The sequence below is a fragment of the Channa argus genome, chromosome 11, assembly GCF_033026475.1.
Source record: "Channa argus isolate prfri chromosome 11, Channa argus male v1.0, whole genome shotgun sequence".
NCBI classification, from domain to species: domain Eukaryota; kingdom Metazoa; phylum Chordata; class Actinopteri; order Anabantiformes; family Channidae; genus Channa; species Channa argus.
In genome coordinates this window covers 26,051,592-26,170,042 of record NC_090207.1, presented here as the reverse complement: position 1 = coordinate 26,170,042, position 118,451 = coordinate 26,051,592, and the positions used below count along the sequence as shown (strand labels likewise).

Genomic DNA, 118,451 nt, shown 5'->3' with positions numbered 1-118,451 from the left:
AGTTTTTTCGTTACTTGCCAACTGCCACTCTAACTCTTATCATAGTCAGTACAGCTGCTAGATGTCACCAATTTCACAAACCAACCACAGCCTTGCTGATAACAGCAATGCTGGCAGGTAGTGAGCAGCCTACTGAACTAGAATTATGGGCTGATAAGGACTTAAAGAGATTGTCTTTCCAAAATAGTGCAGCACATCATGTCTTATTTGTTTTTATGTAGCATCTTTGAAAAACAAATCAAATGTCCTTTTTTTTCCATTAGTGCTGTCCATTTCTTATCTGCATACCACAAATAACTTTCATGGGGACACCAGCCCCACAAAAAGTACTAGCCTGGACCTAGCTACAGAATCTACTTCAATGCTACAGCTGTAGAAACTAATTGGCTTCATTGGAAAATGGGTTGATATTTGAACCCACTTCCCAATCAGTGCCACAGAGACCAAGTGTATACGTTAGAATTACCTGTGGTCTTTAATAAAGTATTGTAATGCAACAGCCAGCTGTGGAGTACTTTCCTTGTGTACTAATTAGGGCTGTCGATCAATTAAAAATTGCAATTACTGTTAATTGCATTGTTTTTGAGGGACGATACAACACTTTGTCCATAGTGCTATGGACAATTATAAATTAATTGCGTCTTTAATCTACTCACAATTTACTGTTAAGTGACATTCTTTTAATTTCAATATGAACTTAAGAGTGGACATATGGTACACATGACAGAGCTTCCTTGATTGAAATGTAAAATCTGCACAAAATAAATAAAAGTGAAATCCACTGTTTCCTGTTTGACAGTTTTTTTTTTATATAAATTACTGTACTTTTATTGTATTGTTTTTCATACTGGGTTTTTTGTGTTTTCTTACGGCAACAAACATATGTTGTCCACCTGAGTGTCTCACCTCACCAGGCTACAGAGACAGAGAGCAGACAGTGGAAAAACTTTTTTGTAAACACTACATCAGTACATCTTCTGCCAGTTTCACTGATTGCACTCGTCAAGTGCAAGTAAAATGCTGACAATTGGCTGGCAAGACGTGTACTGTTAACAGCATCCAAAACAAAACAAAAAAAGTGGCATTAAACAGCCCAAGTTTTGCTCAAAGGTGATATTGCACAACATATTTTAAACTTATGCTGGATACATTGCTGTACACAGTCTAGTATGACGATAGGCAAAATTAATGAGGCCCAGTGGGAGGCTAAACCTGCCCAATACAGGAAATATTGTGCTAAAACATTTCAACACTATCCTCCTTTAAAATATGACAGAAAGAAATTACCATGAGGCAACTTAGTATTTAGACCGAAACATTTTTCAAGAGAAGATTGAAATGGAAGGATGTGTCAGCAAAACACAGGACGGTACGTCAGGTTTTTTGAGTGCAGCATAAAACAACTTACTGTTGCTTGTATGTTGTGTTGATAATCACACATGATTTGCGATGAAGGTTAAGCTTCGTCTCATGACTTCTTAACTGTACTTAACCATGTTGATTTAGTGCCTTAACCTAACCCTGATCTCTTTTGTGCGTAAATCTAAACTAAAATTAACATTTACATTTAGTCATTTAGCAGACGCTTTTATCCAAAGCGACTTACAGGTCAGCTACAAGGCAGCAAAAATCTAAGTCAAGGAGAAAACCTCAAAGCAAAGTCCTATCAGAAAAAAGTTTACATTTCATGAGATGAATGTGAGGTGAGAAATTAGGACCCAAAAGACTCATAACACAAAGATGGATTAAAAAGATTGTTACAAAAGCAAGATGTAGTGAGACAAGTAGAGGGGTCCAGGGGCAGCCAGGGAATGAACCATCCAGGTGAATATTTCCTTGAGGGCAGGGAGGGTGACACATTAAACAGACATTAGGCCGAGAGAGAGGTGAATATTGATCCGGACAGGGAATAGAAGACTTACCGACACTAGCACTAACCCCAGCAGTTAAGAGGAGGCTTAACTGGACCAGGGACGGGGAGACAAGGACTCAGGTAAGGTTGTTCAGGAGGTGGTTCAGGAATGGCAGGTGAGTAATGTGCAGAGGATTTACAACACAAAGGGTAACAAGTCTACAGCCACTTCAAAAAACAATCCGATTAAATCCACAACTAGACTTGTACCATTCAATCCAAATAATCCAAAACAGTCCAAATAATTATCCAATACAGACGTCTAAATTTCACAATATCTCACTTAAATACATTCTCCATTGGGACTTACGATACAGATGAATAGACTAGGCGCAGGTTAAAGTTGGAGCTAGAGGTCCTGTTGGCGTGGAGGAGAGGCTGATGGAACATCAGGCAGACCGGTAGACAGGCTGGGATAACACTAAGGGTTAACAAGGAAATGACAAAGAAACAATCCGGCAGGGTTTTTCTGGGCTGATCATGGGCTCGTTGGTGTGATGGTTACATCCCTTACAATAAATGACAGCTTTCCATGTCTTATTAAATATGTGGATCTGACCAAATTGTCAGCTTTTTTGAAAGTTCATCACCAGGTAATGTTTGATGGTTGGAATGGCTTACAGTGTAATTAGTGCTGTAAGAAATCACATTTGGTAATGTGATGCTTGTAAGATTTGCATCCTCTGATAAAAAGGTGGACTACATGGTGGGCAGCTCTGCCACCTCACAGTTAGAAGATCCCTGGTTCAATTCCACTGGCCACTCGTGGCTTTTCAGTGTGGAGTTTGCATGTTCTCCCAGTGGATGTGTGGGTTTCCTCCCACAGTCCAAACACATGGGTGTTAGGTTAATTGGTGACTCTAAATTTCCCAAAGGTGTGAATGTGAGTGCAAATAGTTTACTAGTTTTTTCCCCTGTGTTGGTCCTGAGATAGAAGCGTCCTCTTGCCCATGGACAGCTAGGACAGGCTCCAGCCCCCCATGAGCATAAACGGGATGAGTTGGAAATTTTCTATAATTTTCTTTGTAAAAAGAAAAAAAAATCACTAAACTATTTAAAAAAACATACATAAAGCACAGTATGTAGAAGGAAAGTAAGGTATGTGTGGGACTAATGAGAAAGGAAGTATAAAGTAAAAAAGGAAGGAAGCCATTTCTTCCAAAGTTAACAGGCAATGCATTCCACTGTTAATTGTCAGCTTGGCCATGTACAGTGAGAGAATTCTATCTGATAAGAGGTTTTTGACGTCACTCAAGTCAACAGACCCAGATGGATAATGTCCAAATCAACATCACTTTGATAGAGTTATAGGGAAATGACCAAATAAGCTTTCTATGTTGAGGCTAACGCTGAGTGGCTCCTTTTGTGATGTTTACAACATCGATAGCAATCAAACGTTAGGCATCACTCCAAACATCCCGCCTGGACGCCACTGTTTTCCTGCCTCACATGCAACTGCATAATGTCAACACGAAGTTTTTATCTTTCCCCTGAAAAAGCTGAACGCCATCTGCTCTCAGCAAGTGAATAACTGCAGCTGAACTATCTTTAATTACCTTGAACTCATTTTGATGGAGAGTTAGTGCTGTGTCGATTTGTCATTTTCTAATCAATTAATAGTATATAATAGGGATGTACTTACCAAAGGTTTTTGACCCAATCCCAACCTGGACAGTTGAATATTTGGTATCTGGCAGTTATGAGTCCAATCTGGTACATTTACACACAATAAAGGTTAATTAACGATACTGTATAGCTGACATAATAAACTCACAGCAAAGTTAATAAGCTTAAATAATTAGTATGATATGACACAAATAGAACTATTCAGATTATTTGTTTCATTCATTTTTATTCACCAAAAATGCAACCAAAAGTCACAAAACCAGTTGAATTGGAATGTTGGAGAAGATGTGGGGAAAAGAATGTGAATCATTCACATGTTTTCTTTTACTACCCAGTGCTTAAAACCTTCTGCCAACTCATTAAAATCTTCATGAAAATATTTAAAAGCTAACAAGGGCTTGAACCAAAATGTATTATTTTAGAAATGCATCCATCTGAGCTCGATTTTGAAACACAAATATACCTTCTTAAAGTTGCAGCTATAAAACTAATAAAAAAACAAATTTAAAAGATGGTTAAGGAAAAGAAAGAGATAACTTAAACAATCCAAAAACAAGAGAGACAATAAATAAGATTAAATATTTCAATTATTAAGTACTGTATGTTTGAGGCCAATAAGGAATACAGTTGAAAGGAGGATTTAATGTGGGGATAGTTCAAAGGGTGTAACATGTACATTATACTATATTCTTTATATTTCTATGTGTAAAAATCGTAGACGTGTGTGTGCATGTACACACATGCACACACACGTCTACGAGTCTGTACACTGCAAATGTTGTGCGCACATATAGTATAAGTCTAAAAGTATTTAATTGCTTCTTTTAGCCTGTTATATTTAATTAAAGGGTAACTGGAAAAATATGGTGGGAGGCACGGTCATGGCCACGTCCCAGGCCTGCTGCAGCCGTTCTGTGTGGAGTTTGCATGTTCTGGGTTTCCTCTAGGTTTCCTCCCACAGTCCAAAGACATGCATGCTATGTCAATTGGTGACTCTAATATGCCCCTAGGTTGTGAAAGTGTAATTGGGTGTCTGTCTGTATATGTCTCTCTGTGTTGGCCCTCAGATAGACTGGAGACCTGTACCTAAGCAGGTACAAATAATGGATGGATGGATGGAAAAATATGGCTTAAGGAAAGTGGTTTGAAGGGATCCACTGAAGTTAAGATTTAACTGTTGTACTTCTAAGGAGGTGCAACGAAGTTTGGTATCTTCCCTCAAAAACAATCTTGGATTGAGTACAGACACTGGCTACAGTGAGTAATTAATCCAACAAGATTCTCACTGAAGTGCGTTTACATACCCTTAAGAAACCTGGTTACTGGAAAATCACGTATACATGCAGTAGCAGAGTAACCTGATTTCTCCCCCACCTCTGACTTATTTTAGAAGCCTGGCTCACAGATTATAACTCTATAGTTTCACAAAAACGGTGCTTTCTGAATTTTCTTTTCGTGAGTGTGTTTGTGTGTCAGCAGAGTGACAGTGGAGGGGAAGAGAAAGAACAAAAAAAAAAAGGGAGAAAAATGCAGCTGATTCACAACACGAACTGTCTATATTAAAAAAGTCTTCAGGAAAAAGTGACTCATTTAGACTTCTGTGAGACCTTTGTGTTAGTCAAACTTTCTGTCTAACTTTAGGCCGACTTGGTTTTTAAAAATGAGGCGGCATCACCTTGTCAATGATTTCTCCTTTAATTCGTCCATTCACTCGGCTGCGTGTTCCTGTCTGCAGCCTTGTATTGAACACTTGACTAATTAGAAACCTGGTTATCCGTATACATGGCAAAGAAATCTGTCCTCTCCGACAGAAATCTGCCTTAGGAAAACAGATTTCCTTAATCTCCTACCCTGATTTCAGAACCCAGCTTTCCTCTTTACATGACTTACACGTTTACATGGGTTAGGGTCAAAGAAAAGTTGACTGTAATCTGGTTACTTACAGTAAGTCCATGTAAACACACTCAGTGAAAGCTGAAACATATCATTTTGTCCAATAAATGCTATGAGCTGTTTGACACAATCATGTGCTAATGATGAGTTGAATCCATAAATTTAGCTAACATGAGAGCCGATCGCTGTTGTGCCCAAATCATTTTTTTTTACAGTGACACATGTTCACTCTCTAATGCAGTTGGAATGCTGCATTCTAGAGTCGAGCTGTGAAGTAAAGGCCGCAGTGTCACAACAGCAGCAGAAGGAGATGGAGAAAACAGTTCAATTAAAAGTAGAAAACATGGGTTTATACAGTCCTCAGCATAAGCCTGAAGGTTCAGCACATCTCTAGTACAATAGGTCATTTCTATTTCAGACCATGACTCCCCCGAAGATGTCGTGAATATAGTTCAGTTACAGAATCAATAATGTGACAAGGATTTAAATTGATATGTTTGCAGATGTTTTGAAGATTGCTACAGTGGGAGCAGGCTGCTCTCCCTCATTATCACATAACTAAGAAGTATATCTCTGCATGAAGCACACAGCTGTGGATTGCTAGAGGGTGGGTATAAATAAACAAGCACATTGTGGGATACACTGACTGCTCTCAGGAAACATCCATCACCACGGATACTGATAGACGCCTAGCTCTTGTTCCTGTCAGCTTCTGAGCCCAACGGTTGCGTAATATGTTGTTTTGCTGTTCCCCTGGAAATATATCCAGAGAGTATATCTAAAACACTGTGTTTGCTACAAAATTGTAAACCACGTGTGTGCACAATAACGTTGACCTTTGTTACAAGGCTACATAGAGTAAATATTGGTCGAAAAAAATGCAGAGAAGTTAGGGAGACAACCAGTGCAGAAATAGTTTCTAGTGGATTGAAGGTCGGAGGTGAATGAATGCATACCACACAGAGGCAAGAATGTAGAAGAAGGTTTAAAGGAAGATACTCTAAATGTATTTTCTTTTTTCTGTAGCTCTGTCAAAGACAAGAAAGCTGAGCAGGCATGGGAGTGAATTCAAATCTGCTCCAGGGATCAGCACTGATCTAGCAGACCAGGAAATCTGAGCAAAATAGTTAATCAACGATTAGTAGACAGCAGATAGAAAAAGAACTATTAAAAACAGGAAGCTCAAAATAGAACAAAGACATTAAAGGAGGGAAGATGAAATGTAGTCTCGCACCTGCCTGAACTCCTGAACTCCTTCATCCAGGTCTACAATCCGTTCAACACACTGTGCTCTAGTCTTATCCCATGGTCTAGTCTTTTCCCCAGATGGCAAAAGGTCCCAAGCCCTTCAGCTCAGTGGTCCCACGATGGTGCAACAAGCTACCAAATTTCATGCTTAGCAGCCTCACTCCCAATATTAACTAATAACTAACTAATGAAAGACGGAACTCTTCTGCAACTTCCATGCACTTAAACTATCTAATTTAAAAAACATGTCCCTTAGATGATTTGTTTTCTATGTACCTTACTTGGTTGGTAAGTTGCTTTGGATATAGCCTTCTTCCACCTACGGAACATTGCCAAAATTAGGAGCATCCTGTCTCAAAGTGATGCTGAAAAACTGGTGCATGCATTTGTTTCCTCTAGGTTGGACTACTGTAATTCCCTACTTTTTGGATGCCCCACTAACTCCCTAAAGAGCCTGCAATTAATCCAAAATGCTGCAGCAAGAGTGCTGACTGGAATTAGCAAGAGAGATCATATTTCACCTTCACTAGCTTCTCTCCATTGGCTTCCCATTAAATTTAGAATAGAATTTAAAACCCTGCTTCTTATATATAAAGCTCTGAATGGTCAGTTTCCATCATATATAGAAGACCTCATAGCACCATATCATCCCAGTAGACCACTTTGATCTCAGAATGCAGGTCTACTTGTGGTTCCCAGAATTTCCAAAAGTAGAATGGGAGGTAGAGCCTTTAGCTATCAAGCTTCTCTCCTGTGGAACCAGCTCCCAGTTCAGATTCGGGAAGCAGACACCCTCTCTACTTTTAAGTCTAGGCCTAAAACCTTCATCTTTGATAAAGCTTATAGTTAGTTATAGTTATGCTGCCATAGGCTTAGACTGCTGGGGGACCCAACCCCCAATGCACTGAGCTCCTTTCCTTTTCTTGTCCCTCTGTCCCCCTCTCTCTGTCCCTTTCTGCAGGTGTCCCCCGGCTTTGAAGCTGTGTGTTTTCCAGCGTGCAGCTACTGGTCCTACCAATCTGCTCGATGTTTTGTTGTTGCTTTTTGTTGCTCTTTTTCATTTCTCTCTTCACTTTCCACTCACCCCAACCGGTCGAGGCAGATGGTCGTCCACCCGTTAGCCTGGTTCTGCTCGAGGTTCTTCCGTTAAAGGGAGTTTTTCCTCTCCACTGTTGCCTATGGCTTGCTCCAGGGGGAATTGTTGAGTTCTCTCTATACATCTTTATAATCTTGACTTTATTCTGTAAAGTGGCCTGAGATGACTTTGTTGTGAATTGGCGCTATATAAATAAAGTTGAATTGAATCTGCCAAATGGCTAAATGTTAATGTAATCGTGTAAAATGTTTTCATTGGATGTTGTGAGAGATTTGGCTATTGATTTATTTCCCATATTTAGAGCTGCGGTTCGATCCCCGGTCCCGGCTATATGTCGAAGTGTCTCTGGGCAAAACACTGAACACCCAACAGCCCTTTCTCATCCCCACCTGTGCAGTGAAGGTCCAAGCATGGTAGAATCGGGGAGGGTTGTTGAGTTTAAGTTGTCATTTGATAAAGAAAGAGAGAGATAAATAGATAGATACATAGATAAATGCATTTCATTGTGAATTTGGAGGTAATTCTCCTTCCTCATTACTCAACAACTTTACACAGTCACAGAGCATGATGCTACCGCTACTACTGCGTAAATGTGGGTACAGGGCTCTTGGGGTTTATTGCCTCACATTTACTTGTCCAATTGTTACCTCTGGTCATTGTGGCCAAACAGTGTTTGGGTCAAATGACCATAAAACATTCCTCCAGACATCAAGCTTTTTAAGGTGTCTCCTTTGGAGCAGAGGCTTCTTTCTTGGACGGGAGCCTTTCCGTGGTGACGTAAAACTCAATTGTCTGTAGACAGTGACACTGCTGTTCCAGCAGTAAGCATTTCATGGCAAACTTGTGTCATGATGGTTCTTCAGTTGTTCCAGACTATATGAACCAATGTTCTCTGAGCTGAGTGAGACAGTTTAGTTCTTCATATGATCTTAAAATCTGCAGTTGTAGAAATGCCTCTAAGAGACATTCCTGAATTGTGTGAATTTACCATCTCTTGTCGGCAATGACAGCCTTGGACTTGACAATTTTACTGCCTGTTGGTAAATGGTCTGCACTTATATAGCGGTTTTCTACCTATAGGCACTCAAAGCACTGGGGAGCTGCTATGCAGCTGGCCAACACTCATCAGGAGCAAATAAGTTGGGGTTCCGTGTCTTGTCAAGGACACTTCGATATGTGACCAGAGGAGCCGGGGACTGAACGAACAACTGTGAGATTGCTGAAATTGTGAGAACCGTTCTACCTTCCTGCACCACAATCCCCCACAATCCAGTGAGAGCTATCAACAAATTCGATTTATGTTGGCAATACTAGCTGTAGTAAATCAGAATTACAACTAACAGGAAGTTAGAATGCCTTGGGTTTGGCAAATTAAACTCTTGGCAAAGGCATTTCAGAATTTTCAGAAATCATGTGCGATATGGGGATGACAGTTATGGCCATGATGAATGTACATATATAAACTGTCATTTGCAATTGTTTGTATAGTGGTATGTTGTCTGCATAGTAGTGTAAACTGAGACATTACCTACATGAAGTAAGAACAGGTTGATTTGAAGGGGGGCAAGCAGAGAATGGAGGATGTTTTTGATAAACCCTTAGTAAATGCCAAACCATTTCTTAGGTATTGCATTACTTTACTTTTAGAGGTGTAAGAGGTAACATGTATTTTTACTAAAGCAAATGATAAAACTGCATGAGGCAGCTGAATAGTGTGAAAGATCCTTTTTATTGTCATTATACATTACAGGATTGCATGTTGCAACCTTCTCCATGTTACACATGAAAAGAGTTATTGAATTGAAATTCCACCCATTACCAGAAGCATTTATCATTTCGGGTTGATAGCTTATATACAGTGTTTTAAAGAGGATGTGGTGAAGTCCAGGAGTCTCACAGCCTGAGATAAGAAGCTGCTCTGTAGTCTGCTAACACGCACTGATACCTCTGTATCTCTGGCCAGGTGGGAGTGGGGTCCACTGACTGGGACTCGGGTGGGTAAGGTAGTATCCTTTGAGACCTGTGCAGCCTCTTATCTTAGTGATATCAATGATGCTTTGTAGCTGTTCTGGGCCATTTTAGTCATCTGCTGCTGAAGCCTTGCAGTCCTAGGCTCAGCACATCCTCCATGTCCATGACAGATCCCACATGATGCTGATTCCCAGAATCCCAAAACACCTGCTACACCACCGATACACAGATACACATGTACATTTGTCCATTGATAGAAAGGTGTTCCTTGCTTTTGCTGACCCTGAGCTATAAGTTGTTTTCTGTGCTTCCGAATATGATTTGTAATCCGAATTATGTATCATCTGCACCGACTTAAAATTGGTATGCGTGATAAATAAATCATTGTCATCCTTGAGAGAAGCATACAGTCTAATAAAAACACAAAAATTAAAATGTTATTTTATTAAATGAAATTTGTTAAATTGAAAAAAATTATAATTGACATAATGTAAGAAAAATACCATGAAATCATCATTGTGTACAACAGGTGTAAGAACTAATGGAGAAATTATAATGAAAAGAAGAAAAATCATGAAGTTTAATAAATTCAATACTGAGAGAATGTTATAAATAACAAAATAATTTAAATACATTACGTTCACTGTTAAAACCACTATGTCCTACCAGATACTGAAAGCCATTATTATACAAAGCTTTAAATAAAAGAAGTAAATATGGTGCTTCAAAGTAACGCTTACTGAAATCGTACACAATAAATATGTTTATGCCACACAAACTGAACCAGCAGGCTAAGCAGGTTATTCACCAAGCTCATTTGTGTTTATTTTTTTGTTTCTGGAAAAACCTCGTCTTCAAATTCTGGATAAATAATGCAACCAAAATGATAAAATTATATATAAAAAAGATCAATAATGCAAAATGAAATACTTCTGATTTTAAAGCCATGAATGTTAATTATGAGTTCAGTTCCACTTTCTGATAAGGAATATTTAGAAAGGATTTCTAATTTAAATGCATTGTTTGGTATTTTTTAAAATTAATATTACAATAATATTATAATTAGGTGGTTAATAAAATCAGCTTAGTTTATGACTTTGTTTATCTCTAATTAATATAAAAGATAAATCAAAAGAGTTTTTTTTTTTCAGATGTCTGAGAAACAAAATGTCAGAGCCTTATTAAAACGTCTTCTATCCCCTTCAACGGTTAACTTCATGACTTTAGTTAGAAATTAAATTATATACTGTGGATTTTTAACCATTATACATATGTTTATATATAAGTTAAGTAATATAAGGGATGGTTAGCCCCAATAATCAGGTGTGGTACTTTGGTGCGATTTGTCTTCCTTCACCATTGCTGAATGTAATTCACTTTTACACAAATGTCGTAAATACCAGTCATGCATTGGGTCCTTCGAGGTTAATGTGCATTTGTTTAAAAGCTGAAGTCATTAGTGAACGGACAAAGAAAGTGCCAGAAACCAAAAATTGATGCTGACTGATGTTATAGTAATATTAAAGGATTTAACACTGATAAAAAATAAAAAATTGTTTTTTTTTAATTGCCATATTAAGTAACACTAACAGCATTATGACTGTGACACTAATGTATCCAAGGTATCCAACGACCTTGTCAGATGTTATGTGCCTGCTCACCGCAAACAAAACAACAAAGTTTTCAAATGTCAGATGGTCTGAACTTGTAAAAAATACTTTCTAAGTTGGCTTCACACACCAATAATGGTGGAGCTGCCATGCAAAGTGCTGGTGTCTTACATATATGAACTTCAGGAGGAGCTTAGAATCACACCGCTGACCCGGTGATTAGAGGATGAATAACCTACCTCCTGAGCCACAGCCATATTGTGAAGTTATTACGTTTTTTTTTTTTTTGGTGTGTCACTCAAAACTTGCACGAATAGAAAAACAAAAGATATCCAACTAAAATACTGTTATTACCTCGAAAAATGTAAAACTTGGGTGGCAAATTAACAACACCGCAAATGTTATACGGCAATCAACACAAGAACACTACTTCAAATGTCCTATTAGTGTGTTTTTGTTTTAGACATTTTGCTACATTTGCTAAACCTCTGTCGACATGTGTGGATGATCCAAAACTAAAACTTCACTTACACAACAAAACATCCACAAACACAACACATAGTAAGTCACTACTTACTGGTACAACAGTGGAGTCGCCAGCATCACATCTGTCTTTCATCCAATTATAATTCAAGATTCAAACAACTTTTGAATCCCTTGCTTTGTCGCATGCTTTATCAAACTTTCTTTATCCCCCACTTGCTTCATTGTCATATTACCAAATGTGCCATTAAGCCATGCTTAGAAACCATAAGGATGTACTACGAGAATACTGTGCAAGCATCTTACTACGTGGTGCCTAAAAGTGCTGAGCAGTTGTTGCAAGAGGTCTGGGCCAGCTGTTGCGTTAGCAGAGATGCCATTTGCCTGTACCATCAAAATGATTTTGAAGCAGTAGCTAAATTGAAAAGGTTACATATTGGGGTTTTAAACCACGACAAGACCCATGACCCATGGTGTTTTGGTTACCTACTGCTGACCTGTGAGTTGAATGCTGAGAATGCCTTATCAGAAAGTAGTACCATTATGTCTTATGCAAGTAGCACCTGAATTTATTTAATATACAAATTTAAAAAAGGAATTTACAAAAGATCCACATTCAAGATGATGCGTTGGGAGTTATGGAGGATTGGAGGAATGTATGCAATGGCTGGTTCGCAACAAAGTTATGGTGAACTGGAAACTTTACAATATCAGTAGCTTAATATCAGTAGCTTATAGCCTATACATGTAGATATAGTCAAGCCTATATCCCTTTTTAGTCAGTTAGCTCCAACTGTATCATTTCCTCAATGTTTTTCTCTGGAAATTGTTGATTACTACCCTCTAACATGAGGCAAAGTAGGACCTCATCCATCCTACTAGTGCCTGCCAATGTGGTGATACATAATCATTCACAGTCATGGTGACAACCACCTGAATACATGTAGAAAAAACAAATTATAAAAAAAATACTTACAGAATATTATGGCCAAAGCTTCAGTACACCAATACAATCATATATCTTTGTATGGAGGAACATCCAAGTAAGTGGTGCTTTGTGACGGTTACAACTGTCCTGAGTTACAATAGTTCGAAACACTGAAGGATACAAACAAGAAATCTCTCAGTCTTTGGTCACATTCAGATGTGTGATTCTCGGTGAAGGGACTGCGACCGCTGCAAATTATGCTGCTGAGAAGTTCGATCGAATGGAGTCCTCTCGTAACTGACGGTGCTTCCTAGTGTTGCCCTCTTCACTATGTGTGCGTCGTTCAATGGTAATCCTGTAGTTTTTTCTGCGGAGGAATAATTCACATGAAAGCAGTTCACACTGTGCAGCTTAAATGATCTTAAAGAGATCTTGAAATATAGGCAATATAGGTTAGTGCCACAAAACAAGTCCTGAAAAGCAGCTTATATATTTAAAAAGCCATGAGATGTCAATATATTGATTTGTTTGTGGCCCTTTAAATACTTTTCAGAACAAATAGAAAAAATGTTGCAAACCCTCATAGGGGTTCATCCACCATTTAATAACATGTTTTTATCATTTGCTTTTTTTAATAATAATTGTGGCGACGAAGGTAGAGCAATTGTCCACCAATCCCACAGTTGTTGGTTTGATCCCTGGCTCCCCTGGTCACATGTCAAAGTGTCCATGAGCAAGACACTGAACCCCAACCTGGTGAGTGTTGGCCAGCTGCATAGCAGCTCCCTCATCGATGTGTGAGTGTGTGTGTGTGTGTGTGTGTGTGATTGTGAGTGTGAATCGGTCAATAGGTAGAAAAGTGCTATATAAGTTCACACCATTTAATTGTAACATAGTATAATGCCCAAAGGGATAGTGAGAAATATAGTACTTAATATAACACAAATGTGATTAATTAAAATTAATTAACTAATTTAACTATAGCAAAATAACAATAAATAAATGTGCAATTTTCACATGTGCTAAGATAAATGTAAAAGTGGGCATGGTGTTTTTTTCATGCAATAAGCAATATTTCTTAATACAATTGGAAAATTTGCTGTGTAAAATGTAAATAAAAACAGAATTTAACATTTTTAAAAACCTATTTCAAATCCATGTTTGATTGAAAACAAAACAAATCAAATATTCAATCATTTTAACAACTGTGGGATTGGTGGATAACTGCTCTACATCCCGCCCCACAAACACCCCAGTGAGGGTTTGGAGACCAATTCATGCCCAGTCTGCACAGACTACACTGCTTGTCATCTTTGTCTCTAACTGAATCCAGCCATCATCATGTGACACTATACGCAATTATTTGCAACCCGAAGTACATTTTTATGCTTCAAGTCATCCACAGTGGCTATGTGTTAAAGCCTAAGAGCCTCTAAAACATAGGTGACCTACTAACACTTTATACTCAACCTGACTTCTTCCTATGTCCTTCCTGCACAGATGCAGCACTGGAGCTGATGATCTGCAACTCATGCTATGCCTTTGGTAAAAACATTATTTAAAGCACTTCTTTTTTCATACCCTTGCTTGACTTTGGCTCTTGCAACCTGTGGAATTGGTAACTAAGTTGTTCAGAGAATACTTCTATATGACAGTATTAGTTTACATACGAAGATAAATATCAATTATTGTTACCTGAAAAAGTAGAATGCTATAAGCATAGCAGTTCCCAGAATAGCTCCTACTATGACTCCAGTCAAAGCTGATACTCCTAGACCACCTGTGTGGAACAGCGAGTGTTAGTTTCAAACATGTAGTCCATCATTCATAATGTAGGTAACAAACAAATTCTGAGTCAAATGTGTAGTAGACTTTTACATGATTTTTCTGATATCTCTGTGGGTGTTTTACGTCTTCCTCTCAGAGTGAAATGGTCCATGTTAAAGGCAGGCAGCAACTGGAACGTTTCATTCACACCAAAGTAGTTGGCCACCACCTGGAAGTTAGTAGAGCATAGTATCATTTTGTTGGATTTCTAAGTAGAGCATCTTCTGACTGAGAGGAAAGATGTTTGCACTATGCGCAGGGTTCCACACCAGGAAGTTAGCTTCTTACTTCATAGGTTCCTGCTGCAACATCAGTCATGGCCATCAAAGAGAAATCCCCATTTCTGTCACCATTGGCATCCGTGGATACTTGGCCAGCGATACCTGTCCACCATCAAGAAAATAATTTTCACATTTTATTTTGGAGAATTTTTCATTGCCGATGTTAAAAAAAGATTTTGAAAGACTTATATTTATAGTTATATAGATTCGTGGCGGGACATTGTTTTTCCATGAGATTCATGTTGACACTGTAACTCTGACAGAAGTAAATTTTACAGCACTCACCCCAAATGGTTTATACTTACTTCTAATCCAGTGTGAACCAAAGTTACAAATTATACTGGTGTTGTTAATACCCTGGTCTCTTCTCGTGCACTGATTCTCTAAGCTTATCAACCAATCACAATGGGCCTAACACAGGTTCAACATGGTGAATGAGCTGAAAAATTGCAGATGATGCTCAGAGTTGTGCCAAAACTGTGGCACCACTCTAAATTCAATTTAGTCAATTTAGACGATGGCCCAACGTTGGCCGTTGTCTGTTGCTATACACAACTCATGTAATTCTTCCATCATTTCCACTTTGCCATTCTTTTTAAAACAACTCCATCACCGCTCCATGAACTTTCTACCTGTGTTTCGTAAACCCAACACTCACTGAGGTGCCATTCTTTAAAATTCTTAGCAATTCTTTAGACTTGCTAATGTGCAACCTCCCTCCTCTACACTTCATTTGACTGTTCTTGTAAAACGAATACTCGTGTTGTTTTTTTTCTTTGTGTTTCTCAGTCAAATACAAAAAAGTTCTACTTTATGTTACTGTTGCTACTGTCCAGATTTGCCATTATGTGTTGTGGTGGGGATGTTTGATCTGTATGTTCAAAAGTTTAAATCACTTTATTTTGGGATTATTTATAACAAATGTTCTTTCATTATAAGAATTTATGACAATGCTAATGGTAGGAGTGTATACAAAAATGTATAGTAAAATAAGCAAACGATTGCATTGGTGTAAACGTTTGCAGCCCCTTTAATAAATTAAATAAGATGATCTTTCATTTCTGATGAAAGAACAATTGTTTTAGTTGAATTTACATTACAGTACTTTTTCTCATACTTCACAAATAAGGAAATAAAAACTTTGCACTCAACTTTATGTGTGTTTATCCATCTTCAGTAGTTAAATTAAAAGAGCCTAAGAGCACGCGGAAAGCAGGAATTAGCCTTTAATCGTCCTGAAACTCTATATCTTAGTGTGTTTTTCAGTGTGTGCAACTGAATGCTACCTGAAAACAGTTTAAATCATTTGATAGTTACGTAATTGTGTTTTTTTGTCTATGGTCATTTATTGGTTGAGGGTCAACTGGAAAAAAGGCAAGTTGAGCACAATAACTAATAATAATTGTTCTTTTCAATTAATCTGCTGACCACTTTATGGATTAATCTATTATTCATTGGTCTCTTTTATAAATTTGTTACAACTGGACAATTAGCTGGTATCCCTGCAAAAACATGTTGAAGGAAAGCAAAAAATTGTAAGGTCTAGATTTTTGCATTTTTGCACAAAGAAATTACAAGACTGATCCTAGTGTTTTGGAAGTCATCACTGATTCACTTTGAGCAGTGTGTTTTACCTTCAAAAGTTATGTTCCACATCTGCTTAGTGATCTGTGTTCCATTCTTCTTATTGTTTCCATTTTTCATGGCTTTATGCAAGGCGATGGCGTACAGCAACATGGCATCGTGGAATCCCTCAACAAAGATGTTGACCTGCAATGGAACATAGTTAAAGAGGACGTTTAAACATTAGTAACAGATTTAATTTAAATGTCCTTACATTTTAACATAGATCACCAGCTTTCTCATTGTTCATCTTTGTTAAAATCATGTCCTATAGTTTTGTTGGAAAATCTCGTTTTCTGATTGCTTCATGTTTCTGTTACAGTCATTACATTTAATACTTGTAAAATGTCTAAATTGAATTTACATTTAATTGGACAGAAATAATGTGCCCGTAGTGTGAATTAACTAATGATGGTGAAATCTGTGGCATTGTGTGTACTGCAACTGTGGCGCAGGTAGGTAGAGTGGTTGTCCACCAATCTCACAGTTGTTGGTTCAATCCCCGGCTCCTCCGGTCACATGTCGAAGTGTCCTTGAGCAAGACACTGAACCCCAACTTAGTTGCTCCTGGTGAGTGTTGGCCAGCTGTATAGCAGCTCCCCCACTGGTGTATGATTGTGAGTGTGACTGTGACACTAATTTAATCCAAGGTATCCAACGACCTTGTCAGATGTTATGTGCCTGCTCACCGCAAACAAAACATGGGTGAATAAGCAGCAGTGTAAAGTGCTTTGAGTGCCAATAGGTAGAAAAGCACTATATAAGTGCAGACCATTTACCATTTGCAGTTTTTATTGTTCGTTATGTCTCCAGCCAAATGTTGCCAAAGTTCCAAGTTCATCTTTCTGGATGCAGTTTTTGTCCTGCTAAGCCTTTGGTTTTACACCATATATGTTGTAATTTTGCGTCTGATTCATCAGCGTTGAGGCTGCTGTGGCTCGGGATCTAGCGCAGCTATTTACTAGTCCCAGGGTTGTTGGTTCAATCCCGGGCACCTTTCCCATCAATGTGTCATTGTGAATGAGAAGCAGTGTAAACGTTGTTACCATTTTTTGATCCATCAGAGATGGTTCAAAGCACTTATCAAACCACATGGCTGTTTAGGACCACGTAGCTCATTATGGGGACCCAGGACCCAGGTAATATTTATTTGTATTTTTTTGGCTCTGTATTTGCTAGGTAATTGTTTAAATACATCTTTTTACGTTCACTATAACCTGTCTATGACTACAATGATTACTCTTTTTCAAAGTTAATTACATTTATATACTGTGCAGATATAAGTCAATGTTTTAAACCCTCTTGAAGCTATAGAACCCACCTAGCAAACTACTGAGTAAGAGCAGCCTGTTTAAATAATCAGAAGACAAGCAACTCTCTACTTTTTGGAAAATGTGGCCTGTGTTAATTTCATGTGTTAACGTGTTCACATTAATCCTAAAAATTTACACAATAACATCTGACATATTCACGGAGTGCAGGCAAAAGGAAAAGGACATGATGGGGAGAACTGTCAAAGTAAAGGTTTGTATTTAATGTGATATGTTACAGCCTTTCTTCTGAAGAAACAGTCCCAATACAAAGGACTCACAGTTTGGTCTATTAAAACAATCCCTCACTGCACTGGATGATAACAATGGTACAATACTACAGTATTTATTTATACCACATTTACCAACCCATACCAGTTGGATGGGGGGATTCGGCAAAATACTTGCCAAGGGCCCTAGAAAGGCCAGACCTGGGTCAAACTCTTTTTGGTCCTAAATCTACCTTTGGACATTTTCTAAATGACAATATTGTCTACAATCACTATACAGACACTAAAACCCGCACTGTATCTTCTTAGCCTATGTTGTTATGTTGTTGTTATTCATCTGTGCCATAAATCGTAAATAGTCTCCACTAACGCTTATTTACCTACTGGTACTCAAAGAACTTTACACTGCTTCTCATTCACCCATTCACACTCATAATCACACACACTCTCACACTGATGGGGGAGCCATCACTCCAACACTCGGCAGTTGGGGTTCAGTTTCTTGCCCAAAGACAATTCAACAGGTTATAGGAGGATCCGGGGATTGAACCAGCAACTGGGGGGATGGATGGAAGACTAGCTCTACCTCCTGCACCAGAGTCCCCCCATACACCTTCACTGTTGTTCCAACACTTTTAAAAACACATTAGCTAGACACACCACTCCACTAGGGGACATATTTCTTTATTCCCAAAAAAAGAAAAAAGAAACAAAAGAAAATATACTGTCCAATCCGACGTAAACCTCCACCAGCAATCTTTTGGTATGTGCAGTTGATTTGGCTGCAGCAAAGGAAATGCAACAGTTTTAATATGTTGGCCATGTATTTTGGAACAGTCTGTCCGCTGTGTCTGGTTAATGTGTGTTTAACAATTGAGGTCTATGGTGCAGACAAATAAGATAATCCAGGCTGCTGGCTGACAACTAACCTGGTGTGAGTGGAGAAGATGGGGTTTCTCTATACACAGTCTTGACTTTATTCTGTAAAGTGCCTTGAGATGACTTTGTTGTGAATTGCCGCTATATAAATAATGTTGAATTTAATTGAAATTAAACTATTTTTCACATTTGTTTAAAGATGTGTAAATACAGTATTTGTGTTCCTTGTGGTATAATGTTCATTTGGTTTTGGAGGACACTGGATTCCCTCCAATGACTGCGTTTTTGATTAGATTACATTTGATTAAACTTTATTGTCATTACACATGTACAAGTGCGAACAATGAAGTTTACAAGCAAGTTACTTATAATCCATATATATGCAGCTGCAGAGTAACCTGATTTCTCAGGTTCTAACTAGTGACAGAAAACGCTGCTTTCTGACTTTTCTTGGTGTGTGTATGATTGTTATGATTCAAGGATTCGACAGTGGGCCAGTGGGCTAGTCTGCTTCAGCAGAAGAGAAAGGAAGAGTTTCTTAATGTAGCCTGATTAGGCTACAAGGGAAAAAAAACCTTTCTAAGGCAATTTATGTATACTGCTACTGTTCCATAACTTATTTTTAAAGTAATGTGAAGTAATGCTGAGGGCAGAGTTGATAAGTAGCAACACTCCAGCCAGTCAGTGGTGTTTTCAGAGAATAAAAGTCCACCTGTAGTAGTGGATACTGGTCACATTATAATGCTGCTTGCAGGATGCAGCATCCATGTGAGGGTTAGACTACTGTCAGCTTATTTCACTTATTTGTGCTGCTTGCTTGATAATTGGTGGCGCATTTGGACCAGTATCAGGAAGAATGGGGAAAACAAAGCAAATATATGAAACTGGATTTTTTTTCCACCCAAACACATTAGATCATTCTTGGTGGGGTCATGGCCCTATCTACTCCCACCCTGACAGTGCCCATGTCTGCTGTGAATATCTGTATACAGAAGTGAGTGTTTTGTAGATTTTGGCCATGAAACTGATTTACCAGTAACTGGAACTTCCAGACAAATGTGTATTTTTACTGTCTGTAATATTTCAGATATTCCAAGGAATGTGTTAAAGGCTGAGAAAATGATGTGTTTCATTGGAAGCAAGACATACATACATTTGCACAGTCTTTGCAGTCGTGGAGTCCAGCTTTTTCAATGGACTTTTTTATTTCCATGGAGAACTTTTCAAACTCCGGCTTGATCGTCCTGAGCAGCGTCACAGTGTTCAGAGAGGCATAGGCCTGTCTTGCTTCATTGTCATATTTATCCCCTCTCTTCCATGAACCATTTCCTAGAATTGAATTGTAAGCGACATAGACAAGGGCGTAAAGGTTAACTTTTACTTTTACTTACAACCTTTTTTGTATCAACAAAATCTATTTTACAAATACAGCCAGATTCATGTGGACAGTGAGATGTACAGGTTGTCCTCTCCTCAGACAAAGGAAAAACTTAGTCATATAAATAAAACTTTGTACATCAAATATACATAATACATCAGTCTGTCAAAAGACGAATTTTTAAGTAATTTGATGGTAACTTTACCATAAGAAGAGGCATTGAAGAGTTCAACGTTAAAGAAGAGATAATTGCCGTTGGTCAGGAGTCGTCTGTGCGCAGCCAGCATGATCTCTCGGATTTTGTCGGCTCCCATGCACATGATTACCGCTGCAGGAGAATGACAAATACACCTATAGTTATTATACAGTACACGATCAGCAAGTTTGAATACGATGACATACAAGTATCATCAGCCCATTATTGACATTTACAGAAGTTAAGACGTATTTGAGAAAATCTCAAAAATAAGTTTTAGATAAAGAAAATTTGTCAGACAGTGCATGAGCAACTTCTTACAGATGATTAGTCAGATTATGGCTACGATTCTTTAGCCATAATCTGAAGAATTAATAAATGTATTACATTAATTTCATATAAACAGATGATAATTAACAGAGTATAAGACAATAATTAATAGAGTAAACACCTTCAAACCTAATTTCCAGGAACGATTATATGTTGTGTAAAATGTACAGTACAGTACACCTTTTTTGAGAGATGTTGGTTTACTACTTTGGACATGCAAAAATAATTTTAATAAAAAGTTTAATATTTATATGTCATTAAAAATGCTTTGAAAATCTTTCATTTATTATTTCATTTATTTTCATTATTTTTGTTCTGGTAGCTTTAGTAGAAATTATATCGCTCTGTGTGAACTGTTGGGGGATGTGGGCACCATCTTGTCACCTGTGCAGTCTGCTTAACTGTGCCTACTACATTGATTAGAATGGGCTACCTGTATGGAGACCCTGCCTGGAAAAAAGGATACCCCCATCTCTTAATATACAACTTCACATTACATAAAAGGGAAGTAGCTATTAGCAGTGCGTGTAGTGTACCAGCATGCTCTTATACCAAAGGGGAACATAACGATAATTTGAGAGGCATCAAATTGTGCCACTTTTTTTACTCTTTGATGTCTTATATTGACACCATAGGTACATTTTATCATCACTACTGAAATTTCCAGGAGCACCACCATTTGACACCACGGGAACATGTACACACAGACAAACCATAACACTGTCTTAATACTCTCATGGAGGACACACTGAGTAGTCTGCAGCTACACAGCCCCATACACAACACAGTGTAATACAATGTGTGCAGAAGTGGTAGAAGTACACCAACTCAATAGCTAATTGAACTCAGTATTGTATTTTCTTAAAATAGATTTCCACAATAAGTACCACTTCAGATATTTGACTCAGTTTGAAGTACTAAACAGATTATCTACATTTTACTTGATGATGGACGTAGGCAAAGCTTCCTTTGGCTAAAGAGAATATGGATGAACAACGCAGATATTGTGCACAACATTAAGCATAATCTGCCATGGAGAATGAAACACCTTATTATCTGTATAACCAAGGAGGAGAAACTTGTCTGGACTTTTTAAAGGCTTCATCAAGGAATGGAACTCCGACGTATCCGCCCATTTCCAATTTCCAGCACCTGTCAGTTAGTGCTTTGCTTATTGTTTAAGTACAAAATGAAAAATCAGCGATAGTAAGGTTCACAACTCCTATTATGTGTTTTTTGGTCAGGTTTTAAACATTCTTAATGTACGTATCCTTGTCCTCTTACATACTGCACATAGATTTTTTTTTTTTCAATGATTGAGGGTAATCAAATAAAAGCCACAATGGTTCACTTGTAAATGTTCAGTATTTGAAAAGGTTGGTATAAATGTCAAGATCACGATCAGAAATACAAAAAAAAAAAAAAAAAAACCCTTTCTGTTTTTACCTCTTCACAAATACCTGCTGTTCTATTGAAACTTACACACATTTTTCTCAAAATTGATAATAAGAACAAATACATTTTTTTGTCTACGCATCCTTAAATGCAACTTATATCTAGCATTAAACATTTCAACCTACCCTCCTTCCCTTTGAAATTGAGATTTCTAAACTGCAGTTAGCCTAAAAAAAGACAGGTGAGGTGATGTGATGGTAACCCACTCTAAGTCAAGGTAAACTGATGTCTTTCAGTCTATATTCAGAGCAAAGTTTGAGTTGGAGTATGTGGGGTCTACTATATTGTCTGTGTATATCCACCAGCTTCATGTGCCCACATGCTACACAAAATAACATTAGTCTTCCAATGACTTGCCACTTAGGATATGGATTGGCCGACTTCATCGTGTCACAGAAGAGCATTCATGGGCACTGGGTAGCTGCCACAGTCTAGTCCATCCGGAACAAGGAGTGGATTGAGCTAATTTCAGTGGCTCAAGAGAAACTCGGTGAAATAATTCTAGATGCATGATGGCTCAAGGACATCCTATTTCAGGCATATAGGCATAAGCTTAGAATTTTGCACAGTATCATACCGCTGTGCCCACACACACACACACACACACATAAATGTAATGTATGCCAGCAAACAGTACAACTCCATCACTCATATTCCATCATTTACATGTTCACAAAGAAGAAAACTGGCTAATTTCAGTAACATATATTCTAAACCACTGAATGTACAGCATTGATGCAGGAAGAATAAATATCACAGACCAAATGTGTACACAAAACCTGGTTCTGGGTACATAATAGCTGATTAGACAAAAGATTAAATATAACTGGTGGCTTTAATGTAGTGATGGACAGAGGTCTGCAGCTACACAGCCTCATACACAGCAAGCTGTGTTGCACTGTGTTCAGACACATGTCCATCATGACCTGCGTTACTTTATTAAAGTGTTGACCCCAACCATGATTAACACTAAGAGTTGGTCACCAACTGGTTTTAATGTTACGGCTAATCAGTGTGCTTCAGCATTGTATTTAGTGTGTATCGCATCTTTTTGTATCTTTACCATCATTTTGGGCAGACATAGTCTTTGTGACATTGTCAGTGTAGAAATGTGTATGTATGTAGTATGCTGATGCCTTTTCCTTATGGAATATATATGTGTCAATGTAAAAAATGTAAATGAATGAAAAACAAAAGGAAAATTATATCAAAATTGGGCTTGCACTTAAATTAACATTTAAATTACATTTTTGATGAAGTAACATTTTTACTAGATTAATGGGAATTAAATAATATTATGCTTTGCTGTTGTTTGACAATCTGCACACCGCAGTAAATTGATCTGTAATGAAATCTATCACGTCATTGTCACAAACTACTTGTTTTGTGAATATACAATGTAAATAAACAATAAATTCAGCACACTCAGCCAACAATTTGCCTGTGGTTTCCGCTTTTATATGTGCTTAACTTTTTACTTTTATTGGTTTATATGATAGGGTCAGTGCAAATTGTTAAGCATTTTAGCCAGTCTACCAGAATTAGCCAAAATTAATTAATTAGCGTTAATTTTTCTGTGTCAACTTGTGTCATTTAGTTACCATGTGTGCATATAACCGTATCATCTGCATACATCTGAATATAATTATTTAGACATACTAATTGCAGATCATTTATGTACAGAGAAAAGAAGGAATGGTCGCAGAATGGATCATTGCAGGACACCTGTGGACAGATGGAGGGGAGGTGAGGGGTATTATTGATTCTGACTGTGATCAATTTGTAACCTGATGAAAAAGTGTCAAAAGTCTTTTTAAGGTCAAGAAACACAGCACCAACCAAACCACCTTTATTCAGTAAATATAATAATTATAATAATAATATAACATAATAAATACATTTTCTATAAAGATGAAGTTAGCAGTCTCTGAGTATTTACCTCTGAAACCTAATGCAATTTGGTTTACAGAATACCTTGGGAATACATAATGATGACATTTGTGGGACAAAATAATATTTAAGCTAAGCTATTCCAACTCATGGTCATGCAGCCATTGGATTTAATGGCACTGAATAGTGTTTTTATACATATCCTGACGCCACCAGCCTTTGCACCGTCTCTATCTCTCCTGCACAAATTATACCCCGTAACATTAAGTGCTGCACAAGGGGCATTTTTATAATGCCAGGTCTCAGATATGGAGAGATAGTACAGGTTTGAGTTAATGAACAGAAGGTGAATTTATTTCGTTTTAGAGATGATACTTCTTATATTCAGATCTCTATCTAAAAGACCCTTGTCTTAGCTTTAGGGTCCCAAATTATTCTTGAGTGATTAACAGTCCGAAAAAATGTATGCTTCCGGTTCTTCACTATCTCTGGATTGATCAGTTTCCTGTTTATTCTCTGTACTGCCCTGGTAACTATGGGTCACTCGAGCTGGCCGTTAACAAAGTTTGCTTTTGTTGTATGGCCAGTCCACCATGCATCTCGCTCCCATGTGAAGCCAAGGGGCTTGATTCCACATTCCTTCCCCCAGAGCTCCTTCCCATCGCACCAACACTCAGTCTTGGGTCCGATGTTGTCCCACTTGACACGCTGACAAGCAGCCCTTCCACCGTGACCCCTATGCAGCCACCAACATTCCGAGCTAAGAGCTTGGCAGCAGTGTCCGATAGGCACAGAAAAATGCAGAAGATTTAACCAGCTCTAAGTGCATTTTGTGTTTTCTCTGCAGCTCGCAAAGTGTAGTCAGTGAAAGAGAATTCGAAGGACCATATGGTCCTGATGCAGTTATTAGAAGAGGAACATGTTTAAATTGGCTTTTGATTTGCCATTATTAATCCCAACCAACAAGTTTGGTGTGCAGATGCAGTAGGCACGGATGTTTCTGTGGTTAATTTGCAACAGAATGGTCCTGATTGCACTAAATTCATCCAGTGGATCTGTAGTGTGTGAACTTAATTTGCCAATGTATGTCACTCTGATTAGAGCCTGCAGAAGGAACCTATGCCGGACTGCCTCCAGATAGCTGTAGGACAAGTTAATCAGCTGAAGGACACCATACAAAACTATGCTTTTGTGAAAAACAGATGATTATTCTATTTATTCTGTCTTGCTGGCATAAACTAAAGTAAAACTCTGTATTTTCTATGTGATCCCATGTGATCTGGTTTGAGTTTGGGAGAGTATAGAAAGGTTTGTGTGGGAGTGCTTTCACTAAATGAAGTGAACAAAATGTAAAAAAAAAATGGAGTGGTGGTGTACACACACACACACCACTCTGTTTCTCTGAGGTGGATGGTGTGTCGAGCAAAATGTAGTCACGTTTTGTCAGTCATTTGTCTCACGTGTGTCACAGACCTGCTTTTAACTTACTGAATACAGTCATCTACACACACTGTCTAACAACTCGTGATTCACTTCTAAAATTGATGGTGATTATTATGGGCTCCATGCTGAGTGTGAAGCAGTTGGGATGAGAGTCACCACCTCCAAGCCCAAGGCTATAGTACAGGGTTGTGCTTGAAAATGGTGGATTACTTGCTTCAGGTTTGAAATGAATCGTTGCCCAAAGTGAAGGAATATAGGGGTATTTTTAACTAAACATTGTAGTCTCGGTTAGGCTTTAGTTCTTGGAATGGTTATTTAACATAGTTCTGAACAAAGCAAACACACTCAGGGACAGTCCTTAACCTCAGCTCCTTTACTGGATTTGGTCTCAGTCTGTAGTGGTTTGGTTTTGGTGCAAGCCAATTGATCTGATCTGTGTTGTATTTTCTAGATGCTTTGTCCATGTGTATTCAGTATTATGCTGCAGGGTTTTGCTTGGTACATTCAGATGTTCTTCAACCTCAATTCAAAAAGTTGGGAGGATGTGTAAATGTTTTCAATAAATGCAATCATTTGCAAATCTCAGCAAAGCAAATTTTATTCACAATAGAACATAAACTTCATATGTCAAAAGTGACACATTTTACCATTTCACGGAAAAAGGGCCACAAAAGTAATTGCCGCAAATCAAAACCAAAAGGAGGAGCATTCAACAACTAATTATATTGGCAGGTCAGTAACATGAATAGGTATAAAAGGAGCATTACAGAAAGGCAGAGATTCTTGAATGTAAAGATGGGGAGAGGTTCACAAATCTGGGATGGATCGCACCAAAAAATTGTGAAACCATTTCAGAAAAACGTTTCGTCGGAGGCCAAATGGAAAACTTCTCTGTGGTCAGATAATTCAAAATTTGAAATTCGTTTTGAAAACCATGGATGCCATGTCCTGCAGACTTAAGAGGAGAGCGACCATCCCGCTTTTATCAGTAGATAGTTCAAAAGCCTGCATCTCTGATGGTATGGAGGTGCATTAGTGCCTATGCTGTGGACTCCATCAATACTGAAAAGTACATAGAGATTTTAGAGCAACATACGCTCCCATCCAGACAATGTCTCTTTCAGGAAAGGCCTTGAATATTTCAGCAAGATTATGCTAAACCACATGCTGCATCCATCACAACAGCATGGCTTCGCAGGAGAAGTGTCTGGGCGTTTAACTGGGCTGCCTGCAGTCCAGACTTTTCACCAATAGAAAACATTTGCCATATCATAAAACAGATCAACTGGCAACAAAGGCCCAGGACTGTTGAGCATTTAGAATCCTGCATCACACTAGAATGGGACAAAATTCCTCTCCTAAAAAATCCAGCAAATGGTCTCCTCACCTCCCAGACGTTTACACACAGTTGTTAAAAGAAGACGGGATGCTACACAATGTTAAACCTTGCCTGTCCAACATTTAAAAATGAGCTGATATTTTCCATAAAATGGTAAACGTTCTCAGTTTCAACATCTGATGTGGTTTAATCCTCACTAGCCTATACTCAACTCATCTCAGCTCAACACTTACATTCATATAAAACTGATAACATTAATGTAAAAACAGCCACACATTATAACACACTGTAAATCATTACTTTTATTTATTTTTTTGTCCTTTTGGTAAGTTTAGGGTTGATAACGCAAGATGCCCTTCCTGACGCAACCCTCCTTAATTTCTACCAGGCTTGGGACTGGCACTGCACGGCTGGGGATGGGGATGGGCTGATGGGGATTCAATATCTTGCCCAAGGACACTTCGACATGTGGTCGAAAAGATCAGGTCACGAACCTCAGACCCTATGGTTGGTTGGCAGCCACTGGATCAACTGAGCCACTGCTGCCCCTCACTTTAAAAATTTACAGTAGGACATAATGGACATCATCTTCAAAAACGGTTAAATTCTTATTCCATGCATTTTGTGGGAGTTCTCTATAGAAAGCATAGGAAGAACAAGATAGCATATTAGATTTGTCAAATCATCCTGTTTAATGTCCAAAACTTACTGGCCACTTTAATTATAAGGTGCAACTTGCTCTTATTTCCCATGGAGAGATTGTCAAACTAGGAACTTATGAAAAAAACTAAAGCAGACTTAATCTTCGAGCTGTAAAACAATGTCATTAATTTAGTGCACACCCCAAACCATTTCAACCTCTCAAAAAAGTGTATTATTTTAAATTTTTTGCTGTGAAAGCCTCAGTGAAAGTAGCTGGAAGTCAACAATACACGGGCCAAAATGATTTTTCTCTGTAGTATGGCCGAGCTCATTCTTAGAGACAAGGTAGCTCCTGCTCCTTTGTGTGGAAAGGAGCCAGTTGAGGTGGTTCAGGTACAGTATCTGGGCAGGATGCCTCCTGGCTGGTATTGGAGGTTTTCTGGGCACATGCAACTGTTAGGAGACCCCAGGGTAGACCCAGAACACGTTAGGGGGATTAAATATGTCATCTGGCCTGGGAAATTTGGCTGAAAAGCCTTTTTTGCTGCCAACAATAACCGACTTATGGTCTGATAAGCAAAAGACGAATTTATCAAAATAAATTCAGTCTCACAAAACACAAGTCCCTATGCAGAGTGACTCAGTGAAAGCTAGACAATAGAGTGGATCAGTGTGTATAAATATTACACACTTTCTTTTCATTATGATGCAATCTGTCTGCAAGACGGTCAGTGATTCAGTCGGAGTGTGTTGTTTTGCTCACACTCACGATGAGGAGAAGGAGTTCCAGCCCTAATACCCTTCATATTTAGAATTCTACCTTTATTTAGCCATGTGCTTCCAGGAGTGAGCAGTACAGTCATACACTGCCAACTGTGTTACCAGTGATGGAAATCCAGGGAGTGCAGGAGCTACGTGTATTCTCATGTGGAGATTTATTGGTTTTATACATTTAATCACTGAAAGAAAAGTTCTGAGGAAAAATATCCAATGTAAAAAAATCTTTGGTGTCTTGGTGATTAAAATAAATAAACCAACAGACACTTGGCTGCACAAACAAGGGTTGCAGTTGAAAACACAGTAACTCCAGCGTCCCTGTTAATAAGGAAGATTCAGAGTCTTGCTGGAACATTCCTCACAACTCTGTCACTTAAACACACCTCCTGAAATATCCCTTGAGTCAGTGGGACAAACTTCACCTCAGTCCTGCCAGCAGCACTATAGCACCCTTTAATTACACTGGGCTCTACACACACTACTGGCCCTGTGTGTGCTCTGCAAGCGATTCCGTGAGGCAGCGCTCGCAGCCGGCAACATTTCAAAACTTGTTGGATTTTCCTTTTTTGCTAGGGCACTGCTGGTTGTTACAAATTACCTGAGGAATGGGGCAGCACATGGTGCACTCACTGAGTGCCCACACTGTATTCCAAGTGAACTATGTTGGTTGAAAAACTAGAGCATATGCAAATAGGGAGCTGTTGTGCAAATTTGTAATGCAATTACTCCATAAACAAGTTTATATGTTGTTGGAGCTGTCTGTCAGAAGGAAGGGATAAAGTAAAGCGTGAAGTCCCAGCCGGATGGAGACAGATGTTGATGTACTAAAGAGACACTGTCCATTACCAAACTGATGCTTTTTCTGTTGTTATAAACTGTATTGTCCTTGGTGTCTTTTCCCCTTCAGTCTGGACTTTACAGTCAAACCGAGTCACTGCTTTACAACTATGCAGGAGCCCAAGGGGAGTTCTCAGCAAACACAAAGGCCTCATACAGACTCAGGATGGGAGTGCATGTCTCAGGGGGATTAACATAAGAAATGGACCAATCCTGAGAGAGGTGCTTCGTTTTCCCTCCTAAGTGGCTGTTACATGTTGTAATATTGTGTGGTTAATAGATTTTAATAAGAAAAGCATGAGGTGGTGGCAAAATGATTTGAAGAGAAGAGAATACAAGAATTGCGTGCAGAGTGTGCTGGAAAGGTTTAGTTTGCAGACAATTATGTTTGCCTCATGAGGGTTGTATGGCACAAATCCTGACCGAGACAAGCCATATCTGGAATTCCAAGACAGTTAACTCCAAATGAAGTGCGTAAGCTTGTGACTCTGGCATCTGCTGCCACTTTTGGTCATTTTATCAACAAGAGCAAACTAAGTGTGTAGCAATGACAGAATAATGAAACATGCAATAAACCATTTTGACTAATCCTCCACAGCCATCGGATGGGTTTCAATTATCTCAAATCAAAACCAGTCGCTGAAAGCAGGAATGTCAGTAAATCTGTATCTACCCATTTATCTAGAAATTACTGTGAGTGAATCGTAGTATACAGCTGCTTTAAAGTGTAACAATGCCATTTCCACAAAAGTTGGGAGACTGTGCAAAATGTAGTCTGAAACCTGTTTTTCATATAGGAAGTCAGCTGCTCAAGAGTTTAGAGTATCTTTTGTTGTGTTTTTCACTTCATAATGCTGCATTTATTAAGTGGGTCACAGGTCTTGTCTGCATGCAGGTCTGTTTAGTACCTGAACTCTTTTACTACTGAGCCATGCTGAAATATATGCAGAATGTGGTTTGACAATGTGTTGCTAACTTTATTTATCATTCAACATTATGTTGCCATCATAGATGTGCATCTTATCCATGCTGTGGGCATTAATGGCCTCCCCATACCATCACATGAACTGTGCTCTGACAACAAATCAGAGGATTCGTCGATCCACGATTTCCAAACTGCTAAACTGCTTTTCATTAACCCATTCGCACTTACAATTACATAAATTCACACACCGATGGGGGAGCTGCTATGCAGCGGGCCAACACTCGCCGGGAGCAACTAAGTTGGGGTTCAGTGTCTTGATCAAGGACACTTCAACATGTGACCATCCAACCAACCAACAATCCTGGGATTGGTGGGTAACTGCTTGACCGTGTAACTGCTGATTCACAGTTGATAGATTTTCACGTCAACTCAGCCCATTTAAATGAGCTCAGGCTCAGAGTGGTGGTCAAGGAGGTCAACTACAGAATAAAGTCTAGTTTTAATGCAGTGCTGCCTGAGGGCATTTTATTCAAGGTTATGTCGATGACTGATTAACCACCTGATGAAAGGTATGAAAATGTTAGGGAAAAAGAATCACATAGAAATGACACCTGGTTTCAAAAATGGCCCAAACCGGTTAGAATTTTAAAATAACTCATAAGGTAAAATAAAACCCAACACCACGTGCCTGCGACTGCAGATTTACGGTGCTTTGTCCTAAGAGTCTTTTCATTTTTTTGAGCCTCTGTTGCCGCTGTCTTAGTGTGAGGATTAATACACTAGTGTCACTGGTGTTATGTGAAACAACAATTTTATTTATAATCAACCAGCTCTTTTTTGCACTTTGCGCCTCTGTACTTACATAAATCATGTATGTGCACTCACTAGCTATCGTGTTGCGCTTGTCATTCTGGCTGTCGAATTAAAGGATGACTCTTTGTACATTGCTGCTTACATAAAAGTGGACATACTGTAGATGATTGTTGGGGACTGGAATAAACTAAATGGTAAATCCCATCAGTATAGCTGTATGCTTCCTGCTGTCACACACTGTGGTCATATAGATGCAAAGTAAAGCAGCCCTGGTGTGAATATAAGGCTCCCTGATTCTTCACATACAAGAACTTTGTAATGATGCACCTTAGTTTTATTTTCTGCACAGTGGACAATTGCATTAGAAAATGTAAGAAATGGAAATAGCTTTGGCTTCTCAATAGACACAATATTGTTTCCTACAGCATCCCTGCCCAGTTTAACTGGAACCCATTGGCTCTGATCACATTATGTTGTTAATCTCAGCCACACATCTACTTGTAGTAGATGCTGATGCACAGCCTATATTGCAGCTTAACATAAATGAAACACTTGTCTACGACAAAACACACCTGGAGAATCATTGCAATTTCCAGGAAATTTAGGCCACAACCTTCTTAACAAAAACAAAAACAAAAAACTGGCAGGGGGGGAGTAAAGTGGCCGTTAACCGACCATAGTGTTGGAGGTTCACACCCCGCTCTTAACGACCACATGTCAGAGTGTCCTTGAGCAAGACACCGAACCCCAAAAAGCCCATCCCCATCCCCAGCTGTGCAGTCCCAACCCCAGTAAGATTGGGGAGGTTTGCCTCAGAAAGGGCATCTGGCATAAAAACTGTCGCGAATCCACATGCAGACAAATGATCTGCTGTGACCACCCTGAATTTACCCGATAAGCCGAAAGGACAGACAAAATAAATTAAAACATTTAATAAAAATTCTTAACAGATGTTTGAGGAATCTAGATGGAACTGATTACCTTACAGGATGGTGGACGGAGACTTTGACTAAAACCGTTGGCCATCCTGATAATGGGAACAGGAAGTCATGGTGCATTAACACACAAACAGAAAGTGGATGTCAATAGCTGGGCTCTGGGCAATTTGTATTTGTGATGGCTTGTTGGTGTTGAGTGAGCATTTTACACGTTCTGCTCTGATTAGGTAGCTATTGTCAGACACACCAGTGATGCTGGGAGATTTGTTCTTTCTTCTGACCTTGTGACTTCCGTAAGATGTTAATGACAATGTTAATAAACGGAAAACCACAGGGTCATAGCCATCAGATCTTCTATGCTTTGTTCATCATTCCTTCATGTTGGGTGGTAAACGAACTCACGGAATCACAAAGCTCCTGATTTGCTCTCATCTGGATTGAGTTGAACCGTACCAGAGGGTGTTTGCATTCCCCTGTCGTGTAGCTGAGCTCCTGTTGTGGTGCTCTGTGGGAAGCCAATTATTTATTAACGATGAATGGTTACTGTCATTGGCTCTTGTGTCCTCTTATGAAGTTCGATTCATTCTGAAAGCTCATACACAGCGTTGGCAATGGAATCCGCTCCTACCTATTAGTCACATAAAATAGTTATTTTCGGAGTTGATTCTGCTACAGCTGTTACGCACACGTACATCATCCAGTGTGTCACCTGACAGCTGCATCACAGAGCATTCTGTCAAAGTTCTGCCCACAAAAACCATTCAAGAGAGTCACTTTCCCGTTTGTTCTGGGTGCTTCAGAACAGATGGACTAACGTGACTTAAACAAAACCCAGTTATAAAAACATGAACGAGTTCAGGCTTTAAAGCCTTAGGACAAAGATAATATATGGTGAATGGTCTGCACTTATATAATGCTTTTCTACCAATTGGCACTCAGAGCGCTTTACACTGGGTCCTGCACCACAGTCGCCCCTATATACCAATGAGTCACCAGGTCCAAAGACAAAGATAATATAATATTTATAATGTTCACTACAGTATCCCAACAGAAATCAGAGAACAATAGCTATTTATTTATTTAGTCTGTCCTTTTGCCGTATCCAGTAAGGTCAGGGTCACCACAGCGGATCATTAGTCCAGCGGGGGTGCAAGCCTTCAACCCTATGGTTGGTGGTTGGTAGAGTGGGTGGCCACTCTACTCGCTGAGCCACTGCCACCCCCAGAAGAAACACCAGTTACATCATCGAGTCCACCTTCCTATTTTGGTGCATGCATGTGCTGCAGCCCAAGAATGATTAATGATTATCGATTGTTATTAATAATAACAATAAATCATAAAATAATAACATAATAAAAGTAAATAATAATAATAATAATTCACTCTGAGTCATTTGTAGCAGTCTGGTTTAATTTGAATGTAATTTAATTAAGGTCCACACAGTGACCGATAGTACGTAATAGCACAGCCCTCTGGTGGAACGCTGCTCCCATCAGAAGCTGCAGACTTATCAACACATCTGTCCTGCTGGCTTCAGAAGCTGCAGAGCTTTAATCAACTGTTTATACAAGTTTATTTTCATCACAGGTACTAGGTAACCATGTTTTCACAAGTGTGTGTGAATGCATCACAAGTCACTCATGTCTGCTCATGTCTACATGTTTGATAAGAACATCAAACAGAAACCCAGTCACCTGCTATTTGAACTAATCAGGGTTTGTCATCCTGTTACTGCCCTCAAAATGTGACGAAGCACATAGAGCTCAGGCCAGGAAGGAAACCAGTGTAAAGTAGGTGTGGACTTTGAGCCCTCAAGTGGCATTGCACAAGAAACCAGCAGGATACTGGGATGAATTTAGTCCCACTGGCTAAGGAGCACTTTGGAAAATCACAGTCACTTAACAGTCCACCACTGCGTCTAAAATGTAACCTGAAATTCTTATTTGCTAAAGAGGAAGCAATCTATCGACCTCTGGGGCCCAAGTTCACGTCAAAAGGACTGAAAATGTTTGGAGCATCATAGAAAAGGAGAATCTAGCAACAGTGTCAAACACTTGAAGTCATTTGTCCAGCAATAATAGTCAAATACTATTATAGTAATACTGCATGGATTAAAGGACATGTTATGTAATTTTTTGAGCATATTGACTCGACTCTACAATCTTTAGACTCTATGTTTACAATTTTTTCAAAAACACATAGAGGTTTTTTCAGTGGAACACTGTACTTTTGTCAGAAAAATAAAGGTTCAAGAGACTTAACAAATCACAGATTATGATTTATAGTATTTTCTTTTTAAAAGTCCCGGCTTTTCTTGAAATTGAGTTTGTATATCCCTACACATGTATATTTTATTACCTATTGTAAACAAGTGTCGGTACTTTGGAAATCTTCCAGAACCAAATTTATCAAGCATATTGGTGTGTGCTAAAATCCAAGCTTAACTAACTCTTGTTGTTTTATTTGAAACAAGGCAAGAAGGACATGATCATTCCCTCATTTACAGAATTCTGTATTTGACATCACAGCAAAACTGTCCATAAACCAACAAACATTTCTGTATTTTCTGAGATAGGTAATGGTTCAATTTGGAGAGTTTTTCAAATACCACAATCATGACCTGTGTAACAAAAGAGAAATACTCAAGTGTTAATATTACACACATAGAAATTCAATAAAATAAAATGTTCATTACATTGTAAAACATAATTTTACAATATTCATATGAAAAAAAGCTTGAGACAGACTCATGGAGGAAAATGGTCTTAGCGTGTCTATCACTTGGTTTTAAGCTGGAGGCCTTGTACTAACAAGTGTATTGAAACTGGACTCTGAAACATGAAGATGTTTTTGACTCATGCCATCATCCTGTAGATCACTTGCTATGTACTTTGTAGAAGGAGGGTGGCAGAGGTGAAGAGGTTACAGACCTGGTTCAGGCGGGAAGCAGGGAAGAAGCAGGGTGTGCAGTATGCACTACAGACCGAAGCCCAGTTGAGGGCAGCATGGTGGAACACGGGCTAATAAGAAGTTGTGCCTCCATGGATGTTTACACTATGCGATACACAGATCCAGTGCTATCTGCCAAATTTCAAGAGTAAAACAGCAGCTTATATAAAGCCACATACTATATATCAGACCCCCAATCTAAGTAATCACACACTCATACACAGCAAACCAGCACCAGTTCACGCAATTCAGCAATTAGATGGGTTCAAAGATGTTGCTGTGCTTTACAACAACCAAGGAAAATTAATGACAAAACATCTACAATCTGCACTAATACATGGCTTTGTCAGGATAAAATCAGCACTGCAGGATGGTTGTGTGTAATAAGAGTGTGCTGATGAAGGACACTACCACTGGCAGCCAAGGGTCCTTGTTTAATAGCTGATTGTGTGGAGGTGCACAACCTTCCTATGGCAGATGGACATAAAACAATCCACAGTGTTTTATAATCTCCCATGTTGTGTGTTCATGGAAACTAACAACCACACACTTCTGGCCCTATAGTATGTCTATACTTTTCTATCTGTCTGCATAATTACTGACTGCACTGTCAAATATGAAATCTTTTAAGTTTCACAGATGTGGAGTTGGGGAACTGAAACTAGAAATCACGTAGACCTTCAGTTGTGATAAAAAGCTGTGAAATAATTGCTTTAATCCTCTCAGTTAAGCACCTGGCATGCTGGGAATACTAATTCCAACCCACCAGGTGCTCTTTGTAGCTCTACAGCATCTAGTATGTATAATATATGCTAATTTATACAACATCCACTCTTGTGATATGAGGTGATGTAACCAAAAAAAAGTAATGGCCAAAGGAGTAGAGCCAACATGCTGCTTATCAGTGGTAAGAAACTGATCCAGGATCAGCCTTCAGCATCGATTTATTCTCATTGGATTTGGCTTAAAAATTTCGAAACGTTAAATATTAAAAGATCCGCTTTATTTTGCTCTACACAGAAGATATTTGGGTTTGAGGTCAATAAAATGAAAGTAAATATAAGCTAACATGTTTTTGCAAATCTCTTCATTGCTATAACTACATCAAGCCTGTGACTCACAGACATGTCCTAATTGTGGGTGTCTTTCTTTCTTTGTCTTTTTCAGGTTTTCCTTTAGTTGTTTATTCTCGGGGGGGGGGGGGGGGGGGGGTTCTTCCTTCAGTCTCCTCTTTGGTGGGTGAAATACATGTTTACTTGAGTTATCAGTCTAAAATCTTCGACTTTTTTCCCTCTGATGAAGTTCTTTGTTGAGTTGACAGTGTGTTTTAGATGCTTTACATCTATTACAAAGCTTCTGTCATCAGCTTCTGTCGTTTTCCTTTGCTGACCTGTTTTGTGTATGTTGCTCAGTGCACCAGTGGTTTCTTTCTTTTTCAGGACATTTTAAACTATATTGGTTTTGCTCAATGTTTGTGCAATGCCTCTGGTTTTCCCTCCTTTCCTAAATTTAAAATGACTTACATTCCTCCCATAAACAGCTCTTTGATTCTTTGATACTTTTTAACACCATATACAGTCTTAACAGTCAAAATCCAATCCTAAAACCAAGAGTATTTGTTTATTGTCTATTCTAATACTTTTGTTCACTTAAAATTAGGGTCATATGACTCTAAAGGTGCCACGTTATATGTAATTTAACAATTTGTGTGCAATTATAATTAAAGATGACATTCTTTCCTCTGATATTAATGTATCCATGCTTTAAATGAACAACTAGTGGTCCCCTGTTACAGCCCACTGCCCTCAAAATGGTGCAGAGCACAACAAGCAGGGGTGAAGGTGTTACCATGAATTATAATCTCACACTTGCTGTCATTCCAAAGTCCTCAATTTCAAGCACCTAACCCACGTGGATCCTCTCAACTGCCTGCAGACATGAGATGATGTTCCAGGCCAGCAGCATGTTATGTATTGAGTCGGAGCAGTGAAGTTTGCTGGTGGGGTGAGGACATAAAAAACTTGTTTTCCCCTCAGTGTCAGCTCCTGCTACATCTGGGATAAACCAAGTATACATGGCTTTACTTGGATCTCCAAGGAAACAGGCTGGTGAGCAATCAGACTGCTACTAATGACTGTTTATGAGCTATTAAACATGCGTAACATTATTTATTTAGTCTAAAAATATGAATATCCATGCGTTATCAGGTCACATCAGGTATTTGATTTATCTGATGGTGACTAATTGATTTATCAACTGAAGATTATTCTGCTTTCTTTATTCTACGGATTCACTGCCAGATACTGTATCACTTACCTACAGTACTTCAGGCTAAACCTCATTCTAAATTTCAACAGACTAATATGAGGCTTTCACTGAATTTGTTTAATGCCGTATTCCTTTTGGTTTTCGCTGGACAGTGTTTCGCAACTGAACCGAAATTGGCTCAGAAAGGGAATGTGACACAAAGAATGTCCAGCTGATCTGTCTAACGCACACTACTGAAGACCTACAATGATAACAATGACGAAAAACTTTAAATGTGCATGTGGGTGTGTGAGTAATAATCGAAAACATACAAAATGCATCTGTTTTCAATGACCATTACCAAGCCATATGTGGTTTATTTTACAGGTCTGTAAATTCCAGTTGATTTGCTAATAAAATGTTTCCTGGGAATAACCATAACGAGCGACAAATTATAGGTGAAATCCAAATTAGTCAGCTGGTACAGATCCAGTTGTTTCTAAATTCTGAATTAGCACAACCTTGAGACTTTTAAAGAAGACATTCAGTCATTTCCTAAATGATGGGAATTTTTCAACAATCCCCATATTGAAACTAAATCCAACAATAAATTGTCTGTACGGAAGCAGACTGACAAACACTAAACATGAGCAGAAGCCCTCATTTTATTAGTGTCTCTATGGGGATTGTTAAAAATACAGTTAATTTAGTAAATGAAGTGATCCTTCAGGGCATGTGAGAGTATGGGCCCTTCATGGGGTAAATGTGAAATTGCATCTACTAACAAATGCAAAGTCTAATTTAATCTGTTTCCTGTATTAAATAACTGCATATAATAAATATTTCCCTCCATGGAAGAATGTTTTTTTTTTTTTATTCATCTGGAAGCCAACACCTGATAAAATGTAACATATAAAAACGTGCTGTACTTTAAAACATGTTTGAGGTACTTGTACCTTAGTGGAGTATTCACATTTTAGGTTACTTTAACTCCACTACAATTCAGAGGGAAATAATGTAGTTGTAATTGTAGTTTTACTGCAGATACAGATTTTCATCAAGATATAATGAACTAACAAACACTGGTGTTTTATTCTGAATGAAGCAGCTCCGTTCAACCTTTACTTGCTGCTGTTCTGGTTCCACATCAAATCTCTATAGTACCACGGATTTTTGTTATAGGCTGCTATAAATGAAATTGTTATAATTTTTGATTGCGGAACAAATCTGGACTTGTCCACTGTTTAAAATACATTTTTATCTTACTGGACTAGTTGTGAGTAAATTTGTGGAGCGTGTACATCATGTTACCTTTCCACTAGTAAAGAATTTGTGGCACTTGTAGTGGAGTATTTTAAGGAAGTTCCTGCACTTTCATGAGCATTGAGTTTGTATAAGTATTTTCAGCTCCAGAGGAAAGGTCAACACTGGCAGAGAGAGTGTGTCCAAAATAAAAGCCACACCAACCAGTCAAGTCAAATACCAGTGTCTAAGTGTACGTTAATAGATTATAAAATGTGGCTTTTTACAAGGACGACAGGGTTGAAAAGTAGTTTCTTAATCATTTCGGTCGCAGAGAGAGTTGGAAACAGTACCTTCAGCGTCATGGATGTTTTGGAGGATGTCGTCTGTGTCCAGGCGATCCTCCTGGAAAAAAGCATATGTTTTAATGTGATAGTCCGCCATCAGGTGATAGACTCCCTCCAGAGTGAAGTAGCAGTTCCGCTCCTCCTTGTCGTCCTCGTAGACCAGCAGTGCGCTCTTCCAGCCGAAGTGCGCAAACATCGCCGTGAAGGTCTCTGCCATTTTCATGTAGGACGGCGCGATGCGGGTCAGGTGGGAGTATTCGCTGTTCTTGTTGCTGAAGCCGGCGGCCAGGGCACCTGCTGAGATCACCGGGATGTTCCAGTGGGATGCCAGCCTCACTACCGCCGCCGCCTCATACTCACACACTGGACCCAGAATCAGATCCGGCTTACGCCCACACGACCTGTCCGCTAACACAAACAGCGCATCATTGACACAGTCGGAGTTCTCAAACTGGATGTTGAAGCGGAACCCGGAGTACTGTCCCCCGTCCGCCTTCAGTCTCTGCTGTGCGTAAAGGATCGCCGGTGCCACTCTTGCGTATGAAAAAAGGTAGGAGTTATTTCGTGGCAAAAACACCAACACATCTATGTCTTCGGTGATGGGGTTTGACATAAGTGGACTCAGCACGGTCAAAAAGTACACAGACAGTGTGATCCAAAATGGCATGATGCCACTTTTCATGTCCCACTTCCGATAAACAACAACCGGTGCTGGAGAGATGTTCTTCAAATGTGTCTTGCCCCAAGTTGGCTCCACTTGGTAGCGCGCATAGAGCTGCAAGCAGAAAGTCCTCCTCCGTAACTAAATGGCTTAATGGTAAATAACTCTGTTTGTCTTTTAGAGAAGCGCTTCTGCCGTAATGTGTGTGTTTTATTCTGCATTGAAAGCTCCCGTGAAGCTGCTGAACCTGCTCTAAACAGTCTCTCAACAGTTGATCCTGCCAGGTCTCGGAGATCGTTCCAGCTCAGCCAGCAGCCACCACTCACGCTGGCTCTGGCCTGGAGTTTTGAAGCATCTTTTCAGGATTATTCCTGCGTCATCGGAGCGCTGCCCACCTCCTCCTTAAAGCTACACTGCTGCCGTGCTCACAATGAGCCACTTCAACACTGCGTGAGCTAATGCACTTAATGGGACTTAGGCTTTTTAATTGAAAAACTTACTCTCACGAGTTGTGTTGAAATAACATTGGGGATAATCACAGCAACTTATTTTTGTGTGTCATGTACACTGACAGTTCTGCGTTCTTCAATATAAAATCAAATTTAAGGTGCAGTAACTTAATAAAATGGACTGGGTCACTCAGTTTCACTCTATTTTAAGAGAAGGATATTAAGTCTCCTCCTCTGTCCACTTAAAACAAACCAAGTGTGTCATGAGACCTGCTGTACATGGCATAGAGATATAAAAGACATTTTGCAGGTTAAAAACATTTGATTTACAAAAATTTGGTTTGTCATTTCTTGCTTCCTCTTAATTTCACCAGACATTGTCATAATAAATTGATGCAAACTGTTGCCTTAACTTTTGCTGCTGAGCCAAAACACTGACTCTTTTGACTCGGTGAGATGTGACTGGAGTCTTTTCCCAAGGCAACATGTTTTTTCTTTGAATTACATGATATACTTCTTATGTATTTGATCTCCATTTGAATTATTCTACACATTTCTGCGTAGATGTGTATTTAAACTACAGTTCATAAGATATCTGACTGTGCACACACATTTTACATTTTGACTTCAGTATCAGTTGTGCAGTAAGTAGATCTCTGATGAAGCTGATGTGCTCACGCTTTCCCTTGCAGATAACAAGGTCTAAATGAATTAATTTAATTAGGTCAAGAGTTGAGTTATCTTGCTTATTTTCAGGTGAACATAGAATCCAATAGGGGATTCAAGAATGTTTGAACCTGCCGGTCGGTTGTGGCCCTTTCTGTGTCTGTGCATGTTTTCCAGCTACTCCAGTTTCCTCCCACAGTCCACAGAGATGTATGTTAGGTTAAACTTGTGACTTTAAACTGCCCATAGGCGTGAATGTGAGCGGGAATTCCTGTCTGCCTCAGTGTCAGCTTTGTGACAAGCGGCTGACCTGTCCAGGAAGGACTCCATCTCTGACAACCGCGATTGGCTCTGGGCCTATCAGCCTTTTTTGGGAACGTCTGAGGCCTGCTGTATGTTAACTTGTTAGACAGGAGGATAGTAGGGGACCGTTAAGAGAACAAGGACTATGAAAGGTGATTCGCCGACAGACTTAACCTTAAAATACAAAAAAATGCACATTAATCTTTATAATTAAGTGAAACAATACCACTTTCACGCATGAAACCTATCAGTCTTTTGAGATCTGACTAGCCACATATGATTCCTAAGTGCTATTTTATCAGTGTATTTGCAGTTTCAATGTATATCTTGTAGTTACCACAGTGCATGTGGTGCCACGGTGCCCGGACTTTTCCTTGTGTTTCTAATCATCCGTGTGCCTGTTCAGCCACAGGCATAATTAGATAAGTTTAAGAGACAAGCTGACACAACTCAAAGAGCCACAAGCTGAAAGCTGAACAGTCACTTGCTCTTTGACCTCTGGCCTTTTTTTAATGTGGTTCCTGCAGACAGCAGTAAAAGACAGCATGCATAATGATATTATATTTTAGAATCAGATTTGCAGTGACAATCAACATGCTACCTCGTACACGCAGACATACACACACACACACACGCACAGACATGCACAGACACACACACCTTGCAGTAGTAGCAGGGCAGCATTCCTCTGCTAATTCACTTTGGTGTTTCTGTACAGCCTGGAGCCAGATGCCTTAGTGGATTTAAAAAAAAAAAGAATATGACTGATGTCATTCTGTAGCTTTGATTTAGTACATGAGTTGAAAATACCAAATCCAAGTTGCACCAAGTAGCCTCTTACATCTTATTCCACTGAGCCACACAGCTCCACTGTTGTCCAAAAACTACTGTATTATTGGTGACACATCAGTCACCAACACTGTCCTTTAAACCTGGACAGTGTCTTCGTCCTTGAGCAAGACACTGAACCCCAACTTAATTCCTCCCAGTGAGTATCGGCCAGCTGCATAGCAGCTCCCCCATCGTTGTGAGAGTGTGTGTGTGAGTGCATATGGGTGAAGGAGAAGCAGTGTACAGCGCTTTGAGTACTATTAGGTAGAAAAGCGCTATATAAGTGCAGACCATTTACCATAGCTGCAGAGATGGTTACCGTAAAATTTTATTCAATTTAAAAAATTACATTTTCCTCTGAAATAGCGTTTCAGCCTATAATAATGTACTGGCATTGCATTCGTCAACTGTAGCTAAATGAAATCTTTTGCAATCATATTTTCCTGCTGTACTGAGTTAATTTGGGTCAAATAAGGCGCACACACTTTTTTTGCATTTAGCAAAGCTATATTGGACATGTGGGTAAGCTGCAGTACAATTGACAGGCATAATGGTCAATATTTCAGGAATATAACTGTCACAGGCTAATGTCAAGATAATATTCTCCCTGTTTTTAAAGAACTGACTTGACAAATTGTGCTTTGGAATTATATTGAGTTTATGCATGAGAACCTGAGCATGGCCTGGATGGCTCTGGCAGAAGTGGGTGTGGATGAGGGGCTCAATATGGAAAAATGTTGTCCCCTTGTCCATAATTTCTAATGACTGGCCTGGTCTCACACACACTATCCTGGCACCACAGATGCTGACTAGAACAACAAGTGAGGATGTGCCACTGAAATATAAAAAATGTATATAAATATTGGTGAGCACATTTTAGACAGCAATCTCATAATGACTGAAAGCAAATTAACCAGGAGCAAATCATAAATAAAAGTTGTTGCTGCACCAGCAACAAAATCATGTAACTGTTTATCTTTCTGTAATGTAACAATGCACCGACTCAGCGCTTCTTTCCAGCTATTTCCAGCACTCTGCCACTTTTTTTAAAAACTTCTTTCTCTCTAACCTTGTTTTCAGCTGCAGCTAATTTGGTTTGAAAAACCTCAACAGCAAAGAGCAGACAAACACATTTACATAGTTAGGGACCAGCTGGTGACAGTACTGGAGCCAGAGCATTAGACAGAACTGGTGGAGACCAAACCAGGACAGAAACAGAGTGCACTGCACATTAATCAGGTGGACACAAACATGGCTCCAAGCGAATGTTTATACTGTTTGTTAACATGTTCGTCAGAATAGGAGGCCTGTCATGACGTCCCCCAGAAGCCCTGAAGGATTTTAAGAAAGCGTGTTTGTAGAAGTCATGTGGATGATTTACTGATTGACCAAAAATACACAGACCAGCATAAAAATACAGAAATTTACAGAGACAAGAATAATCCAGAATTTAAAATGTTGTCATGTTTTGTATCCATCCATGTGACTGGAGCTCATTTAAATTACTTCACTTCAATTAGTGTCAATTATTTATCTTCAAAGCAGCCAAAACTGTGAAGTAAAAACTACGATGTTGTACATATTGGAGTAGAAGTAACTGTGTACTTGAGCAAATGTACTTAGTCCCATTCCACCATTGGTGTCTTTTGATGTCAATCCTTGCTCTGACTTCATGTATAAAAATGTTTCAGCACAGCACAGAGGTCCAGTCTTACAGTTCCAGAGTATGTAAACAGCAGAAAGTTCAGCTCACGCTCTCTGCTCAGTTAGCAGCCTCGCACTTATCATGGCTCATTAACATGTGTCACTAATGACTCACCTACCAAGTCTCTCAGAAGACACATTTTGTTTGCTGGCAAGTGGAGTGGAATGTGCTGACGTTCATGCCAATGTTTTCCACAGCTCTCATTACACTTAAAATCATTAAATCATTGCATGAAATTATTACACTGAATGTGAAGCACAATTCTGTACTATCTTTATCTCAATTGGCCAAATTACACCAATGAGCACTACCTGAAGTTATTTTGCAATTATGGTCATTAAACTAAACTCAATACCTTGTCATGTAACAACATCTTTTAGCTTTTTTAGTGGCTGTAGCTTATCTGTGGGAACTCAGTCTGGTCATTGCTTCAGAATTTTCCAGGACATGAGACAACATCCTGCTGCACTATACTGCTGAGCTGTGACTGCTGTGTTTACTGGACCATTAGTGATTTTTTTTTCTTCTTATTTTCTGAAATAAAGACTATGCCATTTTAACATTTAGTGCTGGGAACTGTATGGCCCGACTCTTTTAGCCAAAGCACTGAGGTGTGGAAGAGCGTGACCTGCCTGCACAGAGCCCTGACCTCAAACTCATGCGACACTGAGCTGGAGCCTCAGCTGCAGGTCAGAACTTATCACTCAGCATCAGTATTGAACCTCATTAAAGCCACGGTGTCAGACCTAATCCCTACAGCCATGTTGCAAACTCTGATGGAAAAGCTTGACACCAGAATGTGGAGTCTTGGGCTTTAGGTTATGCTTTAATCTTTAATGATTGGAGCTGATTCATTTAATTTAACCATTTCATTAATTGGGATGTTTCGGATTATTAATCTAATAAATATGTTTCAAAATGAAAGTCTTTAAAATGTTGGAACTTTTTCTCATTTATTCTTATTTTAAACTCAACACCTAAAGTTTGCGTTGACTGCCAGTTTCTGTCTTCTGTTCAAGCATTTGTGTATTTTTATATTATGTACGTTATTGTATATGGGTTAGTGGTTTATACATTTTTATAATAAAAGCATATTGAAAATGATTTTTGAGTGCTGTGTTTTTTGTTACTGAACTCTGTGCACATCTACTGTATTATCACTGTTTAAAAAAATAAATAAAATGATGATGCAGTATGCGGTGCTATTTTTAGAGAGGTCAAGAAAACACAGCAGCTTGGTGGAATGTACTGTATAGGCAGCTCTTTGTACAAAAACCCAAACCTGTACCATCCCCATTTCAATTCCAGTTGGTGACCTTTGTTGTCACACTCCTTCCTCTCCTCCCATGTTTTGACAAAAATGGCCCGAAAATACATTTTGGAAATAAACACTTGTTTATAATTAGAAAGTTTATTCCCCATCTCTGTTGAACTGCGTAATCACAGTAGCTGTTGTTTACAGAAACACATCAGGGCCAAGATTGAAACAAGGCTGTTGAACTTCCTGAAAAGTAAGATGTTCCTCTGGCAGTGCAGACACGCTAAAAGTCACTAATAAAGCCTGAGTCTCCACATTCAAAAATAATATTCATGCAGAAACGCAGTCAACATGAATCAACAAATATTCTAAGTTTACACTGTAAGTCATGCGGTCAAGTACATTATCAAAAGTGTGTATTAAGTTTGTCCTTTCAAATGTATTAATATATTTTATGAAAGCATGTTTCCAGTCATATCTGCCCACAGTGCTGGGTTTCAGTGTTTGCCTCCAGTCAGAAACATAATTTATTCAACCACAATGTGAGTAGAGATTTGGATGTCATCACTGCCCACACTCTGCAACAGGTCAGTGAACAGTGAACGGTTGAGATTTTTAATTTTGTTTGTGTGCATTTACTGCCATCTAGTGGTCATTTCTTACCCTTGCACAGACTTGAGAACTAGAATTAGTTTAAAAATGTATGGCCAAGACAGAAAAATCTGGACTAGAAGTAAAACGGATTTGGATCAAGAAAGGTCTGGAGTCAGATTGATGCAATAACTCTAATAAAAAGAGAAGACAGAGAAATTAAACTCAATATTCAAGAAAATACTACAGATACGAGCCAAAAAAGTACTAAAAGTGGAACTATATCCTAGACTCAAATCACATTTGCAAACTGGGGTACTTAGGACTTGCTCCATAATGTATTTCAACTACTAAAGTACTAAGAAGGAGATTTCTGGCCATACAAATTTAAAATGTTATATATTTGAAACACTGAACTATGCTCATGATGTTCATAATATGAATGTACGAATGTATGTAGTTGAGCAAATGTTGTTATGCTAAACATCAGTGAGACTTTTTTTACATTGGTGCTGTAAACTGCAACCAAACCTCAAAAGTGGAAAATGTGACAAACCTTCCTAGTGATGAATAAAAAAAGGTCAATTTGCAACTGTATGTTCAACCAGGTGGTAGATCTTTATAAAAATACATCAAAATTAAGTAGTTAATTAAATTTCCAAATAAAACTCTAGTTAAAGTAAGTAACGCTGTCAAAGAGTAGAAAAATACAATATCCACCTCTGAATAGAAGTAAAGTAAAAGTTTCATAAGATGTAGATTCTCAAAGTACAAATGCCTCAAAATTCTAATGTTCAATTAAAGTTATATTATTACACATTTACTGCAGTCTGAGACATGTTTGAACAGTTCTGGATGTTTTCACACATCAGTTCATTAAATAATCTGTGTCAAACTTTACCTCTACCTTTCTACCTATGGGCACTCAAAGTGCCAATTATAGTTTTAATGTAGCCTACTTTACTAAAGTGGTATTATTTTCATTTTATTACTTAGCATATTAATGTACATGTAACTTTTACCTTTACGCCAATATATTGTATGCTTTTCTCTGATACGATTTCCCTGATTTCTCTGATACGAGGGGACTGCACCTCATGGCTTACATAGTTGGGATTGTCCGTACGGCTGCGTTCAAATTCTCTAGTAGAATTTTAGAAGGTACTTCTTATTCTTGGTAAGCAGCCATGGAGGTTCATGATGTCCAGCTTAGCCATGATCTTCAATCTCAGCTGCTTTTGCATTAAGATTGTCTGTTGTTATTGGGGCTTGGAATGCAATCTCCTATTGTGGGGATGATGATGATGATGACATCTCCCTCCTGACCTTTCATCCTGGCTCCCTGTTGCCATAGCTCTTGTGTTGTACCTAGTACTCTAGTTGTGATAGCAGGTATTTCTTGCAGATATTAGAACACTGAGCTACTAGTCGTCCCGCTGTTAGGGAAGATGTTGGGTATCGAAGTATCCATAGATCCCACATCCAAAACCTGACACGGACCTTGTTGACCTGGGCGACAAGCTGGTTTAGCTGGTATAAATCATCAGATATAACAAATGGGTGAAGCAGTGTATAAAAGTTATAGTAAAATAACGAAAATTAAACTGGTGCAAAAGTTCGCATTCCTCTTGATTATTTAATTGAAGAATCATTTCTGATAAACTGACATTTGTGCGATCTTATTGTTCATTAAATTTTTATTTTTTTTTTGTCCTTCCGGCTTATCCCGTGGGTTCAGGGTCACCACAGCGGATCATTTTCCGCATGTTGATTTGGCACAGTTTTTACGCCGGATGCTCATCCTGACGCAACCCTCCCCAATTTCTACCAGGCGTAGACCAGCACTGCACAGCTGGGGAGGGGAATGGGCTGTTAGGGGTTCATTGTCTTGCCCAGGGACAGTTCGACATATGTGTTGATAAAAAAATTCTTAGTTTTACGCTTTCTTCCACTTCAAAAAAGGGGGTACTAACTTTTGCACCTACACTAGCTATACATTGTTTTCTTAGTCCTGTGCTTTTGAGCTTCAACCTGGATAATGCATTTGAATAAGTACTTCTATTTGTAGTGGAGTACTTTTTAGGCAAGCATTATGAGTATTTCACAAATGAGTTTGTGTACTTCTTCAAAAGTTTCCAGCAGGTCGAGGTTGTGTCAAGATAAGCTTGAACAGTGCACTTCTTTCTACTAATCTTCTTCCTGTGACCAGATGTTAGTTCACATTGCTTTGCATGAACTGCTCCAATAGTAGCCCATTACATTTTAGACCCATTTTAGACTTTAGAAAAAGATTTGGACAGTCTAAAGCAGAGTTCCTTTGCAGTGGCACAGTGTCATTTATAGCATAGCATTTATATAAAAAATCATGTTACTAATGTTACAACACAAATGTTTCTCTTTGTCAAACCTCTTTGCCATTGCAAGATAGTCAACTCCTTAACATCATGTCAGTGGGTTTTGTGGGTAATAAAAACACATTTTCACACAGTTTGTGTCATCTGGGGCTCACCTTATGTGATATTTTTACACAACAACAAATGCATTAAAAAAACGAATAAGTAACGAAATTAGAAACATGACATTGACTGCAATAAGAGACAGCAGTAGTTTGATTAACTCATCATACTCTGAATAAAAAAATAAATGCAGACACCGTATGATATATGACAAAGCCTTGTTGGCAGAGGCTGTGATCCTGTATGTTCCTGAGCAGTAATGTTACAAACTGTGGTTAATGGATTACATGATAATAAATTTGCATATGCTTTTGAAACATTCACACATCTGCGCTTGCAGTAACTGTACACATTTATTATAATTTACAAAGTACACGGAAATGCCAGTACAAATACAAAATCCAAGGCAGACGACACCTGTTGATCCAGCTGTCTGCTGTCATCAGAAACAGACGTCACTGCAGGTGCCATCAGAAGAAAAGGACACAAGGAATAAAACATGAGGATTGGATGCAGGTAATGAGAGGGACCCATCGTTTATTAACACAAAGTCCAGAGACCTGGTGCAGAAAAAATGGATTCTACCAGTCCCAACTTAGTTCTTGGGGCCAGGAACTAAAGTTTAAGTAATTCAACTCAATGAACTAATGTAGAGAACTCAGCTGTATTCACCACAAACAGCTGTAGATCTTTTCACCCATACACTTTATTTGAAAACAGGAACAAGTGACACCAATGTTATTTTTGCCATGTTCCAAAGTACATCTACTGTAAACACACTGCACTTGCCATTTGAAATACATCACAATTCAGCATTGTACCACAATGCAGTCTGAGACATGTTTGAACAGTTCTGGATGTATTCATACAGTTCAGTTCGTTAAATAATTTGTGTCAACCTCTGAGGTGGATCCAGCACAGTGCGTAAAGCAACCAAGTACAAATAGTGAAGTTAATAAATGTATTATGGTTTTAATGTAGCCTACTTTACCGAAGTAGCATTTTTTTCATTTTGTTACTTAGCATGTTAGTGTACATGTAACTTTTACTTATACTCCAATTGAGAATCAGATATTGTTTGTTTTTCTCCGATACTTAAATCCTTAGTTACATTTTGTAGCCTTAGATTCTGATCATTTTTTTCGCTTTCGGCATATCCCATAAGTTCATGGTTGCCACAGCGGATCACTGGGCCACGTGTGGGTTTGGCACATTTTCTTACGCTGGATGTCCTTCCTGATGCAACCCTCACCATTTCTTACCTGGCTTGGGACCACACACATAATCATAATGGAATTTATCAACCTGTAGTAAATGGTTTGCATTTATATAGCACTTTTCTACCTATTGGTACTCAAAGTACTTTACACTTCTCAATCACCCTTAAGCACTCACAATCACATTTGCACTCACACACTGATGGGGGGAGCTGCTATGCAGCTGGGAACAACAGCTGGGAGCAACTAAGTTGGGCTTTAGTGTCTTGCTCAAGGACACTTCGACATGTGACCAGAGGAGCTCGGAGTCTGATCATCAACTGCGGGATTGGTGGACAACCGCTCTACCTCCTTTGCCACAGTTGCCCCATTAAACAAGTACAAACACATGTAGCAAAACAAAAAACTCCAAACGAAGTCCATCGGTAAATTTATTTAAAAAGAACTGAGAAAACTCTTCTTTCCTCCTTTCTTCTGTTCAACCGTATGATTTCCTGGTTCATGAGCCAGTTTCACACATGGCGGTTTTTAGGAAGTACTTGGCTTGCGGATGAGCATGTGGTTGGGACCTTCTTTAGTGGCTTTGATGATTTTCCAGGCATCATGGTGCATGATGCCCTCCAGAGAACAGCCGTTAATAGACAGGACCTCATCGCCAACTTCGATAAGCCCGGACAACTCTGCAGCACCTCCTGTGGGAGAGGAGCACAGCAATAAATACTTAAAAGACGCACATCCTGATTTCGTTCTCCTACACTTTCCTTTCAAATTACTTTGAACCTGCTTAAGAGATCAAGATACAGAAGCGCACTGTCTCATTAATGTGTTTTGATATAGAAACAAGGTGGTCCATCAGTTAGAGAACAAGTTAGAAAAGCTCTGGTTAGTGTGTCATTAATTACCCTGCAGCCTCAATCTTATATTAGACTATGTTAACCGGTTACTATTTGACTTTTCTGAGTAGTTTTACCAGTATTACCAGAGGAGCTTTTATTGTGCATTATCATGCCAGACTCCAGAGAACTGAGAGTAAAATGCAACCACATGGGGGCACAATCTAGTGTCTTTGTGTCCCAGTCCCAAGTCTAGATAAATGTAGATGTTTGTGTCAGGAAGGGCCTTCGAAGTAACACATGCCAAATCAAACATCCGAACATGATTTCCATACTGGAACGGTCACAGCCTGATTACAACAACTGCAACCGGTCCTGTTGACAGGGTGCCAGTGGAAACTGGGCTACTGTTGGTCGAAAGAAGGAGAGGAGGAAGGCGTGTTTGTAGGCAAAGAGAGAAGGGGAAAGCTAAGAATGTAGGACTGACACTAGGGTCTTTGAATGTTGGGACTATGACAGGAAAGGCTAAAGAGTTGATTGACATGATGCAGAGAAGGAAGGTGGACATACGGTGTGTCCAGGAGACCAGGTGGAAAGGTAGCAAGGCTAGAAGCTTAGGAGCAGGGTTCATAGATTCCATTGAAACAGATTTCAATGGACATATAGGTAAAAGGAACAGAGGTGATAAGAATGTGATGGGCAGGTTTCGGATTTGGGACAGGAATGCAGTAGGACAGATGGTGGTAGACTTTGCAAAAGGAAAATAGGGTGATATATAAGAGTGGAGGGAGAAACACTCAGGTGGACGACATCTTGTGTAGATGTTGTAATCTGAAAGAGATCAGTGACTGTAAAGTATTGGTAGGGGAGAGTGTAGCCAGACAACACAGGATGGTGGTTAGTAAAATGACTCTGGTGGTGAGGAACATGAAGAGGACAAAGGCAGAGCAGAGGACGAAGTAGTGGAAGTTGAAAAAGGAAGAATGTGTAGTTTTCAGGGTGGAGTTCAGACAGGCTCTGGGAAGTGGGACACTGAGGGGACTTAAGAGAGTAGACAGGAGTAAAGGGAGATAGGGAGGTGAAGGTAAAGGTGGCAAAGGCCAAACAAAGAGCATATGAGGACTTGTATGTTAGGTTGGACACTAAAGAGGGAGAGGTGGATTTGTCCAGGTTGGAAAAAAGATAGAGATTGGAAGGATGTGCAGCAGGTTAGAGTGATTAAAGTTAAGGATGGAAATGTACTGACAGGTGTTGGGACTGTGATGGGAAGATGGAAGGAGAACTTTGACGTTTTTAATGAATGAGGGAAATAAAAGTATGGAGAGAAAAAAAGGTAACTGGTGCGGAACCAGAAGTAGCAAAGATTATTAGTAAGAGTGAGGAGTGAAGTGAGGAGGACATTGAAGAGGATGAAGAGTGGAAAGGCAGTTGGTCCTGATGACAAACCTGTGGAGGTATGGAAGTGTCTAGCAGAGGTGGCAGTAGAGTTTCTGACTAGTTTGTTTAACAAGATCTTGGAGAGTGAGAGGATGCTGAGGACTGGAGGAGAAGTGTACTGGTGCCCATTTTTAAGAACGAGGGAGATGTGCAGAGCTGTGGCAACTACAGAGGAATAAAGCAGCTGAGCCAAACAATGAAGTTGTGGGAAAGAGTAGTGGAAGCTCGGCTAAGGGCAGAGGTGAACATTTGTGAGGAGCAATATGGTTTCATGCCTAGAAAGAAAACAACACATGCAGTTTTTGCTTTGAGGATGCTGATGGAGAAGTACAGAGAAGATCATGGGGAGTTGAGGACTTTAAGTACTTAGGGTCAAGGGTTCAGAGCAACGGAGAGTGTGGAAAAAAGGCGAATGCAAGCAGGTTGGAACGAGTGGAGAAAAGTGTCAGGTGTGTAGTGTGATAAAAGAGTATCAGCGAGAATGAAAGGAAAGGTGTTCAAGACGGTGATGAGACCAGAGATGTTGTTCGGCTTAGAGACAGTGGTACTGAAGAAAAGACAGGAGGCAGAGCTGGAGGTAGCAGAGCTTAAGATGTTGAGGTTCTCTTTGGGAGCGACGAGGATGGACAGGATCAGGAATGAGGACATCAGAGGGACAGCTCATGTTAGATGTGTTGGAGATAAAGTCAGAGAGGCCAGATTGAGGTGGTTTGGACATGTTCAGAGGAGAAACTGTGAATATATCAGTAGAAGGATGCTGAGGTTGGAGCTGCCAGGCACGAGGTCTAGAGGAAGACCAAAGAGGAGATTTATGGATGTAGTGAGAGAGGACATGAAGTTAGTTGGTGTGAGAGAAGAGGATGAAGAGGACAGGGATAGATGGAGGCAGATGATTCGCTGTGGTGACCCCTGAGAGAAAAGAGCCAAATGAGGGGTAGGCATCCTGTTGGTAGGCCAACAGAGATATTAGCATCCGAGACTTCAGGACGAGAGAACCAAAAGTCAAAAAATTCAAAGTGATTCTGGGTTTTGGATTTACATTGTTTATACTACTCTTGTTTTTGGAATCAGGGTCTTCTATTTTTGTCAAATTTATCCCAACACTTTATTTTAAGTACAACACTATTATCACATGTTTACAGAAGATTTGGCTTTTACATAAACAGGCCTACTTTTAAAAAGTCACCTTTAAAGATACGTTTAACAATGAGAGGCCTATCTCCATGGCTCGAGGACTTCCCGCCTTCCAGACTGAAACCCAGGCCAGCAGATGTCTTGTGCAGCTCCACCATTAAAGCACCGTCTGGACCTGCATCCATCAGAGGTACGGAGGTAAAAAGGGATTAAAATATTAACATTGTTTATGAGACAAGAACTGGGCTGAAATGCTTTTTTAAAAACTGCATTCACAAGTTACAACCACATACACGCAAATTACATAACAAGTTAACAAAAAGGGATAATGCTGTATAAACATTACAAATGGAAGAAGTATCTAAGCCCATATTAATAAAGAGTAGGCCTAGGCCTTACCTGGTACAGTTTCCAAAGATGTTTTCCTAGCAGAACACACACTCTTTGGCTGGCCCAGGTCACTTTCCTTGTCTCTCCAAATGACCACTAAGGTTTGACTGGACAGCCTGGCTTGATGAAGGCAGGACACAGCCTCTCCGTGGGTTTTACCTTTCAGACTTATGCCGTTTATGGATAAAACGGTGTCACCTCTCTGGATTGTGCCCTCGAGGCTAGCTGCACCTTTAGTGAAGACTCGATGAACCTGGATACAAAGGTTACCCCCAATTATGTCTTGTGAGGAAAAGAGCATTTTGACTTTCTTACCCAAACTGGTAGTTTCAGGAATACACAATACATCATCATCATTCAGATCTGAACCTTGTACATACACTCGGAATTCGAACAGTAATCATTTTTATCTACGATCTGTACTTACAGTTACTGCCTTTTGCTCAAGGTCCACTCCACCAGCAATACTAAAACCGAGCCCTGAGCCTTCTTCTTTACTCAGGACAACAAGGTGAGTATTATCCTTAACCTGCAGAAAGTTCAGACGATGGCTCAAAATTCATACACGATGTGCTATTAGCTACAGAATGACATGCAAAATAGGTCTTACAATAATAGGGATATGGGATTACCTCCAAGAAACTATTGGCCTCCTGGAGCAGGGCTGACACGTATGATTTAGCTGTGACAGAGCACAGCAGAGTCTGTAGCTTACACTGTCTTAGAGGAGAAGCTGACAGATCCTTCAAACTGTGGACAGAGAGTCAAGTGTAAGACGTATTATTGTTTTTCTCTGCAATTATGCGCTGGTCTAAACTTAAAAAAGTAAAATTGTCTGTTGTTTAATTCTCTTTTTAAAGTCTCTTTCAGCATCGCAGAGGAGATGCATCTTCACACTGTGCTCATATTGAGTTGTACAGTTCATACATGCTGGTATCTTATTTAGGTGAATCAGTGATCAATCACTTTCATCAATCACCTTCATCTATATATATTTTACATATGATGCATGCTTATCCATGTTGATAAAGACACAGAAATATTTTTGTCACATTACTTTAGCCAGTGATAAAGTGTACTGATAAGCTCACAATGCAGTACAGTGGCTACTGAAAGGGAAGAAGGTCAAAGACAGAGATTCATCAAACTCCCCAATTACAATTTGTTGCTAAAAATTTAGCAACAAATGATTAATAGATTGGTATTTAGATCAATATACTGTATGCTCTAAATCGTGAATATTTGGAGAAACTAAGCAATTCTATGTCAAATTTATCATTCAGCATTTTAGTGTTTAAATGGAAAAATCCTAGAGAATGGCAGATGAATCAGATTCTTTAGATCGACTCCAATTTCAAATGCTGGTGATTTGCACATTGATTGAATCTTGATTTTTCCGAGGTTCTTAGTGATGACTGGGGGCACCAGAGGCAGACATATTCACTTCCTACACATAACAGCTGCAATTTGATTGGAATATAAATTACTTTTAAATGAGCTACTTTTATTAAGAGGTCCCCACCTGATGGACCACCCAGGCTGTTGTCCACGGGTCTGTAGGGTTCCCTGAGGAGTCTCTTCAGTGGATCCAGTATCACCACAGCTAACTCTATACATATCCACCTTTGTCAGGTTTGCAGAACCTGCAAAGCTCTCAGTCCCTGTGGCTTTTCTTGGTACTGCGGGATGGATGCTATTTTGAGTGTCCTCTATGGTTGTAAGATTCTCTGTGCATAGTTTTTCCAGTTCAGGCATACTGAGAGCCCTGAGCTGCCGCAACCTGCTGCGTGGAAGCTTGTTGTGTTTCCTCCGCAGTACTGGAGGGGTGTGTAGCGCGACCCCATCTTTTTGACCTTCACCATCAAGGTTGCCCTCGGTGTGGGGAGCTGTGTTGCAGCTCGTATCTGGAACCTCAAGGTTTATCAAGGCAATACTGGTTGAAGATTTACCAAGAAAAGGTGAGTAGGGTGGGGCAGGGATAAGATTCTCCACATAAGAGCTTCTTGGCCGTGCCTGGCACTCAGAATTGACCAAACCCATATAACCAGCAATTCTTTGGTTAAGTGAGGCTCGATAAGTCAGAGCATAAGACTGGATGTCACTGGATTTAGCTACAGGCTTGTCAAAGTTAGCCAGGTTTTCAAAGGACTTTATCTTGTGTCGGACAGAAAAGGGACTGTAGCCTGCAGACAAAGCAGTGTCTGTGGAGAAGCTTTTCCTTTCCAATGTCTTTACGTACAGTCTAGATGGGCTGCACTTTATGGGCTCACTGGTCTCCGCAGTTACAGTAGGTTTTGAGCCATTTTTTGTGGTTGAAGATAAGCACAATGAATTCAATTCTGTGATACTGTCTATGCCATTTGTTTGTTCTCTTTTGGAAATAACAGGAGACAGCATGGGTGCAAATCTACCTGTGCCTCTTTGAGTGTGTATAGAGTCTTTGATATTTTCATTGTGTGTCATAACTGGTGATGATGAACCTGACAAAGGAGACAATCGAACTTCTATAAATGTTCTTTGAGTGGAAGGTTGGTTGGATTCGACAGGTGCGTTTAAACTTAAATGGATATCCTTCTCTTTTGCAGGTTCGGCAGTTTGCGAATGCCTTTGCTCAGGTGGAACTTGGTTCATGTCAATGACTTTGGGGAGGTCATAGCAGTTGTTAATATCTAGCTCCTTAGTGGTCTTCAAAATGCTCAACATAGGTCCCATTGGAGGTAATTTTGTTAAATGGTTCAAGGCAGCACTGGTATTAGAAGGAACTGGACTTTGACTCCTTGTAGGTCTTTGGAGAGCCTCCTCCTGTGCTTTGTTTTTACTTTTAATCCTCAGGCCTTTCAGTTTGGGAGCAAAGATGATTGGTCTGATCTGAGGTTCAGGCTGTGATTTTAAGTTCCTACTTTGCATAGGACAGTCTGAATTTTCAAGGACCTTTAGGCCAGAGGACGTCCTAAGCAATGAGCCAGCATTTAGGTTTAAATCACACTCTAAGACTTTATCATTGTTTATCGTGGATGTGGACATTTCTGTCTCAGACCTACAGATATCTGACCCTGAGTTATCTGATTCTGTGGAAGGTCGATGGGGTGTTTGTGTGTTCAAATGCTTCAGTAAATCTGAGGTCCGGGACTCATCTTCATGCGAATCTGCAGTAGTGGCCTGAGTAACACAGTGGGTATGTGGTGGGGAAGGGTTTCTGTAAACACTACCAGAGCTGGATTCCAAACATGCTATAACTTTTTCACAAGGCTCAAAGGCAGTGTTATTGTGGCACTCTATAGAAGACACAGGTATTGTCCTCTTGGACGAATGGCATGGTTGCTCTGCAGAGGAGACCTTGAATACCTGAGAATGCTGTGAACACTGGGCTGTTATCGCAGAGCTTTCTTCATCTCTCAGTGAGACGTTAGTGGAGAGCAGCAAAGCATCAAAGGTCTGGTCCGGCTTTGCAATTTTACCGATGGCATGTAAAAAATGTGAAGACCCCAGTGATGACGGCGTTACATCCGAGTGTTGACCAGCAGTATTTAGATGGGCATCATGTGAACAAATCTCCACTTCTTCCTCATCTGACAAGGATCCATGCTCATGAGCTCCACCATTGGCCATCTTATTGACCACACTGCTGTCAGGGGTGGAGTCACTATTGGTATCACTGTCACCTTCTGTGGGGTACATACACTTAGAATCACAGGGAGTGTTTCCTGAGCTGTTTTCCTTTAGCTGGTTCACATGTATTGACTCTACAGGGAGGATGGCACTTTTTTCATTTCCTGCTACCAAGTTGGAGCAGTCCAGAGGACTGGACTCTATTGGTACTTGAATGTCAGTGTTCTCAGACAGGCAAACAACATGCTGGCTTGGAGAGCATGATACAGGTTTAAGGGATGGTTTGAAAGGAGATTTAGAGTGAGTATTTGTATCACTGCAGAGGCTCCCTTCTGATAAAATGTCATCTATGTTGGTGATTGGTATTTGAAAGTCATGATCAGTTCGGGTTTTGTGGTTAAAATTCCCTGTATTTGGGGTTATTGCTTGTCCTTTATCAGACATCTCCTGAACAGAACTGGCTGCGTTTGACCTGGTAGCTCCCTCACTGCTCCCTGATGACATTATCAAGCTGGACAGTTGATCTACAGCTGGGACCACAAATGAAAAGTAAATAGTTTAGTCAGGCAAATGACGTTTTTTTCTTTTTTTTTACTATATACATTCCAAGAACAAATATGCTACAAGTACAACTACTGGGAGGTACATACATGCAACATCACAGAATAAAGTCGTTTTCATCATTTAGAGTTTTGCAGAGCCAATCTAGTCGGTCTAATCTAGAACAGTTCTCTAAGACTTGTTCACTGAGTCACCAATTCTCAAAATATTCTACACCCAGTGTGAAGTGTATATAAAAAGAGCATAGGGTCTGTGAGAAGGCTTGGCAATCAACACACAAACGACTACAATGGTCAATAAAAGCCTTCAGAAAAATGTTTACACTAATTAATTATATCTCATTCAAATAACTGGTAGAAAGACCTCATGTAAAAAATGTATGTAATGAATATCCTACAGTTCTCTATATATTGGACATTCATAACACAAGGACAGGACGTGCTTGCCCTGTAGCAATGCATTATAATAATTATTGACTGTACATAACTACAATACAGTAGATCTGAAATTAACGAATGAAGACCTGGCTAAAATGTAGACAGCCTTAATTTAGCTTTGTTAGCTATTCACATTCATAGAACTTAATTTGTGGTAGCTAAAAAAAATTCAACGAAATTAAATTTACAATTTTGTTTATGTTGAATCTCCACTAAGCCTTCACTTCCTGCATGTTTTCAGTGGGTTCTTCCTTCAGTGGTTGAAATAAAAACTTATTTGGATTCATGAAAAGTGACTGACTGTGGGTCACTATCAAGCTCAAACACCAACGAGTAAGTTCTGAAATTTTTAGCTAAATCAGAGCAGGTGAACACTTCAAATGCCTTGCTGCTCGTCAGCAGTCACATCTTCAACGAATGCAAGGACACACATGCCCACACCCTAACATGACCTCCACCAGGCTTCGCAGAGGAGGTGGTACCGACGTCCATTTCTCGGGTACAAGTTGAGCTTGGTCGTATTTTTCTGGTGTGGATGTTGCATGTTTTTATTACAAAATTTAATCTGGTCTTACTGCTTTGAGACTTTCTTACGGTAAAGACAGAAGTCACAAAGAATTCCTCTGCTGATGGCTGACTTTGACACAGCCACACCTCCTGGTACCTCCTGGTGTGTCTTTATCTGACGGGGTTGTTTCACCAGGAAGAAAATTTGTTCTGTCATCAACGGTATCATAATTGTTTTACACTGACTTCCCTTCTTTTTGTGTTCATGAGTTTACTAATGTTACTAATGTTATTGCTTTTATTATATATATATATATATATACACACACATGCATATACCCAACTAATGGGGTTAGTTTATGTCATCAATAACTAACTTAATATTTAGGTACCCATTTCTGTATTAATTAAACTTCTAAATTACTAGACTTAACTAGAGATATTGCTGTGGATTGTGCAGGATGTGACCTACAGGTAAGTTGTTGTTACTGGTGTCTTTACTATTACACAGAGCCAAATATACACAACTTAAATTGAATACAATGAATATGAATACAATGAAAACACAGAATGTGATGTAATAAATTTACTCTTTCCGGGAGACCAAGCAATCCACAGCAATGTCTGTAGTTCACTACATTAAGATTACAGGTATGCTACAATAAAATGTTCAACTGAGACACAGAAAGCATACAGGGAGTTAAACTACAGGATAAATCTAGTGCTGGTCACTAAGTAAATTGTACTGTATAAGATAGTCACCATGGATAGATAGCCAGGCGCTTGCAGGTTGCTTTGGGGAAGTGAGGGAGGGAGGGTTGATCCTACATCTTTGGCCGGCATAAAAGGGAAAGACATGGTGCTCTATTTAAAAGCATACTGAGCAGCATTCTGCCACTAATAGCTTGTCATCACAAGTCAAAAGAAGTGTAGTTATACACCATCACATCACATATAAGTGCAAAGCTTTGGTAAATGGCACTACTGAGAATTGCTCACTTCTTCAAACTGCTAATTTCAGTCTGAAATCGCATGTGTTCATCCCGGGCGAATGGAACGTCTATCTTAAAGGTCACTTGGGTCAAAAGAAAAAGGGTTCTTTGAGCTAATGCCCCTTTTCTACTCAGCAGCTGGAGGGCATGTCTGCATCTGTGTTTGATAGACATCAGCTGGGAGAATGGGCCCCAGCAGAGGAATGCCAGAGAAAGTACACAAGCCTCAATGTAACTTGTAGACGGAGTCTTGTGAGCAGGGGCGATGAAGAGTCCGGAGCGCAACAGCTTGTGAACAGATACAGGAGATTTTTGCAGGTATGTCTACATGTCGTTTAATGTGCAGCTGCTGAGCATTAGCTATCATAAAGCACCAAAAAGGGGGCAGGGGAGCACATTAGATTCTTTCAGACAGTGAGGACTATTTTGGGATGTTAGGACATTTTAGCTGATCCTCACAACTTAAAATGACTGTTTGAGGGTTATGGCTAGGTTTTAGATTTTAAGGGGTTATTAAGGGGCTAGGAAATGCAAAAATATATGCTGTCTGTGATTAAGTGTAGCAGCCAAAAATCGAAACAAAATAAATAAATACTCGATTCGGTCGCCTGTTTATAAGGTAGATAAAATGAAGGCTAATGTGGGCTGTTGAATTGAGTCTGTGGCTGTTGAGTTGGTCAGTGTGAATGCCTGCGACCCTGCAACATTATTGCTGCTTTATGTTCATATTGTGTTATAAATATGACATCTGATTCGCTATATGAAGAAGATCTGGATTGACACAAAACAAAAGCTATTTGTATTAATTAAAGTAAAGCTGCTGTAGGTGGCACTATCACAAAAAAAATATTCTCCATTCTTTTTCTATTTCTCCACACTTGTTAGCAGTGTGCATTACTATAGGATCATTGTGTTGATGTGTACATGAACTGGGTAAAAGTAGGCATTATGGCTGGTTTGATGATTTTTTTTTATAAAGACGACTTGTTGATAAGAGGCATGTTTTCGCAAATGCAACTACAGGGGGGCACAATCAAACATCTTCTTGTGCCCGTCCGCATAAATGCAGAGGTTTGTGTCAGGAAGGGCATCTAATTTAAAACATATGCCAAATCAAACTTGCCAATCATGACTTCGGCCCAGGTTAACAACGACCTCCACCGGTGTTGTTGACCTGCCAGTAAAAATTGGGCTACTGATGGTTGGAGAACTAGAGGACGAAGGCGTGTTCGTAGGCAGACAGAGTGCGAAAAAGAGGCGAAGATGCGTCTGCAAGCAGGTTGTGACGGATGGAGAAAAGTGTCAGGCATCTTGTATGATAAAAGAGTATTAGCGAGAACGAAAGGCGTTGAAGGTAGTGAGACCAGCAATGTTGTTCGGCTTAGAGACAGTGGCACTGAAGAAAAGACAGGAGAGTGTTTGTTGAGAAAAACCTCTGGTTTTACCTATATTTTACTGGATTCATTTTTCTGCAGGACCCGTTATTCCACAACAGTGTTTCATTTAAATGACTCTGAGGAGGCTGTACTTGTTGCTACTGTCAGTCCTAACATGGCCCAAGACTAATGCATAGTCCCAGACACTGGGATTTCAGGACTAAGACAAACAATAGGATCCACTCTGCTGCTGAACAACATATAGGTGCAAAAAAAGCGATGCTAATGCAAGGTCTTACCTGAGACTGGTCTCTTGACTTCCAAAGACAGTGTCACAGGAAGGTTGTGCGTGAGCTCACATATTTCCTGGTAGCTTGAAGAGCACACATGCACCCCTCCAATTTTTACAATCTCATCTCCCGGACGCAGCTTGGGTGAACATTCCTGGAAATTTGATTAAATAAAGGAGTTTTTACAGACAGACAGACCAATGCTTGAGCTGCAAATGACACTAAATTTTTTAAAAATGTTATAACAGACTCCAGCCTGTTCTGATTAAACTGTCAAACATACCCTTTCTGCAGCACCACCAGGCTTTATCCCAGCAATGACAACTTTCAGAGGAGATGAGATAATCTCCAAGTGAAGCCCGAAAGACTCATCCTCACTTCTCGACAGGGTCACTGTGTCGATGGTACAAATTGGCTCACCGGCGTCTCCCTTCTTACAGTGCTGAGGGTTTATCAAACCAACGGCAGTTCCGGGGTCTCTCCCACTTTCTATACCAGGAAAGAGGGTCTGATTAGGGGCTAGGCAGGTCTCATCAGCTTTAGCCTTCTGCTGCTGGGGTGGACTTGATGCTTCAGTGCTTATCATGCTTTTGACACGCGTCACTGCTTTATGCTGAAGCTTTGGAGAGCGCTTTGCCTCCATCAGTTGTCCATCATCTTGGTTTGTACAGTTCTCATTAACGATGGTCAAATGACTGGACCCAGGGACCATGCTGCTCGCTACTCCTACTTTGTAGTCAAAAGGGGAACGGATAGGCACAAAGGGTGACCCAGAGCCAGGAAATTCTGACTTTTTGTTTGTAGTACCTTCATCGAACTGTGATAAACTATGACAGAGTGGTGTTGTCACATCACTGCTTCCACATTTCTGCAAATCACCACCATCTTCGCTGTCTTGGTCTACTTCTAATGATGATGTAGCAGTAATAACCTCTGAAGCAGTTTTGGAAGTGTGGGCTGGTTGGGCCTCACTGAAAGTAACAGAGTCTGATTTTGTTGGTCTGTGAAAAAGCCCAGTGTTTCCAGTGTTGTCTGAGTCCTCATCATCACTCAGCTCATCCTCAGAGCACATAACCCGTCGCTGTCGGAGAAGTGGGCTCCGCACCGAACTGGGGCTAGAGACAGCAATGGGCTGGACAACATGTTCTGCATGGTGATTAAGAGGTACAGGGGTCTTTTCTTTTGAAGTGTTAGACACTGGTCCTCTCTCCACTTTTTTGGGGGAGGTGGTGAATGCTGAATAGAAAACAGGTGATACAGATTAGTCAAAAAGGGAAATATGGTCAGAATCAGCCACACTCAGAGTAGGAGAACAAAGTACCATTTTTTTGCCTTTTTTCCCCATGTAGATGCACTTGCCCATAGAATTGCACTAATCATTGTAGAATGAACCTTTCCTTCCAAATAAAGCTACTTCACTCATCTGGTAAAAATGTTTGTATTTCTTTTTATTTTGGAACTGCATTACTATATGGCATACAGGAAAAAACTACCTATAAAGCCAAGTAAGTGTTAAACAAAAACTCTCACTGCAGCCAATCACTAAGGACAGTGCACATTTGATATAATATGGATGAGGGTACCAAATGATGAGCATGTTACCATCTGGCTGTGGTGAGTTGGCATCTATGGAGGTGCCGCAGCCCTGCAGGAGGAGCGTCTCATCACTGTGAGAGCCCATCAGCATGGGTTCAGACAGGAATGAGTGGCTGGAAGTGTCCTGGGTGAAGTACTGAGATAACTCTGTCTCTGAGCTCAGGGAACCCTGCTTCAGGTAAATGAAAGAAGACCACATTAAATAAAAAGCAAGATGAAAACCACAATTACATAAAAAAAAAAAAAATCTATAAAAATTAATTGCTTTACTATTAATGTATAGATAAGCAAAATAGTTCAACTCTCAACTCAACACACAACCTCAGTTTTACTTCATTTCACAGATGTTGGCAGAAACATAGCAAGCAAGTTAAGGAAGAAGACAGCTGGCCAATGTAAAATATGGGTGTCAAAGTGCAGATGTTCAATAAAAAATAGTTTCACAAATGTTTGATATGTTGTTTGTTAGGACTGAAGGGTACAGTGAAAGAAGATTTGCTAGAGAGAAATATTTACGCATAACTGTATATGGCTCTATATTAAATTTCAAATATATTCTCTTTTTTGTCAGAAATTGAATATTATTATTGGCCATAAAGGTCTAAATTTGGATTTAATAAAACATGAAACTGCATCTCAACGTACACCTGTTAAATGGGGCCATATGAAAATGCTACAGTGCATCCCAGCGCTTTACTATTTCCACATTTTGTTATGTTACAGCCTTATTTCAAAATGGATTCAATTATTTTTCTCAAAGTTCTACAAACAACACCCCATAATGACAAGGTGAAAGAAGTTAGTTTGAAATCTTTGAAAATGTATTAAAAATAAAAAACTAAAAAAATCACATGTACATAAGTATTTGCGTGAATATTTATGTACATGTGTTTTTTTTAAAGAATAAGAAAGATTAAAGAATAAAGATTTCAAACAATCTTCTTTGTTTGTAAGAAGTCAAATAATGAATGTGATGTGAGGCTGTAACATAACAAACTGTATTATCATGTAAATTCTTTTCATATCAGTCAATATTGATAATAAGCACACTACAGTTCAAATCTTTATTCTTTAGTTAATTATGCTGACAAACTTTTCCTAATTAAAGGACTTTATTACTGTTGCCGGTCTATTCTGACAACACTTGCAAATCATGGATGTCGGATTCACATCTTCATTAAAGTCTTTCAAAGAGTGCGCTTGGCCGTTCTGTTTGTAGCTTTGCGTGAGATGTTTGCATTATGGCATGAATGCAAACACGTGGTTACGTAATTTTACAGTCAATAAAATTACAGTTTTATTGACTGTTTATTTACAGTTTTTTCATTGTACTGGGAAACATGCGTTCTATCTGTGCATATGACAATAAACACTTTGAATCTTGAATCTTCAATCTATGAATATGACAAATTGACACAATTTTATTGCGGAGGGAATTATTGACATTATACAATATAGAGTTTTGAATTTGATATAGCTACTTTTAAAAATAAAGCTTTTTAATACGTTTAATGTTAAGAAGAACTACAATTATCAGTTCAGTATATTACAGTGACAAAAACGGATGTGCACCTTTTGGAAGAATATAGTTTTTCTGCATTCATAGATCATAAAATGGGAGTTTGGAAGCCCAGACAAGCACATTAAGACAAACTGAAGCATAGCTGGTGATGCCAGCAGGACAATGACTCTAAACATCAAAGTAAATCTACTGCAGTATGACTTTCAGCTCTGAACAGTGGCCTGGTCAGAGCTGAGACCTCAACCCAAACAGTGATGCTGTGGAGTGACCTTAAAACAGATGTTCACTACAGACACCCTAAAAAAGTAGCTGAGCATTCACACTCACACCGGATGGGCCTGTACTAGTACCTAAGTTGGGGTTTGGTATCTTACTCAAGGACACTTCCAAGATGTGACAGGAGGACACCAGAATTCAAACCAACAACCCTGAGACTGGTAGACGACTGCTCTACCTTCTGAGCCACACTCGAACCTAAGATTAACTAAGAGGAAAGAAATGACAAACTAAGCATTAAGGATCATGGAATGAGTACTTACTCTGCTGGCAGGTTCAAGGAATCTTTTCATGGTCCAGCTGAGAGATGGAGAGCTGTCTCCCAAGCCGTCCTTCATTGTGGGGTAGGAGCTCTTACAGGGCAGACCTACAGATTATAATGTAAACTTAAGTACACCCAGAAAGATCAGACGCCCAGAGACATTCAGTGAATTTACTTAACTATATATTTTACTTTATACTATAACAGGTACATCTGTTAAACGACGATTCTCTAAAATGACTGATTGACAGCGTTTTGGAATTTTAAAAATGTGCAGTAAAAGTGACTTAATTAGGCTTTTGTGAGGCACTTTGTGTTACATTTTCTGGCAGACCTTGCTGTCTGCAGCCTTTTGTTATGCACTTGCACAGTTGGAGAAAGTTGATTAGAAACCTACATGGTGGAGAAATCTGCATTCTCTGACAGAAATCTACCAGGTTTCCCTAATCCCCTACCCTGATTTCAAAATCCTGGTTTCCTGTTTACACAATACTTATGTAAATGCGCTCAATGATTGAATGATTGTAGGTGAAGTTATCAGACCTTGGGAGAGAGATGAGTGTCTGCTCTTGTTCATTTTGTCCCTGTGAGTGGATCGAGCTATAATTTGATCCATCTCCTGTTCTGATACCTGAAAAAAAAAACAAAAAAACAACACGAGCTATCAAGAAATTTTGTCAAAAACACAGCATAACACCGAGGCGACAAATATTGGGAATCTGCATGCCAACTTTCAGTTTGAACATTAAAAACATGTAAAGGGACACCTTTAAACATGGATAGATGTTCTACAAACTACTTAATTTGAGGCAGGCTATGTTGGAAAACCTATCGTCTGAGCATAACTTTACTCAGTCGCCTCTGCTGATAAAGTCATTTGTCAGGATAAAATCCGATCAATATGTTACTCAGACCTGCTCCTCATCTCTTCGATACCAGTGGAATTTTTTTGACATGTTTCAAAACATCCATTGAGATACTTCCAGATGTGTCCTTGAACAGAGATCCTCAAGAACTGAGGCTGGCCCATGTATAGGCTTCTTACGCACTAGTGCATCGACTTTAAACGTCTTAACAGAGAATGAATCAACCTATAGAAGTAGAAACAAACATCTCTTACCTTGGGGTTCGGGTGCCTGCTTATAATGAGACTAACCGGTCCTGGACCGCATTCACTAAGGATGGCATAGGCCTCGCTGAGAGCAGCATGACGAAGACTGACTGAGTCCACCTCCAGTATCTGATCTCCACGACTGCGAGGAGACGCACAGGTGTTAGCACAGTATAGTCAATCACCTCTCCAGTCTAGAGGGTGAAGTTCCAAACTGAACCCCAAACTGAATAATCTTGGGGTCTAGGTAAGACCCGGTTCTATTCCTAATCCTATTTTCTTTCACCATCCGTTCCCCTTTCTGGTATATTTTCTGTGCACCATTATTCATCCCAACTGTTTATCATTTGATCTGTATATTATTTTAATCCCCTGCATTGATCTTGGTAGTTGTTCATTGATCTCAGGAGATCAATTATCTCTTACATGTGACAGTTAATTAATTGGTTCTGGTTAATCAATAACTCACTGGTTTTAGCAATGTGATCATCTCTTATAACTGATGTGCTGCCCCATAGTAACCATAAAGAAGTTGATGATTTATGTTTGCTACATTCTAACATTACATTTTGATTTGATGACATGAGGCCTGTTATCAATAGTAAAATTGTTAACTCGTATTTTTACACTTGTCGGCCCTAAACATTAGGGCTCAGGTCAATTTCAGACAGAAATATTTGTCTGGTCCACACTCTAGTCCAGTTGCCACAGAATAGCACCCTCAGCTTACTGTTAACCAAATTGCCCACATATACAATAATGTCAACAGTTTTATGAGCTAATAGTGAAATCGTGTTGCTCATCTAATATATTATATTTACTTCACTTGTATTTAGTTCAAAGATGACTGATCTTTTTACCTGAGCCTGCCATCCATCTTGGCCACAGAGCCCAGTGCCAAGCTGTGGATGTAAATGCCAGGGGCAGAGTTTTCCAAGGACAGACAGCAAACTCCAATCCCTAGCCCAACACCAGGCTCTAAAAAAAGTCAACATTTACGGTCAGAAAAAAGGACATCCTGCACGCACACTACACTCTGAATGTAAATAGTTAATGATAGTTAAAAGAACTTACACTTTACAATAATGTTGAATCTGGGGTAAAGTATTCGGGCAGTCGTATCCAGTAAAAGCACAACACCGTAGTTTACACTACTTAAACAATTCTGTTTTATCACTGAAAAGGTTTGAGTTCAATTCCATTACTGAACAAGTCTTAGTATAACTTAGGAGATTATCTGCTGTACTAACACCTTTGACTTAAAAACTAATTTTATAAGTTTAGGTTTTCACTTGGACTACGTCCACTGCAGTACATTGAATTTGTCATTTGTTCCTGTCAAATTACCTGACACTTCAAACTGTGAGCGTGAAAAACCTTCTGATTTTGAGAGGAGAGTGTACAGAAAGGTTCGAATTTGTAATCTTACTTACAGTTTCAAATTATCAGCTAACCTTTATTAAGTGTGACCTCCATGACGATGCAGTCCTTCGGACCAGGACCGGGGACTTTGCGTCCCTCAGCCTCATCAAACCCAGACGGGACGGTTGTTCCCCCGCTGGCATTAGAGTTGGGTGAGCTGGAGCGACTGAGAAGGGTTGGGGTGGGACATGGTGTGAGGCTTGGACTGCGCAGGCGAGTTCGAATCGTCAGTGTCACTACACCTTTTTTCAGTTGCTGTTGAAAAGAATATTAACAAGATTCAACGTTCAACATGTCAAGCTCAACTCACAAATATTAATTAAAAACCTTTTGTCTGAAGGAACAAATACTTGGCTACACATTTTTTAGTTAATGTTAATGTGATGCTGTTGTGTACCATTTTCTATTAGACAGAACAGTACGCTGTAAACATGAAGCCCACCTTGAAGGTCTGGATGGCCTGTTGGTGCGTAAGTCCTTGGAGAGACTCTCCGTTCACTTCCAGAATCTCATCTCCTACACAGATGCACACAGTTAGACTGAGATGTAAATGTACATGAATGATTTGCTCATGTTATACATATTACTTTTTAAATTCAGTAACAGAGTGGAAAGCTACCTTCTTTCAGCCGTCCATCAGCTGCTGCAGCTCCATGGGGGAAAATAGTCTTGACAAAAATTCCCATGTGACCACGTGCTGAGTCCTGCCCACCCACTATACTGAATCCTAGGCCCTGAAAAGGTTAAATCTCAATCAATTACCAAAAGAAATAGAAAAAGCCAACATTTTGTAAATATTATTATTTCTAGACATAAAGGAATGGAAATCAATGCTCTTTAAGCTCAAATTTCATCTTTTACTCACTGTAACTGAGCCAAATCATAACACCATATTCAAAAGACAGACATATTTTCCAAAAACTGTAGACAATGTTCACTTGTTGACCTTTGGGGGAAAAATCCCTTCATTCTACATGTACAGTCTTGCCTGGGCTGCTTTCAAAGAGACATTAACAGAGTTGGATGTGTGCACACTGCTAAGGAACGGCATGCTGACAAGCTGAAGGAGAGGTGCATCCTGTCCCACCTAAAAACTGTAATGACTCCTGGTGGACCCCATGCAATTTGTTTATTGGGCAAACGGGTCTGCGGAGGATGCAGTCATAATTGAAATGCACTGCATCAACTTCTGAGGGGGGGGGGGGGGGGGGGGGATAAATTCTGAATAAACTGTTTGTTGACTTCAGCTCGGGATTTAACACCATCATGCTGGAGCTTGTGCTGTGCCTGAGCTTCATTGTCTCTGTACCTTCCTGAGAGACAAGAGGCAAAATATTTATAGTCCCCCCTGAGCATCAGAACAGGAGCACATGCTCCCTTCTTTCCTTTATCTGTATACAAACAGCTGCAACTCCTCTAACTAACTCTGTGAGGACTTTAACTTTGCAGATGAGACAATTGTGATTGGAGCTGGACTAAAGTTTATCTAAAGGCTGATAGAGCTCAGTAGAGACTGAATTTTGATTAACTCCAGGAAAATGGTGATGAGTTTTAAGACATCAGGAACTGAGATGGATGGGAGAAAAACAACAACAAAAACCATTTAATCATTTGTAATTATTTAATTAGCTTTTACTTCCATCTTTTCAGTCTCATTACCACCAGCTTTGCACGGAAAATGTAACACATACTTTGTGTTACATGTAACATACAGGATGGCACCAGTTTCAGACACATTGTGCAGTAGGAGTGTATAATTACAGGCACGACAAACATTATTTTAGCAGTTGACCATATGAATTTCAGCAACAAGGCTCCAGTTCTGTTATTTTTGTCCCCAAAGTTCCTGTCGAAATCAAAAGTGGCTTTGTTGTAAATAGACATCTGTGGATTGTCAGCGCTTTGCACCAAAACTTTAGAAAATTGACTAGTTTCATGATCTAACGGGTAAAAAACTGCTACAGCTGCAAGAACAACAGAAACTTACAAAACTAAAAAACGTCCCACCCTTCTATAGACTTTACAAAGAGGTGCTGCATGTAAGACAGCAGATGTACAGATCAGATGGCCCGGACTTTATCCTGTAAGGCCTCGTTGTATAAAGTCACAATAATCAAAATGTGTTTAAAGTTGCTACAGTGATACAATGGAGTTACTGTACCATATATTGTCTGTAAAGTACTGTAAAGAGACATTTCAAGTTTTAATATTCTTTTAATAAGCAAAGTGAGTGAACACATGGTACTGCTGGTAGTGACTATGTCAGGCTTATGAACTAACAAATAAGTAAAAATTAATACATTCATTAATTTAGTTAATTTGTTTTTGTTTGTGAAAGTGAAATTCCCCTTGTTTACTGATCATTTGTGGTCATTTTGTTACCATGTAAACAGTGATGTCCTACTGAAACACACAATAAACTAACATTAGCAATAAACCAATCAATGCTGAATGTGATGGATGTTGGGTTGCCAGGTTAAACTACTTCTTGAGTTTTTAACACAAAAAGTCCACTTAAGGTCGATCGAATGATGATGGAGCACTAGAGATTTGTTCGCAGAAGAAATACAGTGTGTGATCAAAAAGCGTAGCACGGAACTAAAGCAGACGTTAGAAAGAAACGGACACACACTCTGTCTTTCACACACACACGTGTTACTGTGAGCATACATGTACATATTTAGAGAAGAGTGCAGTTTTATTTATGCTCACATGTCAAAGGAGTGCACTCACCTTGCCTTGGCCTTTCATCAGCACTATGGTCGAAATAATGGATGGCTGTGCCAGTCGCCATGGAGACTCCACTTGAACAGTGCTCAGAGAGCGGGCTGATTTCCTAATTATCTGATATTCCTGAAAGATAAAAGATACATTCATAAGACAACAGAAAAGCTGTCTTTTTCATCATGTAAAAACAGGAGATATTTATACAGCAATGGGATTTTTCTTCCCTTGTCCTCATCTGTTGTGTTGACAAAATTGAATTTCGCCACCTGTACTAAAATCTGTGTTTTCTTGTCTTTCAGTCTCATTCAGGTGTAGCTGCTGGCAGTGTCTTGATTCCGTAACGTTAGTGGATTCTGAATGTTGTCCACTCTGTTTCCTTTCCTCAATTAACCTCTCATTAACTCGGCAATTACTGCAGTGATCCTTGTCTTCGTCATGGTGACATAGCAACAAGGCTTTGATCCAGCTATGGGTGTTTGGGTGTATAGGGGTGATGACAGTCATCAAAATACCACATTGCACGTTTATTAAGGGCTACTTTTAGTAAACTTGCAATATATGTGATAATACTAATCTTAAATGACCCTGTCACACTTTTTTGTTTTTTCTGCCTCTTTATTCTTTACATCAACATGGATGCAGGTTCATGATTCTTTACCAATAACGGCAACATCCAGTGGAAAACACCTGCCTTTTCCTTTGTGATATGTATATAGTCTTGATGTAGATCTTTACAGGTTCAGATTGGATAAAGATAGAGGTGATGCTTTCGCTGACCTGTCTCACTCCAGCAGCATCCAGTTGTTGCGGTAAGGAGTGTTTGCGTCTTGCAGGGGGAGGTTTATCCACTACGTCGCAGCTCACACTACTCTCCACAAATAGCTCATCATCTTCACCCACTGACTCCAGGCGGCTGCTCCCTACTAACCCAAAACAGAGAAAATATTTAATGTCTCTGAACAGAAATTGTGTTTTCAGTTTAAACAGGTTTATGAATCTAAGGCATGTCGAACAGTGTAAGGTCAGGAAAACTTCGGTAGCACTGCTTGCACAGGCTAGAGCACTACTAAAGTGACAAAACATCAAATCAACTCTCATGTCCTGATTCTAAGTACTGTTTGTTATAACCAGACCGATAGGATTTTTAAAATATGTCATAGAATGTAAATATATAATCTGCTGCATGAGGCTTGAGATACACTTGCTGTACAGTACACGTACGCCTATGCAAATATCTCAATGCAAGTATCGACCTTGGGATCTGCAACGCTTCATGGGTGTGGGGCTGCAACAGGAGCCTTTGGGAGCCTCTCCCTGAGTTTGTTCTTCTAGTTTTTCCGGGTTAGACAACTGCAACCACAGAAACACACACATATTTGCAGGTCATCTGACTTTTAGCTGGTAGTTCCACAATTAAGCCACAAAAAGATTTTGTTAGTGTATTAACCACAACTACAGAATTGCTTTATAGCCAGACTTTTAGAAAGGAATGTCTTTACATGTGCACATTGAATTGTAGTGTATGAACCTTGGTGCGTGAGCTCTGTACTAGTACCAGATGATTTGTTCTACTGCTGGACTTGAAGGAGTCAGTTCAGTGGATCCAGGTGTGTGAGTAAAATACATCCAAAATGCATAACACCTCCATCTGCAGGTAATGTTATTGTGTTCAAAGGGTAGGACATCCTGGGGCAGAGCCAGAAAACACTGGCTCACATTATACATTCCCAGGATCCTGCAGGAGGAACTGAAAATACCGAGTGGGAAGAAAGATGCCCGGACTGCTGCTATCACAACCTTTGAGCAAGTAACTGACTCTCGTCCAACAAAGAAACACCCCACACACAGAGGAACCGACATAAACATGCATTACATATTATATGTGTGTACCGAGTAGGGGTTGTGCAGACTTGTGCTGCTGATGGAGGTCTGGGGCAAGCGAAGGGGACACGTCTGAGACAGAGAGGATGAAGGTCCGCAGGTGCTGACCAGGTCTGGAAGACTAGTGGATGGAAACTGATCAAAACCCACATCTGACTCCTCCTGCAGGGACAGGAAGAAAGTTAGGATTTCGCGTGTGTGTGTGTGTGTGTGTGTGTGTGTGTGTGTGTGTGTGTGTGTGTGCTTGCCCTTCTACATTTGTATTTGCAAATTTGAATTTGGTATCGCTTGTTATTTGTATTATTATTATTATTGAGGATAAGGACTTGCTGTCAGGTTAAGATTAGGTATTTTATTGTGATGATTAAAGCCATTAGTGTCTGAGTGTGCTCTAACCCTGCTGGCCACCACCAACTGGACCAGACCAGTTGTGGAGCGGAGAATGGCAACGGCCTCCTGATGAGTGAGTCCTACCAGAGACTGACCATTAATCATCAGCAACTCATCACCAGCACGCAGTCGACTGTCCCTGAAACACACATACACACATGCATTTAGGAAAATGTTAACCTGTCTCTGCATGTGGATAAGCATTAAAATAGGTTTGCCATGGGAACCAACTTGCATCTTAGTTTGATTTAATTTAGTGTGGAAACTAAAATAGAAACTACATTTAGCTCATGGAATATTGTAACATGATCTACGCATATAAAAAGGTACAGTACCAACAACACACTGACTTCCCTACCTGTGAATGGCACCACCTTCCTCTATATGAGCTATAATGATTCCGTGAGGAGAACGCTTGGATCCCCGTCCTCCTGTTATCTGTATGCCCAGGCCCTCCTGACCCTTCACCATATGCATCTTCCAGATGTGGCTGCCCTCTCTGGGCTACAAATGAGCACAAACAACACATGGGGGACACATCGAATTATAGTGTTTTTATACAGATTACGCGCCGGGCTCTGAGTGCAGCCTCCTAAAATACCCTAAAGAATAATTTTATTGAAGAATAATTTCAATCACATGGTCAATGTTACTGTAACTGTGGTTGAAGTGTACTTGGACATTATTATATGGTACATACCTATGAAACAGACACTTTGCAGCACTAGAAATGGTTGTATTAGCTTATTAAATGTGCATTTGTCATCTACTCAGTTCCTGATCAGTGGATGACATGTGACAGTTTGGTGGCACCAACATTCCATCCAACTACTCAACTACTGAATTTATCGTCCACACAGGACTAATTTTGAAAAACTCTCGGCTTGATTGCAAAAATTCAAAAGCTGAATTTGGTTATCCCCTCCTCCATTGCCAGCTGTGCGATAACAGTCTTTTAATGAAATATAATTATGGTTTTCTGGAATTTGAGTCACTAGAACTGGACTTTCTTCTTCAAGCGTTAATTCAGTCGGCCTAGTTTTTGGATCTGCACTAATCAGGTGGCAATGACTCAGCTTCCAGATACAGTAACTTCACCTGAAGGTCTTAGAACCTTCACTGGCAAATTGGATGGTTTGCAGTGAGATTTACACATTAATGTCCCCCTAAGCATGAAATATAATAACTTTAGTCAATTTTTTTTTAAACATTTTAACTAATCATTTAATTTATATTTATATATTATTTATATTTCCTATAGAGTTGGACCTGATATTTGGGTCAAATGTGCAATGATATCGCAATAATTCTCTTAACCTAAGTAATCAATCACAAGTCAGTATATATTTAACAGGATCAAAAAATGTGGTGAAGGCAGGAATGTTTTATTAATCGAAAATTTTAAATAAGAAATTGTTACAGTTCTGTGTTTCTGTCTGAAAGCAGAACAAATGCTGACAAAATTGCAGCTACCAGAAACTACTTTGTAACATGTTTATCTTCATTAAACCAGATATAATGTAAATCACACCAAGCTGCTATAGACGCAACACAGTTCTGCTGTCTACATATGGGACATCTGGGCCTCATTAATCCTGCATGTCATGGCCTCATTTCCGTCTTTGTTTTTTTAAGCGGGTTGTGTTTTATTCTAGACATCGACTACATGGTGGTTTCACATTTTACGATAGGCTGCACCTTTACAGTGTTAGTGTAGAAAATTAATGTTTGAGCTTGGAGAAAACAATCATTACACCGACAAATAACCTTAAATGTTGTCCTGGGCCTTTGACTTAAAATAGGCTCATTAGTTCTGTTAAACTCTGTTAACAGCTATTAGCCATTTAATGGCTTGTGAATTTATATGAGAGATGTCATCTTCATGTAGGGCACAAAGCCATCCAGCCTAGCTCCACACATTATTCTTCATTTACAGTCCCTCTGATGTGCTGGGATGATGCACCAGATGTCTTTCTGAATCCTCTGACCCACATGTTAAACCATTATCCCATTACAAACTCTGGTCTCCTCGTACCAGTTGTTACAGGGTTGTGATCCTATTTATTGTCTAAGACATCTGTACACAGACCTGAATGTTGCTTCTGAACCAGGTTCTTTTGGGTTGATTTGAACTGAACTTTGTGTATATGTTTACAGCAGATAACTAGGTCTAACTATGCAATTAAGACACAGCTACAGTGAACAGTGTTCGAATCTCTCTGCTCTGATTCAAAAGTTGGATTCACTCAATTTTGGACTAAAACACTTGTCAGTTGGTTCAGTTTAAGGGTAATACACAGTAATTTCCGGGGGCATCTGGTGATTGAGTGATTAGGACTAAAGTACCATATAATTGTAATGGCAGTTTGAATCCTGACCTGTGGACACTTCTTGCTTAACATAACTTTCATTTATCGCTCTAATCTCCTGTTTGTCCACTGTCAAATAAAGGCTTAACAAAAGTATAGATAGTTCTCCTTAGTTAGATATGTCCTAAGCTTTTTCAGTCTCATCTTTGGTTGGTAAAAGTAGGTTGTCAAATATTTATAATCGTACTTTAAAAAAATGCACAATAAATTACAGTTCTGTATGTCAGCAGTGTATCTTACCTGGCTTGAAGCTTCACTGCTGAAGGAATCCATTTTGCCTTCTAACAGCTGACTGTGACACCTCGCTGGCAAGGTGGCAGTGCTTCCTCTGTGCAGACTTTGGGGAAGTGGTCTCACCTGAGCGAGGACGCCTGGGCTCTCCACTGTTGGTGAATGTGGGGAGTGGATGCAAAGTGAGTCATCTCCTGAAGGACTAACTTGTGCATGAGCGGCGCTCGGAGAGTTGTGGCCATTGTAACAGCTCTGCACTTCAGAGCCAGTACTGTGTCTGTTGTCTCGGTTAAAAGAAGACCGTGATATTACACCAAACTTGCGTGTGCGTTTGCAGCTTGCCGATCTGTCCGAGGGCTCAGACAAACCACTTCGATGCTGCTTGTCTTCACAGCCGTCACAGCTGACGGGGGTACCGTCACTGCCATTCACACAGGGAGGGAGAGGAGCCTTTCGCTTGACCCGTCGCAGCATGATCAAGTAGATATAGCCTCTATTCCAGCACTGGTCAGCAAGGTAACTGTCAAAAAAGAATTGAAAGGATAATGTGGTCACTGCATACAGACACAAATACTATAAATCCTTCCATCTATAGAGTAAGTCAAAACAGGTCCGATTTTTTTTATTTGTTTCTCTCCGCTCATCAAACTACCAAAGGATAGACACGGAGTGCAGGTTTGGCTTGGGCCTCTCCCTAAAATCAAGCCACAGTCCCGGAGTTTTCTCAGAATAAACTGCACCAGCCATGATTCAATTGTTTTTGGACTACAAATGAGTTCTGTGGTATGGATGATTACACAATATCAATACCACTCACCATCACTCACGAGGACAGACAAACTGTAGAGAGATGATATGTTTGTCTTCAAGTTTAAATTTGAAAAACAATGTAGAATCACATGTCACACAGTGCTGGTATCAGATCCAACCACAAGGAGTTATAAAAGCTCTGTAAAGCATCTCCACACCTACACACCCTGGAAACACTCCAGCTTGGATCACGTCCACAAAGCGGCTTCCTGTGCAGGCCCAAAGTGGTTTTGATTACAGAAGAGGAAACCAGAGAGAATGATGCTGATCTGTATTGGTTGTGTTGTGGCTTATTTGGGCCACATTACTTTCAAGCCTTTAGTGACTAAGAGCATGAAATGTGACATGTATGAATTCATGTGTAGCATTTCCTAAATATCCCAATTTTTGATTCACCTCTAACAGCAGCTGAACAATGGGGCTGACCAAATCATTATGGTGCTCTCCCAGCTAACTGTCTCATTATCTTGTAGCAATCAACAGCTGTACCTGGCAACACAGAAAGTCTTTTTACTTTTTTCATTAACTTAATATTAATAAAGCACATTATGCTAGTACATGTGTTATTTCATCAGAAATAAATTAGGATGCAAATATTTGCACCAATAAAATTCAATTCAATTTCAATGTCGGTAGATGTCAACCTAACCCAAAATCTAATATTATAACAACGCACAGTTAGGTAGTACAAATGTTCTTGCACCATCTCAAGTAACAAAAGTGGTCAAGGAAAATACATTTTTTAAGTTGAAACTTTAAAAATCTGTATATGATTTTTCCTTTTAGGGACCTCAGTGCCATTTTAATCAATGTAAACTTCCCACTGTATCAATGTTTTATTGATACAGCAGAGTCCACTGCTGAACTTCATACGATACTTTTTCTTAAATGTTATTGTGACATCCAGTGTTTTTAAAAAGCCTGAGCACAATGCAACACTTCCTTTCCTAATTTTCAGACGAAAAAGCCAAACTTTTTATTAGGTTTCAATCATTAGACCATATACAGCTTTGGTAACTTGACTAACCTGTTACGAGGTACCTCTCAGAACGGAGAGGAAAGATCACAGTTCAGCGATGGTTTAGCTCTAAAACAATGTAATGGAGTATCAATGTGTCAGGTATTTAATTTACCAGATTTCTTTCCTTTTCACAATGGATGGATTAACTTGGTTTCTTCCGTTTACCTCATTCTTGCATTGTGCTAATGATATATAATCTAATTTGTCATTGCGATCAACTTCCACAAGATTGGCGCATGGATTCAGATTTCACTAAAGTAGTCTTACCTGGCTCCACTAACATCCACCCCCACCATCAGCTGCCCGTTCAGAGAGAGCAGTTCATCTCTCAGTTTGATCCCACCACAGCAGGCTGCTGGGCTCTTCTTCTTCACCTCTGTAACCCAGATGCAGCCCACATCCATGATAGGACCTTTGTCCCTCCTCCTCCTCGCGCCTCCCTTCTTCCTTCTGTCAGGGTCCCCAAAAATAGGGATGTTTCCAAAGCTAAGGCCAAACTCAGATGAATCGCCCTCATCTTTGCTGAGGGAAACAGCTTGAACCTCGACATCTAATCCTTCTCTGCAGAAGGTTGGGCTTGGTGCTGGAGCTGTGTCACCCTCCATAAAGTTAAACTTTATGTACTCCACCAATTTCTGAATAGCAGCCAGACACAGGGACATGTCCTCCGCATTAATGCTGTTAGCACTGCTGCTACTGCACAAACTATCCCCTTCCCCACTGTGGTAGGTGTCGTGATCCACATGCTGGGGGAAGAAGAAGAAGAGAGGTGACCAGTGAATGAAACTGGTGAAACATTTGAATTAAAGCTCAGTTTTGGTTAGTTGTTATATCACCGTTTATATCAGACGATTTAAAGCAGGCTGTCTACATGGTTACATTTCGCAATTGTTTGTCTGACAAAACACATGTTTTCAACATTTTACATGTGTTCACCATGGGGCTGGATTACCCCAAAATAGGTCTGACAAAGCAAGCTGTTGCCAGCAATAGTGAAAAAAAAAAGAAAAAAAAGAAAATATGCTTATAGTTGAAGAATAACCCTGACATATTTTCTTTTATTGTCAAAAAAATGAGCAAGGCAACTATCTCTCAGTTCTTTCTCATGTAATTTGTCAGTCTCAGGCTCTCAGCTACAAGCCCACTGGCTCCAACTAATGAGGTTCTTTAAAACCAACCAACAAATCCTAAATATATCAGACATTTGCCATAAATCCTGTTCGTTGGGACTTTCTCCTCAAGGCAAACTCTCAAAGTAAATCTGTGTGCGATGCACTTTTTGCATGTGAAAGTGATATTTGGCATGAGAATTTGCCCCATAGGCAACAAAGTTGCAAAAAAAAGCCTAATTTGGAGGAAGCTTTTGTGATGTGTGTCACACTGTTTAGCTTTATATAATTCGGCCCTGCTTAAATGTAAACTGTATCACCTACATTATCACCTGCAATGAGTCAGACAGCAGTGAATAGTAAAAATACATTTTTAGCAAGTAGAAAGCAAGTAGCAAAGACCCACCAAGCTTCAAGCTTCTCGAAATGGAACTACTACAAACAAAACTCTTGGCCAGTGACCACATCTTCTAGTATGTACAGAAGACTGGTTTTTTTTTAGGGAAATGGAGAAGCTCCTTCTTCTGACAACAGTTGCCCTTTGTGATTGGCTGAGATCTGCTTCAGTACAGATACCTTTTGTGCTCCACTTTCAAACAGCATTTGTCTGTTGTCCATTAATAGATACCGTGGACAATGGAGCTTCCTGTTTACACTCATGGATGTTACGCAAACTCGCTTCTCTAACCTTTAAGCCACCACTCCCATTGTCATTATTTAACCAGCATCTTCCATTCAAAGAAGGGCCCAAATCCCACCTACCACAAGCAAAATATTAGAGTAAAGTCAAAAGTACCTTGAAGCCACAACTGTCCTGATTCCGATTGTGGTTCTGCTGTGATTTTGCGTTCTGAGCCCTGTGCCAGTCCTCCAGGAGTGGAAGGATCCCGAGGGCGTTGTCCTGAGTGATGGGCATCCTGGCATCCTGGGCCTTTAGGGGGGTCCCTCACCAACAACCACACTGATGCTTCAATAATTTATTATAGGCGTATAATCTAGTATGGGTTGACAGCCTTAAATCCATCTCTGGTTCTGGAGAAACTGTTCAAACTCAACTTCCAAATGAGTTGGAAAATGTCTGATTATTGGCAGGATGTTTCTGCTGTGGTCTCTGCACCATTAGGCCTGAACCTAAAGAGAACACAACTGCATGTCACATTGTAGTAATGGATTTAAAAAAGCCAAATAAGGTAAAAAGATACAGAAAAACATGTTTTTGTCACTTAACCCCCCCCCCACTTTTTTTTTTAAACTAGTAATCAACCTTAACTGTGAGTAGGCTACTTAACTACTTGTTAATTATTTGAAAAAAAAGAGGCTTTACAGTTTCCTGATCATGATTTAAGTTGGAAACGTCTCACATATTGAGATTCCAATATGTTACATCCCCACTGACGTGCCACCCTAAACCAACGATTCTAATAAATGATATGGGAAACAATCTAAAGTAATCAGAGTATCCCGGAGGAGACCCCACTTTATGTTACTTCCTCAGTTGCTATGGTTAACCGAAGCAAAATAAATGACCAGATCTTGTCGATTATTGTGCCAGATTTATTAAACAGGGTTATTAAACGATAATGAACAACAAAAGAAAAACAAAAAAGGCATCATTAACATCAGTAATTAACTAAGGCCTAACGAATACTTTGGGAAGAAGGAAGGAAAAACACAACAAAATAATAAAAAAAAAGGAGTCAACACCAGAAACTCATTATCTGTCAATTTATGACAGTAACACACAAACCAAACCAAAAAGCACCAAAAACACAAACTTACAATGTTCACTACAAAGTGTCAAATACTCAAACACAGGTTTACAAGCCTCACTACAGCATGTCAGCTGCAAGCTGTTCACATGAAATCCCAGCTGCCCAAATGCTAAGGGGTACTTCACTTTTATAAATGGATCTTCTGTGCCAGCTTGATTGGTGGAAGGGCATGGTACCGGTCCAATCAGAAAACAATATTGAGGCAGGTAAAGCGCAAGTTGATTGGTTCTCTGGACTGGATGCCACACCAATCACAATACAAGTTCCAACAAATAGCATTTAAAACAGAATTTTGTCAACGCTCAAGCCCATCAAGCTTTGTTAACTGCTGTGAACCATCTTGTGATCTTGTTGGTCTGTTAGGTTAAAGTGGCTTACCTGCGTATGTACGGTTTGTCTATAAAGTTCTCTGAATCATTCAGATTTGATGGTGATGAGAAGATGTAAAGTAAGCAGGACACAGTATTTGGAAAACCTAATAAAAAAAAATACATGGACAGTGTTCTAGTGTCTCCATGCAACAAGTGCTAATTTGAGTACAGTCGTAGCTGAAAAGGTACGACTGTACTCGTCTACTGACCTACTATTGCAGTAGCACTGACCCACTGTGGTGTCAAAACCCAGACTCTAACTCACCAACACAAAGTCAGGGCCTGTGTTCATCTCAAAATCGCATTGTCTACAAAAACTATTTCAGTTTTGGAAAGACCAGGCACCATTAAGAACAATGCCGGCTAAATACATTATTATGGGAAAACACATTATGAGCAGCTGGAGTCAGGGTGGGATTCAATAATGGCCAATCAAATCAGCTCCTCTTGTCCTCTTTAAAGGAGCAGGGAAGGAAAAGAGCTTGAGGTCTCAGAGGGAATGTTCATCTGCATGAACCTTTAGTCACAAACAGAACAAAAACCTCACTTACCACCCCAATCATCAGAAATTATTTAAAACCCAATATATCCAATGGACCCATGATGAGTCTATTTAAACTTAAGATTGCAACTGTAGACAAAACTAAAAAGTGGCTGGTCTCACTCTGTTTCCCTGAAAAAAAAAAATGGAATCAATAACTGCCTGGATGATCCAAGCTTAACTGCTATAACTTCTATTCTACAACATGTTACGTCTTGTAAATGACTGATATTGTCTCAAACATGCTGAACCAGCAGTTCTTCATGGCCCCCACTCAAAATAAAGTGCTCCCATGTAAAGTGAGGAATCTGGGTTGACCCTTCATTTACACGCTTAACTACAGACAGAGAGCCGAGTTTAGCCACATCTGTGGCACATATAGACAAAATACCAGGAGACCACACTTTAATGACTATGCAGAGCTTGGGCTTCAAATAAACTGCTGGGCTTTGTGGTACCATCTGTCTCTACTATTCCTGTACACTCCAAGTAAAGGCCTGCCCTGTTCTGGCCAGAGCTCCCCTGTGGGCTGGTTTGGGAGGCAGAGGTTTGCAAGAAACTACTGGAGGTGAGGATATTGTCGAATCTCAGGAGGAAGAAGCTGTCAGAATGTGACCACCCTTGTTGCTGATCATCCTGAAGAAGCTTAGCATGCACGACAATTATTAAACAATGAAGGATTTTTTTTCAGACCATTCCTTAAAATGAACAAACAGATCCTTTGCCTCAACAAAGAGACAGAGAACAATGAAGCCTTAACCTTAAGTGGTAGGGTCGGTCAAACTAAAGCCAAGTCCCCATCCGCCTATCTAAAGAAAAAAAAAAGAAAAAATTGAAGATGAAAGATGAAACCATGAAACCAACCATTTTCAGTAAGAATGAACCGACAGCCTCAGACATCCATACTGCTGTTAAAATGTACCACAGCTGTTTTATTCAAACAAAGGGAATTTGCAACTGCAGGTTAATTTACATGTCTGCACTAAATAAATTGTGTTTTTCTCGGAAGCCATGGAACCCAAAGAGGTATTTAAGATGACAATTAGAAACAACAAAGGTAGAACACAAAACCACAATTCTAGTCTTTTTCACCGCATCCAAACCAGAGAGGTTAGCTCCAGCCCTGGTTGCATAAATTGTTTATCTAGTCTATATTATCTAGTCTCTCCTAACAATGTTTAGAACATGTTCTGTCTCATATTTCTAATGTCACACCAGCGGAAACTTCAAAGTCAGCTTGTTGTGTCTCCAATAATAGGGTCAGTAGGCTGTTAACAGCTGTAACACTGTATCTGAGCAAACCAGGCCTTTTTTTTTTTTTTTAATAAAGGCTTTAAATTATAATCTTCAGACAGACAGAGGGGAGACACAGGAACTTAACCAGTTCATCAACTGTTGACACACTGTTAAATGACCAACCTTGACCAACAAGACAATTCCATGAACGACCTAAATCCTTCTAAAGGGAGCCCTTCCCCCACACAATCTCTCGCTCAACACCTGTAACAGAATGAAACAAGCATCCACTGATGCAGATTTACAGCGGCACTCCAGCGCTGTCATCTATCACTGAACCTAACCGTTGTGTAAGCCCAGAGATATAACCTCCAACTATGCATTTGTCTGCACATCAAGGAAATACTTTAGAAATAACCATATGCAAGATGCACCTCTGCACGTGACCAGTGGGGCAATATCTCAGCAGCATCTTGGACTCACCGCAACAATAGCAGAAAGTGCTGAATGAAAACCTTTTACCATTGCTTTTTCTCTCTGTTGTTATCATTGCCATGAGCTTTAACTTCATTCCCGGTCACTGGGGGATTTGTTTATGCTGTGCAAAAACAGAAGGTTCTCAAGAAACAAATTCTGTTTATCATTTTAATTCCTGCAGACACACACATGGAAGTATGTGAACAGAGACGCTGATGGCGCAGCTGTAAGTAGGTACTGTATATATATCCCTGTCCTCACTATAGTTTATACATACAGTGGCAAGAAAATGTATGTGACCTCTGTCATATAACACAGACTATAAAAATACTTTGTACGTTTAATGAACACAAACATTAATTACCTTCTAATGCTGATGGAAAATCTGAATCAATCCTTGGGTGGTTTATATCTCAACACTGTGTAAAAGTGATATCCAGAGGATTAAACCTTACAGTAGCTGGGCTGATTATATGTCAACTTCCTTAAACAAGGCTTTATTCATTAATAACCCCCTTGCAATACATCCATAGCAATGGCTAGACAGAAATCTGCTCAGAGGGTAACATCTGAGGATGTGAGGAGAAAGGAAGCAATATCCGACTGGATTATAACCACTGGTGGCAGCTAAAAGAGAAAAGGGGGCATGAGACAGACATGGAGGAGTTGCTGCTTTTGATCGTTAGCTGTGTTGTTGTGTGATGTGATTGTGTTAAGGTAGTTTTAGTTTTTGATCATCCAAACACGTCAACACGCTGCATAGTTTGCTGAATTTACGACATATCGTCTCAATCACGTGCAGGTCAGATTACGATAAGGTGAAATGCTGTTATAACGACCTTTATAATGACAGAGTAACATGTCAAAATAAAAATACAAATACAAAAAAAAAAAAAAAACATGAAAATACTGTAAGAAATAAGAAACACTAGCGGGAATACACCGTCGTAATACACAGCCCCCTTAACTTCATTTTTGGTTCCAAATACCAAGTTTCTTGTCTGAATTAGTTTTGATGCATTTCTTTGTAACTTTTTTTCTGTTCAGCTGTGCATCTGACTCTATCATCAATAAAGATCGCCGAGCCTGTTCCAGAAGCAGCCGTGCAGCCCAGATGAGCTCACAGTTGAGCTTGTGTGGTTTGGATCTTTTCTTCCACCACACTTTGGTCTTTCTCTCACTTTGGTAGCGGTTGAGGTTCGTCTTGTTCTCAGCAATTCGTCAAACTTTGTGTTCCTGAACTTTTGTGGCTCATATGTGTAGTTTTTCCAAATCCAATCTGGTTTTCTGGTTCTTATTGCTGATAGCAGTTTATATCTCATGGAGATTTCTTTAAATAGTAAATTATGTGGAGGTCAATGCTGTTGTTACGGAGTGTAGTTTGGGTTTTTCTTCACAGCTATCACAAAGCTTCTGTCATCAGCTGCTGTATATTCCCCTGGCCGTCCTCCACTGTGTTTGTTGCTTAGTGCACCAGTGGTTTCTTTCTTTTTTAGGACATTCCATATTTTTCTCTTGGCCATGCCTAAAGTTTGCGATTGATTTTCCTTCTCTTTTCACGCAGAGACAACAAGTGAAGGAGATTCTCTATGTTGCTGTTTGTCAACACGGATTAGTTTGCCACTCTTTGTTAGGGCTTCGGTCTGACCTACATGTCTCCTCCCGCCCCTCCCCCCCACTACCCTGTGTCCTTCCAGGCACCATATGGCCAAAGATTAGAAAAAGCCCCATTTCAGTAGATCCGATATGTCACATTGTTACAGAATAAAGAAGAAAACAACACTGATGTGTTCTACTGTAGCCTGGACACTTGCTGGTGACACCTGCTTTCAAAACATGTTCCGGACCATTTCAATTTATCATAAGAGGATTGCATCTCGTTCGGATAAACAGCATTGCTTTTATATATATGACATATCATCACAGGCAGAAGATAGTATTTTTTTTTATTATTACCGCCACAGCTCTTCTTCTAACACACTTTAGAGCTGTTTTGTGGGTTTTTCCAAAAGTTTGGGGGGTGTAGCTTTGAAGGGATTCTTTTATCAAGTATATTGCAGCAAGTGCAAACTTCTGGAATATTCAGCAATTAATCTGTCCAGTTGATATTTGTCCTACAATAGTTAAAATAGAAGTGGGACTTATTGTGAGGCAATAACACATTACATAAAACTGTTCATATTGTATTAACGTTTGAGATGGTATCTTAAGGATTCAGTCACCATTGTAATTCATACCGGTTCTATGTGCCTCTGTTTAGCATCCGGAGTGTGATGTGAAACCCACAACAGTTGGTGCTGTAATGAATGTGTGAAATTTTTGTAAGCGTTTCCTGATTTGTAGTAAAAATAAATAAATAAATAAGCAAAATATATTCTAAAGAAACAGACCCAGGTAGTAATTAGAGGCGATGGTGACGAAGACAAATATAGGTTGAAGGTGTGAAGCCATATCAAGCCATATCAATATCAAGAACCTGATTGGTTGATCCTTTTATTCAGTATTTGCCTTAAAAAGAACAATGTGAGATGCACCACTACAGTTTAACCACAGCCGGCACAGGATTACAACATCAGACCTCAGCTGAAATGGGTCTGAGCACCACCCATTACATCGCTGTGTAACCACACTAGTCACAAATGTCAGCGATTGTCTGATTCAGTTCTGCAGGTGACACAAATAAATCACATCATACATCTGCTAAGCAGAATTACTGAGGGCAGCACATCCCAGTGCCAAGGAATAATAGGAAAATATTAGCTGGCATAAGTCTGACACATGCTTTAAAGATTTGCATCAAGAGGAAGTAAGTTAATAATCAGTGTTTACTTCTCTTATTTTTTTTTACAATATTGTAACTTTTTACCAGACACCGTTAGGATATTATAGGACACGGTATGTTTGGAGCCCGGGCAGGGGGCACTAGAACAGGGGAGGGATTAGACATTCTTATTGTTTCAGGCCACAGTGAGCTGCTGTCAGCAGTTTATGTGCGCACTGGGCAGCGGGAGCAGAGCAGGCTCATTCTGTCTAGAACCTCCCTGCCTTCATCCAGAAGTGACCCCGTCAGTCTGTGAACAGCTTCCGTTCGCAGGTTAGCAGCTCAGTCAGTGCTCGCATGTCACATGTGCTTACGTATTAGTGTGTCGATCCTAGGACTAAGTAATGTGCTTATTAAGAATGAACAATATGGAAAAATTATATTGGTACTAGTTTAGCTAGTTGTCAAGTTCAAGCTTGTCTTCCTAGCTTATGTTCTTACCACCTCAGGTCTTTAGACACCACATCCTCAATCGCTGCTTCCAAACAATAAGCCAAATAACTACAGACTGACTCAACTGATTATGACTTGGAGGCACCTGTTACTTCAATGTCACTGTCTCCACTCTGCCACTAAACTTCCCCTTATCTTAGGTTCTACGTATTATTTACCCCAACAATATTATCATTTGAGTCTACACCTATAGCAGAGTCCTAGTTTTATTTGTTTCAGCATTTTTTTTTTACTGTACTTTAATCTCTTCCCCTTGCTGCTGTAACACCTGATCTTCCCTCATGAGACCAATAAAGTCTTATCTTATCTCGTATCTCCTTGCTTACTGTCCTGCAGATCCTCTCATTTAGCTTTGCTTGAGTTGAAACAAGTTGACTCCAGGTAACATTTTAAATATTTCCCCTCAAGCCACCATATCTTCCGCTGCATTCTGGAGAGCTACAGAAAACAGAGACCCACAGGGGTAGCGGGAGAGCAGAACCTGCTCATGTGCTCTCGTTATCTGGGGCCAATGCTTCCTACCTGTCCTGCCTACACAAATCTTATGTGGAGGTTTAGCAAGAATGAACAGATGTATGAATATGTCTGCTCCAGAGTGCACTGGAGAATATGGTTCTAAAATATGTGTTGGCTAGAGGAGTGGGCCATGTTCTCATGTTTATGTGAAACACATAATCTGTTCAGACATGACTCTGCTTAAACCACTGTGTACTTGTAAAAACTTGTAATCTAACAATATGCTAGAAGCAACTCCCGTCCCTCCCTCTGAGAACTACTGCTCCGATATGCACAAAGTGAATAGTGCACACACCTCGGATTTAAATGCCTTAGAAGAATAATCACAAATCCCTTTCTAACACCATTTCCCTGTGGCACCCAGTTGTCCGTTTATTAGGTACAACAAACTAATCCAACAGTGCTGCAATAAAATTCATAAAGAAGAGATGGAAACACAAATAAGAAATTCTGTAATTTTGAAAGATACTCACCGGATTCGTCTCATATTACTCAAACTTTACAATCCCTTTGGCTTTTATGTGCCCATCTCATGCACAGGACACAGTGTCAACTGGAGGAATAATTCCACCAGGCAAAACCTGTTCATATAGAACAGAACAACCTTTATTGTCCTTGAGCAAATATACATATTGCAAATACATGTTACAATGAAATTCTTTCTCTGCCTATCTCCCTTTAACCCAGGGAGTTAGCACTGAGTGTCTTGACACACCTGGTGGGTAGGCTGGGATTTGATTCCGCTGACTTCTGCATCCCATCCTGCTGCTCCACCCGTTAAGCTACCAGGCCGATATGGCCATCTGGATACTGTTTAATGATGGACATGAAAAAAATGTGACTATCTTTGAAGCCCACACCTAACCCCACCTAATTCATTCCAGCCCAGCCTGCTCCTGACAGCTAGAAGTTCTCAGCAATACCCAACCTGAACTTGATGGTTTCATTTCACAACTTTCCTCCCTAACTTTTCCATCTCTCTCTCTCGCACACACAGCCTAAGTACAACACTTAAAGCCAGTGCTCTCACTCTTCTATAATGAGTCAGACTGTTTAATTATCAAGACATTAAAAAAACGTTTTGTCCTTGGCTTAACAAAAAGACCCATTTTGTACACAAAAAGACTACGGGTGTGTACTTGACAGAGGGCAACTACAGCTGTTTCTGTTCTGTACAGATGCCTCGTCATGTTTTACCCAGAACATGACTACACTGTAGGGGCAGTGACACCAAGGCAACACTAGAAACTAGCAGCGACAAATGCTGACTGTTGCGTCGGTTCACCTCACCTTCATCTGGCCCAACTACAGGCCCTTGAACACACCACAAAGACTACAGCCAACAGCCAAATGGCACATAGGAGTGTGAAAAAAATGCTGATAAACAATATCATGTTTAGTGATGCTGTAACAAATCTCAAAAACCAATCAATTATTAATTAATTAGATTACATGCAAATTTTATTTTTCGCAGACACTGGTTCGTTTTGTGTTTACACTCCTGATGGTTAGATATTGGTTTTCTGTTGCTTCTTTCTTCTTTCTGCTTTTTAAACTAAGTGTTACATTATGGCAGTTTACCAAAAATGACATATTTAAAATAATTTGATTGCCTTCGTTGCAGTGTCACTATCAGAGCAGTCTCTCTCACTCACAGGCACCGACGCTGATTCAAGGTGCTGTATTGGCCTAAAAACCACCACGAGGGCCAACAAGTGCTAGTGGTGGGGGACACACCACAGCAACCAGGGGGACAGATGCTCACCAATGTGCATTTTGCATTGAATACATATTTCTTAGAGCATAGTTACTTTCTGGGCGACATTTCATACAGTTTGTGTTGAGAACAGCAAGAGCTGTAGCATCCAATACATATTGTTATGTATGTAGATATAATTACTATAATATATTATTACAAACAGCCTCAAAAATCCAGAACCGTTTCTTGGATTCGCTTTATTATTGTGGTTTTCAAGATCCTTTGCTTTAAATCACATATCACATTTCAAATTGAAATCAGTTTTTGTAAGTATCAATATTTGATGATAACACAAAACGCTATTATTGGCTGTAATTTCTGTAAAATCCCAAATGATCTGTGTGATGCACAAGATATGAGTAAGATCCTGTGTTTTGTTTTTTTTTTCACTTGACTAGTCTCTATTTTCCATTTAGGCTAGAGTGTAACATCAGCATGCTCATTGTTTTGATTTGATTTCCCATTGAAACCCATAATTTATAATGACAAACACTCATTATGTTAGAAAATGCTCCATGTGTCAGAGTCCATTGCAGAGCAGCATGCTGTGCAGTGTGGATGGCAGCCTGGAGATGTAAAAGCTATCACATGATTTCATAGTGAGGTCATTTCGAAGCTCTAGTCAGGAGGTTAAGGAAAACACTAAAAGGAGCTCCAGTGAGCAGAAATGAGGAAAGTATAACGAGAACATTTCACCTTCCTGGTTCCCATCATCACACACACAGAGGCAAAGGCTGACAGACAGATGTGCTGAGGTGGGCCCCAAAACAATCTGATGAGCTTTCTGCTTTCATGTGTCTGTCAGTAAGTGGTTATTTCTTAAAAAAAAAAAACATGATGCACCGTAATTCTGCATAACTAATACAAAACTGAATCTCACATTTGCGTGATGGCTTCTGACTGCTGATAAATAAAGCTACAAGGTTCACTTGGCTGGTCAATAATACTGCAGAGTAGTTCAAATCAAGACAAACGTCTGCTCAGAAAAAGTGTCTGCAGTCAGAGAGCACTTCTCAAGCCGAATGGGAGCCAGACTGTTGGCTTGATGGTTGAACTGGGGTCTCTTTTCAAATTATTCTATTGGATCTCATTTTCTGCACTAGTCAAAAACCCTGTCACCATTTATTCCATCAGTGGCACACAGCGCAATAAAACACAAGTCAGAGGAGAACGTACCTTTAGGCTACATGGTTCTGCAGTCTGCAGGCTCCAGATCACAAGTCCAAAACACTGGAACATCCCACGTTGTCGAGCTTTTCAAAAAAAACTTCTAGATTCCGAGGTTTTTGGTTTCTCCAGAAACTTCCCAATCACAACTTCTTAACGCGTCTTAACGGTTAAATCCGTGCACGAATGAAGTGGCACCGATCTGGATTTACGCACAGCTTGGAAAACAAGTGGCTCCAGACCTAAATTACTCTAAAACTCTCAAGACAAGACTTAGTTGTCCCCGGCAGTAAAACCATCCGTCCACGAAGCGACACTTTTCGGTAACCTCGCTCATCATTAAGTGTTTTAGGCTTTTTTATTCAACGCTGCTCCGGATGATCGGCGGCGAGGAGCAGAGCAGCTTCCACAGCGTTCGGCCGCCCTATTTTCGGCTGCAGGCGGAGGGCGGAGTCAACATGTCCACATTTTGTTGAGGCGGCTGTTTTGCCGTCAGCCCCACCGCCAAGGCACCACTTCCTGTCACTGCCTACTGTAGGATCGGGCCCCCCCTCAACCCCAGGAGGGGGGATCCTCACTGCACTGGTCCCATAGCACAACAGCCTATGAAATAAGCATATTGTACATCATCATCATCATCATCATTATTATTATTATTATCCAGTTATAGCTAATGAAACTTGGATCCACTTGATCTTCATCAACTACTTCTTAGCACAGCAGAAATCTTCTCTTTCAAATGTGTTAACCAACTTTTCCATTGGTTGGAAACAGTTTGCAAAGCTTTTTTCAAAACAGTTAACACAATTCATTCAGTCAGAACCTGTGGCCTAATGGACCGGAACAAACTGACTCAATGTAATATCCAGAGTATTTCATGTCATCAAAAATGTTTTATTTTTTATTTTTTTCTGTATTTTTACTTCCGTATTTACAGTGATCAGCTTTTCGGTTTTTGAAGAATGTGGAAAAGAATGAAATGTGCTGTATTACTGTAATAAAAAAGAAAATGTGATTTTAAGCGAATTTTTTTTCCCACTGGAGAAAGAATACAGCACAAACACTGTGCAAAATCAAGCGTCTGAATAGGTCCAGTCTAGATGCTCAATGTACTCATTGAATAAACCAAAAAAACAAAAAACAAAAAACAAAAACAAAAAAAAACTTGCATCTCTTAGGAAATTTCTTTCTTTCAGTAAATTAACAGGTCATCTCAAAAGGTGCATATGCAGAGTGCAACAGGGTCTATTTTGTAGTGTAGTGACTGAATAAAAGAGTTTTAAAAGTTAAAAAGTTGTGTTGTTTTAAGGGAAAAAACATTTGTTGCACATTTCGTTGGACATCAGGTCTCTTTGGAAAAACAGATCTATGGCCTTACGTTTTCTTTCTAACTAAAAATGCTCCACCTTCCACTTTTGAAAGTTAATTGGCAGTTTGAAGCACAATTCTTTTTTTCTTAAAAAGTGGGGTTTCTTTGCTGTTTACCCCCTAATTGTTTTTACATTTCTTCAAATTAAATGGTTAATTAGTGACTAGAAGAAATGAAATTAAAAGCAAAAAGGTCAGAAATCAGGTTTTTGAAGTTCTTCTCTCCTTGAGTCTCTGCATGAATTCTACTTACTTACACAACGTTTTAGATTTTTGGCCTTATTTGTGACGCACATGTGGAGCACATCTGGACTAAACTGGTACATTTATGTTAGCAATAACATTAAGTTCAATAGTGGTTTAATTACTTTCTTCTTATAAGTTACTCAAATTGCAGGTGAGCACCAACCCCAGAGGTACGTAGGGTTCAGTTATATAATAAAAGGCATGTTAATTTAATAATAATAGTTTTTATTAATACAGTATAATACAATTATGATATAACTGCCACCAAATGCTGATATTATTATGGCACACATTGAAAAAGTAGCCAAAAATATGAAAATGGTTTGTTTCTGTGAACACAGACGACCATACAGACGTGGCTAAAAATCTGAATACTCATTCACCTTCTTTTTAAAAAGTGTCAAAATTATGCAGAAAATATGGAAGGAAAATGTATTATAGTCATTACAAATATCATTGTTCACAGTTCACTTAGCTTGTTTAAAGGGAGAAAAGCTTGTTTTGTGCTGTTTGTTAACGATGTGTTATTACACGGAAAATGGAAAAGATAGAGAACAGAGGAGGGTTTTCTGTTGTCAGGAAATGATCACCAAGCTTGGTCAAGTTTAAGACTACAGGACCATCTCCAAGCAGCACCTGCAAATATTATTAAGGCAGTTAAGGTCCATGGGACTGTAGCCAACCTCCCTGGATGTCCCTATGAGAGGAGAAGTAAAGTATTAAAAAACAGATACAAGTTCAGTTCCAAGATCCAAGGTACAACAGTCTGGTGAAAGTGGGCTACATTGGAGAAAAGCCAAGAAGAGAAGGAATTTTATTTTAGTCATTAGATGCATGTTACCAAAGTGTCTTTTGTTGTATTTTGAACCGAATGAAATCCAAATGAAAACTGACACAGGAGAAATGAAGTGTTCACAGAAAAGAACAACACCCCAAAACATGGCCGAGGCTCAGTGATGTTACAGGCCTGCTCTGTTGCCCAGAGACCCTGCCTCAGTTGTGGGTCATAGCTCTTCCAGCAGCACATTGAGCCAAAACAGTTTAGCAGCACCAAGAATGGTGTTCTGAAGTGGCTGCTATGTGACCGGATCCACTGGCAGGGCCTGGATCCACTTCTTTGCCATCAAACACTGTTCTCATCAGTGACTTAATCACAGATGGTTACCTAACGGAAAAACTACTTTACTGCAAACATACCAGATAGTACTGTCTGCTCTGCCTAACAAAGTACCAATCTGTCAGGCAAGGATGGATTCACCTTTTACGAAGGCTTCACCGTTTGTGTCAACTCTTTATAGCAAGAAACCAGATTAATTGGTTGCAGCTTCCAAAATAGTCGTCTGTGGATCGACATTGGACCTATGCTGCTTATGAAGAAATTCTTCCAGCTGGAAGCATCGTCACACATCTGTAAACTACATGTTGGCACCACAAATATTTTCATTGCCTTTTTCAGGAGCAACGTCAGTGAGTCCAGTTACAGCAAAAGTGTAAGTGTGGGATCTCTGCTTAAAACTGGATGGACAGTTTATGAGAAAATGGGCCCCTGTGCACAGACATGGGGAAGGGACCCCCACCTTATTCTCATACATTTATATCTTCCTCATTTAGTGTGCCTTGTTAGTATCTTTCTTTTAAAGCCCTTTGAATTGCATTAATCAGTATGAAAGGTTCTATTTTTAAAAAAGTTTTGATTGACAGATGAAAGTAATTAATTTTTTTTCTGGACATTTGTAATGGAAATACAAATCTTGCACTTTCACAAGGCTCAGTCTTTCAGGATAGCACAAAATAATATATATATATTCCTGAATAGTGACTATGAGCACTATACAGTCAAAAGAAAAAGTAATGGAATTGTGCAATTTCCTCATTATTTCCTTTGTATTCTGCAAAAACTGGTCATGTCAACATGTCAAAATACATATTATGTCATGAAACCAGGTTTTTATTTAACCCAACCATTAAACATACAAGGTGATGGTGGAAAACTGACAACAATGACAACACTAGGATTCTGATGTTACTAAACGTCAACTGGAGTCTAATCCATAAAATGAGAATGAATTTTAGAGCTAATTTGACTTATCAAAAACATTTAAACAGTGTCAGTTTGCTATTCACAAGCAGCATCAGCTGATGTGATCCATGCCTCATACAAAAGAGATCTTCTGAGATCTAAACTACACGGCTTTATATATTTATCAGTCCACAGTTAGACAGATTGTCTATAAATGAATATGCAAAACATTGAAGAAGCATAACTATGACGAGACAGCTTTCTGTTCCCAAAAAAAAAAAAAAAAACATTTAGAAGAAGCTGGGTGGGGCAGCACAACCCGAAACATCTAAGTTTCAATCTAAGTAAAATCCAAATTATCTGAGTGAATATCTCAGTTTCTTTAATAAAGCATAATAGTAAATTTCATTTTGTCTAAACTAGAAAGTGTTTAACAATTTTAAGAGCATTTGACAATGAACTTGCTAATACTAGAAAATTTAAGGAGAAGATTATTGAATTAATATGAAGCCAGTGCGTTGAAAATGGTTGTGTTTTGAAGCATTTGGAAAGTTCAATTCAATTCAATTCAACTTTATTTATATAGCGCCAATTCACAACAAAGTCATCTCAGGGCACTTTAGAGAATAAAGTCAAGATTATAAAGATATATAAAGAGAACCCAACAATTCCCCCTGGAGTAAGCCATAAGCAACAGTGGAGAGGAAAAACTCCCTTTAACGGAAGTGGTGACATCTGCTGGCCAAAACTTTAATATTACATTAAATGTTTATGCTGCATTGTTGTTATTTTGTTCAATAACGTCTGTATTATAAAATGTAGTCACTTTTAAATAGACTCTGCATGTCTGACTGAGCAGAAGGAGAAGTGAAGCAATTGTCTCAGGGACATGTCCCCAGCTGCTGGTTTTCTATTTGCGCTAAAGCGACTATTTACCATTTACCATTTCTTTGCTTTTCAGCCCCAGGGGTTAGAAAAGTCACATGCCCACAGGTATTGACAAGACTAGGGTTGAGTTAGTCAGTTTTGACAGTTAGACACAGTTGGGGAGGGTCATTTTTCAAAAAAGGAGACAAGGTGTTTCTTAGATTTGCATCTGACTTGATAAAATAATAGTTTCTCTTGTTTAGTGTGGGTGGTGGACCTTGAAGCCTCTACTAACTAGTTTGGTTAAGGTTTTGTTTTGTTGGTTTTAATTTTCTTAAACATATTGAGATCTTTACTAATGTTCATATTTAATCTTGTTACTTTTAATTTACAAGTAAAGTAACGGACTCTTAACATTGATTCATGTGTTATTCCCTTTATTGTCACAGACTTTCAGTCAGGTTGTGAGAGAAATGATAACATTAACTCTATTAATCAATAAAAAATGAATGAAACTCTAAAAAGTGCCCTGAAGATTATACTTGCTGCTCATTTTTATAAACGATTGTATAGTTGAGAATATTTAGAGGACACAGAGGACACTTTGTCTTGAACCCTCTGTGGAAAACGGCCTAACACCTGAATTCAACAAACTATTTTCCCAGCAGATTCAATTCAATTCAATTCAATTCAACTTTATTTATATAGCGCCAATTCACAACAAAGTCATCTCAGGGCACTTTACAGAATAAAGTCCAGATTATAAAGAGAGAACCCAACAATTCCCCCTGGAGCAAGCCATAGGCAACAGTGGAGAGGAAAAACTCCCTTTAACGGAAGAAACCTCCAGCAGAACCAGGCTCAGGGTGGACGACCATCTGCCTCGACCGGTTGGGGTGAGTGGAAAGGGGAGAGAGAAAAGAACAGAGCAACAAAAAGCAACAACAAAACATCGGGCAGATTGGTAGGACCAGTAGCTTCACGCTGGAAGACACACAGCTTCAAAGCCGGGGGACACCTGCAGAAAGGGACAGAGAGAGGGGGACAGAGGAGGACAAAGACAACTACGGGAGAGAACACACAGAGTTAATGACATACAGTGGTGACAATTGCGGGATGAGAGGAGGAAAGGAGCTCAGTGCATTGGGGGGTGGGTCCCCCAGCAGTCTAAGCCTATGGCAGCATAACTATAAGTAACTATATGCTTTATTAAAAAGGAAGGTTTTAAGGCTACACTTAAAAGTAGAGAGGGTGTCTGTTTCCCGAATTCCCAGATGGCAGCATTCTTCTAGGATCTGCTTTTTTTTTTTTGTCCTTTCTTCTTATCCCGTGAGTTCAGGCTCGCCACAGCGGATCATTGTCCACATGTTAATTTGGAACCGTTTTTACGCCGGATGCCCTTCCTGACACAACCTTCCCCAATTTCTACCGGCCTTAGACTGGCACTGCACAGCTAGGGAGGGGAATGGGCTGTGGAATAGGTTTAGTGTCTTGCCCAGAGACACTTCAACATATAGACAGGACCGGGGATCGAACCACTGACCCTGTGGTCCGTGGACAACTGCTTATCAGCTTGTATATGAGCTTGTAGCTTACCTTAGGGTATGACTCCAAGGTACTAGTAAGGTACCAAGGTACTAGTAAAGTACTAGTACCACAATTACAAAACTGCTTAATGATTCAATTCATATTGACAATTAGCTCCCTGTTTATTTATTGAATATTATTTAGAAAATTGTGGCCATAAATGCTTAATTCCATAATAGAATAAGCTCAAGCAGGGATTATGCCAAATAGGCACATTTCTAATAATATTAGATTAAATTTAGATAACAGACAAAAGTTTTCCAGATTTTCTTAGAATTCTTGAAGGCATTTGAATTTGTTGAGCATAATTTTCTATTTTATTCTCTAACAAAATCTGGGTTTGAAAAAAATTTCTCATGTAATGCTATTAAAACTATGTATAATTCTCTATTTTTATGGGACCAAGTTTGAAGATTGACACATACATTCTTTCTAAGAAAAGCTACATTTTCATTTAAATAGCTTCACAGGTTTTATCCAACTAGTTATTATGTACCTTAATACTTCCTACAAAGAAGCTTTAAAGTAAGTAGGGTGGCCAAAACTTTAGAACCACCTATTAATGTACACCACCCACTATCATCTCAGTAATAAACACACAGTGGAATTATCAACTTCTGACAGTTGATAATTTTTAATTTTAAAACTGATCAATTATAACCGTGTAAAAGTAGAATTTATGGCAAAGCTGCTGTATTTGACTGCAATAGATTGCATAGGGCAAGGGTAGTCAATTATGACTTAAGGGGGTCTGGAAAGAGAAAATGTCTGTATGTATATGTCTACAGCATTGTCATCATTACGTTGCATTTTAATGTAGTTATACTTTACAATTTATGTATATATGCAAGTCTCAATATCTGCACTGTGTGAAGTCAACGCCTCAAATCAAACAAAGAAAACTAATTCAATGCAATTTCAACAATATTTATTTTCTGTGAAACTCTGGACCCTGCAGGGCCATATACAATAAGAAAATGAAATAACTTAATAACAAATAAATAATAACGGTAAAAATCAAAGTAAATTTCACATTCAACTGACATTTATAAATAATAAGTACTTTCATGCTAATGGAAGCAGCGGTTTCGAGCTTCCTACATCAACGATGAACATGTACGTTCATTCCGGTTTTAAAAGGACAGTTTTCTGTCTCGATCTTCCGCCGTTTAGCACAAGTGATGAAACACTGCCTCACAATTTCACCGCTTTTCTTTCACGTGTCTTCTGACTTCTCACTGCCGCTGGTTTCACCGTGAATGCACGGTTTCGCGAGCCTCTATTTAGTGAAGTCCCGCCCAACTCTGCTTTGTGATTGGCTCATATTCTCACCTTGACCAATCTCAGTCCTTCTGCCTAAACCGACAACCAGTACTTGCCAATTAGACACAAGTTGGATTTCCCTGTTGCTGAGCAGCGGCGTAGAAACAAAGTCAGAGCAAAGTGGCTGGTTGGAAATGTAATCTTAGCGAAAACTCAATATAAATTCAATTATATGTCAGTTTCGGTCCGGACAGGACTGGGTGTGCATTGGGGTTAGCTATAAGCAGAATATCTCAGAAAAAAGGTTCCGTTATCCCCAAGCTTTTTGGTACCATGTCGGTGATCAGATGAAAGACAGTAACACGTTATGAGCTAAGTAAGGAGTGTGGATAGAAATTAAGTTTCTTGCTATAGTGATTAGATGTTAATGAGGAATACTTATAAACTAGTGTCACTCTAGTTTTTCCCCATGAAAGCTGACGCAGCATGCAGCCTAACTAATTTACCATTCAGGATATCTCGGCCTCTACCTGCTGGAGAAGTTCGGTACCACAGTCAGTCAGCACACGACGCCATATTAGACATTACAGTGCGGCGGTTGAAATCAAGGAAGGGGAGCAGTTCTCCACATGAAAAGACTACTCAGGCCGCAGGAGTGAGTTTCAAGAGCAGTCGAGGTAACAGCTATATGGTTTGCGACAAGTAACCGAGTCTGACATCTCGGGCGGTGGAGTCCGAGGCGTGTTGTTTTCGTTGTTGTTAGCTTAACCTGCCGGCAGACATGGCTTCCTTGACTCAGCGGAGTTCAGGCCTCGTTAGGCGGAATGAAGCCTCGCGGAACGCCGCTGACAAAGACCGTCCGGCCGGCGAGGAATACGAAGCCCGGCGGGGGGACGAGCAGGACGATGACGATACCGGAGACTCCAAAGAAACACGCCTTACCTTGATGGAAGAAGTGCTGTTGTTAGGACTGAAGGACCGAGAGGTAACGACACGTACATTCTGGATTCTGTTGCTGTAAATGTATCAGTAAGCGTTAGCTGCCGTGCTGTCTGTAATGCTAGCTAACGTTAGCTGACAACAGTCAAAGGCCTCGCTGCACTAACGCTAAATATTAATGTATCATTGCGAAAATCTTTTACATTCCGACAACAGCCTTTCATATGATCAGTGAATTAAATATCGTATTGTGACAATGTGAGCCTTTCGTTATACTACTAACGTTAGCTAACATACGTTAGCTTTCTACAAGCGAACTAATGAAATGAAAAGAAATTGCTTCATCTCTAAGTATGTTTCCTAGATCTCCTACTATTTACTACTCGTATGTGTTTATTTTTGTGACCACTTATAGCTGATAATACTGTGGACCACCCAGGGAGATTAAAAGCATCCCCCCAGCAACAACTCTTACATTTTACCACATCGATTCCCAGTAGAGGTAGACAGGACTTCCACACACACCTGGGTTATTTGTAGAAGCTTTTCTTTGGAAGTAAAGTGTAACAGGTTAAACCTGTATGTTCAGATGTTTCAACAGGTGGCCGGTCCAGTCTCAAACAATAAAAGATCATCATGAAAAGAGACTCACATTCAAAACTAACCTGTCAAACATTTAAAGGGCATTCACATCCTGCTTTATTAGGATTTTGACTGACACATTTCTTACTCGTACATGACACTGGGACCATATAGATAACTGTGATAACAATGTCTGCATTTTACACAAAGAATAACAATAGCAGGGACACACCTGATTGGTAGGCTGGGATTTGATCCTGCTGACTTCTCCATCCCAGCCTGCTGGTCTACCCATTGAGCCACCAGGCTGCACAGGCCATTTACAGATTGGATTATACCAGTTTTGTACAAGTCTGTGGAGAGATGTTCAATCACTCATTTCATCAGCTCTGGAGGGGTTTATATAATTCAAAACTGTTCTGTTACATTGTGTCAGTTGACACATTTGTAGATGTTGGCTTGGCTTCATACAGTCTTCTAGATCAGTGAAACGCCGGCTTCCTCAGATAATGTTGCAGTAAGAAACTCCTGAATAAATAGTGAATTTTGTGTGGTGTGAGGCTGCGAGATGTCTCATTTCAGCACGGTCATCACAATGTACACTTGCGCAAAAGTTAGATTGTGGGATATGCAATATTTTTGCCAATTCATACAAAAGGAAAACTTGCACAGTTCTCATTTTCAATGACTAATCTCTAAGAGAAGTCTGGCTGCTTTTTTTACTTTTTTTTTTTTTTTTGCTTTACACAAAGCAATTATTAATTTCCTTTCCTCCTTTCCCTCGTGCTCTTTCTGTATTTTTCTCAGGTCAAAATATATATTGCAGGAGGAGAAAAAATGCTGTTGTGCAGCCCTATTGTGGCATCATTTTTTTTTTTTGAAGACTGTCAAATTGGCTTTTTATATTATGAAAAATGATATTCTGAAATATTATTGTTCCATATAATAAGTAAAATTGGTAGCATTGCTCATCCTTTTCTTCTTAATAACTAAACAATAATCAAATTGCAATTTTTTTTTTTTTTTAGACCATTTCTGTATAGATCCGTTTTTGCAACTCGACCATAGGAATTCTTATAGAACTCATATTGTACATCGTAGCTTCTATATTTATTTAATTACTTACTTACTCGCAAGTGTTTTCATGATGCAGGGCTACACCTCGTTCTGGAATGACTGCATTTCATCAGGGTTGCGAGGGTGCATGTTGATTGAACTGGCCCTGCGAGGACGCCTTCAGCTGGAGGCTTGTGGCATGAGGAGAAAAAGTCTGCTGGCACGGAAGGTAGGACACATTCAGACTCTTAAACTTTTACTAAATCAATAAGTGAGACATTACTTTCGGTTTTTTCATTTCCCTTATGCCACTGCCAATTGAGTATGCAGCCTCAACATGTACAGTGACATGCACAAACTCATAACAATCTATGTATCTAAACTTGTAACTGTTTGATTTTCCTTCCTTGTTATGGGCTACATAACAGTCAAGTGCAGATTAAAAGTGAGTTTTCCATTTATTTGCATAGCACTGACATATCAACAACAGGTCATAATTGTATTTGAGTAAATTGGCTTTATGCAGTTTATGAGGCAAAACATCAGAACATGTCAGCCTGAGCGTCCATGACTTTTTTTTCAACATATTTGCCATTCTCATTTTTTGGACCAAAAATAATCTAAAAAAGCTCATTGAGAGACCAATTGTAGTTCACTTACTTAGTCTTACTGTCAAAGCACGATATACTGTACAAAATCTGTCAGCATTATTTCATGGCCTATTCTGCTGCATGGTCCTGGCCATTATCAGTCACCACTGTAAGCAGGGTCTAGACAAAAGAAAAGAAAATGGCATTTTACATTTACTTCAGCAGATCTCCTTTGATAACGAAACCTTTTAACTGGCTGTCACCGTTGTGAATAACATTTGCAGGTGATTTGTAAATCGGATGCTCCAACAGGTGATGTGCTCCTGGATGAAGCCCTAAAACACATCAAAGACACCCAACCGCCAGAGACCGTGCAGAGCTGGATTGAACTGCTCAGTGGTAGGTTCTGCTGCTTTGTCTGCTCACAGCACCACACAGTCTGTATTATCTTAAAAGAAGTTTATAAATACCCCTTTACACACTGTCCATTCAAGGCAGCTTTACTGCACCATAAGCTGCTGCACCATTCTGTATAAAATGTTCCTTTCAGCAGCTGTAGCTGTGCTGCTATGTCAACTAGTAGAAGAAGAAAACAGGGCTTGTGCTATGCTTTCAGGGATGAACATAACCTTTGCCTACGCTACAACATGAACATAGTCTTCAGCTGCCGTATACGTGACGTGGTTTAAAAATGCACACTGTTCTACTGTTTAGAGCAACCTTTATAAAAACCTCATCCTCAGAGCCTCAGTGAAAAAGCAGCTGACATGAGAATGGAATCTAGGATTCCCAGGGGAAAAAAAACATAATTTCTGCCAATTCTCGATTGCATTTCTATGGAATCCAAAGAAATGCAAAATTTACTCAGACTGATTTAAAAAAAAAGCTGACAAAGCAACAACAGACTAGCAGACTCAGACTTAAGTATGTATTTAAGATATTTGAATAATTGTTGCAAATTAGACATTTGTCTGTCTGTTAGAAGCAATGAGCCTGCTGAGTCCTAATGGTTATTTCTGCTTCCTTACTTAGCTAGACGGAGTCAAATAGTGTTGTATGTTCACTTTTTGCTGTTTAACGTATCGGGGGAAGCTCTGTCACTTTAGGATATTTTCAAATGTATAGTTCATTTGCTGTAGTCCGAGTCAGTTGAACAGTTTGTAAGCTTGGTTTCTTTCCCTTTAAAGGATCCTTGCACACAACAAACAATTCAAGTGAACCAAAATTCATTAGCAGAAGTCACACGAGAAAGTTTTGTCTGCTCATTGGTTGAATGGATGTCAAACGGGTACATGAAAGTAAACACGCGAAGATCTCTCTGAAGTTAATTAAAACACAACATGCATAAACCGTATCCCAATCTATGATTATCATAATATGCCCTCAGCCAATATACAGTAAATGTTTCCACAAAGCTTAGATCTGTCTTTACTTAACCCTCATCAGCTGTCATTAGGTGGGGATGTTGCAGCCTGCAAACTTTTTCTTACAGCATTGTCCCCTGAGAAATAGTCTCCGGATAAAGTATGCAAATGTCCTTCTCTCTGGTATTATCAGCCTGTTTTCCCCCACAGCTTGTTTCAAAACAATGTAGATAATAACAAACATTATCGATTTTGGCAGGAACAATAAACACCGGAGTGAATCATACACTCAGAAACATAATCCAAATACAGACTAGGAACTAGTTTTATCAAATAGTTAGTGTCCCAAAACCTCAAACTGCAAAATTAGTCAAGCTGTTAAATCTGCAAAGTACAAATATGCTTCCAAGTTAACTCTGTTCCCAACTTGGAAGGAAGCAGGTCACCAGAACATTCAAAGTTATGTCTTACAATTAAAAAGGAACATCCTCAGGCCTACTACTGTGGTGTGCTGTATTTAATATCGTTGCTTGCTCTTTTCATTTTTTCACTGTCTTTGTCAAAACACCTTTTTGTAAATGAATATGAACATATCTTTTTGTGCATTCATTGTTTTTGTTTTATCATTGCATTTCAGGAGAGACGTGGAACCCCTTGAAGCTTCATTATCAACTCCGAAATGTGCGTGAACGGCTGGCCAAAAACCTGGTGGAAAAAGGTGTCCTCACTACTGAGAAGCAGAACTTCCTGCTTTTTGATATGACCACACATCCTCTGACCAACAACAACATCAAGCAGCGCCTCATCAAGAAGGTGCAGGAGGCTTTACTGGACAAGTGGGTAAATGACCCTCATCGTATGGACAGACGTCTGCTTGCGCTCATCTTCTTAGCCCATTCCTCAGATGTCCTGGAAAATGCCTTTGCCCCGCTGCTAGATGTCCAGTATGACCTGGCCATGAAGAGAGTGCGGCAGCTTCTGGAACTGGAGCCTGAGGGAGAGAGCATGAAGGCCAACACCAATGAGCTGTTATGGGCTGTGGTGGCGGCCTTCACCAAATGAGGCTACCACAAAGCGGACAGCAAGCTGTTGTGGCATTCAAGTGGCATTGTACATTGGGGGAGGTATCAGACCCCAACATGGTGTCTTGACTGACTTAAAGTTTATTCCTGCCTGGACTTTTGGAATGGGCTGCCCTCTTTTTTTTTTTTTTTTTTTTTTTTTTTTTTTTCCCAACTATCCTCCTTCATTTTCTTCTTTCCATTTCCTTCAACACAGTTGTCCTTGTTAACCCTTCATGAGCCTGTTCCCTCTAATGTTTCAGTTATATTCCCTTTTGCGAAAAAACAAATAACTCTTACATAACTTTAAACAAAGTGATTTAAGTTGGTATAGGTGGGGCCAAAATCAAGGTGTTGATTCATATCCTATTTCTTTTCTGTTTAATATATCTCTGGGGTTCTTAAGTTTCTTAGGACTATGATATGTATGGTGCAGTTCCTCAAGGTACCAACCACACAATACAAAATATTATCAAATGTGATGTACACATATAAATCTATGTACAAGGCAGTGATGCTGTACGGTAATGACAGGTTCTTAGCTGATCTTGAAAAATCTGCTCACACTGGCTACGGGGAGGGGTGGGGGGTACTTTGACATGTAGCCGGTATATCTCTCAGAGGTAGACAACCTTTCAGGCCTGCAAAGGAAATTCAAACTCCACGCAAAAGGCCCCATCTACCTGCTGATTTCCAACTGAGGATTTTCCTGCAGCAAAGCAGCAGCTGGGACCAGTGACAGTCCATTGTCCTGGGCTTAAGATGGCTAAAGAAGTCTAAACCTACATGGAAACAATGTAAAGCCCAGGAAAATTAAGTGCTAACTTTCACGACTTTCCTCATTAAGCCCTTTCATTGCATATTTTGGAAAACTATTTCAAAGCCAAAACAGTGAACATTATTGACCCCACTTGGTTAAAACATTCTGTAAGAAAAGGAATTTGTATTATTTTTGGGCACTAATTCCTACAAGCACATGTAGAATTTGTCTAGTTCTGACCTATACAAGGTATGATGATGGCAGGAAGAATAAATAGAAAAAAATGTTCAAGACATGAATAAGTTGAAGCAGGGTGGGTGTTTTTATTTTTATTTTTTAAACAATAAATCTTAACTTGTGTGAGGCAGCCAGGGTAAAACATCAATTCTTTGAATGACTGTTGATGATCAAGCATTTTCACAGTAGCAACAAACTCTAACACAGACCCAATCAATGCCAGGTTACTTTTGTTCAAATGGATTTGGTTTTTACTTTAGTGAATTGAAATAAAATCCTAAATGGAGCAATCTGAGGAGCTTGATGTGGGATACATGCATTTATCACGATGACCTCGGTTTTTAGTTTGTTTCAACCTGGCTTTTATGTAATTTGCTCAAGAAATGTAGTCTTGAGTATCGGGAGTAACCGTCCCGTACAGGGAAAGGCACGGGACGTATAGTCACTTAAAAACAGTGGATCAGCTACCATTGCTTCTTCACGATAATGTCCAAGTACTGTCTAATGAACATATTTGATATATTCTCTAATTGTAGGTGATTAGTGGCTCTGTCGGCTGTTCAGACGTCTCAAAAGTCCTACCCTCATTATGGAGGGTTATCTGGCTGTGGCCATTTTATTCTTAATATCACCCCAGTTTCAGGCAGCAGAGTATCAAGTGTCAATGGCAACTTATGAAAGACATATGAGGAACAGGGCCCTGGACAGTCGAACACAATACTTCAGCTGATTGTAGAACATATGTAAAGTGGACTGCTTTATAGTATATTTCACTTTTGATAGAGCTAAACTAGCAGTTTCCAACAGGTTCTAGTCTTCATGCCTAACTATGCTAAACATTGTCCACACTTGTATCAGATGTGCGTAAATAGATCCTGATCTTCTCGTGTGTGTAGGCTTGGTGACAAGCCCATTTCCTTAAGTCCAGCTATGCTTTAAAATACAGACAGTCTTAATGTGCATTGTGAGTGCTCTCAAAATAAAATCATTGTCATCATTTATTGAGCTTTGGTAAATCTAATGGATTATGAAACACCAAAATTATTCAGCAGGTTCAAAAGATGGTCTGTCATTCTAGATATGAACATGTCTACTTGTGTATTCGCATTGAGCACAAAACGGGGGACATTTATTGACAATTGTAATATCGACGTTCCAAACTTTTACAATGGTTGAGCTGCACTCATCCAAAATGTTGGAGATTGTGCTGTAAAACTTCCAACAAAGCCTTTTTTTCTATGTACCATACTACACTCTTAATTTCACATTGCCTCATTTTTTGCAGAGTAGTTTAACTGGTGTTTTAACACAACTTTTTACAGCATTAGCCTAATGGATTCTGTGAAAGACATGATTGCTTGATTACAGAAGGTCTCTCTCTGATAGTTTATGTAGCAAAGGCCTGGGAGTGATTAATCTGTGATTGTGGGAGAAGAGGTGACCAAGAAATGTATGCATCACCTCAAATTGCAGAAATTATATGTTCTCTAAATAAAGGGACCTCTAGTCTATGTACTTTGTTTCACCATAGAAAATAAAGTCAGAGCTTGGAAGTGCCTAATTGAATAAATGGTTTAAACTTTTATTTGAAGCTTTTAGACTTTGAAAAAAATTCACTTTACCTTTATTTTTCATTGGGACACATTGAGTTTAATGTGGAGTTCAAATTAACAAAGCTTGACTGCAATGACAAAAGGCTTTTGTTTTTAGTGTATTTCCTGCCACTCCAAACGATTGATGTGTACAAATAGACTTAAGGAAAACAAATTTGAAAAAAACTGACCATTAAGTACATATGAGTCTGTACATATTTGCATTACAGAGAAAGATCAGCAGTTATTTTAACAAGTTAAAAGCCTTTTTAAGTAAATGCACTCGTCTCTTGAAGGTCCAAGAGCTGCTTGGGTCAATATCAAGACAAAATAATTCCAAAACAATTTTTTAAAAACGCTACATATGTAATATTTTAAAATTTATATGACAAAAACAATTTTCAGTACAGGTCATTTTAAATAAAGAGAATAACTTGCAGTGACTGTCAGTTTGCCCAACATTGTGCAGATTGAAATTATAATTCTATAATAAATACACATGGGAATACTAGCTATTGGAACTCTTTACCACTAAAATGTAAATAACAGTAAGTTGTCATGGGTTCAATTAAGGGCCATGATTGAGGAAGGTGGGTCTTATCTAATATGATCCTCCAATGGGAGAGCAGGGAGAAATTATATTGGTGCAGTAAACAAGCACGCAGCAGATGATGCCAACGATGTTTCATTAAGACTGACTGATAAACCCCATCATTTACTTTAACCTGTGAGAAGAAGTTTGTAACTTTTCAGACATAATGTTGTAATTTAATACAGTCAACTCAGCTCTGAGGACAAAATGTAGAGTTACTCATTCAATTCCTTTGACTTTCAGTTCATCCCGAACTCTAATGAGATAATCAGGATCTGGGTATCCATAGCTGCAAAGACAGTGAGAGACATTCAATAAATTTAGACGGACAATTTCACATTCAATGACAATTCACTGCGATTACATTTTCATCAGACTTGTAAGTTCATCTTGTCATATAAGATGTAATACAAAAATCAATCATGTCAGTTCAACTTTTTTTTTTTTTATATTTTTGTGGCTGTGAGATATGAATATGCCAAAAAAATTTACGGGCGATGACATGAGAGGCACAAAGTTTAATACAAGTAATGCTGCACATCAAAACTGTAATGTTGCTTAATAAGAGGCCTTACTGGGTTGGTCCTCCACGTGTCGACGTTTTATGGTGAATATCATTCCATGTGACCGTGTTGCTCCTGCCGCTGGTGGTGGAGCGTCCAACAGTGAAGATAAGTCTCTGATCAAAAGCTTGCTTCAGCAGTTTGAGAATCATCCTGCCCTCTGAAGAGTCTGGGAGATAGGCTGTACGGGAAACACCTTCATATGGCTGACCGGGGTTAGGATGCACCTCCTGCACAGACAGTGGACAGTTCTCTGGTACTCTTTTTGGTTTCAATATTATTAAGAAATACAGTGAATATTTTAATCCCAGTGGAGGTGGGAAGATACGCATTATTTCTGATACAATTATTATACAACAAAAAAAAAAAAGATCATGCTTGTGTGAGTACAGAAAGGGAGAGAAATCAAAGAGCACAGAGCTGCAGAGAACACGTAAAAAGGTAATGTGTTCTGTCCAATCCCAGCAGGACTAAACTAAGCAGAAACAAAGGAAAATATTTTGTACATAAATTCAGATTCATAAATATCGAACCACTGATAATGTTTTTGTCCTTTGGCCTCTGTACATCAGCACAGTGAATTTGAAAGATTTATTGTATTGAAACTGTTTAATTCCAAAATGGTTTGTGGACACACTTTGGTCAACCCTCTTGCATTTAACCTGAAAGTCTGGACTTTGATCACATTGTAAGTGTTTGGATTTCAAATTCAATGTGCGTGTGTCCAGAGGCCAAATGCCAAAAAACTTATTATAACACATTATACTGTATTATACTATGCAACATAGTATAATACTAATGTTAATACAGTATGTCGTATAGCAGGGGTCACCAACGTGGTGCCTGTAAGGACCACATGATGGTAAGAAATAAATAAAATTGCTAAAAACAGCGGGAAAAGATTAAAAAGCAAACACAAATATCAAGAAAGTTATTTGGCCTGTTGAAAATATGAATTTCCTGGTCTGTCGGGACTCTGTTAGGAGCCGAACAGATCGATTTAAAGGACAAGTCCATCCACCCATTTATCTGTAAGCGCTTATCCTTTGTAGGGTCATGGGGTGGAGCCTATCACAGCCTATCACAGTTCATCACAGGTATATGGTTATGAGGAGAGGGACATAATTTGTGTACTGATGGCTGAGTTTACACAATGAAAGGAATACTGTACTACTGTATATTCTTTGGTATGACAGGCAAGTTATATAATGTAGAGGAGTTATATAATGTAAAGCACATTCATAATGTTTTAACTACCATAACAATAATGCATTTTATAATTTAGTAGAAACAGACATTAAAATACACTATCAAATAAAAAAATAAGACAAATTTAAAAATTGTATTTCTCCTGCTGCTTTCACATTTAGGCTGGTTGTTCTGTGTGTACACAGAAACAGAATGGGTTCAATAAACCACTTAAATAATATACAAATATAATTATACTAATATACTGCTTACAAAAGGACACTTCATAACGAGGGGTAGGACTAAATAATATTAGGGGAGACTGATGTAGAGCGGTTGTCCACCATTGGCCCCAAAACAGTGAAGTGACGATAGTGCAACAGTGTTATGTACAGATAATGTACAAAGTAAATTTATGCTATAGATTTTGGGTTTTAAAAAGTAATACAAAGTTTTTATTATTACAAATTAGTCTTTTTATAGCTATTAATACTGTAAACTGTAATGCAACCATCACGAGAGTTCCATAATTATCACATTCAAACAACTGACATAATTGACCGGACATTTCAGAATTTACAATATATATATATACTTCATTGCTCAAAACCATATCCGTTAGTCACTGAAGACCTTTTTGGTAAGATCACTCCTAGCAATTTCTAAAGCTTTGAAGAACAACACCACCTGAGCAGGTTTCCAGACAAAAAGGTCTGAGAAATCCAGCTACACATTCTCTATTGACAAGACCGCTGACTTCAAACTATAATGAGATGAGGCATAAATGTCCTGGTCAGGAGACAAGACAAGACGTCTGAGAAGAAGCCCAAAATGGCCCATATCAGTTTTCTGGTTAACGGATAGAGGGCCTTTTCTGAAGAAAGGTGATCCCAGGATGCACCTCACTAGAGAGGACGAGGAGGAAGATCTTGGCCAGAGATATCTCTGAGAAAATGGAAATGGTTACAATCAAATTTCTCTGGACAGTGATTCAGAACCAGAAAAATCCGCTCTACACCAAGAAAGAGGACAAGGATGACCTTAGATGCAGAGGGAAAAGACCAAGAGACACAAAAGACCTCAAGGGAACAACCTTCCCTTGTCATCCACGTCCAGAAAACACAGAATTGCTGTTGAGTCATATTGCAGTTGGATTCTTCTATATTTTCATAGGCTCACTGTGTAAATTAAACTATGACCAGAGGAGCTGCTGGATTACAAGGATCTGATCACTTAAAGTCATCAGTGTGGAATGGAAGGAGAGATCAGAGGGCCAGCTGTTTAGCTGCTGTTTTCAATGTGCAACTGACAATGGACCAAGCTGTAGCCACCACAAGTGAACATCAAGCAGTTGTGGAAGGTCCTCAGGTTTTGCTTTCTTTAATATCCAAAAAAGATGACTGGGACAACCCACAACACAAATGTTTCATCACAAGACAGTAGTTTTGTTTTTTTTGAAACATATTTTGGCAATTGATAAACTACAAGAGATCCACTTGGGCTTATCCATCAAACATTATGCTGGCAGCAAACTAGATTACCTGGACATTAGAAAATGTGGGTTGTCTTTTAAGTCCCTTAAAATGAAAAAAAAAAAAGGCCCTTATTAAAGGTCCTGATAGTGTCGTAACAACATTGATCAAAACGTGTTGGATCTGCTGTCTTACCTTTTGGATGCCACTTGGAATGTAATATTGAATGATTATCGTTCCATATTTCTCATATCCAGGCAAAGATGACATTGTTTTGGTGACTTTCATTGTCCCTCCTTTAGGTTGGGTGCCTGTCAAGGTGCCGTATAACTCACCACACGTTGGACATACAGGTTTGTAGAGAAAAGCTTGTTTCAGACAGCTTTTGCAGAAGGAGTGTTTGCACCGAAGAGTCTCTTTCTCTGTTGTCACTATCGTTTCCATACAGATCGGACATGATTCTTCTTCATTATCTTTACTGTGTGTCGCACCCAAAGTTTTGCTGTTTGGACTGTGTGCTGGACCTGTAGTCACTGGATTGTTTCTGGGACTTTGTGAACTTTGTGAACTTAATTTCTTCAATTTATCAATGTGCCAAAAAGGCCCACTCGCTTTAAAGTTGTCATAGTTGTTGTGGGTGGGTTTAAAAAGCACTTGTGGAAATCTCTTCTCTAGGTCTTTGTAGTGTCGTGGACTCACGGAGATAGTTGTGGTCTCCAGGTCAGAGGCAGTTCTCTGGTAGAATGTGATGAATCGCTGTCTAACCATGTCAGCATGGACAAGCGATATGGAGGGAATGAGGGGTCTTAAAGTCACCTGCACTGTGCTACTGTTGTTATGTACTGGCTGTGTGTCAATGACAAAACTGTCCCCTTTAATTTTGGATAGGTCTTTTGCACATTTTTGATTAATGTAGTCCATAACAGCCACAGAAACATCCACAGGTTTCACATTACTTAAAGTGTGTACACCCTGCAATTTGACTGAGAGCTGCTCCAGCTCTTCAAAGGTTCCTCTCACTTTGTAGCAGGAACCGTATTCCTTATACAAATAAGGTTGAATAATTCTAATCAATCTTTCAGGGTCTTGGAAATCAGCTCCATCAATGGTGATAATGATGTCAGTGATAAACTGCAAAAACACAGGACAACAAGATTCAGAATCAGATTTAATGTTGGAGGAACAAGGTAAACATAATATTAAAAAAAAGAGCAATAACAAACATATAAATACACTGTATAGTAAACACTGGCATGATAAGCTTTTTTGTTGCGATGGACTGCACCAAAAATTCAAAGCATTGGTGCACTTTTAATTTGAAGGTTAAACACGAACCGGAAGTGATAGTAAGTTTCGTTATTTTCTAGCCAACTTATCGTTAGTCTACCCTTCGAAAATCAAACGTGTTATCGTAAGTTTTTCTGTGTGACTGAACAAAGCATCTAAAGAAAAACAACATTTTCCTACGTCTTCCTTTGGAAAACAATTACAGCAGTGATGGAGTATCAGACACGTAAAACTCAGGCTGCACCGAGCGCAAAATCCGTCCTTTTCCTGGTCGCACACTGCTCACCGCGCTTTCCCTGGTTAAACCAATTTAAAGTTAACTAAATGATACCTACCTCCATATTGCGGAACGCATGGAAAGCTGCAGCGACAACTGACTGTTTCCCTGGACACAGTGAATTACGCGGCGTCTTCCTTTCACTTTCAGGTTCTCGCTGTCTGCGTGTTCATCACGTGTCTTGTCGACACCAGGCGGTTTGTAGGAAAACAACAACCAACGTAAAACGATGGTTACGTATTGTAACCCCAGCTTCTATGACTATGTTTGCGCAGCCCTCTGGCTGTAGCATAATGAACCAAATGCTACAGCAGGATATCGTCCACGCCCCACTAGTGCCATACAGCAGCTAGGAGCAGTAAACGGAACAGATGTCTTCCACCGACACTCCTCTGAGCAGTGACACAGAGGAAGCTATTCCCCTAGTGGAGTGTGCACGGATGACCTCTGGTGTCTGGGCCTCAGCAGACTCATATGCTTGAAAAATGGCTTCACACAGCCAGTGGCACAGGCGCTGAGCGGAAAGAGGAAGCCCGGCAAAGCCTTCCCTGTAGTGCACGAAAAGGCGCTCGGAACGGCGTATAGTAGACGTGCGCTCCACATAGTAGGACAAAGCACGCACTGGGCACAGCAGATGAGAGGAGGCATGCTCCTCAGAAGTGTGAGGAGGTGTGAAGAAACCTTCCAAGGTTATGACTCTCGACCTAAAAGAACTGGTGATGCACTTGGGCATGAAAGCAGGATTAGGTCGGAGAACAGCCAGGCTGAGATCCCCACGAACTGAAAGACACTCTGGGGAGACTGACAGGGCAGAGAGGTCACTCACTCTCTTCATGGAGGTGAGAGCCAAGAGAAGCGCCGTCTTCCACGACAGGAGCCTGAGGGGAACCTGGTCCAGTGGCTCAAACGGGGAAGCCACCAAGGCACAGAGGACCAAAGAAAGATCCCAAGGAGGGGCCAGGGGCCGCTGCCACCTCACACCCCTTAAGAAACGTTTCAGCAGGGGGTGACTGAAAACAGACCTGTCAGCGAACCCCTCGGGACATGAGGAGATCGCAGCAGCATAGGTCTTCACAGTGTTGAGGGAAAAGCCTCTGTCCACGAGGGTCTGAAGAAAAGACAGAACCCGAGGAAGAGGACATGAAGAGGCAGACAGGCCCCTCTCAGAGCACCAGCGCTGAAAGGATGACCACTTTGCTATGACCACTTTGCTACATAGGAGGAAGTGGTGGATGCCGCCCTCGCACCCTGAATGGTGGCCACCACGCGCGGTGAAAACCCCTGGTCAGCTAGGGGCTCCCTGTCAGGGGCCAGACCCACAGGCGCTGCAGCAGAACTGGGGGGCTGCGGATCATCCGGTTGGCCTCAGACAACGCGTCCGCATGCCATGGGAGCTCCCAGGGCAGGCCTGCAAGCATCTGGCAGAGTGCCGGGAACCACGGTGCCCCCACTCGCCTTGGGGCCACAAGGATGACGGTGAGATACTCTCTCACGCGGTCCAGCAACCTGGGAATCAGAGGGACAGGCGGAAAAGCATAGAGGAGCCGCCTGGGCCAGGGCCAATGGGAGAATGCATCCACCCCAAAGGGGGGGGAAATCTCGAGCTCGGAGGGAGAACCAAAGGGGGCACTGGGCATTGCCTTTGGCTGCAAAAAGGTCCACCTCGGCTCTGCCAAACCTGCTCCAAACCTCTTGGACAAGCTCTGTGTGCAGCACCCATTCCCTGGGGCGGGCCCCCGAGACATAGTGTCCGCGGCTGTGTTCAGAACGCCGAGGATGTACACAGCTCTGATGGAGCGGAGATGCGAGTGGGCCCACAGCAGCAGTCTCCTGGCGATGCTGAGGAGCCGATCTCACGCCACCCTGATGGTTGATATAGGAATCCGTCGTCGTATTGTCCGTGTGAACAGGGACGTGGCAAGACATGCCCTCTGGCCAGGGAGTACCCACTGACTGAGAGAGGCATGTCCCACCCCATCCCATCAGCGAAGCGTCTGTGAACACCGAGACGTATGATGAGGGGGGGCCGAGAGGAACGCCGTCTAACATGACGCGAGGTCCCCTCCAATTGGCAAGATCCGGACCCACTGATGGGGGAATCATGACCAAACGTCTGCGATGACATACAGGATCGCGCTGCAGGCGTGTCATGTGTAGGAGGCCGAAGGGAACCACCGAGAGAGCCGCGGCCATCATGCCCAGCAGCCGCATGACTGAGTGAGCTGTGACAACGCGACCGGGAGTCAAACGGTGAAGCATGGCGAGCAGCGTCTCTCTCCTCTCCTGGGAGAGGCGCGCCCGCAAGATCGGCACATCCAGCTCCACGCCCAGGAAGATAATCGACTGAGCAGGGAGCGGTGAGCTTTTCCGCCAATTTATCGTGAAACCCAGAGACGATAAATGAGTCACCAAATCCACCATCTGCAGGAGAGCTACCCTCATGCCGGCGGCGCGCAGCGGAACCAGTCCTGTCTCCAGACATTTGGAGAATGTGCGTGGGGCGAGAGAATAGCCGAAGGGTAGGCAGCTGTACTGGTACCGCACGCCCAGGAAGGAGAAACGCAGAAACTTCCTGTGTTGCATGGCGATAGGAATTTGAAAATATGCGCCCTTTAGGTCCACCGAGGACAGCCAGTCTCCCTGGCGCACGCTCCGGAAAACTGAGGCTGTCGTTAACATGTGGAAGCGGTGGATCACCATTAACTGATTCAGGAAAGAGAGATCCAGAATTGGTCTCATTTCCCCAGACTTCTTGGGAACCAGGAAGTAACGAGGGTAAAAACCCTGGGTTTCTTCCATCGGCGGGACCACGCTGATGGCCCGTTTCCCCAGGAGATCGGACAGCTCTGACGCAAGAGCTGTCATGTGGGCTGGGGATGAAAGCTGGGTTTCCAGGATCCCAGCGAAGCTCGGCGGGGCTGTGGCAAACTGAAGAGAATAACCGTTCCGTATTATTCTGTCCATCCACTTGTCCAACACACACGGTAACCTCCACTGATGGTAACACTCCGACAGTGGGTGTGACAGCGGACAGTGTTCGTCTGCTATATTGGCAGCTAGCTAACGTTCGGCCCTCTCCGCCGCCCATGTGGGGCCCTCTGCGAAGGGGAGCTGGGAGGGGCTGGCTGTCCATCGGGGAAGCCCCAGCCGCAGCCGAAAAGCCAGGCGGGCGCGCCCCCGAGGGCTCATAAACAGACCTACCCCTACCGCTAGCAGGCGTGTCAGCGGGGACGGGCGTTGAATGGAGCTCAGAAGATAAAGTGTGCTGCTTAGCAGAAACTAGCCGGCTCGTGAAGTTAGCACGGCGGCTAACAAGGAGCGGGCTGTTGTGAGTGGGAGACATGTGGGATGCGGACACTGAGTATTCTGGTTATAGGAATCTTTGCCCTCTAGGACATGTTCGGTTTTATTGCAAAAACAATTAGAACAGAGAACAATTAAATCACACATGTCCCCCAACTTCCGGGGAGGCTCCACCGGAGGGCGAGACCATGAACAAGCCAACTTGCGAGGCTTGGAAGATCTGCGACTTGATGCTGCCCAGGTGGAGGAGCGGGGTGTACGGGAGCAGGTCGCCAAGCGGCTGTTGCTGATGAAGCGGGAGACTGCCTGTGAGAAAACGCGTGTCCGGCAGAGCGGGAGGGCGCCGTGACGTGGCGACCAATCTTATCCGCTTCTTCTGAAGGCGTCTGCATCTCTTTAACAAGGTGCTGAAAATGGGAACCAAACAGACCATCAGGGCTGATGGGTCCCTCCAGCATATCGTTCCTAACGGCCTCTGTGACGGAAGAAAGATGGAGCCGGACGTTCCTCGCGATCATGGTTTGCCAATGCCGAGATGCGCGCCGAAGCGAACGCTATCGGGGCACACATGGCGAGGATGGCGCTGGAAAACTTGCTGATCTCTTCGGCGTATTTGTCGGGAAGAGCATCAGGTAGCAGAGCCAGCTCGGAGATGGCGTTAGCTATAACGAAGAAGCGGTCAGCGAGGCGGCCCGTCAAGGCGTCTTTACGAGAGGGCGGAGCGGGGCGAGGGCCAGTTCTGAGGTTGCACTTGACTCCGAAGAGAGCGGCGAAGCCCGGTTCCAGAGTTAGGCCTGCCGGAAAGCCATCGTGCGTGAGCCCTTTCACCTTGGTCATATCACCCGCTCTCTTATGGTGTGATTGCGGACGTAATTGAAAGCAGCATGAGGGCGATTAAGTAGCAACTTTTTGGCCCACACACCGGTGGGCGTGGACTATACCGCTTCAGTTGGCGCGAGCGCTCAGGGATTGGTTCATTATGTTAAGAGGGCTGCGCAACATAGGAAATAGAACCTCTGCTGAGGTCAAACAGGTTACGACAAAAACGAAGCGGTGTGAGGTAACTGAGCACATTTGCGTAAGTACTGTACTTAAGTACAATTTTGATCCCTTTTACTTTACTTCATAATTTACATTCTCCTTATATTTATGCTTTAATTTCATTACATTTTGGATGCAAGTATATTATACTCTTCTCTTCTCTTTTCAAACTGTGGCACATATACTTTCACTACTGCAAATATATGTTGTAGTGCAGATGTAAGTAAATAAGTAGCCATTTCCCGAGTTACAGTTTTGAAAGTAGGTGAGTTCACTACAATTCAGAGGTAAATGTTTTAACAGTTGTAGTTACTAAACAGAGGCCATTTCCACCAGAATGAAACTATACTGTATGTATCGAAACTAATGTAACTGTTGAAATCTAAACACAAGTCTTTCAAAAGTGTTTTCCACTTTTCCAGGTGAGGTGACGTTTATCTCCAATGAGCCTGTGCTGCTGTGCATTGTGATACTGAGCTTGACAGTGTGTGTTTGTCACTGAGCTTTAACAGGGCTGCAGCGTGTTTCCATGTTGTGCCTTAGACTGGATTTCCAGACTTTTACTGCATTCATTTATTTGAATGGGGGAGTAGGTTTAACACCATACAGATTTTTATTAGAACAAAGCAGCCTTGTGCAGAGAAAACATTCAGGAGAACACTAGATATGTCGATTCGTTTCTTCTGGTCAATCCCACATCCGCAAACACACACTCCTTATAAATGACTTTGTAAAGTGAATGTAATGTCTCTGCTGTTCACCTTCAGATTTTCAAGACCAATGGTGAAACACCCGCAACTAGGCCATGAGGCAATCTTTCCAGAGTTGTACAGTTTTGTCTGTGAGTATTAAAATTTAAACATTACTAAATGAACATCCTGAATTGTAAATGGTCTGCACTTATTTAGCGATTTTCTACCTATTGGCACTCAAAGCACTTTACACTGGTTCTTAATTCACCTATTTGCAGTAACAATGAACACTGATGGGGGAGCTGCTATGCCGCTGGCCATGTCTCAGCAGGAGCAACTAAGTTGGGGTTTAGTATCTTGCTCAAGGACACTTCCACATATGACTGGGGGAGCCAGGGATTCAAACCAACAACTGCAGGATTGGTGGACGACCGCTCTAACTTCCTGCGCCACAGTCACCCATGCACATGAAACAACCTCCCTACAAACTCAGCCTTCTGATTAAATGCAGGACAAATATCTCGGTGAACACACCCTTAAATGCACTTCTGTTTTATTAACCTGGGTTTGTGGTGAATATTATCTGACACTGTAGCGATTTCCACAACTAGACCTTTGAAACAAAGCATCACATTTTTAATAGATCAAGTATTAAGGATAAGTTATAGTTTTTGAAATCTCAGATGAATAGAGAGATCGGATTAAGAACTTTTTCCACTTCAATAATATTTATTTTTAGAAACTCAAATATAATTTAGTGGTAGTTGCAATTTACACTTCACAGGTCTCAAATATGCCATACTGGAAAATTTATTAGAAGTTAACAACTAAATACCAGCTTATTATTATTTTAGGGACTTGTCAAAGTTTCTAGGAAATCATCTTTAAAATGCAGGACCTGTGAAATTATGCCTTAACTAAATTGCATTTGAAAATATCCTAAATAGTTAGAACAGTATTATCTTTGTAACACAAACAATGTATCGTGAACAATATGTAGTCAAAATTATATATTGTAAAACCTAGAAATACAGTTACAAGCACCACATTAAAGATCAAGTTCACAGTTTTTCATTTGAAGACTGAAGGAGGTTTTTGTTGCTGTGATCTGTCCTCCTATTAACGCTGGCAGTTAAGTCCTAAAGCGCCTTACAATCGCAGCCTCAAAGTGTCTTCAGATATCTGTGCTACACATTTGAAGCTGTTTTAACAATAGGATCTGATGCTGTTTTCAGTTTTATTTCTAATGCCCAGTTCAAGTTCATGAAGCCAAAGAGTAAAATTACTGCATACCAGCTCACTTTGAGTGCTGCTACTATGTCAGATGAGTCTTTTAAGTAAGACCCATAAGGAGAATCTGACATTATGCCTGTCTCTCTAGTGATTTGTTTTCATAAAAAAATAATAACTGAAAATGGGGTTTATTGTGAAATGTGTAAAGTTACATGACTGTAATGTGGAAATTGTATTAGAAATGTAGTGGAGTAAAAATTAGAGGTGTTTGCTGTTAGATGTAGACAAGTAAAAATCAAATCCATAATTAAATCCACTCAAGTAAAGTACAGATACACGAAAAATTCACTCAAGTACAGTAACCTAGTACTTGTATGGAGGACTGTGAAGGGGGGTCGTTTTAATTGGAGGACTGGTCAACAAGTACAGTGTGTTTCAGTGTTTATATGGTTGCGTGAATATCCCTTTAAAAGACATTTGCAAATGTGTGAACTCGTCCTTTAAGTCAATCACCCAGCTCACGCTGCAGGGTCAGCATGTGTCCAGCAGAGGACACTGGCGCTCCACACAGCGACCGTCCCCGCTGACGCTGCTCGCCCCCATGTGACCGTCCTAACAGCTGACTTCTCAATCAGGACACATTGGGTTTGTCCAGCGCTCCGTTTTCTCTCTGTTGGCACACAGCGTCTCTCTCATTAATTTGACTCTCAGCTGGCAGAACGTACAGGGGAGCTGGCCGTGTCTCGGTCTTCAAAGGCGTCTCGTCTACGTTCGTGTCTCAGGATTTCTCGTGAAGTTGGTCCAGCCGAGCCGAGTCTGTCAGGCATCCCGTCTCAGCACAGTATGTACGGACAGAAGATAGCAATATAAGACAGATGATCGGATCAAGAACGGGAGCTTTAGAAGTGCTTATGGAGACAGGGCCTGTCCTGGTGTGTGTACTGGGGTTTGAACAGCCAGATTGTGCTTGAACATAGTCCACAGGGCTCGGATGGATTTAGCGTGGAAGGGAAATATTATATTGCATAGTCAGTGAACAGCTGTTGGTCAACGATCAAACAGTTAAACAAAAATCTATAGAAGAAAAACGTGCCCAACCAATTTCGTTGCAGTTTATAGTTTTATGGTAATTAATTATAGGTGAAGGCTCGAGCTTGTGGGAGAAGTGAGCGCAGTGACGTGAGTTTCAGCAATAGGCTACGTCACAGACTTGTTTGTTGTTTTGAAGTTTATTAAAAATAAAAAAAAACACGAAATTTGAAGTAATTTATGTAAGCAAAACTATTTATTATTTGCAGGCTTTATGATTAGAATAATTTGTAGGTTTTAACGTATCGTTTCAAATACTAAACACAAACAACAGTAAACCAATAGGTAGAAAAGCGCAGAAGTTCAGAACATTTATCATTTAAACAAACAAACAAACAAATGTAGGCTGCGACCGGACTTTATCATCCTCGTGTATCAAGTCTGATAAGTCTGGAGATAATATCCAAAGAAGAGGGAGCTTTAACAGCAGTGGAAGTATCAGTCGGCTCGGATTGACGAGGTTTAGACATCTGTCCAAATCAGCCAATAGAAAAGACATTAGTGATATTAAAAAAAACCGAGCTGCGAGCGGTCCACTGTCTAATCTGATCACAGAAGCCAGATGGAAGCAAAAGCACGAATCCAAAGCGTCATGGATAGGACGAGAAAAGGTGCGTGTGTGGCGCATTGTGTCCCGATTCAGGGAGCGAGAAGGAGCTGGTTTTATTGAATTTTATTCAATGAAAAATGAATCAAAATGAATAAACTTCGTTGAATTATATTGGAGTAAGTGTTCCTAATCTGAGGCTGAGGCGGAGCTGCGTGTCAAACTCCATCATCCTGTGATGCGAAGCTCTAAGCTCCTGTTAAGTTTTTGGACATTTTTGGCTTTTCCGGTCATTTGAAGATTACAATCTGTGTTTGTGCTGAGAAGTTTCTCCAACCGGATTGTGTGGAGCGATCCGTCATCACAAGGAGGGTTTTTTTTTTAACTTCCTGAAAAAAAAAAAAGCATTTAATTGTTGCAGTTTCATGGGTATTTCCTACAACAGCGGATCCAAACGGTCCCTCACAAATGGCAAATTAGGACTCAGGCTACTTAAGTATTATTGTTTTAATCACTATGCAGCGGGATGGTGACAATGTCTCTCTCCTAAAGATATGGTTCATATAAAAAAAAGTAGGCAAAAATAATTTAGCACGGACCAGACATTTATTCATTTAAACCAATTCATTATTACCAAATAATAATTCCAAATTATGTGGAATATTTTTGTTTTTGTGTCAACAACGAGAGAGAATATTCAAAGAGAGGATGGTCCAATAATAAATATCCAATCCAATAATAAATATTGTAATAATGTTAATACTACCCCAAAATAGAATAAAGTCTTGTCAGATTTTAAAGACTGTGGTCCTTCTCTGGACTGTGGTCGAGCTCCAAATGATGAATTAATTACTATTTATTTACTATTCATAAACCTCAGATGCTCGTTGAGTTTTTCAAGTTGCTGTTCCTGCAGCTTTGGAATCTAATTTCAACCATTTAAACTCATTTCCATTTCCAAAACAATGACTGCTTATGTGTTTAGCCTTTTTATTTTTTTTGTTTGTATCTTTGTTTTGTCTTGTATCATAGTGTAGTTGTGTGTTGTTATTGGATCTTCCTCATTATTGATCAGGGCTTTGTTTCGCAAAATAATCTCGAGCCTTAAAGAGCCAGTTCATATTATTACATAAATATTATAAACAGATGTAACTGTGTTTTCCTCTGGCTGTGGCATTAATTCTGCGGCACATTCCCAGATAGCCACATATTTATAATAATGGGCCTGCACAACAAAGCTGTCATCCTGTAAAACATCTTTCTTTTAGCTAACCTGAAATAAACACCAGACTTTTACATGGACAGATTTTGTACAAAGATTTTTTTAAACATGGTTAATTACTGTTTTCTAATTGTAGATATGAAGATAAAAACCTATGGATCACACCTCATTTACTGCTGTGATGACACACATACCATCATTTTTC

The 118,451-nt window shown here is 40.0% G+C and overlaps 4 protein-coding genes and 1 long non-coding RNA gene across 7 annotated transcripts; 2 read left to right on the top strand and 3 right to left on the bottom strand.

The window, feature by feature from the left end:
- Positions 1–11,807: 11,807 nt before the first annotated feature.
- Positions 11,808–39,592, bottom strand: npr3 (natriuretic peptide receptor 3). Its single transcript, XM_067521683.1, has 8 exons — positions 38,672–39,592; positions 20,501–20,623; positions 20,071–20,246; positions 16,510–16,645; positions 14,883–14,977; positions 14,646–14,763; positions 14,463–14,547; positions 11,808–13,134 (listed from the first exon to the last, which is right to left on the bottom strand). Exons 1-8 carry the CDS (start codon positions 39,345–39,347, stop codon positions 13,023–13,025), a joined length of 1,521 nt encoding a protein of 506 aa, XP_067377784.1. The 5' UTR covers positions 39,348–39,592; the 3' UTR covers positions 11,808–13,022.
- Positions 39,358–44,384, top strand: LOC137136380 (uncharacterized). Its single transcript, XR_010915581.1, has 2 exons — positions 39,358–39,482; positions 39,587–44,384. It is a non-coding gene; the product is annotated as an uncharacterized lncRNA (long non-coding RNA).
- A 4,293-nt stretch (positions 44,385–48,677) lies between these two features.
- pdzd2 (PDZ domain containing 2) lies at positions 48,678–88,661 on the bottom strand. 3 transcript variants are annotated; one of them, XM_067521813.1, is made up of 26 exons: positions 88,218–88,661; positions 77,892–78,226; positions 76,254–76,732; positions 74,165–74,675; positions 71,914–72,059; positions 71,562–71,694; positions 71,175–71,327; positions 70,538–70,634; positions 70,062–70,207; positions 69,291–69,410; positions 67,177–67,291; positions 67,000–67,073; positions 66,590–66,812; positions 65,996–66,113; positions 65,145–65,277; positions 64,568–64,655; positions 64,026–64,129; positions 61,971–62,136; positions 60,652–61,604; positions 60,378–60,522; positions 54,119–56,735; positions 53,229–53,346; positions 53,024–53,125; positions 52,606–52,849; positions 52,259–52,381; positions 48,678–49,494 (listed from the first exon to the last, which is right to left on the bottom strand). In XM_067521813.1, exons 2-26 carry the CDS (start codon positions 78,009–78,011, stop codon positions 49,331–49,333), a joined length of 7,392 nt encoding a protein of 2,463 aa, XP_067377914.1. In that variant the 5' UTR covers positions 78,012–78,226; positions 88,218–88,661; the 3' UTR covers positions 48,678–49,330. The 3 variants fall into 3 exon arrangements, with proteins under 3 accessions (XP_067377914.1, XP_067377916.1, XP_067377915.1); XM_067521815.1 differs by having other exon boundaries at positions 61,971–62,133; XM_067521814.1 differs by having other exon boundaries at positions 70,062–70,204; positions 88,218–88,660.
- A 7,540-nt stretch (positions 88,662–96,201) lies between these two features.
- Positions 96,202–101,321, top strand: golph3a (golgi phosphoprotein 3a). Its single transcript, XM_067520968.1, has 4 exons — positions 96,202–96,544; positions 98,234–98,365; positions 99,011–99,125; positions 100,728–101,321. The coding sequence occupies exons 1-4, from the start codon at positions 96,341–96,343 to the stop codon at positions 101,150–101,152; spliced, it is 876 nt and encodes a 291-aa protein (XP_067377069.1). The 5' UTR covers positions 96,202–96,340; the 3' UTR covers positions 101,153–101,321.
- Positions 101,322–103,255: 1,934 nt separating this feature from the next.
- On the bottom strand, positions 103,256–109,779 carry si:dkey-3h3.3 (uncharacterized protein LOC100144568 homolog). Its single transcript, XM_067520966.1, has 4 exons — positions 109,178–109,779; positions 107,751–108,686; positions 104,908–105,125; positions 103,256–104,621 (listed from the first exon to the last, which is right to left on the bottom strand). Exons 1-4 carry the CDS (start codon positions 109,181–109,183, stop codon positions 104,552–104,554), a joined length of 1,230 nt encoding a protein of 409 aa, XP_067377067.1. The 5' UTR covers positions 109,184–109,779; the 3' UTR covers positions 103,256–104,551.
- Positions 109,780–118,451: the final 8,672 nt, after the last annotated feature.

Bases quoted from the DNA above. Each gene is read 5' to 3' on its own strand.
- npr3 (XM_067521683.1), bottom strand. From the start codon at position 39,347: ATGAAAAGTGGCATCATGCCATTTTGGATCACACTGTCTGTGTACTTT. The intron at 20,247-20,500 runs GTAAAGTTACCA...ATTCAATTCTAG, and splicing joins CTTCAATGCCTCTTCTTATG to GAAATGGTTCATGGAAGAGA. The intron at 14,548-14,645 runs GTAAAAGTCTAC...TGTTCCACACAG, and splicing joins AGAGATATCAGAAAAATCAT to GTGGTCTAGGAGTATCAGCT.
- pdzd2 (XM_067521813.1), bottom strand. From the start codon at position 78,011: ATGCCCATCACTCAGGACAACGCCCTCGGGATCCTTCCACTCCTGGAG. The intron at 72,060-74,164 runs GTAAGATACACT...GCTCATTTGTAG, and splicing joins GCAGTGAAGCTTCAAGCCAG to CCCAGAGAGGGCAGCCACAT. The intron at 71,328-71,561 runs GTTAGAGCACAC...CTGTCCCTGCAG, and splicing joins AGTTGGTGGTGGCCAGCAGG to GAGGAGTCAGATGTGGGTTT.
- golph3a (XM_067520968.1), top strand. From the start codon at position 96,341: ATGGCTTCCTTGACTCAGCGGAGTTCAGGCCTCGTTAGGCGGAATGAA. The intron at 96,545-98,233 runs GTAACGACACGT...TTCATGATGCAG, and splicing joins TAGGACTGAAGGACCGAGAG to GGCTACACCTCGTTCTGGAA. The intron at 98,366-99,010 runs GTAGGACACATT...TAACATTTGCAG, and splicing joins AAAGTCTGCTGGCACGGAAG to GTGATTTGTAAATCGGATGC.
- si:dkey-3h3.3 (XM_067520966.1), bottom strand. The intron at 105,126-107,750 runs GTAAGACAGCAG...CTGTCTGTGCAG, and splicing joins TTCCAAGTGGCATCCAAAAG to GAGGTGCATCCTAACCCCGG. The intron at 104,622-104,907 runs GTAAGGCCTCTT...CTGTCTTTGCAG, and splicing joins ACACGTGGAGGACCAACCCA to CTATGGATACCCAGATCCTG.